At 53.0% G+C, this 140,729-nt stretch overlaps 13 non-coding genes across 13 annotated transcripts; all 13 read right to left on the bottom strand.

Moving 5' to 3' along the window:
* Positions 1-68,164: 68,164 nt before the first annotated feature.
* Positions 68,165-68,236, bottom strand: TRNAG-UCC (transfer RNA glycine (anticodon UCC)). Its single transcript has one exon. It is a non-coding gene; the product is annotated as a tRNA-Gly (tRNA).
* Positions 68,237-71,550: 3,314 nt separating this feature from the next.
* Positions 71,551-71,622, bottom strand: TRNAM-CAU (transfer RNA methionine (anticodon CAU)). The gene has a single exon. It is a non-coding gene; the product is annotated as a tRNA-Met (tRNA).
* A 3,778-nt stretch (positions 71,623-75,400) lies between these two features.
* On the bottom strand, positions 75,401-75,482 carry TRNAS-AGA (transfer RNA serine (anticodon AGA)). The gene has a single exon. It is a non-coding gene; the product is annotated as a tRNA-Ser (tRNA).
* A 12,514-nt stretch (positions 75,483-87,996) lies between these two features.
* Positions 87,997-88,068, bottom strand: TRNAG-UCC (transfer RNA glycine (anticodon UCC)). Its single transcript has one exon. It is a non-coding gene; the product is annotated as a tRNA-Gly (tRNA).
* A 2,290-nt stretch (positions 88,069-90,358) lies between these two features.
* Positions 90,359-90,430, bottom strand: TRNAM-CAU (transfer RNA methionine (anticodon CAU)). The gene has a single exon. It is a non-coding gene; the product is annotated as a tRNA-Met (tRNA).
* A 3,778-nt stretch (positions 90,431-94,208) lies between these two features.
* TRNAS-AGA (transfer RNA serine (anticodon AGA)) lies at positions 94,209-94,290 on the bottom strand. Its single transcript has one exon. It is a non-coding gene; the product is annotated as a tRNA-Ser (tRNA).
* A 12,514-nt stretch (positions 94,291-106,804) lies between these two features.
* TRNAG-UCC (transfer RNA glycine (anticodon UCC)) lies at positions 106,805-106,876 on the bottom strand. The gene has a single exon. It is a non-coding gene; the product is annotated as a tRNA-Gly (tRNA).
* A 2,290-nt stretch (positions 106,877-109,166) lies between these two features.
* TRNAM-CAU (transfer RNA methionine (anticodon CAU)) lies at positions 109,167-109,238 on the bottom strand. Its single transcript has one exon. It is a non-coding gene; the product is annotated as a tRNA-Met (tRNA).
* Positions 109,239-110,978: 1,740 nt separating this feature from the next.
* TRNAS-AGA (transfer RNA serine (anticodon AGA)) lies at positions 110,979-111,060 on the bottom strand. Its single transcript has one exon. It is a non-coding gene; the product is annotated as a tRNA-Ser (tRNA).
* Positions 111,061-123,262: 12,202 nt separating this feature from the next.
* TRNAQ-CUG (transfer RNA glutamine (anticodon CUG)) lies at positions 123,263-123,334 on the bottom strand. Its single transcript has one exon. It is a non-coding gene; the product is annotated as a tRNA-Gln (tRNA).
* A 4,985-nt stretch (positions 123,335-128,319) lies between these two features.
* On the bottom strand, positions 128,320-128,402 carry TRNAL-CAG (transfer RNA leucine (anticodon CAG)). The gene has a single exon. It is a non-coding gene; the product is annotated as a tRNA-Leu (tRNA).
* Positions 128,403-129,525: 1,123 nt separating this feature from the next.
* TRNAG-UCC (transfer RNA glycine (anticodon UCC)) lies at positions 129,526-129,597 on the bottom strand. The gene has a single exon. It is a non-coding gene; the product is annotated as a tRNA-Gly (tRNA).
* A 4,376-nt stretch (positions 129,598-133,973) lies between these two features.
* Positions 133,974-134,055, bottom strand: TRNAS-AGA (transfer RNA serine (anticodon AGA)). Its single transcript has one exon. It is a non-coding gene; the product is annotated as a tRNA-Ser (tRNA).
* Positions 134,056-140,729: the final 6,674 nt, after the last annotated feature.

Genomic DNA, 140,729 nt, shown 5'->3' with positions numbered 1-140,729 from the left:
TCTTTGGGGCGCTAGTGCGTGGCATCCCTTGGGAAACTGCCCAAGGATTCTGGGAAAGAGGCAGTGCTTCTTGACCAAAGAACTTTGATCCTGAAACCGAACAGCTCTGCTACGGCATTAAGTGCCATCCCCCACGTCAGCACAAGAGTCACCAGGAGTCCTGTCACCTTTTGATGTGATTTTAGCCCACATTAAAATCACCCAGTTCCATTGTTGACGTCTCCTGGCTGGGGGATTCCAAGTGAGACATTTTCCTTTACTGGGATGAATTTGGAGGATCCTGAGCTGATCACAGTCCTCTCCCCAGCCTCGTACAGGATCACAACCTTGCCTGTGGTGGAGGTAGCTCTGTAGCCCAGGGGCTGATACTGCGTCCAATGCTGTTTAACATCTTCAGCAGTGACCTGGACCAGGGGCAGAGCACACCCTCAGCAAGTTTGCAGATGATACTAAACTGGGAAGAGGGGCTGATAGACCGGATGGTTCTGTTGAAACTGGCATTCAGCTGGACCGCGACAGACTGCAGAACCCTTGGCTCTGTGGCTGCAGGGTACCCCCGAGGAGACAGGTGGATGGGCCTGTACTGAAGCACAAAGTGCTGGCTCTTTTGGGAACCCGATGAGAAAGGCATGAACACTTTCGAGGGAGATCGTTATTTTATTACTAACATAGCAACAGTGCGAGCAAATGACAGAATCCTTCATCCCGTCTGATGCTGGAGCCCCAAGATGGTGCAGCCATTGGTCAGGGCACGGCATGCTGCGCGGATGCCGTCCGTGGTGATGTTCAACAGCTCTGCATTCACTCGCACTCTTGCAGAGCCTTGATTACAATACAACTTCAGTGTGTTATCATGCAGTCGCCGATAGCAATCAGGCCTGGAACGTGGACTTAGCTTTAAAGGCTCTCTTGGGTGACGGATCCTAATATTCTCAACATATTAATAAACCTCAAGTTCCTGGGAACAGCGCACACGGTGCTAGAAGCCATTGTATGGGGAGTCTTGCGGTAGACATTGTGTTCGGGACCTCGAACAGGCCACGTCTGCTCGATCGAGCCTTGTACTTAAGGCCCACTGTGTTGGCGTAAGTAGCTGCTGTAAGGGAACCAGCTGGAGGGCCCCGTGCCGGCCTGTGCTGTGCGCTGGTGGATGCTATGACAGCGCTAACACTCCAACCTGTCAGGAGAAGACACATGGTTCTGTTTGTTACACAAAATAAAAGGCACCATGGCGTGGTACGCAGGAGGAACCTCTCCCCGGATGGGATCCACGCAGCACGCCGTGCAAAAATCCTCCTGGGCTCCGTCCGGTGCTGCATGGCAGCAGGGTGCCCTGCTGCATAGGAACCCGCATCCCCCAAGAAGGACGGTTCCCTCCAGGAACAGAGGAGGGACTACAGCCTGCAGACCTCTTTGCCTAGAAAGGTGCTGTGCGGCTTTGCCAGGGACAGAAGCTTGGCCCTACTCCTCTAGGCTCCACTCCTGTAGGTGACGCTGTGCCAACGTTGTTTGCCCTCCTTAGCCTGCCCACTGTACTGTGAACCCTGCTTTCCTCTGCGTGTGGTTGGAAACGCAGTCGATGAGGCAGAGAACAGCTGCAGGAAGCAGGTTCTCTGTTCTTGGCTGTGAAGACAGACAGACGAGGGGAGATGGAGCTACTCCTCTCCCGTGCAACCATTCTCTCCCTCGAGTAGGTGCAGACGTGTCAATGCCCTGCAACACTTCAGTTCCTGAGATATGGCTCAGATCTTCACAGTATCTCAGGACACGTCAGCTCTCATGGTCCGGGCCACAAGAGCAAATGCACACTTCCTGCACCACGAGGCCTCTAGTAGCTGCTTGTGAGATGGGAAACGTGCTGGTGGCTGGAAAAAATCTCATCCCTATGAGACTTCTCTTCTGAGTAATGCGGGATGGCAATAGAAGCTGCAGCGCAACGTGCGGGAGGTGGTTGTTTAGTATAGTATTTCGGCTATGATGGCCTGTGCTGCAAGTGATGAGGAAAATGAGAAGAATGGTGACTGTGTGTCTGTCGTGAGTGCTTCTGCCTGTGCGAACTGTAATGCGTGCGGCAGAGAGAGCAGCATAGTGTCACGACGGCAGTGAAAGAGGAGAAGTGGATCACTCCTCCAGAGTCGGTGGGGAGACACGAGAGTGTTCTACTCACCTGCCCGGTGCGTTGAAAGGCCTGGCTGAGACCCACTGTGGCACAGTCAGGCGTCCACCTCGCTCTGGGCATGACCTCCGAAGGAGAGTTCCGCTCTCCCGCACTCCTGCCTGTGCTCCTTCATTGGACTGAGCTGTTGGCACAAGAGGCTCTGAAGCTGGCGAGAGACAGCCTTGTTCTGGATTGCAGGCCTTGCTGACCTCCCACCAAGAGGAAACGAGGCGAGAGGAGACGGAACGGGGTTCAGCAGAAGCGAGTGCTGGCAGGAGGACCCAAAGCAGCTTGCCAGGGGTTGCATGAGCTGCCATTCAGCTCACCTCGTGCCTGTAGCCCGCATGATACTCTTAGGACGGCTCGCTGACGGTGATACCTGTGAGTGAGCATCACCTTCCTCAAACGGTCACAGCAGCACCACTTGGATGGGCTATTTCCCGGGCCCGGCTGTCCCTTCACTGGCTTGGCCAAAACTGCCTGCACCGGTTCTGTGCCCGGTGAACACAGAGCTGGGCACAGGCCAGGCGGCAGGAGAAAGAGGCCCCCTCCATCCCCATCATCATCATGGCTCCAAATGCCCCTCTCTGCCTTTCCCCAGAGGGCCTCGCCGCTTCCATCCTCTTCCGCTCACCACGGACGCTTGGCGGGACACCAAGCGAAAGTCCATTTCAAAGCGACCGGCCTGCACATGGCCAGGGATGAGGCAAGGGCAGCGTGGAACGGCTGAGGAGGAGTCTGTGCATCGACCTGTAGAGAAAAATCAGCAGCCCCACAGCACGCGTTGCCCAGGAGAAAGGAACACGAGGAGACTCGGCCTGGGATGCGGCATCTCTTTAATGAGAACAGAAAGCGTGCGTTTGGAGGGGAGGGCGAAGAGCGCTGAGCGTGAGAGGTCGAGGGCTCCACAGGGCACGAAGACATCACCTTTTGCAGCGGGAAGCAAAGCGCCTGCAAGGCACTCCTTTCTCCCCATTGCAGCCGCAGCCGGTGAGAATCCTCTCCCATCTACAGCAAGGGCAGGTGAAGCATGTTGCCTTGGTCAAAGGCAAATGCTCTGAAGCCCAGGAGGGAGGATGAGGGGGCTACCTGGGGGTAGCAAGGAAAGCACAGGAAGAATAAGAGCAAGAAGGGCACGTTGTCAAGGCATGACACACGGCTCCCTTCCTTTCAAGGGCGGAGGCAGGTGTCTCTGGGAACACAGGGAAACCACAGGCATCTCCCTGGTCCCGGATCCAGGTCTCGTTTCTGCGTTCCTCGTCGTTCTTTCCAACGTGAGCGATCCGCCGGCCCTAACAATACAGATTGCACGAACGCAGGGGCCCGCACAGACCGCTCCCGAGGCCCGTGAATCTCCCAAATCCAAGGGCACCTCCAGAAGAGACGGGGACCCCCCCAGCGCTCAGGGAGCTCCCAACAGCAGCTGACAGAGAGGACCCCACGGCTGTGCTCTGAGGGAAGGAGGTGAGGATGGGGCCCGGCAGGGTCACCACGACCGGGGAGGGTTCGATCACGGTGGTGGAGTCAGCGCACCGCAGAACACAAGGCTCGTTGCAGCTGTTTGCAAGGGGGGCTGGTCCACAGGGGAAAGGGAGGCAGGGTCTGTAGCAAGACATCTTTCAGCGAGGGAGGCAGAGCTGAAACACAGAGCAAGGTATGAGCACGAGATGGAAGCCGAGGGAAGAGGACGGGTCAGAACCACAAGCGCGCCTGCAGAAAGAACCCGGGTGGCTTCAGACTTACCTAGCTGACTGAGGAGACAGCAGCAAGGGCAGTGGATGGCAGGCCTGGAGATGCATGGACTTTTATACCCTGTCTCCAAGCCTCGGGCAACCTGAAGCGTTCTTTATGCATGAAGCACTTTGCTAACTAGCAGTATTTGCTTGCAGAGCTCTCCTGGATGATTACATCTTTTCCCCTTTCATCCGAGAGGTTTTGCTCCCATCTAACACAAGCGGGCAAGACCGAACGTGCCCTTTGAGGTGCAGCGGTCATTATGTTGCTCCCTAAGGCCACAGGACGTTGTTGTCCGTCTCGTCTCAGCTGTTTGCAGAGACGCTAAGTGGCATGCTGGCCACGCACATTCCTGGCACACGGCCACCACCACCGCCCCTCCACAACACACACTGCGCCTCAGGCCTTGCGGAATTCAGCACCTGAAGTCACCTCGCCATTGTTTCCAGCTCAGGGCCTTGGCCTCAACAGCAGAGACTCCTGAAGAGCAGAGACTCCTACGCTTAGCAGGTATATTTAGGTATCTGGGCAAAGGCCAGCCAGCCCCAGCCTCTTTTTGGCTCATCCTCTGCCCAGCTCTTGCAGTCTTCAACTTTCTTGGACCAGTAAGGACCCAGTATTTCACTCTGACCCTGACTCCACAAAAGCACCTGGGAGCTCTGGTTCCCTGCCTTTACCACATCCCTCAGAGACTGTTGGCCGCCAGGATGAGCATGAGGAGAAAAACATATCCATTTTGGCTTGGATCACCCTCAGGCAAGGAGTCATAAGGCTCTTTGAACACCTGCCCATTCCTTTGATAGACTTGTTTTTCAGTAAACAAGAAGCCCTCTGAGCTCAACTCATAGGTCCGGTGGGAAGAAGAAAAGCAAAGGTGACGTCCTCGAGGAACAACACCATTCACATCCAGCAGTGGAACAGCTGGACCTTCCTGATGAGAGTAACCAACTCAGCTCTTTGGCCTCCCCTTTGATGTAGTGCTGACATCTGTATGAGCCACAAGGACTGCTGAACAGTGTGATCGTCACAGGCCTCACCTGTCAACAGGTGCACGCCCATGCACACCTGCTGCACACACGGGGGGACACACACACAAACACACTCCCCCCACTCACGCACACACAAAGCCCATGGTCCTTGGGAAATCAAGCCAAACCCAACCAAACCCAACTCAGCTGCATCCAACCCAGCAACCTTCCCAAACACACCAAACACAAACTCAAACTATACCATTCCAAACTAAACCAAATCAAATCAAATCAAGCCGCTTAAGACAAATTGCATGTCCTCTTTGGAACTCTTCTCTGGAAGGAGGTATTCTGCTTTTTAATGTACAGAGGCCAGGGTTTGAGTCCTGGGTGAGCCTCTGCCTTCCCCTGGGCTGCAGCTATCAAGGCCTGGTGGAATTCTCAATCTTGAGGGGTACAGGATGGGTAAAGAGTAGAGTCAGGACCCTAAACCTCAGAAAGGCAAAGCTTCAGCTCTTTGGGGCGCTAGTGCGTGGCATCCCTTGGGAACCTGCCCTCAGAGATAAAGGAGCAAACGAGAGCTGGGAGATATTGACAGACATTTTTCTCAGGGAGCTAGAGCTCTCAATCCCAACGTGCAAGAAGTCGGGCAGGGAGGCCAGCTTGGCTAAGCCAAGACCTCTTAGCCAAACTAAAACACAAAACCAAAATGCATAGGCAGCGGAGGCAGGGATATACATCCTGGGGAGATTATAGGGATATGGCCCGGGAGTGCAAGGAGGGCATCAGGAAAGCCAAGGCACAGCTGGAGCTGAACTTGGCTAGGGGCCTGAAAAATAACAAGAAGGGTTTCTTCAGGTACAAAGGACAACAAAGGAAGATGAAAGAAACTGTACCCCCCGATCAGCAAAACGGGAGACTTGGCTACCACCCACACGGAGAAGGCTGAGGTACTCAACAGCTTTTTGCCTTCACCGGCAAGTGCTCTAGCCACGCCGCCCAATTCACGGCACAGGGGACGGGGAGAAGGAAGTACCGCCCACTGTAGGAGAAGGTCAGCTTCGAGACCATCTAAAGAACCTGAATGTGCACAAGTCCATGGGACCTGTGAGATGCATCTGAGGGTCCTGAAGGAACTGGCAGATGAAGTTGCTAAGCCACTACCCATCAAAATCAAAAAGTCGTGGCAGACTGACGAAGTTCCCAGTGACTGGAAAAGGGGAAACATAACACCCACTTTTAAAAAGTGAAAAAAGGAAGACCTGGGGAACTGCAGGCCGGTCAGTCTCCCCTCAGCGCCCAGCAAGATCATGGAGCAGATCCTCCTGGAAACTATGCTAAGGCACATGGAAAACAGAGAGGTGATTGGTGACAGTCAACATGGCTTCCCTAAGGGCAAATCGTGCCGGACAAACTTGACAGGCTGGTGAGGTGGGCCCGTGCGAACCTCAAGAAGTTCAACATGGCCAAGTGCAAAGTCCCGCACCTGGGTCGCGGCAATCCAAAACACGGAGACAGGCTGGACGATGAGTGGATTGAGAGCAGGGGCGAGAGCTTTAAACTAAGAGAGGGTAGTTTTGGATAAGATATTAGGAAGAAATTCTTTACTGTGATGGTGGTGAGACACTGGAACAGGTCGTCCAGAGAAGTTGCGGATGCCCTCTCCCTGGAAGTGTTCAAGGCCACGTTGGATGGGGCTTTGAGCAACCAGATCTACCGGAAGGTATCCCTGCCCATGGCAGGCGGGTTGGAACAAGATGCTCTTTAAGGTCGCTTCCAACCCAAACTATTCTATGATTCTTTGTGGCCTCTTGTAGCTGCTTATGGGGTGATAAATGTGCTGGGGTGATAAATGTGCTGGTGGGTAGAAAAATCTTACTCCTATGAGACTTCTCTTCCGAATCAGGCGGGATGGCAAGAGAAGCTGGAAAGCAACGTGCAGGAGGAGGTTGTTTAATACAGTATTTTGGCTGCGATGGCCTGTGCCACAGGCAATGAAAAAAATGGGAAGAATGGTGACTGCGTATCTGCCATGAGTGCTTCTGTCTGTGTGAACAGTAATGCGTCCAGCAGAAAGAAGAGCGTAGCCATCACAGAATCATAGAATCGTAGAGTATCTGGAGCTTGGAAGGGACCCATAAGGATCATCGAGTCCAACTCCCTGCTCCTTGCAGGACTACCTAAAACCAAACCTTATGACTAAGGGCGTTGTCCAGATGCTCCTTGAACTCTGGCAGTCTTGGTGCCGTGACCGCTTCCCTGGGCAGCCTGTTGCAGTGACCGACCACCCTCTCAGCGAAAAACCTTTTCCTAATGTCCAATCTGAACTTCCCCTGATGCCGCTTCATACCATTTCCACATGTCCTGTCACTGGTCACCAGAGAGAGAGGAGATAAGCACCTCCCCCTCCGCCCCCCCTTGAGGAAGTTCTAGCCTGCGATGAGGTCACCCCTCAGCCTTCTCTTCTCCAAGCTGAACAAATCGAGTGACCTCAGCCGCCCCTCGTAAGTCTTGCCCTCGAGACCTTTCAACATCTTGGTCGCCCTCCTCTGGGCGACACTCTAATAGTTTGATGTCCTTCTTACACTGAGGTGCCCAAAACTGCACACAGTACCCGAGGTGGGGCCACACCAGTGCAGTGTAGAGTGTGGTACAGTCACCTCCCTCGACCGGCTAGCTGTGCTGTGCCTGAGGCACCCAGGCCACGGTTGGCCCTTTTGGCTGCCAGGCCACACTCTTGACTCATACTCAACCTGCCATCAACCCAAACCCCAGATCATTCTCCGCGGGGCTGCTCTCCAGCCTTCCCCCAGTTTGTACGTATAACCAGCGTTACCCCGTCCCAGGTTCAGAATCCAGTGCTTGCTCTTGCTAAATTTCATAGATGTCGGTGATTGCCCAGCTCTCTAGTCCCCGGTGAGGAAAGGATGGCTTGTGCCAAAAGGAAGTATTCTGGGAAAGAGGCAGTGCTTCTTGACCAAAGAACTTTGATGCTGAAACCGAACAGCTCTGCTACGGCATTAAGTGCCATCCCCCACGTCAGCACAAGAGTCACCAGGAGTCCTGTCACCTTTTGATGTGATTTTAGCCCACATTAAAATCACCCAGTTCCATTGTTGACGTCTCCTGGCTGGGGGATTCCAAGTGAGACATTTTCCTTTACTGGGATGAATTTGGAGGATCCTGAGCTGATCACAGTCCTCTCCCCAGCCTCATACAGGATCACAACCTTGCCTGTGGTGGAGGTAGCTCTGTAGCCCAGGGGCTGATACTGCGTCCAATGCTGTTTAACAACTTCAGCAGTGACCTGGACCAGGGGCAGAGCACACCCTCAGCAAGTTTGCAGATGATACTAAACTGGGAAGAGGGGCTGATAGACCGGATGGTTCTGTTGAAACTGGCATTCAGCTGGACCGCGACAGACTGCAGAACCCTTGGCTCTGTGGCTGCAGGGTACCCCCGAGGAGACAGGTGGATGGGCCTGTACTGAAGCACAAAGTGCTGGCTCTTTTGGGAACCCGATGAGAAAGGCATGAACACTTTCGAGGGAGATCGTTATTTTATTACTAACATAGCAACAGTGCGAGCAAATGACAGAATCCTTCATCCCGTCTGATGCTGGAGCCCCAAGATGGTGCAGCCATTGGTCGATGCTCACTGCAAAGCCCCATGCTGGCAGTGCTGCTTGCCAGAGCACGCAGGCTGTGGTGCCTGAAAGCCACAGGAAGACAGTCCTAAGCAGATCCCTTTTGTCATTCACCATCTCCAGGGGCACTGGGCACCCTCACGTGAAGGTTCAGTCCAGGCCTCCTTTCCTAACACATCCCCCCCCGCCATCCTCGCCTGAGCCCATGGAGAACCCAAGCACAGCAGAGTGGCCTCGTGGGGGACAATTTCTTCAGCCTTTGTTTCACTTCAGCTTTGGAAGAAGAGCCCAAACTCCAGACACCAGCACTAAGGAAATCCCCTTTTATTACAGAGTTGTGACACGGGAGGCCAGCTGTACCATCGTGCCGGACACGTGTACAAGGGCATCTGTGTCAGGTCAACTCGGTTCATGCCTCTGGAGAAGTGAATGCAGACATTCGTGGAAAACCAGGATTATTACAGATAAAATGTGAAAAGCACAGGAGGTTCCCAAGATAAGTTGGAAATCACTTCAGAAGAGACATGGGCAGCTTACTGCTGCTGAAAGACAACTGATTGAATCAGCTTCTTCAGTGTAGAGTCAGGAGAGACCAGCTCTCCACCAGTCGTGTTCCCAGCTGCCCCATTCTGCCTCTGTCAGCTGGAGGATGATCACAGAAGTTACTCTGAAAAAAAGAACTGGAGAGAGCAAGGGATTCCAGATCCAAAGGGCGGCTCTCCAAGCTCCTCTCTATCATTCTCAGACTAGATGTGCAGGGAGTGACACAGAAGTTGTGGCTCCTCACTCAGATGAGCAGACCAAGCTCTCTGGGGTGTTGTGTCCACACCTGACTGAGGTCTCAACACTCCCTTCCTAGCCAAGGCCATGCAGGTCTCATATCATCTGACCAAGTACCCATGCTGGAAAATGCTCAGCAGCATTTCCACAGCCTCAGTACTTTCACTGCTTCACTTGTCGGGCTCTTAGCACAAAGATGCTATTGGAGCACTGCACCCTTGTGGAGAACAGCTTGACATGACATTGCAGGGAGGCATCAAGTGTTCTGAGGTGGTGTGGCTTTCAGAGAGAGTCTGCTTATTTCCTAAACCCCATTGACTGCACTGCCCCAATGACGACCGGTTAAAAGACGGGGAGGCAGTAAAAAATGGGATCTTCTGAAAGGACAGTTGGTGCATTCTCCACCCCCACACACTGCATTGCCTGGGGTCCCAGAAGTCAGAAGGGGGCTGGGACACCTCATTCCCATGCAGACACATCTGTGGCAGGATGGTCAGGGTCTGTGTCTGAACTGCAGCTGAAACCTCCATCCCCAGAGTGCCTGAAAACAATAACAGCAGCAGCACGGGGAGGTGGAGAAACATGGAGAAATACCATGATGTTCGTGCCAAGGAAGGCAAACATTCTGGAGAATCATTACCTTACCCAGCTGTGCACACTTCCCCAGCCATTGGCACTGCTGGGCAGTCACTCTAAGCCCTCTGTCATGCAGGAGGAAATAGGCATGTGTAAGGAGCCACTCCTCCATGGCTGTGTAAGCAGCCATGCAGAGGAGGCAGCTCACGCCCTGGCCACCACGGTCTTCATGGTAGAAGCTGTTGTGGGTGAGAGAGGGAACCAGGGGACTTGCTCAGGGGAAGGCATCTGTACTGGAGAATTGACAGGGAGTTGCTCAAATCCACCACCACAGCACTCTTCTCCTCCCCTAACATATCTCCTGTGCCTGGAGCTGTTTGTACTTGTAGCTGTTTCTCTATCTTTTCCCATCCCCCTCACTCTGTGCTCAGCTCTGCCCTGTAGAAACCTCACAGGAGCAGGACATGGCCCAGCGGCACCTCTGTGTCTGTAGGAGCTAAGAAGCAGGTTGCAAAAATCCTGATGTGTCTGTAAAAGGGAGATTGTGGCTGGGGGCAGCTGGGTTACGGTGCTTTGAGGTGCTTCTCCCAAATTTACTCATCTCTCAGTTTAAGAGACTGGGAGTCTTAAAGTCTATTCTAGAGTGGAGAAGAATTTCAACCTCCAGCTCAAAACTCAGACAACCAGGCAAGGAGTCAAGAAAGCTTCTTCTCTTTCCAATAGCCCCTACCTTGATGTACTTCTTGAGAAGTCCCCTCAGAAATGTCCTGAGAGCCGTGAGCAGCCCTGATTCCATGCAGCACCCTCCTGAAAGCAGTGCTGCCAAGTTGCCATGAGCTCCCTTCATCCCAGGAGCCCGTCCCAGCTCAGGAGCACAGCACCAGCCCAAGGCGTCACCTCCTCTGCCCCCTCTGGGCTCCCTTCAGGTGTCCCTGGGGCTCCCGGGGAACCTGCTGTGAAAGAGACTGATGTTCCCTCCCTCAGGTGGGGAGAGACACTTATTTCCAGCAGTGTCATTTCTCCTGTCAGAGACAGAGTTAGGTCCAAGAACCACCTTTTCTTGTCTTATTATTAGACAGGACACCCAGACACCCAAGACAAGGAGGATCTCCTTTACTTATGCTGAGGGAAGGGATTCAGTTGAGTTAATCAAGGCATCTCATCCTGGGTTTGTAGTCTTGGGGCTGGAAGGGCACTCAGCTCCCTCCAAAACCTGCCACAAACCTACAGGAGGTGAGATTCCTCTTGCCTCAATTCAGGTGTGCACAAAATGGACACCTGCATGTCAACTGCTTGTCTCAGCTCCCATGCTAATTAATGGAGGTGGAGGTCAGGAGTGAGTTGTTGAGATGCAAACACTTGGTAACATTTGAGGGGCAGGAAGCGGTACAAAATATATGCAGGTAACTGCAAGTTCTAATGGAACAATTCTGAGGGATAGGGAAGCATGTGAGCATCTTGGAGGCTGGTGAGAAATCCCTTTGGCCCAGTGAAGTGACAACAATGCCCGCATTTAGTACAAGTGAACCTGTCCCTAATCCTTATTATGAACATAGTCCTTATGTTCAGGGCAGCTGATAGAGATATTCATGTGACCGAATTGAGTCACGTGCCAGAGAGAGAGAGCATTCAGTCTCTCTCTTTCTCTTCTCCATTAACTGTATTTAGTAGATGTGCAGTGGCTATAATGGCAGTAGTCTCATGGACACCCCTACATTGCTTCACCTAATCCAGTTCAGCTGCTGAATTTATTAGCCAAATATGGGGCTGTAGTGCTAATTCAGATACCAAAACCATCCATCGCAACTGGAGCACACAGCTGACAAGGGCAGCGCAGGACCTATGGACAGCTATCCCCATTCAGAGTTGGTACACAACAGATACCCCAGGTCATCTCAGACAGATTTGGTGCTTATGAGCAAGGGACTGATTCCCATCATTGCCATGAGGCAAGGCCTGTCCCATCCCTATCCAGTAGGTGCAGGCAGTGCTTTTCCTGCATGCTTTAATCATCCCCTGGATGATACAATCAAGGAACAGGCCAATGATTTTCACAGTGTTCCTGGGTCAAAGGTTGCCCATATCCAAGGATGTTTTCAGTAGCACCTTGTCCTTGCTGGAGATCACCTTCACCTCCATCACTGGCCCTCTGGGGGGGGTGCAGAGACACCACAGAGTGCAAACCGTATTTCTCTCTGGCCTGGTGGACAGCAGGGTTTGCTCTCTTTGTGCACACCGTATTTCAGCTGTACATTGCCATCTGCCATCTATGTTAGCATGTCTACTCTGAAGCAAATTCTTTGCTTATGCATGGTCTTGGGCACTTGGTAGCAGGCTTCCCCGTTGCAAGTGAGAGCTTGGCCCTGGTGCCACAGCTGAGGTATACCAGTGCCTTCAGCCAGAGGCACAGACAGGAGAAGCTGGAACCCCCTGTTCCACCACAGAGCTTTGACATTGATGAAATAACTGCCAAGGCATTGTGGGAGATTTTGCACAACCGATGGTCTGCAATGGGTAGGTACAGGAGAGAAAGGCTGGGAAGATCAGGCAGGATGTGTATGGAGATTCTCTATGGGATGGGCAACAGTTTGGGTGAGCCCTTGTGGTAAGGGTCAGAAGAGAGGTCAGTTAGGGTGACGTTGTGGTTGGAGATAAGGGTCTCTGGGGAGACCTTATAGAGGCCTTCCAGTTCTTAAAGGGAGCCTAAAGGAAAGATAGGGAGAGACTCCTTATCAGGCAGTATAGTGATAGGACGAGAGGTAATGGTTTTAAACTGAAAGAGGGTAGATTTAGATCAGATATTAGGAAGAAATTCTTCACTGTGATGGTGGTGAGACACTGGAACAGGTTGTCCAGAGAAGTTGTGGATGCCCTCTCCCTGGAAGTGTTCAAGGCCACGTTGGATGGGGCTTTGAGCAACCAGATCTACCGGAAGGTATCCCTGCCCATGGCAGGCGGGTTGGAACAAGATGCTCCTTAAGGTCGCTTCCAACCCAAACTATTCTATGATTCTTTGTGGCCTCTTGTAGCTGCTTATGGGATGGTAAACGTGCTGGTGGGTGGAAAAATCTTACTCCTATGAGACTTCTCTTCCGAATCAGGCGGGATGGCAAGAGAAGCTGGAAAGCAACGTGCAGGAGGAGGTTGTTTAATACAGTATTTTGGCTGCGATGGCCTGCGTCACAGGCAATGAAAAAGTGAGAAGAATGGTGACTGCGTGTCTGCCATGAGTGCTTCTGTCTGTGTGAACAGTAATGCGTCCAGCAGAAAGAAGAGCATAGTCATCACAGAATCATAGAATCGTAGAGTATCTGGAGCTTGGAAGGGACCCATAAGGATCATCGAGTCCAACTCCCTGCTCCTTGCAGGACTACCAAACCTTATGACTAAGGGCGTTGTCCAGATGCTCCTTGAACTCTGGCAGTCTTGGTGCCATGACCGCTTCTCTGGGCAGCCTGTTGCAGTGATACCATTTCCACATGTCCTGTCACTGGTCACCAGAGAGAGAGGAGATAAGCACCTCCCCCTCCGCCCCCCCTTGAGGAAGTTCTAGCCTGCGATGAGGTCACCCCTCAGCCTTCTCTTCTCCAAGCTGAACAAACCGAGTGACCTCAGCCGCCCCTCGTAAGTCTTGCCCTCGAGACCTTTCAACATCTTGGTCGCCCTCCTCTGGACACACTCTAATAGTCCAGATCTCTCTGTAAGGCCTCTCTACCCTTGAGGGAGTCCACAGCTCCTCCTAATTTAGTATCCTCAGTAAAACTTACTTAATGTACATTCGACTCATGATGGCAGTGAAAGAGGAGAAGCAGATGACTCCTCCAGAGTCAGTGGGGAGACATGAGAGTGTTTTACTCACCTGCTCGGTGGGTTGAAAGGCCTGGCTGAGACCCACTGTGGCACAGTCAGGCGTCCACCTCGCTCTGGGCATGACCTCCGAAGGAGAGTTCCGCTCTCCCGCACTCCTGCCTGTGCTCCTTCATTGGACTGAGCTGTTGGCACAAGAGGCTCTGAAGCTGGCGAGAGACAGCCTTGTTCTGGATTGCAGGCCTTGCTGACCTCCCACCAAGAGGAAACCAGGAGAGAGGAGAGGGAATGGGGTTCAGCAGAAGCGAGTGCTGGCAGGAGGACCCAAAACAACTTGCTTGGGATTGCATGAGCTGGACTTTCTTCTGCCGGTGGGACAGGCTTGGCTGAGTTCGACTTCCCTTCGGTTCCTCCATGACATCCCAGCAACTTGTGACCCAAGCTTGTCTCTCCCTCAGCAAGAATGAGGTTTTCTTTCCTGAAGCTGCTCCAAGAAGCATGTGGATGTTGTTGCTTATGCCAAGTGAGCTCTCTGTCATGCCCAGCAATCACAGCCTCCAAAACAAATGACACAGGAAAAGCTGTGGCACATGAGACACAGTTCCTGAGGGACAACACACCTGAGGGATTTCCTAGTCCTTTCCTGGGATCATCAGGACAGGACTGAGCTGCGGGACAGAATGTGCACCTCTCGGCAGCACACCCTTGCCAGCAGTAGGCAGGGAGGAGTCTCAGCACAACCTCATGGTGCCTCTGAACAGCGTCCGATGCCCAGCAACTGGCTGGGTATCGGTCCGCTCCTGGGGAGTAGTTGGCATGGGTTTTTTTCCCCCCTCTCTTTCCTTCACCTATTAAACCATCTTTATCTTGATCCATTAATTTTCTCACTTTCACTCTTCCTTTTCTCTCCCCTCTCCTGCTGGGGTGGGCAGGGGGTGAGCCTACTGGCTCTGCAGGTGTTTAGCTGCTGGCCGTGATCAACCCACCTCATCCCAAACAGCTGATACTGGATCAGCACTTCTCACCAGCGCCCTCATTTGGTGGGGTGCGGGAGAGAAACCAAAGAGCACCGTGAATGAAAAGCCGGGCATCACCATGGGGAGACCCTGCTGAGAGAGAAAGCAGAGGCAGTCTCTCCCACCTGCCTGGAGGGAGGAATGAGGCAAAGCAGAAAGGGGTGTCTGCCTACGCTCCTCATGGCTATGGGGCAGCACCTTGCCACCCTGCTCTTCTGTTGTCCCCAGTGAGGAAAGGATGGCTTGTGCCAAAAGGAAGTATTCTGGGAAAGAGGCAGTGCTTCTTGACCAAAGAACTTTGATCCTGAAACCGAACAGCTCTGCTACGGCATTAAGTGCCATCACCCACATCAGCACAAGAGTCACCAGGAGTCCTGTCACCTTTTGATGTGATTTAGCCCACATTAAAATCACCCAGTTCCACTGTTGATGTCTCCTGGCTGGGGGATTCCAAGGGAGATATTTCGCTTTACTGGGATGAATTTGGAGGATCCTGAGCAGAACACAATCCTCTCCCCAGTCTCGTACAGGATCACAACCTTGCCTGTGGTGGAGGTAGCTCTGTAGCCCAGGGGCTGATACTGCGTCCAATGCTGTTTAACATCTTCAGCAGTGACCTGGACCAGGGGCAGAGCACACCCTCAGCAAGTTTGCAGATGATACTAAACTGGGAAGAGGGGCTGATAGACCGGATGGTTCTTGCACTGCCATTCAACTGGACCTCGACAGACTGCAGAACCCTTGGCTCTGTGGCTGCAGGGTATCCCAGAGGAGACAGGTGGATGGGCCTGTGTGGTGGTGCATTCATAGCCCCCCCGCCCTTTCTTCTCTGGACTGCTTGTTGATCTCAGAAATTTCCACGAAACCTCGGCCTTGGTGTGTTGAAGTCTGGCAGTTGAGTGCTCCTTGACTGTATCAGAAACTCTGCATAGCTGAGGCTGGGAACATACTCCTACTGTCTGGCCCAGGTGTCCAGTAGAACAACACCGCAACCTTGAGAATTTTTTAGTAATTACCACCTGGGACTGTGGCCAGGATGGAAATTTACGGATGACTAAAGCCAACTATCTTGCGAACCTATAAACGGTGGTCCTAAGTGAGGCCCTTTGAGCTCTCCTGGACCGCAGTGGGCTGCACCCAGCATCTCCCTCTGAGTGGGAGCCTCTCAGAGCTTGCGATCTTTCAGGCCTGTGATATTCGGAGGACCGCTGGGTCCTGGGTGAGTCCCTTTTGAAGCTCAACCCTTCGCCCGTTGAGAGGGAATGCCTAGACATTCGACGTGAATATTTCTTCACTGAATTCGAGGGGAATTTTTAACAGGTACCTTCTGTATATTTTTGTATATATATATGTTTCCCTGTGTGTGTGAACTAATAGTAAGCATAATCTGTAATTAAGTTGTGATTGTAGTAGACTTACTAACTGACTTTGCAAATATTGAATTAGTTAATGATTAAGCGTTACTAAAGTTTGTAAATGATTAGTTGATAATTAGGTGTTGCTAAATTGTGAATGAAACCTGGACTGCATATAGTCTCTGAAATATAAACCCTTAGATGATTTTCCTTTATATGTTTCATCCATGTAAAAAGTAATAGAGTGAACCTTGCCATCGAATTCTTTTAGGTCGCACCTTTATAAATCTCTATTAAAATCACTTTCTGCTAATTTCTTTGATGATGATTCTTTAAGCGGACTCTAAACCACTCCTTCGTGACAGCCTGTACTGAAGCACAAAGTGCTGGCTCTTTTGGGAACGCGATGAGAAAGGCATGAACACTTTCAAGGCAGATCATTACTTTATTACTAACATAGCAACGGTGCGAGCAAGTCACAGAATCCTTCATCCCATCTGATGCTGGAGCCCCAAGATGGTGCAGCCATTGGTCAGGGCACGGCATGCTGCGTGGATGCCGTCCGTGGTGATGTTCAACAGCTCTGCATTCACTTGCACTCTTGCAGAGCCTTGATTACAATACAACTTCAGTATGTTATCATGCAGTCGCCGATAGCAATCAGGCCTGGAACGTGGACTTAGCTTTGAAGGCTCTCTTGGGTGACGGATCCTAATATTCTCAACATATTAATAAACCTCAAGTTCCTGGGAACAGCGCACACGGTGCTAGAAGCCATTGTATGGGGAGTCTTGCGGTAGACATTGTGTTCGGGACCTCAAACAGGCCACGTCTGCTCGATCGAGCCTTGTACTTAAGGCCCACTGTGTTGGCGTAAGTAGCTGCTGTAAGGGAACCAGCTGGAGGGCCCCGTGCCGGCCTGTGCTGTGCGCTGGTGGATGCTATGACAGCGCTAACACTCCAACCTGTCAGGAGAAGACACATGGTTCTGTTTGTTACACAAAATAAAAGGCCCCATGGCGTGGTACGCAGGAGGAACCTCTCCCCGGATGGGATCCACGCAGCACACCGTGCAAAAATCTTCCTGGGCTCCGTCCGGTGCTGCATGGCAGCAGGGTGCCCTGCTGCATAGGAACCCGCATCCCCCAAGAAGGACGGTTCCCTCCAGGAACAGAGGAGGGACTACAGCCTGCAGACCTCTTTGCCTAGAAAGGTGCTGTGCGGCTTTGCCAGGGACAGAAGCTTGGCCCTACTCCTCTAGGCTCCACTCCTGTAGGTGACGCTGTGCCAACGTTGTTTGCCCTCCTTAGCCTGCCCACTGTACTGTGAATCCTGCTTTCCTCTGCGTGTGGTTGGAAACGCAGTCGATGAGGCAGAGAACAGCTGCAGGAAGCAGGTTCTCTGTTCTTGGCTGTGAAGACAGACAGACGAGGGGAGATGGAGCTACTCCTCTCCCGTGCAACCATTCTCTCCCTCGAGTAGGTGCAGACGTGTCAATGCCCTGCAACACTTCAGTTCCTGAGATATGGCTCAGATCTTCACAGTATCTCAGGACACGTCAGCTCTCATGGTCCGGGCCACAAGAACAAATGCACACTTCCTGCACCACGAGGCCTCTAGTAGCTGCTTGTGAGATGGGAAACGTGCTGGTGGCTGGAAAAAATCTCATCCCTATGAGACTTCTCTTCTGAGTAATGCGGGATGGCAATAGAAGCTGCAGCGCAACGTGCGGGAGGTGGTTGTTTAGTATAGTATTTCGGCTATGATGGCCTGTGCTGCAAGTGATGAAGAAAATGAGAAGAATGGTGACTGTGTGTCTGTTGTGAGTGCTTCTGCTCTCCTTGCCCTCCTGGGCCATATCCGTATAATCTCCCCAGGATGTGTATCCCTGCCTCTGCTGCCTATGCATTTTGGTTTTTGTGTTTTAGTTTGGCTAAGAGGTCTTGGCTTAGCCAAGCTGGCCTCCCTGCCCGACTTCTTGCACGTTGGGATTGAGAGCTCTAGCTCCCTGAGAAAAATGTCTGTCAATATCTCCCAGCTCTCGTTTGCTCCTTTATCTCTGAGGGCAGGTTCCCAAGGGATGCCACGCACTAGCGCCCCAAAGAGCTGAAGCTTTGCCTTTCTGAGGTTTAGGGTCCTTACTCTACCCATCTGTACGCCTCAAGATTGAGAATTCCAGCTGCAGCCCAGGGGAAGGCAGAGGCTCACCCAGGACTCAAACCCTGGCCTCTGTACATTAAAAAGCAGAATACCTCCTTCCAGAGAAGAGTTCCAAAGAGGACATGCAATTTGTCTTAAGCGGCTTGATTTGATTTGATTTGGTTTAGTTCGGAATGGTATAGTTTGAGTTTGTGTTTGGTGTGTTTGGGAAGGTTGCTGGGTTGGATGCAGCTGAGTTGGGTTTGGTTGGGTTTGGCTTGGTTTCCCAAGGACCATGGGCTTTGTGTGTGCGTGAGTGGGGGGAGTGTGTTTGTGTGTGTGTCCCCCCGTGTGTGCAGCAGGTGTGCATGGGCGTGCACCTGTTGACAGGTGAGGCCTGTGACGATCACACTGTTCAGCAGTCCTTGTGGCTCATACAGACATCAGCACTACATCAAAGGGGAGGCCAAAGAGCTGAGTTGGTTACTCTCATCAGGAAGGTCCAGCTGTTCCACTGCTGGATGTGAATGGTGTTGTTCCTCGAGGACGTCACCTTTGCTTTTCTTCTTCCCACCGGACCTATGAGTTGAGCTCAGAGGGCTTCTTGTTTACTGAAAAACAAGTCTATCAAAGGAATGGGCAGGTGTTCAAAGAGCCTTATGACTCCTTGCCTGAGGGTGATCCAAACCAAAATGGATATGTTTTTCTCCTCATGCTCATCCTGGCGGCCAACAGCCTCTGAGGGATGTGGTAAAGGCAGGGAACCAGAGCTCCCAGGTGCTTTTGTGGAGTCAGGGTCAGAGTGAAATACTGGGTCCTTACTGGTCCAGGAAAGTTGAAGACTGCAAGAGCTGGGCAGAGGATGAGCCAAAAAGAGGCTGGGGCTGGCTGGCCTTTGCCCAGATGCCTAAATATACCTGCTAAGCGTAGGAGTCTCTGCTCTTCAGGAGTCTCTGCTGTTGAGGCCAAGGCCCTGAGCTGGAAACAATGGCGAGGTGACTTCAGGTGCTGAATTCCGCAAGGCCTGAGGCGCAGTGTGTGTTGTGGAGGGGCGGTGGTGGTGGCCGTGTGCCAGGAATGTGCGTGGCCAGCATGCCACTTAGCGTCTCTGCAAACAGCTGAGACGAGACGGACAACAACGTCCTGTGGCCTTAGGGAGCAACATAATGACCGCTGCACCTCAAAGGGCACGTTCGGTCTTGCCCGCTTGTGTTAGATGGGAGCAAAACCTCTCGGATGAAAGGGGAAAAGATGTAATCATCCAGGAGAGCTCTGCAAGCAAATACTGCTAGTTAGCAAAGTGCTTCATGCATAAAGAACGCTTCAGGTTGCCCGAGGCTTGGAGACAGGGTATAAAAGTCCATGCGTCTCCAGGCCTGCCATCCACTGCCCTTGCTGCTGTCTCCTCAGTCAGCTAGGTAAGTCTGAAGCCACCCGGGTTCTTTCTGCAGGCGCGCTTGTGGTTCTGACCCGTCCTCTTCCCTCGGCTTCCATCTCGTGCTCATGCCTTGCTCTGTGTTTCAGCTCTGCCTCCCTCGCCGAGAGATGTCTTGCTACAGACCCTGCCTCCCTTTCCCCTGTGGACCAGCCCCCCTTGCAAACAGCTGCAACGAGCCTTGTGTTCTGCGGTGCGCTGACTCCACCACCGTGATCGAACCCTCCCCGGTCGTGGTGACCTTGCCGGGCCCCATCCTCACCTCCTTCCCTCAGAGCACAGCCGTGGGGTCCTCTCTGTCAGCTGCTGTTGGGAGCTCCCTGAGCGCTGGGGGGGTCCCCGTCTCTTCCGGAGGATTTGGGAGATTCACAGGCCTCGGGAGCGGTCTGTGCGGGCCCCTGCGTTCGTGCAATCTGTATTGTTAGGGCCGGCGGATCGCTCATGTTGGAAAGAACGACAAGGAACGCAGAAACGAGACCTCGATCCAGGACCGGGGAGATGCCTGTGGTTTCCCTGTGTTCCCAGAGACACCTGCCTCCGCCCTTGAAAGGAAGGGAGCCGTGTGTCATGCCTTGACAACGTGCCCTTCTTGCTCTTATTCTTCCTGTGCTTTCCTTGCTACCCCCAGGTAGCCCCCTCATCCTCCCTCCTGGGCTTCAGAGCATTTGCCTTTGACCAAGGCAACATGCTTCACCCGCCCTTGCTGTAGATGGGAGAGGATTCTCACCGGCTGCGGCTGCAATGGGGAGAAAGGAGTGCCTTGCAGGCGCTTTGCTTCCCACTGCAAAGGGTGATGTCTTCGTGCCCTGTGGAGCCCTCGACCTCTCACGCTCAGCGCTCTTCGCCCTCCCCTCCAAACGCACGCTTTCTGTTCTCATTAAAGAGATGCCGCATCCCAGGCCGAGTCTCCTCGTGTTCCTTTCTCCTGGGCAACGCGTGCTGTGGGGCTGCTGATTTTTCTCTACAGGTCGATGCACAGACTCCTCCTCAGCCGTTCCACGCTGCCCTTGCCTAATCCCTGGCCATGTGCAGGCCGGTCGCTTTGAAATGGACTTTCGCTTGGTGTCCCGCCAAGCGTCCGTGGTGAGCGGAAGAGGATGGAAGCGGCGAGGCCCTCTGGGGAAAGGCAGAGAGGGGCATTTGGAGCCATGATGATGATGGGGATGGAGGGGGCCTCTTTCTCCTGCCGCCTGGCCTGTGCCCAGCTCTGTGTTCACCGGGCACAGAACCGGTGCAGGCAGTTTTGGCCAAGCCAGTGAAGGGACAGCCGGGCCCGGGAAATAGCCCATCCAAGTGGTGCTGCTGTGACCGTTTGAGGAAGGTGATGCTCACTCACAGGTATCACCGTCAGCGAGCCGTCCTAAGAGTATCATGCGGGCTACAGGCACGAGGTGAGCTGAATGGCAGCTCATGCAACCCCTGGCAAGCTGCTTTGGGTCCTCCTGCCAGCACTCGCTTCTGCTGAACCCCGTTCCGTCTCCTCTCGCCTCGTTTCCTCTTGGTGGGAGGTCAGCAAGGCCTGCAATCCAGAACAAGGCTGTCTCTCGCCAGCTTCAGAGCCTCTTGTGCCAACAGCTCAGTCCAATGAAGGAGCACAGGCAGGAGTGCGGGAGAGCGGAACTCTCCTTCGGAGGTCATGCCCAGAGCGAGGTGGACGCCTGACTGTGCCACAGTGGGTCTCAGCCAGGCCTTTCAACCCACCAGGCAGGTGAGTAAAACACTCTCGTGTCTCCCCACCGACTCTGGAGGAGTGATCCGCTTCTCCTCTTTCACTGCCGTCGTGACACTATGCTGCTCTCTCTGCTGCACGCATTACAGTTCGCACAGGCAGAAGCACTCATGACAGACACACAGTCACCATTCTTCTCATTTTCTTCATCACTTGCAGCACAGGCATTCGCAGCCGAAATACTATACTAAACAACCACCTCCCGCACGTTGCTCTGCAGCTTCTATTGCCATCCCGCATTACTCAGAAGAGAAGTCTCATAGGGATGAGATTTTTTCCAGCCACCAGCACGTTTCCCATCTCACAAGCAGCTACTAGAGGCCTCGTGGTGCAGGAAGTGTGCATTTGCTCTTGTGGCCCGGACCATGAGAGCTGACGTGTCCTGAGATACTGTGAAGATCTGAGCCATATCTCAGGAACTGAAGTGTTGCAGGGCATTGACACGTCTGCACCTACTCGAGGGAGAGAATGGTTGCACGGGAGAGGAGTAGCTCCATCTCCCCTCGTCTGTCTGTCTTCACAGCCAAGAACAGAGAACCTGCTTCCTGCAGCTGTTCTCTGCCTCATCGACTGCGTTTCCAACCACACGCAGAGGAAAGCAGGGTTCACAGTACAGTGGGCAGGCTAAGGAGGGCAAACAACGTTGGCACAGCGTCACCTACAGGAGTGGAGCCTAGAGGAGTAGGGCCAAGCTTCTGTCCCTGGCAAAGCCGCACAGCACCTTTCTAGGCAAAGAGGTCTGCAGGCTGTAGTCCCTCCTCTGTTCCTGGAGGGAACCGTCCTTCTTGGGGGATGCGGGTTCCTATGCAGCAGGGCACCCTGCTGCCATGCAGCACCGGACGGAGCCCAGGAGGATTTTTGCACGGCGTGCTGTGTGGATCCCATCCGGGGAGAGGTTCCTCCTGCGTACCACGCCATGGGGCCTTTTATTTTGTGTAACAAACAGAATCATGTGTCTTCTCCTGACAGGTTGGAGTGTTAGCGCTGTCATAGCATCCACCAGCACACAGCACAGGCCGGCACGGGGCCCTCCAGCTGGTTCCCTTACAGCAGCTACTTACGCCAACACAGTGGGCCTTAAGTACAAGGCTCGATCGAGCAGACGTGGCCTGTTCGAGGTCCCGAACACAATGTCTACCGCAAGACTCCCCATACAATGGCTTCTAGCACCGTGTGCGCTGTTCCCAGGAACTTGAGGTTTATTAATATGTTGAGAATATTAGGATCCGTCACCCAAGAGAGCCTTCAAAGCTAAGTCCACGTTCCAGGCCTGATTGCTATCGGCGACTGCATGATAACACACTGAAGTTGTATTGTAATCAAGGCTCTGCAAGAGTGCAAGTGAATGCAGAGCTGTTGAACATCACCACGGACGGCATCCACGCAGCATGCCGTGCCCTGACCAATGGCTGCACCATCTTGGGGCTCCAGCATCAGATGGGATGAAGGATTCTGTGATTTGCTCGCACCGTTGCTATGTTAGTAATAAAGTAATGATCTGCCTTGAAAGTGTTCATGCCTTTCTCATCGCGTTCCCAAAAGAGCCAGCACTTTGTGCTTCAGTACAGGCTGTCACGAAGGAGTGGTTTAGAGTCCGCTTAAAGAATCATCATCAAAGAAATTAGCAGAAAGTGATTTTAATAGAGATTTATAAAGGTGCGACCTAAAAGAATTCGATGGCAAGGTTCACTCTATTACTTTTTACATGGATGAAACATATAAAGGAAAATCATCTAAGGGTTTATATTTCAGAGACTATATGCAGTCCAGGTTTCATTCACAATTTAGCAACACCTAATTATCAACTAATCATTTACAAACTTTAGTAACGCTTAATCATTAACTAATTCAATATTTGCAAAGTCAGTTAGTAAGTCTACTACAATCACAACTTAATTACAGATTATGCTTACTATTAGTTCACACACACAGGGAAACATATATATATACAAAAATATACAGAAGGTACCTGTTAAAAATTCCCCTCGAATTCAGTGAAGAAATATTCACGTCGAATGTCTAGGCATTCCCTCTCAACGGGCGAAGGGTTGAGCTTCAAAAGGGACTCACCCAGGACCCAGCGGTCCTCCGAATATCACAGGCCTGAAAGATCGCAAGCTCTGAGAGGCTCCCACTCAGAGGGAGATGCTGGGTGCAGCCCACTGCGGTCCAGGAGAGCTCAAAGGGCCTCACTTAGGACCACCGTTTATAGGTTCGCAAGATAGTTGGCTTTAGTCATCCGTAAATTTCCATCCTGGCCACAGTCCCAGGTGGTAATTACTAAAAAATTCTCAAGGTTGCGGTGTTGTTCTACTGGACACCTGGGCCAGACAGTAGGAGTATGTTCCCAGCCTCAGCTATGCAGAGTTTCTGATACAGTCAAGGAGCACTCAACTGCCAGACTTCAACACACCAAGGCCGAGGTTTCGTGGAAATTTCTGAGATCAACAAGCAGTCCAGAGAAGAAAGGGCGGGGGGGCTATGAATGCACCACCACACAGGCCCATCCACCTGTCTCCTCTGGGATACCCTGCAGCCACAGAGCCAAGGGTTCTGCAGTCTGTCGAGGTCCAGTTGAATGGCAGTGCAAGAACCATCCGGTCTATCAGCCCCTCTTCCCAGTTTAGTATCATCTGCAAACTTGCTGAGGGTGTGCTCTGCCCCTGGTCCAGGTCACTGCTGAAGATGTTAAACAGCATTGGACGCAGTATCAGCCCCTGGGCTACAGAGCTACCTCCACCACAGGCAAGGTTGTGATCCTGTACGAGACTGGGGAGAGGATTGTGTTCTGCTCAGGATCCTCCAAATTCATCCCAGTAAAGCGAAATATCTCCCTTGGAATCCCCCAGCCAGGAGACATCAACAGTGGAACTGGGTGATTTTAATGTGGGCTAAATCACATCAAAAGGTGACAGGACTCCTGGTGACTCTTGTGCTGATGTGGGTGATGGCACTTAATGCCGTAGCAGAGCTGTTCGGTTTCAGCATCAAAGTTCTTTGGTCAAGAAGCACTGCCTCTTTCCCAGAATACTTCCTTTTGGCACAAGCCATCCTTTCCTCACTGGGGACAACAGAAGAGCAGGGTGGCAAGGTGCTGCCCCATAGCCATGAGGAGCGTAGGCAGACACCCCTTTCTGCTTTGCCTCATTCCTCCCTCCAGGCAGGTGGGAGAGACTGCCTCTGCTTTCTCTCTCAGCAGGGTCTCCCCATGGTGATGCCCGGCTTTTCATTCACGGTGCTCTTTGGTTTCTCTCCCGCACCCCACCAAATGAGGGCGCTGGTGAGAAGTGCTGATCCAGTATCAGCTGTTTGGGATGAGGTGGGTTGATCACGGCCAGCAGCTAAACACCTGCAGAGCCAGTAGGCTCACCCCCTGCCCACCCCAGCAGGAGAGGGGAGAGAAAAGGAAGAGTGAAAGTGAGAAAATTAATGGATCAAGATAAAGATGGTTTAATAGGTGAAGGAAAGAGAGGGGGGAAAAAAACCCATGCCAACTACTCCCCAGGAGTGGACCGATACCCAGCCAGTTGCTGGGCATCGGACGCTGTTCAGAGGCACCATGAGGTTGTGCTGAGACTCCTCCCTGCCTACTGCTGGCAAGGGTGTGCTGCCGAGAGGTGCACATTCTGTCCCGCAGCTCAGTCCTGTCCTGATGATCCCAGGAAAGGACTAGGAAATCCCTCAGGTGTGTTGTCCCTCAGGAACTGTGTCTCATGTGCCACAGCTTTTCCTGTGTCATTTGTTGTGGAGGCTGTGATTGTTGGGCATGACAGAGAGCTCACTTGGCATAAGCAACAACATCCACATGCTTCTTGGAGCAGCTTCAGGAAAGAAAACCTCATTCTTGCTGAGGGAGAGACAAGCTTGGGTCACAAGTTGCTGGGATGTCATGGAGGAACCGAAGGGAAGTCGAACTCAGCCAAGCCTGTCCCACCAGCAGAAGAAAGTCCAGCTCATGCAATCCCAAGCAAGTTGTTTTGGGTCCTCCTGCCAGCACTCGCTTCTGCTGAACCCCATTCCCTCTCCTCTCTCCTGGTTTCCTCTTGGTGGGAGGTCAGCAAGGCCTGCAATCCAGAACAAGGCTGTCTCTCGCCAGCTTCAGAGCCTCTTGTGCCAACAGCTCAGTCCAATGAAGGAGCACAGGCAGGAGTGTGGGAGAGCGGAACTCTCCTTCGGAGGTCATGCCCAGAGCAAGGTGGACGCCTGACTGTGCCACAGTGGGTCTCAGCCAGGCCTTTCAACCCACCGAGCAGGTGAGTAAAACACTCTCATGTCTCCCCACTGACTCTGGAGGAGTCATCTGCTTCTCCTCTTTCACTGCCATCATGAGTCGAATGTACATTAAGTAAGTTTTACTGAGGATACTAAATTAGGAGGAGCTGTGGACTCCCTCAAGGGTAGAGAGGCCTTACAGAGAGATCCGGACTATTAGAGTGTGTCCAGAGGAGGGCGACCAAGATGTTGAAAGGTCTCGAGGGCAAGACTTACGAGGGGCGGCTGAGGTCACTCGGTTTGTTCAGCTTGGAGAAGAGAAGGCTGAGGGGTGACCTCATCGCAGGCTAGAACTTCCTCAAGGGGGGGCGGAGGGGGAGGTGCTTATCTCCTCTCTCTCTGGTGACCAGTGACAGGACATGTGGAAATGGTATGAAGCGGCATCAGGGAAGTTCAGATTGGACATTAGGAAAAGGTTCTTCACCGAGAGGGTGGTCGGTCACTGCAACAGGCTGCCCAGAGAAGCGGTCACGGCACCAAGACTGCCAGAGTTCAAGGAGCATCTGGACAACGCCCTTAGTCATAAGGTTTGGTTTTAGGTAGTCCTGCAAGGAGCAGGGAGTTGGACTCGATGATCCTTATGGGTCCCTTCCAAGCTCCAGATACTCTACGATTCTATGATTCTGTGATGACTATGCTCTTCTTTCTGCTGGACGCATTACTGTTCACACAGACAGAAGCACTCATGGCAGACACGCAGTCACCATTCTTCTCACTTTTTCATTGCCTGTGACGCAGGCCATCGCAGCCAAAATACTGTATTAAACAACCTCCTCCTGCACGTTGCTTTCCAGCTTCTCTTGCCATCCCGCCTGATTCGGAAGAGAAGTCTCATAGGAGTAAGATTTTTCCACCCACCAGCACGTTTACCATCCCATAAGCAGCTACAAGAGGCCACAAAGAATCATAGAATAGTTTGGGTTGGAAGCGACCTTAAGGAGCATCTTGTTCCAACCCGCCTGCCATGGGCAGGGATACCTTCCGGTAGATCTGGTTGCTCAAAGCCCCATCCAACGTGGCCTTGAACACTTCCAGGGAGAGGGCATCCACAACTTCTCTGGACAACCTGTTCCAGTGTCTCACCACCATCACAGTGAAGAATTTCTTCCTAATATCTGATCTAAATCTACCCTCTTTCAGTTTAAAACCATTACCTCTCGTCCTATCACTATACTGCCTGATAAGGAGTCTCTCCCTATCTTTCCTTTAGGCCCCCTTTAAGAACTGGAAGGCCTCTATAAGGTCTCCCCAGAGACCCTTATCTCCAACCACAACGTCACCCTAACTGACCTCTCTTCTGACCCTTACCACAAGGGCTCACCCAAACTGTTGCCCATCCCATAGAGAATCTCCATACACATCCTGCCTGATCTTCCCAGCCTTTCTCTCCTGTACCTACCCATTGCAGACCATCGGTTGTGCAAAATCTCCCACAATGCCTTGGCAGTTATTTCATCAATGTCAAAGCTCTGTGGTGAAACAGGGGGTTCCAGCTTCTCCTGTCTGTGCCTCTGGCTGAAGGCACTGGTATACCTCAGCTGTGGCACCAGGGCCAAGCTCTCACTTGCAACGGGGAAGCCTGCTACCAAGTGCCCAAGACCATGCATAAGCAAAGAATTTGCTTCAGAGTAGACATGCTAACATAGATGGCAGATGGCAATGTACAGCTGAAATACGGTGTGCACAAAGAGAGCAAACCCTGCTGTCCACCAGGCCAGAGAGAAATACGGTTTGCACTCTGTGGTGTCTCTGCACCCCCCCCCAGAGGGCCAGTGATGGAGGTGAAGGTAATCTCCAGGAAGGACAAGGTGCTACTGAAAACATCCTTGGATATGGGCAACCTTTGACCCAGGAACACTGTGAAAATCATTGGCCTGTTCCTTGATTGTATCATCCAGGGGATGATTAAAGCATGCAGGAAAAGCACTGCCTGCACCTACTGGATAGGGATGGGACAGGCCTTGCCTCATGGCAATGATGGGAATCAGTCCCTTGCTCATAAGCACCAAATCTGTCTGAGATGACCTGGGGTATCTGTTGTGTACCAACTCTGAATGGGGATAGCTGTCCATAGGTCCTGCGCTGCCCTTGTCAGCTGTGTGCTCCAGTTGCGATGGATGGTTTTGGTATCTGAATTAGCACTACAGCCCCATATTTGGCTAATAAATTCAGCAGCTGAACTGGATTAGGTGAAGCAATGTAGGGGTGTCCATGAGACTACTGCCATTATAGCCACTGCACATCTACTAAATACAGTTAATGGAGAAGAGAAAGAGAGAGACTGAATGCTCTCTCTCTCTGGCACGTGACTCAATTCGGTCACATGAATATCTCTATCAGCTGCCCTGAACATAAGGACTATGTTCATAATAAGGATTAGGGACAGGTTCACTTGTACTAAATGTGGGCATTGTTGTCACTTCACTGGGCCAAAGGGATTTCTCACCAGCCTCCAAGATGCTCACATGCTTCCCTATCCCTCAGAATTGTTCCATTAGAACTTGCAGTTACCTGCATATATTTTGTACCGCTTCCTGCCCCTCAAATGTTACCAAGTGTTTGCATCTCAACAACTCACTCCTGACCTCCACCTCCATTAATTAGCATGGGAGCTGAGACAAGCAGTTGACATGCAGGTGTCCATTTTGTGCACACCTGAATTGAGGCAAGAGGAATCTCACCTCCTGTAGGTTTGTGGCAGGTTTTGGAGGGAGCTGAGTGCCCTTCCAGCCCCAAGACTACAAACCCAGGATGAGATGCCTTGATTAACTCAACTGAATCCCTTCCCTCAGCATAAGTAAAGGAGATCCTCCTTGTCTTGGGTGTCTGGGTGTCCTGTCTAATAATAAGACAAGAAAAGGTGGTTCTTGGACCTAACTCTGTCTCTGACAGGAGAAATGACACTGCTGGAAATAAGTGTCTCTCCCCACCTGAGGGAGGGAACATCAGTCTCTTTCACAGCAGGTTCCCCGGGAGCCCCAGGGACACCTGAAGGGAGCCCAGAGGGGGCAGAGGAGGTGACGCCTTGGGCTGGTGCTGTGCTCCTGAGCTGGGACGGGCTCCTGGGATGAAGGGAGCTCATGGCAACTTGGCAGCACTGCTTTCAGGAGGGTGCTGCATGGAATCAGGGCTGCTCACGGCTCTCAGGACATTTCTGAGGGGACTTCTCAAGAAGTACATCAAGGTAGGGGCTATTGGAAAGAGAAGAAGCTTTCTTGACTCCTTGCCTGGTTGTCTGAGTTTTGAGCTGGAGGTTGAAATTCTTCTCCACTCTAGAATAGACTTTAAGACTCCCAGTCTCTTAAACTGAGAGATGAGTAAATTTGGGAGAAGCACCTCAAAGCACCGTAACCCAGCTGCCCCCAGCCACAATCTCCCTTTTACAGACACATCAGGATTTTTGCAACCTGCTTCTTAGCTCCTACAGACACAGAGGTGCCGCTGGGCCATGTCCTGCTCCTGTGAGGTTTCTACAGGGCAGAGCTGAGCACAGAGTGAGGGGGATGGGAAAAGATAGAGAAACAGCTACAAGTACAAACAGCTCCAGGCACAGGAGATATGTTAGGGGAGGAGAAGAGTGCTGTGGTGGTGGATTTGAGCAACTCCCTGTCAATTCTCCAGTACAGATGCCTTCCCCTGAGCAAGTCCCCTGGTTCCCTCTCTCACCCACAACAGCTTCTACCATGAAGACCGTGGTGGCCAGGGCGTGAGCTGCCTCCTCTGCATGGCTGCTTACACAGCCATGGAGGAGTGGCTCCTTACACATGCCTATTTCCTCCTGCATGACAGAGGGCTTAGAGTGACTGCCCAGCAGTGCCAATGGCTGGGGAAGTGTGCACAGCTGGGTAAGGTAATGATTCTCCAGAATGTTTGCCTTCCTTGGCACGAACATCATGGTATTTCTCCATGTTTCTCCACCTCCCCGTGCTGCTGCTGTTATTGTTTTCAGGCACTCTGGGGATGGAGGTTTCAGCTGCAGTTCAGACACAGACCCTGACCATCCTGCCACAGATGTGTCTGCATGGGAATGAGGTGTCCCAGCCCCCTTCTGACTTCTGGGACCCCAGGCAATGCAGTGTGTGGGGGTGGAGAATGCACCAACTGTCCTTTCAGAAGATCCCATTTTTTACTGCCTCCCCGTCTTTTAACCGGTCGTCATTGGGGCAGTGCAGTCAATGGGGTTTAGGAAATAAGCAGACTCTCTCTGAAAGCCACACCACCTCAGAACACTTGATGCCTCCCTGCAATGTCATGTCAAGCTGTTCTCCACAAGGGTGCAGTGCTCCAATAGCATCTTTGTGCTAAGAGCCCGACAAGTGAAGCAGTGAAAGTACTGAGGCTGTGGAAATGCTGCTGAGCATTTTCCAGCATGGGTACTTGGTCAGATGATATGAGACCTGCATGGCCTTGGCTAGGAAGGGAGTGTTGAGACCTCAGTCAGGTGTGGACACAACACCCCAGAGAGCTTGGTCTGCTCATCTGAGTGAGGAGCCACAACTTCTGTGTCACTCCCTGCACATCTAGTCTGAGAATGATAGAGAGGAGCTTGGAGAGCCGCCCTTTGGATCTGGAATCCCTTGCTCTCTCCAGTTCTTTTTTTCAGAGTAACTTCTGTGATCATCCTCCAGCTGACAGAGGCAGAATGGGGCAGCTGGGAACACGACTGGTGGAGAGCTGGTCTCTCCTGACTCTACACTGAAGAAGCTGATTCAATCAGTTGTCTTTCAGCAGCAGTAAGCTGCCCATGTCTCTTCTGAAGTGATTTCCAACTTATCTTGGGAACCTCCTGTGCTTTTCACATTTTATCTGTAATAATCCTGGTTTTCCACGAATGTCTGCATTCACTTCTCCAGAGGCATGAACCGAGTTGACCTGACACAGATGCCCTTGTACACGTGTCCGGCACGATGGTACAGCTGGCCTCCCGTGTCACAACTCTGTAATAAAAGGGGATTTCCTTAGTGCTGGTGTCTGGAGTTTGGGCTCTTCTTCCAAAGCTGAAGTGAAACAAAGGCTGAAGAAATTGTCCCCCACGAGGCCACTCTGCTGTGCTTGGGTTCTCCATGGGCTCAGGCGAGGATGGCGGGGGGGGATGTGTTAGGAAAGGAGGCCTGGACTGAACCTTCACGTGAGGGTGCCCAGTGCCCCTGGAGATGGTGAATGACAAAAGGGATCTGCTTAGGACTGTCTTCCTGTGGCTTTCAGGCACCACAGCCTGCGTGCTCTGGCAAGCAGCACTGCCAGCATGGGGCTTTGCAGTGAGCATCGACCAATGGCTGCACCATCTTGGGGCTCCAGCATCAGACGGGATGAAGGATTCTGTCATTTGCTCGCACTGTTGCTATGTTAGTAATAAAATAACGATCTCCCTCGAAAGTGTTCATGCCTTTCTCATCGGGTTCCCAAAAGAGCCAGCACTTTGTGCTTCAGTACAGGCCCATCCACCTGTCTCCTCGGGGGTACCCTGCAGCCACAGAGCCAAGGGTTCTGCAGTCTGTCGCGGTCCAGCTGAATGCCAGTTTCAACAGAACCATCCGGTCTATCAGCCCCTCTTCCCAGTTTAGTATCATCTGCAAACTTGCTGAGGGTGTGCTCTGCCCCTGGTCCAGGTCACTGCTGAAGTTGTTAAACAGCATTGGACGCAGTATCAGCCCCTGGGCTACAGAGCTACCTCCACCACAGGCAAGGTTGTGATCCTGTACGAGGCTGGGGAGAGGACTGTGATCAGCTCAGGATCCTCCAAATTCATCCCAGTAAAGGAAAATGTCTCACTTGGAATCCCCCAGCCAGGAGACGTCAACAATGGAACTGGGTGATTTTAATGTGGGCTAAAATCACATCAAAAGGTGACAGGACTCCTGGTGACTCTTGTGCTGACGTGGGGGATGGCACTTAATGCCGTAGCAGAGCTGTTCGGTTTCAGCATCAAAGTTCTTTGGTCAAGAAGCACTGCCTCTTTCCCAGAATACTTCCTTTTGGCACAAGCCATCCTTTCCTCACCGGGGACTAGAGAGCTGGGCAATCACCGACATCTATGAAATTTAGCAAGAGCAAGCACTGGATTCTGAACCTGGGACGGGGTAACGCTGGTTATACGTACAAACTGGGGGAAGGCTGGAGAGCAGCCCCGCGGAGAATGATCTGGGGTTTGGGTTGATGGCAGGTTGAGTATGAGTCAAGAGTGTGGCCTGGCAGCCAAAAGGGCCAACCGTGGCCTGGGTGCCTCAGGCACAGCACAGCTAGCCGGTCGAGGGAGGTGACTGTACCACACTCTACACTGCACTGGTGTGGCCCCACCTCGGGTACTGTGTGCAGTTTTGGGCACCTCAGTGTAAGAAGGACATCAAACTATTAGAGTGTCGCCCAGAGGAGGGCGACCAAGATGTTGAAAGGTCTCGAGGGCAAGACTTACGAGGGGCGGCTGAGGTCACTCGGTTTGTTCAGCTTGGAGAAGAGAAGGCTGAGGGGTGACCTCATCGCAGGCTAGAACTTCCTCAAGGGGGGGCGGAGGGGGAGGTGCTTATCTCCTCTCTCTCTGGTGACCAGTGACAGGACATGTGGAAATGGTATGAAGCGGCATCATGGGAAGTTCAGATTGGACATTAGGAAAAGGTTTTTCGCTGAGAGGGTGGTCGGTCACTGCAACAGGCTGCCCAGGGAAGCGGTCACGGCACCAAGACTGCCAGAGTTCAAGGAGCATCTGGACAACGCCCTTAGTCATAAGGTTTGGTTTTAGGTAGTCCTGCAAGGAGCAGGGAGTTGGACTCGATGATCCTTATGGGTCCCTTCCAAGCTCCAGATACTCTACGATTCTATGATTCTGTGATGGCTACGCTCTTCTTTCTGCTGGACGCATTACTGTTCACACAGACAGAAGCACTCATGGCAGATACGCAGTCACCATTCTTCCCATTTTTTTCATTGCCTGTGGCACAGGCCATCGCAGCCAAAATACTGTATTAAACAACCTCCTCCTGCACGTTGCTTTCCAGCTTCTCTTGCCATCCCGCCTGATTCGGAAGAGAAGTCTCATAGGAGTAAGATTTTTCTACCCACCAGCACATTTATCACCCCAGCACATTTATCACCCCATAAGAAGCTACAAGAGGCCACAAAGAATCATAGAATAGTTTGGGTTGGAAGCGACCTTAAAGAGCATCTTGTTCCAACCCGCCTGCCATGGGCAGGGATACCTTCCGGTAGATCTGGTTGCTCAAAGCCCCATCCAACGTGGCCTTGAACACTTCCAGGGAGAGGGCATCCGCAACTTCTCTGGACGACCTGTTCCAGTGTCTCACCACCATCACAGTAAAGAATTTCTTCCTAATATCTTATCCAAAACTACCCTCTCTTAGTTTAAAGCTCTCGCCCCTGCTCTCAATCCACTCATCGTCCAGCCTGTCTCCGTGTTTTGGATTGCCGCGACCCAGGTGCGGGACTTTGCACTTGGCCATGTTGAACTTCTTGAGGTTCGCACGGGCCCACCTCACCAGCCTGTCAAGTTTGTCCGGCACGATTTGCCCTTAGGGAAGCCATGTTGACTGTCACCAATCACCTCTCTGTTTTCCATGTGCCTTAGCATAGTTTCCAGGAGGATCTGCTCCATGATCTTGCTGGGCGCTGAGGGGAGACTGACCGGCCTGCAGTTCCCCAGGTCTTCCTTTTTTCACTTTTTAAAAGTGGGTGTTATGTTTCCCCTTTTCCAGTCACTGGGAACTTCGTCAGTCTGCCACGACTTTTTGATTTTGATGGGTAGTGGCTTAGCAACTTCATCTGCCAGTTCCTTCAGGACCCTCAGATGCATCTCACAGGTCCCATGGACTTGTGCACATTCAGGTTCTTTAGATGGTCTCGAAGCTGACCTTCTCCTACAGTGGGCGGTACTTCCTTCTCCCCGTCCCCTGTGCCGTGAATTGGGCGGCGTGGCTAGAGCACTTGCCGGTGAAGGCAAAAAGCTGTTGAGTACCTCAGCCTTCTCCGTGTGGGTGGTAGCCAAGTCTCCCGTTTTGCTGATCGGGGGGTACAGTTTCTTTCATCTTCCTTTGTTGTCCTTTGTACCTGAAGAAACCCTTCTTGTTATTTTTCAGGCCCCTAGCCAAGTTCAGCTCCAGCTGTGCCTTGGCTTTCCTGATGCCCTCCTTGCACTCCCGGGCCATATCCCTATAATCTCCCCAGGATGTATATCCCTGCCTCCGCTGCCTATGCATTTTGGTTTTGTGTTTTAGTTTGGCTAAGAGGTCTTGGCTTAGCCAAGCTGGCCTCCCTGCCCGACTTCTTGCACGTTGGGATTGAGAGCTCTAGCTCCCTGAGAAAAATGTCTGTCAATATCTCCCAGCTCTCGTTTGCTCCTTTATCTCTGAGGGCAGGTTCCCAAGGGATGCCACGCACTAGCGCCCCAAAGAGCTGAAGCTTTGCCTTTCTGAGGTTTAGGGTCCTGACTCTACTCTTTACCCATCCTGTACCCCTCAAGATTGAGAATTCCACCAGGCCTTGATAGCTGCAGCCCAGGGGAAGGCAGAGGCTCACCCAGGACTCAAACCCTGGCCTCTGTACATTAAAAAGCAGAATACCTCCTTCCAGAGAAGAGTTCCAAAGAGGACATGCAATTTGTCTTAAGCGGCTTGATTTGATTTGATTTGGTTTAGTTTGGAATGGTATAGTTTGAGTTTGTGTTTGGTGTGTTTGGGAAGGTTGCTGGGTTGGATGCAGCTGAGTTGGGTTTGGTTGGGTTTGGCTTGATTTCCCAAGGACCATGGGCTTTGTGTGTGCGTGAGTGGGGGGAGTGTGTTTGTGTGTGTGTCCCCCCGTGTGTGCAGCAGGTGTGCATGGGCGTGCACCTGTTGACAGGTGAGGCCTGTGACGATCACACTGTTCAGCAGTCCTTGTGGCTCATACAGATGTCAGCACTACATCAAAGGGGAGGCCAAAGAGCTGAGTTGGTTACTCTCATCAGGAAGGTCCAGCTGTTCCACTGCTGGATGTGAATGGTGTTGTTCCTCGAGGACGTCACCTTTGCTTTTCTTCTTCCCACCGGACCTATGAGTTGAGCTCAGAGGGTTTCTTGTTTACTGAAAAACAAGTCTATCAAAGGAATGGGCAGGTGTTCAAAGAGCCTTATGACTCCTTGCCTGAGGGTGATCCAAGCCAAAATGGATATGTTTTTCTCCTCATGCTCATCCTGGCGGCCAACAGTCTCTGAGGGATGTGGTAAAGGCAGGGAACCAGAGCTCCCAGGTGCTTTTGTGGAGTCAGGGTCAGAGTGAAATACTGGGTCCTTACTGGTCCAGGAAAGTTGAAGACTGCAAGAGCTGGGCAGAGGATGAGCCAAAAAGAGGCTGGGGCTGGCTGGCCTTTGCCCAGATACCTAAATATACCTGCTAAGCGTAGGAGTCTCTGCTCTTCAGGAGTCTCTGCTGTTGAGGCCAAGGCCCTGAGCTGGAAACAATGGCGAGGTGACTTCAGGTGCTGAATTCCGCAAGGCCTGAGGCGCAGTGTGTGTTGTGGAGGGGCGGTGGTGGTGGCCGTGTGCCAGGAATGTGCGTGGCCAGCATGCCACTTAGCGTCTCTGCAAACAGCTGAGACGAGACGGACAACAACGTCCTGTGGCCTTAGGGAGCAACATAATGACCGCTGCACCTCAAAGGGCACGTTCGGTCTTGCCCGCTTGTGTTAGATGGGAGCAAAACCTCTCGGATGAAAGGGGAAAAGATGTAATCATCCAGGAGAGCTCTGCAAGCAAATACTGCTAGTTAGCAAAGTGCTTCATGCATAAAGAACGCTTCAGGTTGCCCGAGGCTTGGAGACAGGGTATAAAAGTCCATGCGTCTCCAGGCCTGCCATCCACTGCCCTTGCTGCTGTCTCCTCAGTCAGCTAGGTAAGTCTGAAGCCACCCGGGTTCTTTCTGCAGGCGCGCTTGTGGTTCTGACCCGTCCTCTTCCCTCGGCTTCCATCTCGTGCTCATACCTTGCTCTGTGTTTCAGCTCTGCCTCCCTCGCTGAAAGATGTCTTGCTACAGACCCTGCCTCCCTTTCCCCTGTGGACCAGCCCCCCTTGCAAACAGCTGCAACGAGCCTTGTGTTCTGCGGTGCGCTGACTCCACCACCGTGATCGAACCCTCCCCGGTCGTGGTGACCCTGCCGGGCCCCATCCTCACCTCCTTCCCTCAGAGCACAGCCGTGGGGTCCTCTCTGTCAGCTGCTGTTGGGAGCTCCCTGAGCGCTGGGGGGGTCCCCGTCTCTTCCGGAGGTGCCCTTGGATTTGGGAGATTCACGGGCCTCGGGAGCGGTCTGTGCGGGCCCCTGCGTTCGTGCAATCTGTATTGTTAGGGCCGGCGGATCGCTCACGTTGGAAAGAACGACGAGGAACGCAGAAACGAGACCTGGATCCGGGACCGGGGAGATGCCTGTGGTTTCCCTGTGTTCCCAGAGACACCTGCCTCCGCCCTTGAAAGGAAGGGAGCCGTGTGTCATGCCTTGACAACGTGCCCTTCTTGCTCTTATTCTTCCTGTGCTTTCCTTGCTACCCCCAGGTAGCCCCCTCATCCTCCCTCCTGGGCTTCAGAGCATTTGCCTTTGACCAAGGCAACATGCTTCACCCGCCCTTGCTGTAGATGGGAGAGGATTCTCACCGGCTGCGGCTGCAATGGGGAGAAAGGAGTGCCTTGCAGGCGCTTTGCTTCCCGCTGCAAAGGGTGATGTCTTCGTGCCCTGTGGAGCCCTCGACCTCTCACGCTCAGCGCTCTTCGCCCTCCCCTCCAAACGCACGCTTTCTGTTCTCATTAAAGAGATGCCGCATCCCAGGCCGAGTCTCCTCGTGTTCCTTTCTCCTGGGCAACGCGTGCTGTGGGGCTGCTGATTTTTCTCTACAGGTCGATGCACAGACTCCTCCTCAGCCGTTCCACGCTGCCCTTGCCTCATCCCTGGCCATGTGCAGGCCGGTCGCTTTGAAATGGACTTTCGCTTGGTGTCCCGCCAAGCGTCCGTGGTGAGCGGAAGAGGATGGAAGCGGCGAGGCCCTCTGGGGAAAGGCAGAGAGGGGCATTTGGAGCCATGATGATGATGGGGATGGAGGGGGCCTCTTTCTCCTGCCGCCTGGCCTGTGCCCAGCTCTGTGTTCACCGGGCACAGAACCGGTGCAGGCAGTTTTGGCCAAGCCAGTGAAGGGACATCCGGGCCCGGGAAATAGCCCATCCAAGTGGTGCTGCTGTGACCGTTTGAGGAAGGTGATGCTCACTCACAGGTATCACCGTCAGCGAGCCGTCCTAAGAGTATCATGCGGGCTACAGGCACGAGGTGAGCTGAATGGCAGCTCATGCAACCCCTGGCAAGCTGCTTTGGGTCCTCCTGCCAGCACTCGCTTCTGCTGAACCCCGTTCCGTCTCCTCTCGCCTCGTTTCCTCTTGGTGGGAGGTCAGCAAGGCCTGCAATCCAGAACAAGGCTGTCTCTCGCCAGCTTCAGAGCCTCTTGTGCCAACAGCTCAGTCCAATGAAGGAGCACAGGCAGGAGTGCGGGAGAGCGGAACTCTCCTTCGGAGGTCATGCCCAGAGCGAGGTGGACGCCTGACTGTGCCACAGTGGGTCTCAGCCAGGCCTTTCAACGCACCGGGCAGGTGAGTAGAACACTCTCGTGTCTCCCCACCGACTCTGGAGGAGTGATCCGCTTCTCCTCTTTCACTGCCGTCGTGACACTATGCTGCTCTCTCTGCCGCACGCATTACAGTTCGCACAGGCAGAAGCACTCACGACAGACACACAGTCACCATTCTTCTCATTTTCCTCATCACTTGCAGCACAGGCCATCATAGCCGAAATACTATACTAAACAACCACCTCCCGCACGTTGCGCTGCAGCTTCTATTGCCATCCCGCATTACTCAGAAGAGAAGTCTCATAGGGATGAGATTTTTTCCAGCCACCAGCACGTTTCCCATCTCACAAGCAGCTACTAGAGGCCTCGTGGTGCAGGAAGTGTGCATTTGCTCTTGTGGCCCGGACCATGAGAGCTGACGTGTCCTGAGATACTGTGAAGATCTGAGCCATATCTCAGGAACTGAAGTGTTGCAGGGCATTGACACGTCTGCACCTACTCGAGGGAGAGAATGGTTGCACGGGAGAGGAGTAGCTCCATCTCCCCTCGTCTGTCTGTCTTCACAGCCAAGAACAGAGAACCTGCTTCCTGCAGCTGTTCTCTGCCTCATCGACTGCGTTTCCAACCACACGCAGAGGAAAGCAGGGTTCACAGTACAGTGGGCAGGCTAAGGAGGGCAAACAACGTTGGCACAGCGTCACCTACAGGAGTGGAGCCTAGAGGAGTAGGGCCAAGCTTCTGTCCCTGGCAAAGCCGCACAGCACCTTTCTAGGCAAAGAGGTCTGCAGGCTGTAGTCCCTCCTCTGTTCCTGGAGGGAACCGTCCTTCTTGGGGGATGCGGGTTCCTATGCAGCAGGGCACCCTGCTGCCATGCAGCACCGGACGGAGCCCAGGAGGATTTTTGCACGGCGTGCTGTGTGGATCCCATCCGGGGAGAGGTTCCTCCTGCGTACCACGCCATGGTGCCTTTTATTTTGTGTAACAAACAGAACCATGTGTCTTCTCCTGACAGGTTGGAGTGTTAGCGCTGTCATAGCATCCACCAGCGCACAGCACAGGCCGGCACGGGGCCCTCCAGCTGGTTCCCTTACAGCAGCTACTTACGCCAACACAGTGGGCCTTAAGTACAAGGCTCGATCGAGCAGACGTGGCCTGTTCGAGGTCCCGAACACAATGTCTACCGCAAGACTCCCCATACAATGGCTTCTAGCACCGTGTGCGCTGTTCCCAGGAACTTGAGGTTTATTAATATGTTGAGAATATTAGGATCCGTCACCCAAGAGAGCCTTTAAAGCTAAGTCCACGTTCCAGGCCTGATTGCTATCGGCGACTGCATGATAACACACTGAAGTTGTATTGTAATCAAGGCTCTGCAAGAGTGCGAGTGAATGCAGAGCTGTTGAACATCACCACGGACGGCATCCGCGCAGCATGCCGTGCCCTGACCAATGGCTGCACCATCTTGGGGCTCCAGCATCAGACGGGATGAAGGATTCTGTCATTTGCTCGCACTGTTGCTATGTTAGTAATAAAATAACGATCTCCCTCGAAAGTGTTCATGCCTTTCTCATCGGGTTCCCAAAAGAGCCAGCACTTTGTGCTTCAGTACAGGCCCATCCACCTGTCTCCTCGGGGGTACCCTGCAGCCACAGAGCCAAGGGTTCTGCAGTCTGTCGCGGTCCAGCTGAATGCCAGTTTCAACAGAACCATCCGGTCTATCAGCCCCTCTTCCCAGTTTAGTATCATCTGCAAACTTGCTGAGGGTGTGCTCTGCCCCTGGTCCAGGTCACTGCTGAAGATGTTAAACAGCATTGGACGCAGTATCAGCCCCTGGGCTACAGAGCTACCTCCACCACAGGCAAGGTTGTGATCCTGTACGAGGCTGGGGAGAGGACTGTGATCAGCTCAGGATCCTCCAAATTCATCCCAGTAAAGGAAAATGTCTCACTTGGAATCCCCCAGCCAGGAGACGTCAACAATGGAACTGGGTGATTTTAATGTGGGCTAAAATCACATCAAAAGGTGACAGGACTCCTGGTGACTCTTGTGCTGACGTGGGGGATGGCACTTAATGCCGTAGCAGAGCTGTTCGGTTTCAGCATCAAAGTTCTTTGGTCAAGAAGCACTGCCTCTTTCCCAGAATACTTCCTTTTGGCACAAGCCATCCTTTCCTCACCGGGGACAACAGAAGAACAGGGTGGGTCTCTGCCAGACTTTTCAACCCACCAGGCAGATGAGTAAAACGCTCTCGTGTCTCCCCACCGACTCTGGAGGAGTGATCCGCTTCTCCTCTTTCACTGCCATCGTGAGTCGAACGTACGTTAAGTAAGTTTTACTGACGATACTAAATTAGGAGGAGCTGTGGACTCCCTCAAGGGTAGAGAGGCCTTACAGAGAGAGATCCGGATAGACTAGAGAGCTGGGCAATCACCGACATCTATGAAATTTAGCAAGAGCAAGCACTGGATTCTGAACCTGGGACGGGGTAATGCTGGTTATACGTACAAACTGGGGGACGAGAGGCTGGAGAGCAGCCCTGCGGAGAATGATCTGGGGTTTGGGTTGATGGCAGGTTGAGTATGAGTCAAGAGTGTGGCCTGGCAGCCAAAAGGGCCAACCGTGGCCTGGGGTGCCTCAGGCACAGCACAGCTAGCCGGTCGAGGGAGGTGACTGTACCACACTCTACACTGCACTGGTGTGGCCCCACCTCGGGTACTGTGTGCAGTTTTGGGCACCTCAGTGTAAGAAGGACATCAAACTATTAGAGTGTCGCCCAGAGGAGGGCGACCAAGATGTTGAAAGGTCTCGAGGGCAAGACTTACGAGGGGCGGCTGAGGTCACTCGGTTTGTTCAGCTTGGAGAAGAAAAGGCTGAGGGGTGACCTCATCGCAGGCTAGAACTTCCTCAAGGGGGGGCGGAGGGGGAGGTGCTTATCTCCTCTCTCTCTGGTGACCAGTGACAGGACATGTGGAAATGGTATGAAGCGGCATCAGGGGAAGTTCAGATTGGACATTAGGAAAAGGTTTTTCGCTGAGAGGGTGGTCGGTCACTGCAACAGGCTGCCCAGGGAAGCGGTCACGGCACCAAGACTGCCAGAGTTCAAGGAGCATCTGGACAACGCCCTTAGTCATAAAGTTTGGTTTTAGGTAGTCCTGCAAGGAGCAGGGAGTTGGACTCGATGATCCTTATGGGTCCCTTCCAAGCTCCAGATACTCTACGATTCTATGATTCTGTGATGGCTACGCTCTTCTTTCTGCTGGACGCATTACTGTTCACGCAGACAGAAGCACTCATGGCAGACACGCAGTCACCATTCTTCTCATTTTTTTCATTGCCTGTGGCACAGGCCATCGCAGCCAAAATACTGTATTAAACAACCTCCTCCTGCACGTTGCTTTCCAGCTTCTCTTGCCATCCCGCCTGATTCGGAAGAGAAGTCTCATAGGAGTAAGATTTTTCTACCCACCAGCACATTTATCACCCCAGCACATTTATCACCCCATAAGCAGCTACAAGAGGCCACAAAGAATCATAGAATAGTTTGGGTTGGAAGCGACCTTAAAGAGCATCTTGTTCCAACCCGCCTGCCATGGGCAGGGATACCTTCCGGTAGATCTGGTTGCTCAAAGCCCCATCCAACGTGGCCTTGAACACTTCCAGGGAGAGGGCATCCGCAACTTCTCTGGACGACCTGTTCCAGTGTCTCACCACCATCACAGTAAAGAATTTCTTCCTAATATCTTATCCAAAACTACCCTCTCTTAGTTTAAAGCTCTCGCCCCTGCTCTCAATCCACTCATCGTCCAGCCTGTCTCCATGTTTTGGATTGCCGCGACCCAGGTGCGGGACTTTGCACTTGGCCATGTTGAACTTCTTGAGGTTCGCACGGGCCCACCTCACTAGCCTGTCAAGTTTGTCCGGCACGATTTGCCCTTAGGGAAGCCATGTTGACTGTCACCAATCACCTCTCTGTTTTCCATGTGCCTTAGCATAGTTTCCAGGAGGATCTGCTCCATGATCTTGCTGGGCGCTGAGGGGAGACTGACCGGCCTGCAGTTCCCCAGGTCTTCCTTTTTTCACTTTTTAAAAGTGGGTGTTATGTTTCCCCTTTTCCAGTCACTGGGAACTTCGTCAGTCTGCCACGACTTTTTGATTTTGATGGGTAGTGGCTTAGCAACTTCATCTGCCAGTTCCTTCAGGACCCTCAGATGCATCTCACAGGTCCCATGGACTTGTGCACATTCAGGTTCTTTAGATGGTCTCGAAGCTGACCTTCTCCTACAGTGGGCGGTACTTCCTTCTCCCCGTCCCCTGTGCCGTGAATTGGGCGGCGTGGCTAGAGCACTTGCCGGTGAAGGCAAAAAGCTGTTGAGTACCTCAGCCTTCTCCGTGTGGGTGGTAGCCAAGTCTCCCGTTTTGCTGATCGGGGGGTACAGTTTCTTTCATCTTCCTTTGTTGTCCTTTGTACCTGAAGAAACCCTTCTTGTTATTTTTCAGGCCCCTAGCCAAGTTCAGCTCCAGCTGTGCCTTGGCTTTCCTGATGCCCTCCTTGCACTCCCGGGCCATATCCCTATAATCTCCCCAGGATGTATATCCCTGCCTCCGCTGCCTATGCATTTTGGTTTTGTGTTTTAGTTTGGCTAAGAGGTCTTGGCTTAGCCAAGCTGGCCTCCCTGCCCGACTTCTTGCACGTTGGGATTGAGAGCTCTAGCTCCCTGAGAAAAATGTCTGTCAATATCTCCCAGCTCTCGTTTGCTCCTTTATCTCTGAGGGCAGGTTCCCAAGGGATGCCACGCACTAGCGCCCCAAAGAGCTGAAGCTTTGCCTTTCTGAGGTTTAGGATCCTGACTCTACTCTTTACCCATCCTGTACCCCTCAAGATTGAGAATTCCACCAGGCCTTGATAGCTGCAGCCCAGGGGAAGGCAGAGGCTCACCCAGGACTCAAACCCTGGCCTCTGTACATTAAAAAGCAGAATACCTCCTTCCAGAGAAGAGTTCCAAAGAGGACATGCAATTTGTCTTAAGCGGCTTGATTTGATTTGATTTGGTTTAGTTTGGAATGGTATAGTTTGAGTTTGTGTTTGGTGTGTTTGGGAAGGTTGCTGGGTTGGATGCAGCTGAGTTGGGTTTGGTTGGGTTTGGCTTGGTTTCCCAAGGACCATGGGCTTTGTGTGTGCGTGAGTGGGGGGAGTGTGTTTGTGTGTGTGTCCCCCCGTGTGTGCAGCAGGTGTGCATGGGCGTGCACCTGTTGACAGGTGAGGCCTGTGACGATCACACTGTTCAGCAGTCCTTGTGGCTCATACAGACATCAGCACTACATCAAAGGGGAGGCCAAAGAGCTGAGTTGGTTACTCTCATCAGGAAGGTCCAGCTGTTCCACTGCTGGATGTGAATGGTGTTGTTCCTCGAGGACGTCACCTTTGCTTTTCTTCTTCCCACCGGACCTATGAGTTGAGCTCAGAGGGCTTCTTGTTTACTGAAAAACAAGTCTATCAAAGGAATGGGCAGGTGTTCAAAGAGCCTTATGACTCCTTGCCTGAGGGTGATCCAAACCAAAATGGATATGTTTTTCTCCTCATGCTCATCCTGGCGGCCAACAGTCTCTGAGGGATGTGGTAAAGGCAGGGAACCAGAGCTCCCAGGTGCTTTTGTGGAGTCAGGGTCAGAGTGAAATACTGGGTCCTTACTGGTCCAGGAAAGTTGAAGACTGCAAGAGCTGGGCAGAGGATGAGCCAAAAAGAGGCTGGGGCTGGCTGGCCTTTGCCCAGATACCTAAATATACCTGCTAAGCGTAGGAGTCTCTGCTCTTCAGGAGTCTCTGCTGTTGAGGCCAAGGCCCTGAGCTGGAAACAATGGCGAGGTGACTTCAGGTGCTGAATTCCGCAAGGCCTGAGGCGCAGTGTGTGTTGTGGAGGGGCGGTGGTGGTGGCCGTGTGCCAGGAATGTGCGTGGCCAGCATGCCACTTAGCGTCTCTGCAAACAGCTGAGACGAGACGGACAACAACGTCCTGTGGCCTTAGGGAGCAACATAATGACCGCTGCACCTCAAAGGGCACGTTCGGTCTTGCCCGCTTGTGTTAGATGGGAGCAAAACCTCTCGGATGAAAGGGGAAAAGATGTAATCATCCAGGAGAGCTCTGCAAGCAAATACTGCTAGTTAGCAAAGTGCTTCATGCATAAAGAACGCTTCAGGTTGCCCGAGGCTTGGAGACAGGGTATAAAAGTCCATGCGTCTCCAGGCCTGCCATCCACTGCCCTTGCTGCTGTCTCCTCAGTCAGCTAGGTAAGTCTGAAGCCACCCGGGTTCTTTCTGCAGGCGCGCTTGTGGTTCTGACCCGTCCTCTTCCCTCGGCTTCCATCTCGTGCTCATACCTTGCTCTGTGTTTCAGCTCTGCCTCCCTCGCTGAAAGATGTCTTGCTACAGACCCTGCCTCCCTTTCCCCTGTGGACCAGCCCCCCTTGCAAACAGCTGCAACGAGCCTTGTGTTCTGCGGTGCGCTGACTCCACCACCGTGATCGAACCCTCCCCCGTTGTGGTGACCCTGCCGGGCCCCATCCTCACCTCCTTCCCTCAGAGCACAGCCGTGGGGTCCTCTCTGTCAGCTGCTGTTGGGAGCTCCCTGAGCGCTGGGGGGGTCCCCGTCTCTTCTGGAGGTGCCCTTGGATTTGGGAGATTCACAGGCCTCGGGAGCGGTCTGTGCGGGCCCCTGCGTTCGTGCAATCTGTATTGTTAGGGCCGGCGGATCGCTCACGTTGGAAAGAACGACGAGGAACGCAGAAACGAGACCTGGATCCGGGACCGGGGAGATGCCTGTGGTTTCCCTGTGTTCCCAGAGACACCTGCCTCCGCCCTTGAAAGGAAGGGAGCCGTGTGTCATGCCTTGACAACGTGCCCTTCTTGCTCTTATTCTTCCTGTGCTTTCCTTGCTACCCCCAGGTAGCCCCCTCATCCTCCCTCCTGGGCTTCAGAGCATTTGCCTTTGACCAAGGCAACATGCTTCACCCGCCCTTGCTGTAGATGGGAGAGGATTCTCACCGGCTGCGGCTGCAATGGGGAGAAAGGAGTGCCTTGCAGGCGCTTTGCTTCCCGCTGCAAAGGGTGATGTCTTCGTGCCCTGTGGAGCCCTCGACCTCTCACGCTCAGCGCTCTTCGCCCTCCCCTCCAAACGCACGCTTTCTGTTCTCATTAAAGAGATGCCGCATCCCAGGCCGAGTCTCCTCGTGTTCCTTTCTCCTGGGCAACGCGTGCTGTGGGGCTGCTGATTTTTCTCTACGGGTCGATGCACAGACTCCTCCTCAGCCGTTCCACGCTGCCCTTGCCTCATCCCTGGCCATGTGCAGGCCGGTCGCTTTGAAATGGACTTTCGCTTGGTGTCCCGCCAAGCGTCCGTGGTGAGCGGAAGAGGATGGAAGCGGCGAGGCCCTCTGGGGAAAGGCAGAGAGGGGCATTTGGAGCCATGATGATGATGGGGATGGAGGGGGCCTCTTTCTCCTGCCGCCTGGCCTGTGCCCAGCTCTGTGTTCACCGGGCACAGAACCGGTGCAGGCAGTTTTGGCCAAGCCAGTGAAGGGACATCCGGGCCCGGGAAATAGCCCGTCCAAGTGGTGCTGCTGTGACCGTTTGAGGAAGGTGATGCTCACTCACAGGTATCACCGTCAGCGAGCCGTCCTAAGAGTATCATGCGGGCTACAGGCACGAGGTGAGCTGAATGGCAGCTCATGCAACCCCTGGCAAGCTGCTTTGGGTCCTCCTGCCAGCACTCGCTTCTGCTGTACCCCATTCCCTCTCCTCTCGCCTCGTTTCCTCTTGGTGGGAGGTCAGCAAGGCCTGCAATCCAGAACAAGGCTGTCTCTCGCCAGCTTCAGAGCCTCTTGTGCCAACAGCTCAGTCCAATGAAGGAGCACAGGCAGGAGTGCGGGAGAGCGGAACTCTCCTTCGGAGGTCATGCCCAGAGCGAGGTGGACGCCTGACTGTGCCACAGTGGGTCTCAGCCAGGCCTTTCAACGCACCGGGCAGGTGAGTAGAACACTCTCGTGTCTCCCCACCGACTCTGGAGGAGTGATCCGCTTCTCCTCTTTCACTGCCGTCGTGACACTATGCTGCTCTCTCTGCCGCACGCATTACAGTTCGCACAGGCAGAAGCACTCACGACAGACACACAGTCACCATTCTTCTCATTTTCCTCATCACTTGCAGCACAGGCCATCATAGCCGAATTACTATACTAAACAACCACCTCCCGCACGTTGCGCTGCAGCTTCTATTGCCATCCCGCATTACTCAGAAGAGAAGTCTCATAGGGATGAGATTTTTTCCAGCCACCAGCACGTTTCCCATCTCACAAGCAGCTACTAGAGGCCTCGTGGTGCAGGAAGTGTGCATTTGCTCTTGTGGCCCGGACCATGAGAGCTGACGTGTCCTGAGATACTGTGAAGATCTGAGCCATATCTCAGGAACTGAAGTGTTGCAGGGCATTGACACGTCTGCACCTACTCGAGGGAGAGAATGGTTGCACGGGAGAGGAGTAGCTCCATCTCCCCTCGTCTGTCTGTCTTCACAGCCAAGAACAGAGAACCTGCTTCCTGCAGCTGTTCTCTGCCTCATCGACTGCGTTTCCAACCACACGCAGAGGAAAGCAGGGTTCACAGTACAGTGGGCAGGCTAAGGAGGGCAAACAACGTTGGCACAGCGTCACCTACAGGAGTGGAGCCTAGAGGAGTAGGGCCAAGCTTCTGTCCCTGGCAAAGCCGCACAGCACCTTTCTAGGCAAAGAGGTCTGCAGGCTGTAGTCCCTCCTCTGTTCCTGGAGGGAACCGTCCTTCTTGGGGGATGCGGGTTCCTATGCAGCAGGGCACCCTGCTGCCATGCAGCACCGGACGGAGCCCAGGAGGATTTTTGCACGGCGTGCTGTGTGGATCCCATCCGGGGAGAGGTTCCTCCTGCGTACCACGCCATGGTGCCTTTTATTTTGTGTAACAAACAGAACCATGTGTCTTCTCCTGACAGGTTGGAGTGTTAGCGCTGTCATAGCATCCACCAGCGCACAGCACAGGCCGGCACGGGGCCCTCCAGCTGGTTCCCTTACAGCAGCTACTTACGCCAACACAGTGGGCCTTAAGTACAAGGCTCGATCGAGCAGACGTGGCCTGTTCGAGGTCCCGAACACAATGTCTACCGCAAGACTCCCCATACAATGGCTTCTAGCACCGTGTGCGCTGTTCCCAGGAACTTGAGGTTTATTAATATGTTGAGAATATTAGGATCCGTCACCCAAGAGAGCCTTTAAAGCTAAGTCCACGTTCCAGGCCTGATTGCTATCGGCGACTGCATGATAACATACTGAAGTTGTATTGTAATCAAGGCTCTGCAAGAGTGCAAGTGAATGCAGAGCTGTTGAACATCACCACGGACGGCATCCGCGCAGCATGCCGTGCCCTGACCAATGGCTGCACCATCTTGGGGCTCCAGCATCAGACGGGATGAAGGATTCTGTCATTTGCTCGCACTGTTGCTATGTTAGTAATAAAATAACGATCTCCCTCGAAAGTGTTCATGCCTTTCTCATCGGGTTCCCAAAAGAGCCAGCACTTTGTGCTTCAGTACAGGCCCATCCACCTGTCTCCTCTGGGGTACCCTGCAGCCACAGAGCCAAGGGTTCTGCAGTCTGTCGCGGTCCAGCTGAATGCCAGTTTCAACAGAACCATCCGGTCTATCAGCCCCTCTTCCCAGTTTAGTATCATCTGCAAACTTGCTGAGGGTGTGCTCTGCCCCTGGTCCAGGTCACTGCTGAAGATGTTAAACAGCATTGGACGCAGTATCAGCCCCTGGGCTACAGAGCTACCTCCACCACAGGCAAGGTTGTGATCCTGTACGAGGCTGGGGAGAGGACTGTGATCAGCTCAGGATCCTCCAAATTCATCCCAGTAAAGGAAAATGTCTCACTTGGAATCCCCCAGCCAGGAGACGTCAACAATGGAACTGGGTGATTTTAATGTGGGCTAAAATCACATCAAAAGGTGACAGGACTCCTGGTGACTCTTGTGCTGACGTGGGGGATGGCACTTAATGCCGTAGCAGAGCTGTTCGGTTTCAGGATGAAAGTTCTTTGGTCAAGAAGCACTGCCTCTTTCCCAGAATACTTCCTTTTGGCACAAGCCATCCTTTCCTCACCGGGGACAACAGAAGAACAGGGTGGGTCTCTGCCAGACTTTTCAACCCACCAGGCAGATGAGTAAAACGCTCTCGTGTCTCCCCACCGACTCTGGAGGAGTGATCCGCTTCTCCTCTTTCACTGCCATCGTGAGTCGAACGTACGTTAAGTAAGTTTTACTGACGATACTAAATTAGGAGGAGCTGTGGACTCCCTCAAGGGTAGAGAGGCCTTACAGAGAGAGATCCGGATAGACTAGAGAGCTGGGCAATCACCGACATCTGTGAAATTTAGCAAGAGCAAGCACTGGATTCTGAACCTGGGACGGGGTAATGCTGGTTATACGTACAAACTGGGGGACGAGAGGCTGGAGAGCAGCCCCGCGGAGAATGATCTGGGGTTTGGGTTGATGGCAGGTTGAGTATGAGTCAAGAGTGTGGCCTGGCAGCCAAAAGGGCCAACCGTGGCCTGGGGTGCCTCAGGCACAGCACAGCTAGCCGGTCGAGGGAGGTGACTGTACCACACTCTACACTGCACTGGTGTGGCCCCACCTCGGGTACTGTGTGCAGTTTTGGGCACCTCAGTGTAAGAAGGACATCAAACTATTAGAGTGTCGCCCAGAGGAGGGCGACCAAGATGTTGAAAGGTCTCGAGGGCAAGACTTACGAGGGGCGGCTGAGGTCACTCGGTTTGTTCAGCTTGGAGAAGAAAAGGCTGAGGGGTGACCTCATCGCAGGCTAGAACTTCCTCAAGGGGGGGCGGAGGGGGAGGTGCTTATCTCCTCTCTCTCTGGTGACCAGTGACAGGACATGTGGAAATGGTATGAAGCGGCATCAGGGGAAGTTCAGATTGGACATTAGGAAAAGGTTTTTCGCTGAGAGGGTGGTCGGTCACTGCAACAGGCTGCCCAGGGAAGCGGTCACGGCACCAAGACTGCCAGAGTTCAAGGAGCATCTGGACAACGCCCTTAGTCATAAAGTTTGGTTTTAGGTAGTCCTGCAAGGAGCAGGGAGTTGGACTCGATGATCCTTATGGGTCCCTTCCAAGCTCCAGATACTCTACGATTCTATGATTCTGTGATGGCTACGCTCTTCTTTCTGCTGGACGCATTACTGTTCACGCAGACAGAAGCACTCATGGCAGACACGCAGTCACCATTCTTCTCATTTTTTTCATTGCCTGTGGCACAGGCCATCGCAGCCAAAATACTGTATTAAACAACCTCCTCCTGCACGTTGCTTTCCAGCTTCTCTTGCCATCCCGCCTGATTCGGAAGAGAAGTCTCATAGGAGTAAGATTTTTCTACCCACCAGCACATTTATCACCCCAGCACATTTATCACCCCATAAGCAGCTACAAGAGGCCACAAAGAATCATAGAATAGTTTGGGTTGGAAGCGACCTTAAAGAGCATCTTGTTCCAACCCGCCTGCCATGGGCAGGGATACCTTCCGGTAGATCTGGTTGCTCAAAGCCCCATCCAACGTGGCCTTGAACACTTCCAGGGAGAGGGCATCCGCAACTTCTCTGGACGACCTGTTCCAGTGTCTCACCACCATCACAGTAAAGAATTTCTTCCTAATATCTTATCCAAAACTACCCTCTCTTAGTTTAAAGCTCTCGCCCCTGCTCTCAATCCACTCATCGTCCAGCCTGTCTCCATGTTTTGGATTGCCGCGACCCAGGTGCGGGACTTTGCACTTGGCCATGTTGAACTTCTTGAGGTTCGCACGGGCCCACCTCACTAGCCTGTCAAGTTTGTCCGGCACGATTTGCCCTTAGGGAAGCCATGTTGACTGTCACCAATCACCTCTCTGTTTTCCATGTGCCTTAGCATAGTTTCCAGGAGGATCTGCTCCATGATCTTGCTGGGCGCTGAGGGGAGACTGACCGGCCTGCAGTTCCCCAGGTCTTCCTTTTTTCACTTTTTAAAAGTGGGTGTTATGTTTCCCCTTTTCCAGTCACTGGGAACATCGTCAGTCTGCCACGACTTTTTGATTTTGATGGGTAGTGGCTTAGCAACTTCATCTGCCAGTTCCTTCAGGACCCTCAGATGCATCTCACAGGTCCCATGGACTTGTGCACATTCAGGTTCTTTAGATGGTCTCGAAGCTGACCTTCTCCTACAGTGGGCGGTACTTCCTTCTCCCCGTCCCCTGTGCCGTGAATTGGGCGGCGTGGCTAGAGCACTTGCCGGTGAAGGCAAAAAGCTGTTGAGTACCTCAGCCTTCTCCGTGTGGGTGGTAGCCAAGTCTCCCGTTTTGCTGATCGGGGGGTACAGTTTCTTTCATCTTCCTTTGTTGTCCTTTGTACCTGAAGAAACCCTTCTTGTTATTTTTCAGGCCCCTAGCCAAGTTCAGCTCCAGCTGTGCCTTGGCTTTCCTGATGCCCTCCTTGCACTCCCGGGCCATATCCCTATAATCTCCCCAGGATGTATATCCCTGCCTCCGCTGCCTATGCATTTTGGTTTTGTGTTTTAGTTTGGCTAAGAGGTCTTGGCTTAGCCAAGCTGGCCTCCCTGCCCGACTTCTTGCACGTTGGGATTGAGAGCTCTAGCTCCCTGAGAAAAATGTCTGTCAATATCTCCCAGCTCTCGTTTGCTCCTTTATCTCTGAGGGCAGGTTCCCAAGGGATGCCACGCACTAGCGCCCCAAAGAGCTGAAGCTTTGCCTTTCTGAGGTTTAGGGTCCTGACTCTACTCTTTACCCATCCTGTACCCCTCAAGATTGAGAATTCCACCAGGCCTTGATAGCTGCAGCCCAGGGGAAGGCAGAGGCTCACCCAGGACTCAAACCCTGGCCTCTGTACATTAAAAAGCAGAATACCTCCTTCCAGAGAAGAGTTCCAAAGAGGACATGCAATTTGTCTTAAGCGGCTTGATTTGATTTGATTTGGTTTAGTTTGGAATGGTATAGTTTGAGTTTGTGTTTGGTGTGTTTGGGAAGGTTGCTGGGTTGGATGCAGCTGAGTTGGGTTTGGTTGGGTTTGGCTTGATTTCCCAAGGACCATGGGCTTTGTGTGTGCGTGAGTGGGGGGAGTGTGTTTGTGTGTGTGTCCCCCCGTGTGTGCAGCAGGTGTGCATGGGCGTGCACCTGTTGACAGGTGAGGCCTGTGACGATCACACTGTTCAGCAGTCCTTGTGGCTCATACAGATGTCAGCACTACATCAAAGGGGAGGCCAAAGAGCTGAGTTGGTTACTCTCATCAGGAAGGTCCAGCTGTTCCACTGCTGGATGTGAATGGTGTTGTTCCTCGAGGACGTCACCTTTGCTTTTCTTCTTCCCACCGGACCTATGAGTTGAGCTCAGAGGGCTTCTTGTTTACTGAAAAACAAGTCTATCAAAGGAATGGGCAGGTGTTCAAAGAGCCTTATGACTCCTTGCCTGAGGGTGATCCAAGCCAAAATGGATATGTTTTTCTCCTCATGCTCATCCTGGCGGCCAACAGTCTCTGAGGGATGTGGTAAAGGCAGGGAACCAGAGCTCCCAGGTGCTTTTGTGGAGTCAGGGTCAGAGTGAAATACTGGGTCCTTACTGGTCCAGGAAAGTTGAAGACTGCAAGAGCTGGGCAGAGGATGAGCCAAAAAGAGGCTGGGGCTGGCTGGCCTTTGCCCAGATACCTAAATATACCTGCTAAGCGTAGGAGTCTCTGCTCTTCAGGAGTCTCTGCTGTTGAGGCCAAGGCCCTGAGCTGGAAACAATGGCGAGGTGACTTCAGGTGCTGAATTCCGCAAGGCCTGAGGCGCAGTGTGTGTTGTGGAGGGGCGGTGGTGGTGGCCGTGTGCCAGGAATGTGCGTGGCCAGCATGCCACTTAGCGTCTCTGCAAACAGCTGAGACGAGACGGACAACAACGTCCTGTGGCCTTAGGGAGCAACATAATGACCGCTACACCTCAAAGGGCACGTTCGGTCTTGCCCGCTTGTGTTAGATGGGAGCAAAACCTCTCGGATGAAAGGGGAAAAGATGTAATCATCCAGGAGAGCTCTGCAAGCAAATACTGCTAGTTAGCAAAGTGCTTCATGCATAAAGAACGCTTCAGGTTGCCCGAGGCTTGGAGACAGGGTATAAAAGTCCATGCGTCTCCAGGCCTGCCATCCACTGCCCTTGCTGCTGTCTCCTCAGTCAGCTAGGTAAGTCTGAAGCCACCCGGGTTCTTTCTGCAGGCGCGCTTGTGGTTCTGACCCGTCCTCTTCCCTCGGCTTCCATCTCGTGCTCATACCTTGCTCTGTGTTTCAGCTCTGCCTCCCTCGCTGAAAGATGTCTTGCTACAGACCCTGCCTCCCTTTCCCCTGTGGACCAGCCCCCCTTGCAAACAGCTGCAACGAGCCTTGTGTTCTGCGGTGCGCTGACTCCACCACCGTGATCGAACCCTCCCCGGTCGTGGTGACCCTGCCGGGCCCCATCCTCACCTCCTTCCCTCAGAGCACAGCCGTGGGGTCCTCTCTGTCAGCTGCTGTTGGGAGCTCCCTGAGCGCTGGGGGGGTCCCCGTCTCTTCTGGAGGTGCCCTTGGATTTGGGAGATTCACAGGCCTCGGGAGCGGTCTGTGCGGGCCCCTGCGTTCGTGCAATCTGTATTGTTAGGGCCGGCGGATCGCTCACGTTGGAAAGAACGACGAGGAACGCAGAAACGAGACCTGGATCCGGGACCGGGGAGATGCCTGTGGTTTCCCTGTGTTCCCAGAGACACCTGCCTCCGCCCTTGAAAGGAAGGGAGCCGTGTGTCATGCCTTGACAACGTGCCCTTCTTGCTCTTATTCTTCCTGTGCTTTCCTTGCTACCCCCAGGTAGCCCCCTCATCCTCCCTCCTGGGCTTCAGAGCATTTGCCTTTGACCAAGGCAACATGCTTCACCCGCCCTTGCTGTAGATGGGAGAGGATTCTCACCGGCTGCGGCTGCAATGGGGAGAAAGGAGTGCCTTGCAGGCGCTTTGCTTCCCGCTGCAAAGGGTGATGTCTTCGTGCCCTGTGGAGCCCTCGACCTCTCACGCTCAGCGCTCTTCGCCCTCCCCTCCAAACGCACGCTTTCTGTTCTCATTAAAGAGATGCCGCATCCCAGGCCGAGTCTCCTCGTGTTCCTTTCTCCTGGGCAACGCGTGCTGTGGGGCTGCTGATTTTTCTCTACAGGTCGATGCACAGACTCCTCCTCAGCCGTTCCACGCTGCCCTTGCCTCATCCCTGGCCATGTGCAGGCCGGTCGCTTTGAAATGGACTTTCGCTTGGTGTCCCGCCAAGCGTCCGTGGTGAGCGGAAGAGGATGGAAGCGGCGAGGCCCTCTGGGGAAAGGCAGAGAGGGGCATTTGGAGCCATGATGATGATGGGGATGGAGGGGGCCTCTTTCTCCTGCCGCCTGGCCTGTGCCCAGCTCTGTGTTCACCGGGCACAGAACCGGTGCAGGCAGTTTTGGCCAAGCCAGCGAAGGGACATCCGGGCCCGGGAAATAGCCCATCCAAGTGGTGCTGCTGTGACCGTTTGAGGAAGGTGATGCTCACTCACAGGTATCACCGTCAGCGAGCCGTCCTAAGAGTATCATGCGGGCTACAGGCACGAGGTGAGCTGAATGGCAGCTCATGCAACCCCTGGCAAGCTGCTTTGGGTCCTCCTGCCAGCACTCGCTTCTGCTGAACCCCATTCCGTCTCCTCTCGCCTCGTTTCCTCTTGGTGGGAGGTCAGCAAGGCCTGCAATCCAGAACAAGGCTGTCTCTCGCCAGCTTCAGAGCCTCTTGTGCCAACAGCTCAGTCCAATGAAGGAGCACAGGCAGGAGTGCGGGAGAGCGGAACTCTCCTTCGGAGGTCATGCCCAGAGCGAGGTGGACGCCTGACTGTGCCACAGTGGGTCTCAGCCAGGCCTTTCAACGCACCGGGCAGGTGAGTAGAACACTCTCGTGTCTCCCCACCGACTCTGGAGGAGTGATCCACTTCTCCTCTTTCACTGCCGTCGTGACACTATGCTGCTCTCTCTGCCGCACGCATTACAGTTCGCACAGGCAGAAGCACTCACGACAGACACACAGTCACCATTCTTCTCATTTTCCTCATCACTTGCAGCACAGGCCATCATAGCCGAAATACTATACTAAACAACCACCTCCCGCACGTTGCGCTGCAGCTTCTATTGCCATCCCGCATTACTCAGAAGAGAAGTCTCATAGGGATGAGATTTTTTCCAGCCACCAGCACGTTTCCCATCTCACAAGCAGCTACTAGAGGCCTCGTGGTGCAGGAAGTGTGCATTTGCTCTTGTGGCCCGGACCATGAGAGCTGACGTGTCCTGAGATACTGTGAAGATCTGAGCCATATCTCAGGAACTGAAGTGTTGCAGGGCATTGACACGTCTGCACCTACTCGAGGGAGAGAATGGTTGCACGGGAGAGGAGTAGCTCCATCTCCCCTCGTCTGTCTGTCTTCACAGCCAAGAACAGAGAACCTGCTTCCTGCAGCTGTTCTCTGCCTCATCGACTGCGTTTCCAACCACACGCAGAGGAAAGCAGGGTTCACAGTACAGTGGGCAGGCTAAGGAGGGCAAACAACGTTGGCACAGCGTCACCTACAGGAGTGGAGCCTAGAGGAGTAGGGCCAAGCTTCTGTCCCTGGCAAAGCCGCACAGCACCTTTCTAGGCAAAGAGGTCTGCAGGCTGTAGTCCCTCCTCTGTTCCTGGAGGGAACCGTCCTTCTTGGGGGATGCGGGTTCCTATGCAGCAGGGCACCCTGCTGCCATGCAGCACCGGACGGAGCCCAGGAGGATTTTTGCACGGCGTGCTGTGTGGATCCCATCCGGGGAGAGGTTCCTCCTGCGTACCACGCCATGGTGCCTTTTATTTTGTGTAACAAGCAGAACCATGTGTCTTCTCCTGACAGGTTGGAGTGTTAGCGCTGTCATAGCATCCACCAGCGCACAGCACAGGCCGGCACGGGGCCCTCCAGCTGGTTCCCTTACAGCAGCTACTTACGCCAACACAGTGGGCCTTAAGTACAAGGCTCGATCGAGCAGACGTGGCCTGTTCGAGGTCCCGAACACAATGTCTACCGCAAGACTCCCCATACAATGGCTTCTAGCACCGTGTGCGCTGTTCCCAGGAACTTGAGGTTTATTAATATGTTGAGAATATTAGGATCCGTCACCCAAGAGAGCCTTTAAAGCTAAGTCCACGTTCCAGGCCTGATTGCTATCGGCGACTGCATGATAACATACTGAAGTTGTATTGTAATCAAGGCTCTGCAAGAGTGCAAGTGAATGCAGAGCTGTTGAACATCACCACGGACGGCATCCGCGCAGCATGCCGTGCCCTGACCAATGGCTGCACCATCTTGGGGCTCCAGCATCAGACGGGATGAAGGATTCTGTCATTTGCTCGCACTGTTGCTATGTTAGTAATAAAATAACGATCTCCCTCGAAAGTGTTCATGCCTTTCTCATCGGGTTCCCAAAAGAGCCAGCACTTTGTGCTTCAGTACAGGCCCATCCACCTGTCTCCTCTGGGGTACCCTGCAGCCACAGAGCCAAGGGTTCTGCAGTCTGTCGCGGTCCAGCTGAATGCCAGTTTCAACAGAACCATCCGGTCTATCAGCCCCTCTTCCCAGTTTAGTATCATCTGCAAACTTGCTGAGGGTGTGCTCTGCCCCTGGTCCAGGTCACTGCTGAAGATGTTAAACAGCATTGGACGCAGTATCAGCCCCTGGGCTACAGAGCTACCTCCACCACAGGCAAGGTTGTGATCCTGTACGAGGCTGGGGAGAGGACTGTGATCAGCTCAGGATCCTCCAAATTCATCCCAGTAAAGGAAAATGTCTCACTTGGAATCCCCCAGCCAGGAGACGTCAACAATGGAACTGGGTGATTTTAATGTGGGCTAAAATCACATCAAAAGGTGACAGGACTCCTGGTGACTCTTGTGCTGACGTGGGGGATGGCACTTAATGCCGTAGCAGAGCTGTTCGGTTTCAGCATCAAAGTTCTTTGGTCAAGAAGCACTGCCTCTTTCCCAGAATACTTCCTTTTGGCACAAGCCATCCTTTCCTCACCGGGGACAACAGAAGAACAGGGTGGGTCTCTGCCAGACTTTTCAACCCACCAGGCAGATGAGTAAAACGCTCTCGTGTCTCCCCACCGACTCTGGAGGAGTGATCCGCTTCTCCTCTTTCACTGCCATCGTGAGTCGAACGTACGTTAAGTAAGTTTTACTGACGATACTAAATTAGGAGGAGCTGTGGACTCCCTCAAGGGTAGAGAGGCCTTACAGAGAGAGATCCGGATAGACTAGAGAGCTGGGCAATCACCGACATCTGTGAAATTTAGCAAGAGCAAGCACTGGATTCTGAACCTGGGACGGGGTAATGCTGGTTATACGTACAAACTGGGGGACGAGAGGCTGGAGAGCAGCCCCGCGGAGAATGATCTGGGGTTTGGGTTGATGGCAGGTTGAGTATGAGTCAAGAGTGTGGCCTGGCAGCCAAAAGGGCCAACCGTGGCCTGGGGTGCCTCAGGCACAGCACAGCTAGCCGGTCGAGGGAGGTGACTGTACCACACTCTACACTGCACTGGTGTGGCCCCACCTCGGGTACTGTGTGCAGTTTTGGGCACCTCAGTGTAAGAAGGACATCAAACTATTAGAGTGTCGCCCAGAGGAGGGCGACCAAGATGTTGAAAGGTCTCGAGGGCAAGACTTACGAGGGGCGGCTGAGGTCACTCGGTTTGTTCAGCTTGGAGAAGAAAAGGCTGAGGGGTGACCTCATCGCAGGCTAGAACTTCCTCAAGGGGGGGCGGAGGGGGAGGTGCTTATCTCCTCTCTCTCTGGTGACCAGTGACAGGACATGTGGAAATGGTATGAAGCGGCATCAGGGGAAGTTCAGATTGGACATTAGGAAAAGGTTTTTCGCTGAGAGGGTGGTCGGTCACTGCAACAGGCTGCCCAGGGAAGCGGTCACGGCACCAAGACTGCCAGAGTTCAAGGAGCATCTGGACAACGCCCTTAGTCATAAAGTTTGGTTTTAGGTAGTCCTGCAAGGAGCAGGGAGTTGGACTCGATGATCCTTATGGGTCCCTTCCAAGCTCCAGATACTCTACGATTCTATGATTCTGTGATGGCTACGCTCTTCTTTCTGCTGGACGCATTACTGTTCACGCAGACAGAAGCACTCATGGCAGACACGCAGTCACCATTCTTCTCATTTTTTTCATTGCCTGTGGCACAGGCCATCGCAGCCAAAATACTGTATTAAACAACCTCCTCCTGCACGTTGCTTTCCAGCTTCTCTTGCCATCCCGCCTGATTCGGAAGAGAAGTCTCATAGGAGTAAGATTTTTCTACCCACCAGCACATTTATCACCCCAGCACATTTATCACCCCATAAGCAGCTACAAGAGGCCACAAAGAATCATAGAATAGTTTGGGTTGGAAGCGACCTTAAAGAGCATCTTGTTCCAACCCGCCTGCCATGGGCAGGGATACCTTCCGGTAGATCTGGTTGCTCAAAGCCCCATCCAACGTGGCCTTGAACACTTCCAGGGAGAGGGCATCCACAACTTCTCTGGACGACCTGTTCCAGTGTCTCACCACCATCACAGTAAAGACTTTCTTCCTAATATCTTATCCAAAACTACCCTCTCTTAGTTTAAAGCTCTCGCCCCTGCTCTCAATCCACTCATCGTCCAGCCTGTCTCCGTGTTTTGGATTGCCGCAACCCAGGTGCGGGACTTTGCACTTGGCCATGTTGAACTTCTTGAGGTTCGCACGGGCCCACCTCACTAGCCTGTCAAGTTTGTCCGGCACGATTTGCCCTTAGGGAAGCCATGTTGACTGTCACCAATCACCTCTCTGTTTTCCATGTGCCTTAGCATAGTTTCCAGGAGGATCTGCTCCATGATCTTGCTGGGCGCTGAGGGGAGACTGACCGGCCTGCAGTTCCCCAGGTCTTCCTTTTTTCACTTTTTAAAAGTGGGTGTTATGTTTCCCCTTTTCCAGTCACTGGGAACTTCGTCAGTCTGCCACGACTTTTTGATTTTGATGGGTAGTGGCTTAGCAACTTCATCTGCCAGTTCCTTCAGGACCCTCAGATGCATCTCACAGGTCCCATGGACTTGTGCACATTCAGGTTCTTTAGATGGTCTCGAAGCCGACCTTCTCCTACAGTGGGCGGTACTTCCTTCTCCCCGTCCCCTGTGCCGTGAATTGGGCGGCGTGGCTAGAGCACTTGCCGGTGAAGGCAAAAAGCTGTTGAGTACCTCAGCCTTCTCCGTGTGGGTGGTAGCCAAGTCTCCCGTTTTGCTGATCGGGGGGTACAGTTTCTTTCATCTTCCTTTGTTGTCCTTTGTACCTGAAGAAATCCTTCTTGTTATTTTTCAGGCCCCTAGCCAAGTTCAGCTCCAGCTGTGCCTTGGCTTTCCTGATGCCCTCCTTGCACTCCCGGGCCATATCCCTATAATCTCCCCAGGATGTATATCCCTGCCTCCGCTGCCTATGCATTTTGGTTTTGTGTTTTAGTTTGGCTAAGAGGTCTTGGCTTAGCCAAGCTGGCCTCCCTGCCCGACTTCTTGCACGTTGGGATTGAGAGCTCTAGCTCCCTGAGAAAAATGTCTGTCAATATCTCCCAGCTCTCGTTTGCTCCTTTATCTCTGAGGGCAGGTTCCCAAGGGATGCCACGCACTAGCGCCCCAAAGAGCTGAAGCTTTGCCTTTCTGAGGTTTAGGGTCCTGACTCTACTCTTTACCCATCCTGTACCCCTCAAGATTGAGAATTCCACCAGGCCTTGATAGCTGCAGCCCAGGGGAAGGCAGAGGCTCACCCAGGACTCAAACCCTGGCCTCTGTACATTAAAAAGCAGAATACCTCCTTCCAGAGAAGAGTTCCAAAGAGGACATGCAATTTGTCTTAAGCGGCTTGATTTGATTTGATTTGGTTTAGTTTGGAATGGTATAGTTTGAGTTTGTGTTTGGTGTGTTTGGGAACGTTTTGTTGGATTGCATAGTGCTTGGTTGGATACGGCTGAGCTGGGTTTGTGGGTTAGGTTTGGCTTTGTTGGTTTGCATTTTTTTTCTGGAGGAGGGAATTACCCTGATTGCCTTTCACGACATGGAGCTGGGTGGCATTGTTCTGAGATTTCAAGTCCCTATAGGGAATCCACCCTGTCTGCCCCTCAGGAGTCCTGAACATGCTTTCTTGCTGGCTTCCCATACCTTCCCCTTTGCTTACCTCCTCCCTCCCTTTTATTTCTCCTTCCCCTCACCTTGCCCTTTCCCCTTGCCCTTTCCTATTGCCCTTTCCTTTTTCTTTTAGTCCAGACTACAATGAAGGGGAGGGGAAATCAGACACAACCCTGCCCCTGCCCCCTGGGACCAATGGAGTTCCCAGAAGAGATGGGAAACCCCCTTGCTGAGCGAAACACCCCTGCTGTCCCAACAGCAGCTGACAGAGAGCATTGCACAGCTTTGCTCTGAGGGAAGGAGGTGAGGATGGGCCCTGGCAGGGTCACCACCACTGGGGAGTCCTGGATGGCCACCAACAAGTCAGCGCAGCGGGTGACACAGGGCTCACTGCAGCTGCTTGCAAGTGGGGTTGGTTCAGAGGATGCAGAAGGGTCATGTTACAGGAACACCATGTTACAGTACCACTGACATAGGAAGGGTCCTCTATAGATCATCCAGTTCAGCCCCTCCCTGCTTCTTAAAACTGGTTGCACTACAGTACATTGTTCAGTACTATGTCCAGTCACTTTCTAATTATCTCCAAAGATGGAGACTCCACAGCTTGTGAGGACAACTTATTTCAGTGTTTGAATACCTTCTCAGTAAAATAAAATAATTCTTATGTTTATGTAGAATTGTCCACAATATTCCAATTTATGTCCATTTCCTCTTGTCCTTTCACTCTGTACTACTGACAGGAGTTTGTCACTGTCTTCTTTACTCCCTCTCGGCAGTTATTTATACACATTGATAACATTCCCATGAGCCTTCTCTTCTCTTTAAACAAATGCTCCAATCCGCTCATCATCTCCATGGACTTTCACTGCACTGACTCCTGTATGTTCATGTCTCTCTTGTACTGGCATGCTTAGAAATGGACAAGTACTCCACATGTGGTCTCACCATTACTGAATAGCGCAGTATAATCACCTCGTTTGACCTGTTGACAATACTCTTCCTAATGCAACACTGGACACTGTTGTCCACCTTTGCTGCAAGGTTCCATTGTTGGCTCATCTTTAACTTGGACTCCCAGGTCCCTTTCTGTCAAGCTGTTTTCCAGTTGGTCAGCCCTCACTGTTTACTGGTGTGTGAGGATCTTCTTCCTCAATACAGGACTTTGTTTTTCTCTTTATTGAAATGCGTGAGATTCTTGTCAACCTATTTCTCCTGTCTGTCAAGGCCTCCTGAACGGCAGCGCTACTGTCTGCTGTACTGTAGAATCATAGCATCATAGAATGGTTTGGGTTGGAAGCGACCGTCAAAGATCATCTAGTTCACCCCCACCCGCCATGGACAGGGACATCTTTCACTAGATCGGGTTACTCAAAGCCCTGTCCAACCTGCCCCCCAGTGATGGGGCATCCACAACTTCTCTGGACAACCTGTTCCATTGCCTCACAACCCTCATCGTAAAACATTTTTTCCTTATGTCCAATATAAACGTACACTCTTCCACTTTAAAACCATTGCCTCTTGTCCTGTCACTGCAGGCCTTGGTAAAAAGTCTATCTCTGTCTTTCTTATAAGCCTCCTTTAAGTATTGAAAGGCCACAGGAAGGTCTCCCTGGAGCCTTCTCTTCTCCAGGCTGAACAATATAACTTCCAGGAGGAAGTTATGATCTTACTGGGCACAGAGGTGAGGCTGACTCATTGGTAGCTCCCAGGGTCCTCCTTATTACCCTTTTTAAAATGCGTGCGATATTCCTTTTTCTCCAGTCACTGGGAGCTTTGCTTGACTGCCATGGCTTTTCAAACATGATGGAGAGTGGCTTAGCAACTGCATCTGCCAGTTCCCTCAGGATCCTGGGATGCATTTCACCGGGTCCCACGGACTTGTGTCTGTTCAGGTTACTGAGGTGGTCTCGAACCTAATCTTCTCTTATGATGGGAGGGACTCCATACCCCAAGTCCCCGCCTTGAGGTTCAGGGACTTGAGAAATGTGGGAAGAGTGATTGCCAGTGAAAACTGTGGCAAAAAAAAATTGTTGAGCCTTCTCCACGTCAGTTGTCACTAGTTCACCTGCCTTATTCCTTGGGGGGGTACATTTTCTTTAATCTTCCATCTCTGACCTATGTACCTGTAGAAGCTCTTCTTATTATTCTTCACATCCCTTACCAAATTCAGCTCCAACTGTGCCTTAGCTTTTCTGATCCCATCTCTACACATCCGGGCAGCATTCCTATATTCTTCCCAGGATAGACGTCCCTTGTTCCACTGCCTGTGCATTTTCTTCTTGCACTTTAATTCTATCAGGAGGTCCTTACTCATCCATGCTGGTCTCCTGCTTTCCTTGCCTGATTTCCTACGCATGGAAATAGAGCTCACGCACTCATTTTTTTTCAGTGCGATACAGTCTCCCTATAGTTCTTAGAAAAAGAGTGCGCTTATAAAATGGTAATTCTTTTGAACGATGTTGTCTTTCTAACTCCATAGAGATCTCAAGCTTCCTGGTAGGCTTGCACAGGCACCAGTTAGTTGGGGTGACTATGAGGGCTGCAGTCTAAGCCTGGGGGTGAGCAGAGCAGACAGCAGCCCAATAACTGGCACTCTTCCACATAAACTGCCGACACTGCTCCCAACAGATGCCACTTCCTGTTTGCAGGCCCTGGTTGCTGGTGCTCCATAGGCATCAGTTATATACATGTTTCTGTGGCTTGAACTGGCCAGGGGACAGCCAGCACTGCCCAGCTCTCACCCGCTCCTCTCCTTTCAGGAGACCTTCTGCCTACCAGCCTGTCCCACACACAGCCCAAGGGTGGCAGGGGCCCAGAAACCCCCTCAGACACCCCCTGGCTAGCTCATAAGCCTCATGTTCCTCTCAGCATGATGCAACTGGTGCTGCTAGCATTGTCTATCTGCAGTTTGAACTGTACCACCCACTCCTTTAAGATTTGTATCACCTGTAATCCTGCTGAGATTTCACTCTGCCCCATTGTCCAGGCCATTAATGGAAAATGTTAAACAGTATAGAATCCAGTGTCAATCACCATTAGTGTACAGCTTGAGTGCCTGGCCTCCAATTAGAATTTGTGCCACTGATCAGAACCCTCTGGACCTGGCACTTCAGCCAGTTTTCAATCATCTCTCTGTCCACTTATCTGGTTCACACTTCATGAATTCTTCTGTGAGGCTATCATGGGAGTGATCTGTGAAAGTCGTGTTCAAGTCAAGCAAATCAATATCATTTGCTCTCCTCTTGTCCCCAAGGTAGTCTTCTCTTCATTGAAGGTTTAGATATACACATCAGAGGTGATTTCCCCATAATAAATCCATGCTGACTACTCCAATTTGCTTTTCTATGCTTCACGGGATTGGAAATGGTTTGCAGTATTATATGTTCCATCACCTTCCCAGCAACTGAGGTGAGGCTACCTCAAGTTCCCTGAGTCCTCCTTCTAGCCCTTCTTGAAGACAGTAGTGTTTGCTTTCCTCCAGTGCTCAGGAACCTCTCCTGATTACTATCACTGTTCAAAGACTGTTGAGAGTGGCCTGGCATTGACATTGTTGAGCTCCCTAAGCATTCATGGATGCATCCCACCAGGGCCAACGGACTTGTGTATACCCAGTATTTTTAAATGTTCCCTAATCTGATTCTCCTCTACCAAGGGTAAGTCTTCATTGCTCCACACTTTCCCACTGTGCTTAGGAGCCTGTGTTTCCCTAAAGCAAAACTTACCAGTGAATACTGTAGTGAAGAAGGCATTGAGTTCTTTGGTTTTTCCTACGTCCTCTGTTACCAGCACCCCGCCTCCTGCCCTCACAGTCATCAGTGGGCCCACGCCTTCTTTAGTCTTCCTTTTGCAGTGGATGTACTTGAGGAAACCTTTCTTATTGCTCCTCATGACCCTTGCCAGATTCAACTCAAGGTGGGAGGTCAGGTCGAGAAATTCGCCCTGAAGTTGAAGGCCACTGGTGACATGCATATGGAGCATGAAATTTGGGGTGGGCAATGACAGAAATGAGGTAGTTTCTGATTGCCACATGAACAGCTCTTTCATGTGTCTTTCAGCATGATGAGAGTTCAGGGGTTTCAGGGTCCCTGGATCTATCAGCCCCCAGAGACTCAACGCATTCCTGCTTGCTCCAATCTGTCCCAGAACCACTATGTCCACTCAGAGAAGTGGATCACCTCATGTCCCATCTGTCCCAAGTGCTTCAGCCTACCTCCCATGGTGAAATGAATGCCAGGTCCACAAGCCCCTTCACATACTACCTCCCCAGGCCACAATCCACTACACAGGGTTGCAGAGCCCAAATGCTCAGCCAGGGCTCATTCTGGGACACCAATGTCTTGATCACAGATGTCCATCAGCACTGAGGACAGAGCGAGCAGCAGCCAAAATTTCACCTGTCCCCAGGGAAGGTAAAACTTACCCTGTGCATGCACTAGTCACCAGAAAGCAGACAGGACGTGTCAGAGGTGCAGGAACTTTGAATAAGGAGAGCCAGGATGTGAGAAAACCCTCTGCCAGAAGAAAGAAGACAGCCACACCTGTGGAAGGAGGAGATGAGCACAGGCCCCAGGCACCATCTGGCTCAGGGAGCAACAGGAGATTCCCGGGGTGGGAGACAGGGGCAGCTTAGGCTCTTGAAGCTTTATTCTGCCTGTCAGGACTCTGAGACTATTTCTATGGGCACAGGTGACAAACAGGTTGAGGCCCACTCCCTGAAGATGTTTGTTTGCATTGACGTTTCTTGGCATGGCACAAAGCCCCTCCAGACTCCGTCAGGAGCACAGACAGCACTGGACCTGCACGCTCCCACATCACTGAGTGTGGGAGCTTCAGAATGGCTAGTGGCCAAAGACACAACTATGTCATTAATCTGGCATGCTTTGGAAATGCACTTGAGCCAATCCTCCTTCCCTTATTCATTCTCCTCCTCCTTCCCTCTTCCCCCTCTGTTTTCCCCCTTCCCTTCCTTTCCCTTCCCTTCCCTGCAATCCACTGCAGTGCCTTTCTTTACTGAACAATTAAATGGTACTTTATAAGAGACAGAGACACTCCCTGAAACCTTCCAGGATGTGGTGCAGCAAGGAGCCAGCAGAATTACTTTGGCTTGGGGCCTTCTTGTTCAGTTGTTGCAGACTGAAATGGGAGTACCCAAAATGCCCATCGGATGGCAACAAGAGAACATCCATGGAGTTTTCAGTTTATTCTAGCTCATCTGTTCACTTTTCAGATGCTCTTTCACCAGCTGCTCAGCCTGACAAATGGAACCTTCCTCTCCAAAACAGAAAGCAACCTTAATCCATGCCTTCCAAGGCTTGCTAAACCTGCACAGAAAAAGGGGGGAATAGCAAGTGTGGGTGGTCGGGTGGGAAAAAACAGTTTGTATGGGTAAAACTGGGTTGTACAGGGCATTTTCTCATTGCTGGCAAAAGAGCTCTAATTCCTGAGTGGGTAGAAAAAAAGAAAACCACCCTGCAAACACATGATTTACAGCACTGGCTGAAAGTCCCCTCAATTCCCTTTAAGTATGAAGTAATTAAAAGTAAGACACCTTCATTTGTTTTGTAATTTATAGCCTGTGGGCCAAGGAAAGTACAAGGAACCTCTCTCAGTCAGACTTGCTACCCCAAGGGGACTAAGCTTCTCAAGTCTCTGATTCCAGAGTTGCATAAAGAAAAAAACAATGTTCTTCACTGTGTTGACCGTCAAAACACCAATCTGGGCAGTGGGGTCATATGCGGGTTTGGATTAGTGCAGAATTTGCTGACTCCCACTCTGTCATTGGCAATGCTACAAGCAGGTGGAGTTACCAAGAGGGGGATCGTGATTGGGCATGCTCTGTTCCCTACTGAAATGCCCACCCTAACCCCATCTTGCAGTCACACTGCCTATGTCCAGACCTGAAAACCTGAAAACTAGTGCTTTCCTCATTTCCACTCCATATTCATCCTCTGGAGTATATTAACATTTACATCCGAACAGCTGATATCAATCCACAATTCCTGTAGCCTGGTCCACCGCTGATACAGCCTAAAAGGCACATGGCTCCACGTTTAACCAGAGAACACCTTCTTTTGAATGGTGTCATGCAACACTATGGGGACAGGCAGTTTTTTTAGAGATCCTCAGTAGAATGTTGTTAGAATCAAACGTGTGTCATCCTGACTCTCCTGGATGCCCAGGACCCCTTCAAAGGAGAAGGGGGTACATGACCCGTGGCTAAAGGCTGCCTGCCCAACAAGATGGCATACCAGGGTTTAGGAGTAGGAGGCACCAGTCACAATGGCATCTCGGAACTGAAATTATTTTATGCTCTGGTATAAGAAACTTGTATAACTTTTTTGTATCTCCCAATATGCTCTTTTCCAGTGAAGACAGGACAAGAAAGTGAAGACTGGAGACTGAGACAGCTTGTCCTGAGTCTTCATTGCAGGCTTTACCAGAGCCCTGGTTTTAAAACAAGCCCCTGCCTGGGGATGCTGGTGGCTTTGCCCTGGAGAGGAGGTTGATGTCAGGCCTGTACTTGGATCCTGGGTGCAGCTTCTGGCCTGGTCACTACGTGGTGGGAAGGGAGGGCTCGGTGCTGCTGAGTTCCTCCAGAGCCCTGCAATGCCCAGGGCTCCTGAGGCGCTGCACGAGGCCCTGATAGTGCTACGCCTTCCTGCAAATGTCACTGGGCATGAGAGCAGGGTGATTTTTGCCCATCTACCCTGTGCCTCTCCCCTGTGGGTATCCAAGTGAAGCCCTGGAAGTTCTCCCAGGCTTTGGCTCACAGCAGACACCTTTGTCTGATCCACATCTCAGCCCACCTGGGCTCCTGACAGCTTGCAAGGCCAGAGGCACGTGGCCAAGCCATTCTCTGGCTTGCCAAGGCCTGCCATCAGCCAGAAAGACCTCAGTAAGGTCTTTCCAACTTCTGGGGAGAACAGCAGCCCTGCTGGTCCCATCTGCAAAACCAGAACCTGCAGAAAGGCCAAGGAGGAATCAGGAAAATGTCTGGACATGGAGGACTCAGTGCAGCAGGGCTTGCAGCATCTTTGAGATTTATTGCTGCCTGTAACACACATGTGCACAGCCATCCAGGGGAGCAGCCCTGCTGGAAACCCTCTGGCAGGGGCTGGACCCCTGACAAGGAAACGTGGGGGCATGGGGCAGATCTGATCCTCAGGGCCACCTCCGGCCTGCTCTTTTTGCATGTCCCTTCTTCCTGATAAATGTGTGCACAGGAAGACTTCTGCTGTGGCTCACACCTCCTGACCACGATCCTTCAGAAAATTGCCACCAGTTCTCGTGCAGCCTGCAGTGGGATGGCGTGGGGATGTCTCTGTCCTGGCAGGAGTGTTGGAGAGAGATGCCCCAAAGCCTGGGCTGTTTTCCTGGATTCTCCCAGGAAAAGGACTGACACCAGCCTGCTGACACCATGGCAGTGACATCCTTACTCCCACCGGCCCTTCTTCCCACTGGTGCTAGTTGTGTTTGCTGGAGAGGAACTGCCAGTTCAGGGAAGCTTTCTGGGTTGAAACCCTGCTGGTCAACGCTACATCCTGGATTGGCAGCTAGAGAATGGGCCACTGGGCCCGAAAGAGGGAAGGACACGTCTCAGGGGCTCTCCAGCTTTGGGAAGAGAGGGCAGGGGAGCTCCCTGATGACTAATGAGAGGGAAGTGTTGCCCCAGTCTCCAAAAATGGCAAAGAAGGACTATCTGGGGAAGCAAGGAAAAGTGATGATAAACTGGAGCAAGTTCTGTGGAGGATCCCTAGGATAGACAGGGATCTGGCCAGGGGCTCTGGCCTTGTGAGGAGAGGCTGAGGACACATGGCATGCTTAGCTGGGAGCAAAAAATGCTTTGCAGGGATCCTCAAAGGAGCCTCCCTGTGCCTACAAAGAGGGTACTGCAATGGCCAGACGATGAGAGCCATGGTCAGAAATTTAACAGGCACTTTGTGACCGATTACACGAACAAAAATGATCATCCTGAGGGTGCCTAGGCATGGGAACAGGGGTCCATGTGAAATATTTGTCCTCAAGGTATTTTATCACGCAAAAGGGCAAAGCAATGATTAGCTGGTGTGAGCCTGTTTGAAGCAGGAGGATGCACTCTCAGACACCCTGAAATGCCTTCTGCCCAGAAGGGTTGTCAGAAGGTAAAGTGGAAACAGGGGAGAGGATTTTGTGGGTGAATGTTTGACGAATGCCCAAAGAGACGCATTTCAGGTGAGAGGCATGCAGAATGTGAGTTTTATAGGGGAGAGTGGAAAAGTGGAATTCCCTAGGGCCTCTCCCTCTATTTTCTCTTCTAGGCCTAACTACCTGCCACTGGTGGCCACATAGGTATACCCATTTCTCCTTTTACAGGAGCTGGGACTGCAGCAAGACCCGGTCAGCAGGCTGAGCAGATCCCCCAGAGGAGCAAGGAGCCTCCACTGAAGAGAGAGAAGGAGGCCAAGAGAGAGAAGCCATGGAGGAGGCCGCCAAGAGAGAAGTGCCTGGCAGGAGTGGGACTCAAACCCACGCCTCCCAGGGAGAGTGCAGCCTGAGTGCAGCGCCTTTGCTTTGCCATCCTGACCCACTGCTGGTGTCACTGCTGCTGCCATTCCTCCTCTGCAGCTGCCAGAGCCAGCCCAGCTCAGCCAGCCTCCTCCTGGCACTGCTGCAGGGGGAGCTGCTCCTGGGAGCACCCTTGCCCTGCTCCCACCGAGGGCTGCTGGCAGGTGACCACAGCACCTCCAGGCACTTCAGACCACGTGGAACAGGAGTACCCAGCACAGGGGCAGCACACTTCCGATGTGTCTCACAAAGCCCGAGGCAATCCTTCACGGGAGCAACCAAAGGAACCGTCAGCAAGTTACAGCTCTGCACCTGCCAACATCCGGTCAAGGGGCTCCAGGCACACGTGTACCTTTCCCATGACTTCCTCCATTCCCTACAGAGCCCCAGGATATGCAAGCCAAGCACTTGGCCGGCAGTGCTGCCTCATGGATGGTTCCTTGGGGCAACAAGGGTGCTTCCTTCTTCCCTGCCTGGGGCCGGGAAGGCTGGGCAAGGAGGTCTCTGCCACACCAACCCCTGGGCGAGCACTGTGCCGGTCTCAAGGAGCCAGTGTGTGGGAAAGGGGCTGGAGAGTCAAGGCGAAAGGACAGGAGATGCGCCAAGTGCTGAGCAACGATTGAGCTCCAGTTGCTGTGGGGAAGAGGCTCACTTACTGCCCATGGTGCAGAGGAAGGAGGGCACAGCTCTCTCTGGGACTTGTTGCTTCATGGATGGCATCTCAGGAGGTCACTAGTCCAAATGCCTGCTCAAAGCAGGGCTAGCCCCAAAGCTAGAGCAGGCTGCTCAGTGCCTGAGCCCCATTGAAACTTGAGTGCAATACACAGGCATGGAGAATCCCAAAGTTCTCTGGGCACCTGCTCCAGTGCTTCAACACTCCCTGAGAATCTCTGTATGGCCCAAAGCAGCGCCCGCAGTCTGCTTTTGCCAAGGCTGGCCTGGCTGAAAACCAGGCCTGTGTCTGCTGGGCTAGGAGGTGCCCCAAGGCCTGGCCATGAGGCAAGGCTGCAGGGGGAGCCAAGGGGAGTGACTCGGCTGCCCTATGGGAGCTGAACTTGCTGAGGGAAGCTGGGCTGTTTTGGAGCAGGAGAGGCAAGGCACTGTGGAGCCCGGCTGAAGAAAAGCTTGTCTGCGTTGGCCAGGAATCGAACCTGGGTCAACTGCTTGGAAGGCAGCTATGCTCACCACTATACCACCAACGCTCCTGGATGCACTGCAGCCTCCTGCTCCTCCAGCCCAGAGCCTGGCCTTGCTCCTGCTCCTGCACTTCCCAACCTCACCTACCTTCCGCTCTTCCAGCTCACAAACTGGCCTGCCTCCTGCTCCTCTACTTCACAGACTGGCCAGCCTCCTCTTTCCAGCCTCTGCACACACATGACATCAAGCTGCTGGGATGTGTGTGTGCTTCTCTGTGTGTGAGATGTTGGCTAGGGAATCTCAAGCTGCTGGGTGTTGGTGATCAGTGTTCCTATGTGTGCCAGCTGTGCATGTACTGTGCAAGTGTATGTGCGTTTGTGTGTATGTACCTGTGATGGTTTAGGCAGAGTCAAACACCAACCCAGTACCTCACTGCTTTCCCCACCCTCAGGGGAATGCAGAGCACTGAAAACAGGATGAAAAAGCTCATAGGGCAAGATAAACATAAAGACGCAGAATCATCGAAAATAGTTTGGACTGGAAAAGACCTTTAAATGTCTTCTAGTCCAACCGCCCTGCCATAGGCAGGGACATCTTCAACTAGATCAGGTTGCTCAGAGCCCCGTCCAACCTGACCTTGAACGTTTCCAGGGATGGGGCATCTACCACTTCTCTGGGCAACCTGTTCCAATGTTTCACCATCCTCATTGTAAAAAATTTCTTCCTTACATCTAGTCTAAATCTACCCTCTTTTAGTTTAAGACCATTACCCCTTGTCCTGTTGCAACAGGCCCTGCTAAAAAGTTTGTCCCCATCTTCTTATAAGCCCCCTTTAAGTACTGAAAGGCTGCAATAAGGTCTTCCTGAGGCCTTCTCTTCTCCAGGCTGAACAACCCCAACCCTCTCAGCCTTTCCTCATAGGAGAGGCGTTCCATCCCCCTGATCATTTTCGTGGCCCTCCTCTGGACCTGCTCCAACAGGTCTATGCCTTTCTTGTGCTGAGGGCTCCAGAGCTGGACGCAGTACTCCAGGGGGGGGTCTCACCAGAGCAGAGTAGAGGGGCAGAATCACCTTCCTCCACCTGCTGCCCACACTTCTTTTGATGCAGCCCAGGATACGGTTGGCCTTCTGGGCTGCGAGTGCACATTGCTGGCTCATGTCCAGCTTTTCATCCACCAGAACGCCCAAGTCCTTCTCAGCAGGGCTGCTCTCAATCCCTTCATCACCGAGCCTGTATTCAGACCAGGGGTTGCCCCAACCCAGGTGCAGGACCTTGCACTTGGCCTTGTTGAACCTCATGAGTTTCACACAGGTCCACTTCTGGAGCTTGTCCAGGTCCCTCTGGATGGCATACTGTCCTTCAGACATGTTGACCGCACCACTCAGCTTGGTGTAATCTGTAAACTGGCTGAGGGTGCACTCGATCCCACTCTCTATGTCATTGATGAAGATATTAAACAGTACTGGTCCCAGTATGGACCCCTGAGGGACACCACTCATCACCAATCTCCATCTGAACATTGAGCCGCATGACGTGCCTTAGCAAAAAGCCATGTTGTGGGGAAATCAGGCTTGATTGGGGAAAATTAATTTTTTTCCGATTAAAACAGATTCACGTACTGAGAAACAAAAAGACAAACATAAACCACCACCTTTCCTCTCCCCTGTCCCAGGCTCAACTTTACTCCTTCACTCCTAGACCCTTTTACCTGCCCAAGCAGGGTGCATCTTCCCTCTGCTCTTTCCCACTCTTTTTGTTCCTTCCACCTCTCTCTGCCCAGCGATTTCTGCCCTTTCTGGAATATATTTTCACAGAGGGGCCACAAACTTTGACGATGTGTCGTGCGGTGGGTCCACTGTGGAGCTGGAACTGGCTGTGTCTGACACAGGGCAGACCCTTACCTCCTCTCACAGAGGCCACTTTGCAGCACCCCCTAACCCCTCCACTACCAACACCTTGCCATGTGTAGCCAATACAGTGCCCATTGGCAATACCATTGGGCATAACACTGAGCTAACACAGGTCTCCACCTGCCCCAGACGGAGGCACGTTCACGCTGTCCCGAGCTAACGTGTGGTTGTATGGTGTGTGCTTTGGTGGACTTAAAAAGGCACAACAACTAGCCTGGATTTCTTCTGAGGCACTGGATATGTCCATATCTCGTACACTTGTCTAGTATTAGCTCAGCAATCAGTGAGTGAAAAGCAGGCAATGCTAGGATAATGATTATTATTCCTATTGTATAATGTGCAAATAGGCCAGAAGCATGTCAGGCAGGGAAGCCCCTCACTCACTAAATGTGGGAAGAGGCAACTTTTGACAGCGTCATTCCCCATGGGTTCTCATATTGCTTTGTGATTGCCTGACGGCCATTTTTGACACTGTCAAGACTGCATGTTCTCAGTTCTCCCTCTGATGGGCTGTCCTTTTCCTTTGGACCAAGAAGTGTTTGCATACAAAAAGATATACTATGCAGTGGTATCCACTATGGAATGAAGACAAGCACCTAGCGCGAGCGATATTCCTGTGGATGGCCCATTGCCTGCTGAGCCAAGGTGACCTCACAGTCAGCATCCAAGTGATTTTCTGGCTTCTTGCCCATCACATACTCAGGTAGCAGGGAGCTCCCTTGCAGATACCCAAGCCATCTTCCTGCTGCCAGCTCATGGAAGCACTCAGACAAGAAGGACTTCTGGAAGAGGCCACTCTCAATTGTTTTTGAAGGGTCATTGCAATTGAAACATCATGGCCAGGCAAGAGAAGGAGCAACTCATCCTGGAGCTCCATCACAGGTGCTCTCCATGCCACAAACTTCACAGATGGCTCAGTGTTGTGGAGGCAGTTGGAACCAGCTGTGTCTGGCACAGGACAGTCCCTTAGCTCTTCTCACAGAGGCCATCCTGCAGCACCCCTCTCCCCTCCACTACCAACACCTAGCCACATGTAGCCAATACAGCGCCCATTGGGAATTCCTGCTTGGCCCTGGCTGGACCTGTGAGCGGGCAAGGCAGCAAACAGCCTAGGATGGAGAAAACTCCCAGATGGTCAAGTTGATCACATTGGTGTTTCCCAAAGTAGCACCAGCCTTGTCCTCCTCCCCACCTGCAGAGCCCTGGAGGTCCCCACTTGCAGCTGGGAAGTTGGGACTGAGCTGCCTGATGGGAAGGGAGAAACACCTGTGTCCCCAGGACACCCACTGCCTTGTGGGGGGAGCCCTGTGCTGCGCTCTGCCTGCTGCTCCACACCCACCCGTCTGCCTGGCTGAGGGGCACTTTGGGAGTGCTGGCTCCTGAGAAGGCAAAGGAGAAAGAAGGTGGCAGTGCAGGTTAAAACCTGCTGAGAGAGGCAGCAGCTGTCAGGAGCATGGAAAAAATCAACTAGCAGAGGATGGTTTCGATCCATCGACCTCTGGGTTATGGGCCCAGCACGCTTCCGCTGCGCCACTCTGCTCCCCCAAGCATCTCAGCCAGGACCTCCCGCAGCCCTGCCTGATGCTCCCTGGCACTGCCAGCATTCATGCCTCCTTCTATTCCTCTACCCAGGAAAATTGTCTCCCTGGAAAGTTCACTGGCAGTGGGCCTGGGGCGGGTAGCACAAGGGCCTTGCTTTGCCCTTCTCCCCTCATCTCCTGCCCGTAACCCTGGATGGGGACTTTCTCTTTGACCACCCGAGCTGGCTGAAGGAAACCCCAGAGAGAGGGGGCAGCCTTGCTGCTTTGCAGCGCAGAGAGGAGCTGCTCTCCAGCGAGCTCATGGGGGCTGCAACCCTGCTTGGAAATCCAGCTCCCAGGGGCTGCGAGACTGTGCCCGGTGTAAAAGTCAGTTCTTTGCCAGACAAGGAGGGAGACAAGGACCCTTAGCATAGAATTACCAGGGGAAATAATTCTCCTCTTTTAGCTGTGCACATAGCGGTGCCCCAGCCTAATGCATGGAGGACCTCAATAGAGAGGAAAGCAGGGTTTATCTATGTTTACAATGGAGTTGTGTCAACCAATCAAATTACTCATGTTAAGGGGTGGGCTAATCAGTTACTATTGCTCGCAAAATCAGTATGTGCTTCTCCGAGGAGGCGGGTGTTATGGATGTATGGTCACTGGGATGTTAATCTTCAATGTTCCAAACCAATGTCCCATGCAGGAGGAGGGGATTTACACTAGATCTTAGACTAGATTGTTGTTCTTGCTGTGGTTATATACCTGGGTTCTTTTTTGAAAGACAAATCTCCTATTGTTTTATTGTCTGTATGGGATGTTCTCAGCCAGTGAGAGCTGGTTTAGGTTGGGTCTTCAGGTCGCCTGAAGGACCCTGAGGTAAAAGCTCTTAGGCCTAGGCAGTGTTCATTCCACTAAGCAAGTTGCATAGCAGATAGCACCTTGCCTTTCACACCAGCTGCAAGGGCCTTGCCCTGCCCGTGCTGTGCTGCGCTCCCCGCCAGCTCCCGGCTTGTCCTCCTTCCTGGCATAGCCCTGCCCTTGCTGCTCCCTGACAGCCCAGGGCTGCCCCTGCCACCACACAGGGTGCCAGGGAGCCAGAGAAACCCTTCCTCTCTGTGACTGGTGCCATTCCTGTCCTGCCCAGCACTGCTGGGGGTGGAGGTGTTTCCCAGTCACCCCAGGGCAGGGCCGGCCCAGCTGGACTGGGTGGTGGCTAGTTTTATAGGCTGCAAGGCGTCCCAGGATGGCTCTGAGCAGGCTGAGCTGGTAGAGCCTGTTGGTGAGGGTGAGGGACAGGGTGGCAGTGCTGAGGCCTGCATTTTTGGGCTTGTGTTTCCTGTCCCATCCCAGGCCAGAGCACGCAGCAACCAGGCAGAGGAGACAAAAGCAAAAGCGGAATAGAGAGGGCTGGGATGTGGGATGCAGGGGTGAGCATGGGCAGTGTGCCCCCAGCTGCAGGGGCTATTGCTCAGGGGAAAGTATTTCACTGCAGATCAAGAGGTCCCTGGCTCCAGGTGCCCTCTCCATTGGTCCCTTTCCTTCTTCATTCATACTAACAATCTCTCTGAGCTTCTTTTTCCCTTGCAATGCTCCCGCCACCCTCAGCGGCCTGGCTCCGGGGAACAGACCACGCACCAGCAATGGGCTTGTCTCTCCTTCTCTTTCTCTGGGCCCTCTCTGTGTGCGCCCTTCAGGGTTTCCCTTTTCCTTAAGATGCTGAACCACCCAGGCAGGCTACCAGCAACTCCTCCTGTGCTGCTGCTCTATTGGTAGAAGCTGGGAAAGGGACTGAAAGAAGCCCTCTGGGAAGCCTCTGGCTCTTTTCTATCCCACCCATCAGGTTCTCTGATGTCAGGGCATGGTCCTCTTTTACACTTCCACATCTTTCCCAGAAGAGGAGGAGACAGGAGAGACCCACCCCTCATCATCACATCCTTAAGTTAAATTTGGGAAAGCCCCCTGGGAAAGTTGGTCCGCGTGTGCACGGGCTGAGGAGGGATCAGGCAGAATAATCCCAGGACCACATACGAGATCTCAGATCGATGCTGTGTCTGCACTTGATTGTTAGCAATGTATGCAAAGCAGGACCTCTTCTGTAGCTCATAGTCGGTGCTGGTCTCTTCTCTTCCCCCCACTTGCCTGCTGCTCCACACCAGTCTGCCTTCATGAGCCCTAAAGTGAGGGACACTTTGTGAATGCTGGCAAGATCTCAGATCCATGAGGTGTCTTCCCTTCTTTGTCAGCAAGGAGGGCCATGTTGTGCAGGCTCTCTTTGGAAATGAGCTGCTGTAGTTTCAGGTGTAGGGAAGACAGCTGGTGGGGCTGTTCTGCTTAGGATATGTGGTGAGATCAGTCTATTAAGTTCTGCTCAACAAGCAAAAACAGTAGACCTCTTTTCATGGCTCATACTCAGCACTGGTCCTCTTCCCCCAACTTGCCTATCTTGTCAATGGGAGCAGGATTTCCCATCCATCCAGGAATTTGGGGGGGGGTGGGGGGGGGGCAGCCAAGGACAATTGCTGTAGGCAAAGGGGTTTTTGCTGTCTCCCTGGGCACCAGGTACACCATAAAGCCGAGTCCCATGGCTGCAGCATGGCCAAAAGGGCTGTGCCCCGTAGAGCAAGGGTGGGAGGTGTTTGCAGTCGAGAGGGTGAGCATGAGGAGCGGCTTGAGGAAGTGTGTGTGCAGGGGGCTCGAAGGAGGAGGCCGGTCAGTGGGTGAAGTGGAGCAGCAGGAGGCAGCCAGGCTCTGATCTGGAGGAGCAGGAGGCAGCACTGCCCACAGGTGCATTGGTGGAATAGTGATGAGCATAGCAGTCTTCCAAGCAGTTGACCAGGCTTCGATTCCTGGCCAATGCTGACAAATGTCTCATCAACCTGGCTCCTACACGTTCTGCAGCCAGGCTCTTCTGTTCAAACAATGCCCAGGTTTCCCCTGGGCTTTCGGGCCAGTCCCCTTGCCTCCCCGCAGCCTTGAGACCAACTGAGACCAGTGCTTTCTGCTTGCTGGGAGGCCACCAGGCTTGACTGTTCACTGCGGTGCTGGTACAGGAGCCAGGAGAGAGGCATTTTTGTCCAGGAACTAGCTAGCTGCACCTGGCGGGAAAAGCATGTGCTGTGGCAGGGTCCAAAAGAAGATCAGCAGTGCCTAGGTGGTCGTCAAGGGACACACTGAGGCCAGGTATGCAATTTGGGGGTGCGGTGGGAGGAGGCCTGTTCTTTATGTAATGGCTCAAAGGCCTGTCTATCTGAGCTGAAGTCACCCTGGAGACGCTGACCTACCCTGTGGAGGCTCCAGCATTGCAGAGCCATCCGGAAGTTTACTGGAACTGGATGGAACGCTGTTGCTGGTAACTAAGACCTGAGACGCCCTCATTCCTCTTGAAGCTTATGGCCTGATGGCCAAAGGAAACACAAGGAGCCTCTCATAACTAGACTCTCTACCTCAAGGGGGTGAAGCTTCTCGAGTCTCTGATTGGAGGGTTGCTTAAAGAAAAAAGCAACATTCTTTGCTGGTGGGGCTGTTCTGCTTGGGATATGTGGCGAGATCAGTCTATTAAGTTCTGCTCAACAAGCAAAAACAGTGGACCTCTTTTCATGGCTCATACTCAGCACTGGTCCTCTTCCCCCAACTTGCCTAGCAGGATTTCCCATCCATCCAGGAATCTGGGGGTGGGGGTGGGGGGCGGGCAAGGACAATTGCTGTAGGCAAGGGGGTTTTTGTTGTCTCCCTGGGCTCCAGGTACAGCATGAAGCCGAGTGCCATGGCTGCAGCGTGGCCAAAAGGGCTGTGCCCCGTAGTTGGCAGGATTCGAACCTGCGCGGGGAAACCCCAATGGATTTCTAGTCCATCGCCTTCACCACTCGGCCACAACTACCTGCTCCAGCCCTCTCTGCCCTGCTCATCACATGCCCTGTGCAATGACACCCGGCTCCCTGGGAGTCTCAGGGCCAGGCTTTGCTCCTGCGGCTGGAAACTCCACTGAGCATGACAAGCACCTGGTGTCAGGCTGACAGAGGCCTTGAGAGGCATAACCCCAGGAGCTACAACTGCAGCTCCCAGTGCCTTGTCCTCAGCCAGGCATCTGGGTTATCCTGCCACGCAGGCAGCGTTTCACTCCCCAGCTGGCATCTCGGCTGCTTCCAGGGAAGAAAGGAAGGCAGCTGTGTGGAGACAACCAGAGTGAGGTGGGATACAAGACCCACTGTTCTTCTCAAATTTATCTGCGGGGGACTCCAAGCCTGCTGTGAGCACTAGGGTGGGGACATTCCTGCAGGGAAGATGGTGACCTCCAGGCAGCACCTCCAGCCTCTTGGGGACGTAGGGTGATGTCAACCCTTGAACAAAGACCGCGACTGCCATGCAGGTTGTTGGTGCGTAGGGGGAATGGTTTGCAAGGGTGGGAGAGATCTATGGAAAGGGCGAGGTAGAGCCTGCCTGAGGAGAAGCGAGGAGGGTAAAAGGGAGAATAAATGGGAGGTGTGGATGTACTGGAGGGAGACAGGAGAGAGATGTTTTTGTGGAATAGATATGTTCTGAACTTTTTTCCAGCACTGGCAAGCATTGTCCAATTCCTGAGCATAAAACAAAATATTAAACGATCCACAACAGCTATCATTTCCATTATTAGATGAAAGTAGTTCTGATTCCCTTTTGGCTTTGGAGCAGGAGTATTTGGAAAGTGGTCTTAAGGAGAAGGTGTGCAGGTGGTGCATCTGGCAGTGTCTGTCTGCATGCAGAGCAAGGGTGGGAGGTGTTTGCAGTCGAGAGGGTGAGCATGAGGAGCAGCTTGAGGAAGTGTGCGTGCAGGGGGCTCGAAGGAGGAGGCCGGTCAGTGGGTGAAGTGGAGCAGCAGGAGGCAGCCAGGCTCTGATCTGGAGGAGCAGGAGGCAGCACTGCCCACAGGTGCGTTGGTGGAATAGTGATGAGCATAGCAGTCTTCCAAGCAGTTGACCCGGCTTTGATTCCTGGCCAATGCTGACAAATGTCTCATCAACCTGGCTCCAGGGTGGGTGTCTTACATGTTCTGCAGCCAGGCTCTTCTGTTCAAACAATGCCCAGGTTTCCCCTGGGCTTTCGGGCCAGTCCCCTTGCCTCCCCGCAGCCTTGAGACCAACTGAGACCAGTGCTTTCTGCTTGCTGGGAGGCCACCAGGCTTGACTGTTCACTGCGGTGCTGGTACAGGAGCCAGGAGAGAGGCATTTTTGTCCAGGAACTGCTGGTGCTGCTAGCTGCACCTGGCGGGAAAAGCATGTGCTGTGGCAGGGTCCAAAAGAAGATCAGCAGTGCCTAGGTGGTCGTCAAGGGACACACTGAGGCCAGGTATGCAATTTGGGGGTGCGGTGGGAGGAGGCCTGTTCTTTATGTAATGGCTCAAAGGCCTGTCTGTCTGAGCTGAAGTCACCCTGGAGACGCTGACCTACCCTGTGGAGGCTCCAGCATTGCAGAGCCATCCGGAAGTTTACTGGAACTGGATGGAACGCTGTTGCTGGTAACTAAGACCTGAGATGCCCTCATTCCTCTTGAAGTTTATGGCCTGTGGGCCAAAGGAAACACAAGGAGCCTCTCATAACTAGACTCTCTACCTCAAGGGGGTGAAGCTTCTCGAGTCTCTGATTGGAGGGTTGCTTAAAGAAAAAAGCAACGTTCTTTGCTGTGCTGACAGTCAAAACTGATTCTGGGCTGGGGGGTTGTACGAAAAGTTTGTGTTAGCACAGTATTTACAGACTCCCACTGTGTCAATAGCAGTGCTACAAGTTGTTGGAGTTACCAAGAGGGGGATAGTGATTGGGCATGCTCTGCTCCTACTGCAATGCCCACCCTAACCCCATCTTGCCGTCACACTGGCTACGTCCAGAGCTGAAAACCAGCGCTTTCCTCCTTTCCACTCCATACCCATCCCCTGGACTTTATTCCCACAACACCAATGAAAGAGAGAAGTGCCAGGACTGTTTTTCACATGAAGTTTCTGAAGAACATTTGAGAAGACTGAGAAGTAGATTCAAAAGGTCTGAATTAACATTCACATCTGAACAATTGGCTGAACAACCTCCCTCAGAAATTGGTTCCCATCTTTGACCACCCTCACAGTAAAACAGGGTTAGTGTGTGTGACGTTTCTGGTATTTCCACCTCTGTCCACTGCTTCTTGACCTCCCACTGGGCACCACTGGCAAGAGGATGGCTCTCTCTCCTTTAATCCACCTGCCTATTCTCCAGCACTCTCAGCCTTCCCTTCCCCAGGCTAACCAACCCCAGCTCTCCCAGCCTGTCCTCACATGACAGATGAGCCAAGTCCTTAATCACCTCAGTGTCCCTTTGGCAGGGCTGACAGATCCCCTAGCAGTGCAGAACTGGGAATCAGCTGCACAATGACACTGGTGGAGTCCCTATAAGGCCACTTGGCATGCAGACATGGAGGTGTCCCGCAGAGGAAGTGCACTTTGCAGAAGGCTTTCCACTTGGTGCCGGGAACAGATTGCACCAAGAGAGAAAACAGAAGCAAGAGCAGTCAGTCAGGGGAAGACGTGCACCTGCCCCAACGTTCACGGACCTGGAGCAGCACTGACTGCTGAGAGGTTTTGGTGGTGCAGCATTGAGGAGAATAATGCATCATGCGGAAGACTAAACAACGACACTGGATCTAGCTTTGTGCTTGCCTGCATGCTTGCATGGCAGATGCCTCGGCTTACTGCTGAGCAGCTTAGGTGCTTTTTTCCTCCCAAACAACTGGGAGTAGCAAGGTGCATCACCAAAAGGAAAGGAGGCATAAACCTGAGATTCAGGCTCAGAAAGGCAACTGAATGGTTCTGAAGGCACCCTCCACAACTCAGCTGAGCCCACGTGTTGTCATCTCAGCCCACTTCATAAGCCTGCTTCTGTCCTCTGCCAGGGGGTACTCAAGACAGGCAGTGAAAAGTCACTGCTTCCTGAGCATACATCCAAGACGCGCTGGGTACACTGCCAGTAGAAATGAGATCAGCTCTTGAATGCTCTCAGTGGCAGGACTCAAGGCTGACCCTGAGAGATATCACAGGGTTGTGATCAGAAGGCTATAGACTCACACTCCATTTCCACGAGGCTTTTTGGTCTTTCTCTTCCCTGTTTGCTTATTTTTGGTGCTGTGGTATCAGTTCAGGGACCTCCATCCACAACTGGTGGTAAGCTCAGGAGAAAAGGCAGTTGCTCTTCCTTGCAAAGCACGTGGCTAACTGAGGAAGGACGAGAACAAACCACCACGAGTCTCCAGCTATGCTGCACAAAGTCTTTAATGAGAAGGAGGAAATGCAGTGGCACAGAACAGAGACCAAGAAACATGTCTGCAGGCTTCAGGGAGGCACAGACAATGGCCCATTTCCCAACAACAAGCTCCACGCAAAGCGCTTGCCTTTTCCCATTCTGCTCTACCTGCTGGCATTCCCAGCCCACCAAGAGCAATCCCGAACTCCAGCACCCTCCCCCTATCAGCAGGAGGTTCAGCAAAGCAGAAGAGGACAAACCCTTTCTCGAGGACTTGAGAGCAAGGCAGAGCCAGAGGAGACACAGCAAGGCCTGCAGTGCAGCAAAGAGCAGTGGGCACAGGTCCCTGCTGCCAGCTGGGATGAGGACACCCAGCCCGTCTGCAAGCCGTGGCCATGCTCCTGCTGCTGCAGGATCTTCGTCTTCCTTCCCACTCCAATAGGGGATGATCCACCAGCTTCAGCAGTTCAGACTGCAGTGGGGAGGAGGCAGACACAGCCCTGAGCCCCCCAGACCAAGGGAGCCCCCAGAAGAGACGGGAACCCCCCCGGTGCTGAGGGAGCTCCCAACAGCAGCTGACAGAGAGGATCCCACGGCTGTGCTCTGAGGGAAAGAGGTGAGGATGGGGCCCGGCAGGGTCACCACCACGGGCGAGGCCTCAATGGCCACTGTTGAGTCGGCGCAGCGGGCGACACAGGGCTCACTGCAGCTGCTTGCGAGTGGGGTTGGGCCGGAGGCGCCGCAGGGGCGGGGGAGACAGGGCCTGAAGCAAGACATCTCTCGGTGAGGGAGGCAAAGCTGAAACACAGAGCAGGCAGGGAGCACAAACCTCAATATCTGTCGGTCTTTCTTTTCCTAAGTTCTCTCTGTTGTCACCCTTTGTTTTGAAAACACACAGTGTGCCTACAGCTGCCACGACGCTCATTGTGCCCTGCCAGTTGCACGCTAAAGGAAGGCTGACCCACTCTTGGGGTAGGACCCAGCACAGTGGGTTTAAAGCACCTGTGGAAAGACTGATCATACCCCATCTCCAGAACAACCATTGCTGCATTGAAGAAGGCACTGGATGTGCTTGGCCATTTGGTTAGAGACCATCTGCCTAAGGCAGAAATTCTGGTGGTCAGACCTCCGTGCATTGAGAGCTGAGCCCCATTGATCCCCTCTGCTTGAAAGAACGCCCCTCTTCCCAACTCTCCCCAGCCACCTCCACCAAAAGGGAAAGGGGTCACAGCCCTTAAACAGTTCTATTGCGGGGCCAAGCGGAGGCAGCCCAAGTATCAACCTGAGTAGCCACCATGAGAGCAGTTCAGCCCACAGGGAGAGATGGAGCGGACTCAGGCTTACCTCGTTCCTCGATGAAAGGAAGGCAAGAGAGGAGGATGCAGGGCCTGGAGCAGCGCAGGCTTTTATGCCATGTCCCTGAGCCCCGTGGGGCCACAAACATTCCTTGCTCATGAAGCAACTAGACACCTAGCGGGTGCCACTTGCCGAGGTCTTGCTGGTGATTAAGCCCTTGCCTCTTTCGTCTGAAATTTTGTGCTCCCACTTCATACCACCTAGAATCACAGAATGAATCATAGAATGGTTTTGGGTTGGAAGGGACCTTACGGGTCATCTACTTCCAACCCCCCTGCCATGGACATGGATACCTTCCACTATTTCAGATTGCTCAAAGCCCCATCCAACCTTGCTTTGAACACTTCCAGGGAAGGGACATCCACAACTTCTCTCGACGACCTGTTCCAGTGTCTTACCACCCTCATAGGAAAGAATTTCTTCCTCATATCTAATCTAAATCAACCCTCTTTCAGTCTAAAGCCATTACCCCTCATCCTTACACTCCCTGATAAAGAGTCCCTCCCCATCTTTCCTGAAGGTGTCTCGGGAGCCTTCTTTTCTCTAGACTAAACAACCCCAACTTTCTCAGTGTGTCCTCCTAGGGGAGGTGCTCCATCTGATCATCTTTGTGTCCCTCCTCTGCACCCGCTTGAGCAGGTCCATGTCTTTCTTATGCTGGGGGCCCTAGAGCTAAACAAAGTACTCCAGTTGGGGTCTCATGAGAGTGGAGCAGAGGGGGAGAATCACCTCCCTCGGTCTGCTAGTCACACTGCTTTTGATGCAGCACAGGTTACGATTGGCTTTCTGGGATGCGAAAGAAAACATTGCCGGCTCATACTCAGTTCTTCATCCACCAATACCCCCAAGTCCTTCTCCGCAGGGCTGCTCTCAATCCACTCACAGCCTAGCCTGTATCCATGTTTCGGATTGCCCTGACCCAGGTGCAGGATCTTGCACTTGGCCCTGTTGAACCTCATGAGGTTCGCACAGGCCCACCTCTCTAGCCTGTCAAGGCTAGAGGTCCCTCTGGATGGTATCCCTTCCCTCTAGAGTATCAACCACACCACTCAGCTTGGTGTCATCTGCAAACTTGCTGAGGGTGCACTCAATCCCATTGTCCATGTCCCCGACAAAGATGTTAAACAATACTGGTCCCAATAAGGACCCTGAGGGACACCACTCCTCACTGCTCTCCATGCTCTCCACCCGGACATTGAGCCGTTGACCGCAGCTCTTTGAGTGCGACCATCCAGCCAATTCCTTATCCACTGAGTGGTCCTCCTGTCAAATCCATGTCTCTCTCCGTTTTAGAGACAAGGATGTTGTGTGGGACAGTATCAAATGCTTCGCCCAAGTAGAATGATGTCAGTCACTCTTCCCTTATCCACCAATGCTGTAACCCCATCGTAGAAGGCCATCAAGTTTGTCAGGCACGATTTGCCCTTAGGGAACCCGTGTTGACTGTCACCAATCACCTCTTCTTTTCCATGTGCTTTAGCATAGGTTTCAGGACGATCTGCTCCATGATCTTGCTGGGCGCTGAGGTGAGACTGACAGGCCTGCAGCTCCCCAGGTTGTCCTTTTTTAACTTTTAAAAATGTCTTCAACACACTCCAGTAGTTTCCTGGACTGCAGTTCGCTGTGCCACTTTGCCAACAGATGTCCGGGTGATTGAAGTCCCCTATCAGGATCAGGGCCTGGTGAGCATGATGCTTCCTATCATCGAAACGATTCATCTGTGTCCCAGTTTCATAAGGGAATTAACTCGGAGGTCTCAGGCTAGTGTGGAAGACGATTTTAAGTGGGTTTGTGTCATACAGATTGCCTTTGTCACATTGCTCTCTTCATGGTGAGCGTGGTCACCAGTCATGGTGAAATTCAGCCATGAGGGAAACCTCGAGTCAGCTCCCAAGTGCTTTCAGTGCAGGCACTCAAGCTAACTCTAAGAGACTTTTCTTCAATGAGTCATCGTAGACACACGGGGACAGCAGGTAAGTTCAGGCAGAACGTCCAGACTGCACAATCCCATACAGGAGAAGAGATGCACCTCTCCAGGGATGTGGTAAAGCTCAATGGCAAAGGTTCGTTGCAGGCTGGAGGGAAGGCCCTTGTGGGCAGGAGCACCATGAGGCTGGGACAGAGTTAACGTTCTTCCTAGTAGCTGGGGGGTGTGCTGTGTTTTGGGTTTGGTGTGAAAGGAGCGTTGATGGCCCATTGATGCTTTGGTTGTTGCTGGGTGGTGCTTGCACAGGGTGGGGTGGGGGGAGCACAGCCGGGGTGGTGGACCTAGCTGGCCAGTGAGGTATTCTATACCATGTGACATCATGCTCAGTATAAAAACCAGGGGTGTGGCAGAGCTCGCCCCCCGGTTCGTGACACGCGGTCAGTGGTCGGTGAGCAGTTGCATTGTGCATTGCCTGCTTTGTATATTCTGTTGTTGTTGTTGTTCTCATTGTTATTCTTACTGTTCTACTTCGTTTTATTTCAATTATGAAACTGTTTTTATCTTAACCCGGGAGTTTTCCTACTTGTGCCCTCCCGATTCTCTCCCCCATCCCACGGGGGGTGGGGTGGGGGGGTGTGGGGGGGTGAGCGAGTAGCTTTATTTGCTGGCTGGGGTTAAACCACGACAGTCCTTTTTGGTGCCCAACATGGGGCAACAGATTAACTAGAGCATATTAAGGAATTTATATCTGTTAACATATTAATTTGTTCTGCACCATGCTCTTGTTTTTACTGTACCTGTTAAAGATTGGAGTTGAGTTTTGTAGTCTGCTGTGCTCTGCAGTGATTAATGATGTTTTGCCTGGGAGATTTGTTACTAAAATGCTGGCATTGGGGGTTATTTGGTATTTGGGATTTGTAACGAAGCCGTTACTGTATTTCGGGTACCACCTCATGGAGACCATTAGCAATTATTCCTTTTCCTCTGAGAGATTTTTTATGGAGGAAATAGAGAATGGCACCCTCATTACCTTCCTCTATGATGTTCATCTCCTTCGTTAAAATAACTTGTCAGTACCTTGAACATCCCTGGGTAGTTAAGATACATCTGTTGGTACTCCTTGGGAATATTGTTTTGGTTTTATCCAAGGTTAGTAAGCAATTTAAGAATGTCATCCAGAGATCTGCCCCAAGGCTGGATAGTTATGAGTGGCAGGGCGAGTGGGATAGCATGGGCAAATGCCTAGGACAGTGGGTGGGCACCCCCAGTGTTTTGGAGCTTCACCCCTGAGCAAGTGCAGAATCCTAAAAAATTAGTAGAATATTTGGAAGAAGTATGCTGTCACCCTGGCCATTCTAGGGAGACACAAATCACTGCAACGTGCTGGGGCCTGGCCCATGCCTACCGAGCCCTGTTTAACACCACTCAGAACCTCCAAGGGGGAGAAAAGGTCTCTGCATCTGATGACAAAACAACAGGCTCTGCGGCTACCCCACCCCCCACGGCAGGCACGGCAGCTATTCTGCCCCCTGCAACAGGGAACCAACCCATGCCGGTGTCAGTCACCCCTATACAAAAAAGAAAATGCACAAGAAAACCAGCTCGTTTAGTAAGGGATCAAAATGAAGCAGGGCCATCATGAGAACAGGAGGAGGAAGAGGCAGAACCCATAAATGAGATGGTAACCACCCGATCCCTATCTGTGAGTGAGCTGCGAGATATGCGAAAAGACTTCAGCCGTCGTCCAGGCGAGCACATTGTCACCTGGCTGCTCCGATGCTGGGATAACGGGGCCAGTAGCCTGGAATTAGAGGGTAGGGAAGCCAAGCAGCTGGGATCCCTTTCTAGGGAAGGGGGCATTGACAAAGCAACTGGACAAGGGGCACAAGTCCTCAGCCTCTGGAGGCGGCTCCTGTCAGGCGTGAAGGAAAGGTATCCCTTCAAGGAAGACGTCGTATGTCACCCAAGCATGTGGAGCACCATGGAGAAGGGATTAGCCATGTCGGAAGTGATTTATGATGACCTGAACAACGAGCAGTTATCCAAAGATCCAGATGAAGTGAAATGCACCTGACCCATGTGGCGGAAGTTTGTACGGAGTGCACCAGCGTCACATGCAAACTTATTGGCAGTAATGACCTGGAAAGATGGAGAGGAACAAACGGTGGATGAATTGGCTGGCCAACTCCGTCAATATGAAGAAAGTCTCTCTTCCTCCCTACGGGCCTGTGTCTCGGCTGTGGAGAAACTGTCTCGGGAGGTCCAGCAACTCAAAGAGGATATGTCCTGCTCCCCACCTGCATGGGCCAGTGTCTCAGCCATTAGGAGCAAGCGTCCCTCTGCTCAAGAGAGGCAATATCGTGGGTACACACCCCGGGGCACCCTGTGGTTTTACCTGCGTGACCACGGAGAGGACATGAGGAAGTGGGATGGAAAATCTACCTCAGCCCTCGAGGCACGGGTATGTGAGTTGCAAGGAAAAACAACCACAAAAGGGGGTTCTTCCAGGAAAACTGCTGCCCCAGTCTCCAGTGAGCAGTTCCCCAGACAGAGTAGAAGGGCTGATTCCACTTCTGACCTTAATAAAGGGACTTCTGATGCGTACTTACAAGAAGTGGATAGCGAATATGATGACCAGGACTAGAGGGGCCCTGCCTCCAGCCAGGTGGAGGACAGGGACAACTGGGTTTACTGGACTCTCTGGACTCGATGGCCTGGCACATCAGAGCCACAGGAGTATAAGGCTCTCGTAGACACCGGTGCACAGTGTACCCTGATGCCATCAAGCTATAAAGGGGCAGAACCCATCTGTATTTCTGGAGTGACAGGGGGATCCCAAGAGTTAACTGTACTGGAGGCTGAAGTGAGCCTAACTGGGAATGAGTGGCAGAAGCACCCCATTGTGACTGGCCCAGAGGCTCCGTGCATCCTTGGCATAGACTACCTCAGAGGAGAGTATTTTAAGGACCCAAAAGGGTACCGGTGGGCTTTTGGTATAGCTGCCCTGGAGACGGAGGAAATTAAACAGCTGTCCACCTTGCCCGGTCTCTCGGAGGATCCTTCTGTTGTGGGGTTGCTGAAGGTCCAAGAACAAGAGATACCAATCGTCACCACAACAGTGCACCGGCGGCAATATCTCCCCAGCCAAGACTCCCTGCTTCCCATCCATAAGCTGACTTGTCTACTGGAGAGCCAAGGAGTGATCAGCAAGACTCGCTCACCCTTTAACAGTCCCATATGGCCAATGCGAAAGTCCAATGGAGAGTGGAGACTAACAGTAGACTACCGTGGCCTGAACGGTCACGCTGCCCCTGAGTGCTGCCATGCCGGACATGCTAGAACTTCAGTATGAACTGGAGTCAAAGGCAGCCAAGTGGTACGCCACAACTGATATCGCCAATGCGTTCTTCTCAATCCCTTTGGTGGTAGAGTGTAGGCCACAGTTTGCTTTCACTTGGAGGGGCGTCCAGTACACCTGGAACCGACTGCCCCAGGGGTGGATACACAGCCCTACCATTTGCCGTGGACTGATCCACACTGCACTGGAACAGGGTGAGGCTCCAGAACACCGGCAATACATTGACGACATCATTGTATGGGGCAGCACAGCAGAAATTTTTGAGAAAGGGGAGAGAATAGTTCAAATCCTTCTGAAGGCCGGCTTTGCCGTAAAACAAAGTAAGGTCAAGGGACCTGCACAGGAGATCCCAGTTTTTAGGAATCAAATGGCAAGATGGACATCGTCAGATCCCAACGGATGTGATCAACAAAATAACAGCCATGTCCTCACCAACTAGCAAAAAGGAAACACAAGCTTTCTTAGGCGTTGTGGGCTTTTGGAGAATGCTTATTCCAAATTACAGTTAGATCATAAGCCCTCTCTATCACGTGACCAGGAAGAAGAACGACTTCAAATGGGGCCCTGAGCAATGACAAGCCTTTGAACAAATTAAACAGGAGCTAGTTCATGCAGTAGCCCTTGGGCCAGTCCAGGCAGGACAAGATGTAAAGAATGTGCTCTACACCGCAGCCGGGGAGAAGGGCCCTACCTGGAGCCTCTGACAGAAAGCACCAGGGGAGACTCGAGGTCGACCCTTAGGGTTCTGGAGTCGGGGATACAGAGGATCCGAGGCCCGCTACACTCCAACTGAGAAGGAGATATTGGCAGCATATGAAGGGGTTCAAGCTGCTTTGGAAGTGGTTGGTACTGAAGCACAGCTCCTCCTGGCACCCCGACTGCCGGTGCTGGGCTGGATGTTCAAAGGGAGCATCCCCTCTACACATCATGCAACCGATGCTACGTGGAGTAAGTGGGTCTCACTGATCACACAATGGGCCCAAATAGGAAACCCCAGTCGCCCAGGAATCTTGGAAGTGATCACGAACTGGCCAGAAGGCAAAGATTTTGGAATATTCCCAGGGGAGGAGGTGACGCGTGCTGAAGAGGCCCCACTGTATAATAAACTACCAGAAAATGAGAAGCAATATCCCTGTTCACTGATGGGTCCTGTCGTCTTGTGGGAAAACATCGGAGATGGAAGGCTGCTGTATGGAGTCCCATACGCCAAGTTGCAGAAACTGCTGAAGGAGAAGGTGAATCGAGTCAGTTTGCAGAGGTGAAAGCCATCCAGCTGGCCTTGGACATTGCTGAACGAGAAAAATGGCCAGTACTTTACCTCTGTACTGACTCATGGATGGTGGCAAATGCCCTGTGGGGGTGGTTGCAGCAGTGGAAGCAGAACAACTGGCAGCGCAGAGGTAAACCCATCTGGGCTGCCGCATTGTGGCAAGATATTGCTGCTCGGGTAGAGAACCTGGTTGTAAAAGTGCGTCACGTAGATGCTCACGTACCCAAGAGTCGGGCCACTGAAGAACACCGAAACAACCAGCAGGTGGACCAGGCTGCTAAGATTGAAGTAGCTCAAGTAGATCTGGACTGGCAACATACGGGTGAATTATTTATAGCTCGGTGGGCCCATGACACTTCAGGCCATCAAGGGAGAGACGCAACATACAAATGGGCTCGTGATCGAGGGGCGGACTTGACCATGGACACTATTGCACTTGGCCATCAATGCAGGCACGTGTCTACTTTTCCCATGACTTCCTCCATTCCCTACAGAGCCCCAGGATATGCAAGCCAAGCACTTGGCCGGCAGTGCTGCCTCATGGATGGTTCCTTGGGGCAACAAGGGTGCTTCCTTCTTCCCTGCCTGGGGCCGGGAAGGCTGGGCAAGGAGGTCTCTGCCACACCAACCCCTGGGCGAGCACTGTGCCGGTCTCAAGGAGCCAGTGTGTGGGAAAGGGGCTGGAGAGTCAAGGCGAAAGGACAGGAGATGCGCCAAGTGCTGAGCAACGATTGAGCTCCAGTTGCTGTGGGGAAGAGGCTCACTTACTGCCCATGGTGCAGAGGAAGGAGGGCACAGCTCTCTCTGGGACTTGTTGCTTCATGGATGGCATCTCAGGAGGTCACTAGTCCAAATGCCTGCTCAAAGCAGGGCTAGCCCCAAAGCTAGAGCAGGCTGCTCAGTGCCTGAGCCCCATTGAAACTTGAGTGCGATACGCAGGCATGGAGAATCCCAAAGTTCTCTGGGCACCTGCTCCAGTGCTTCAACACTCCCTGAGAATCTCTGTATGGCCCAAAGCAGCACCCGCAGTGTGCTTTTGCCAAGGCTGGCCTGGCTGAAAACCAGGCCTGTGTCTGCTGGGTTTGGAGGTGCCCCAAGGCCTGGCCATGAGGCAAGGCTGCAGGGGGAGCCAAGGGGAGTGGCTCGACTGCCCTATGGGAGCTGAACTTGCTGAGGGAAGCTGGGCTGTTTTGGAGCAGGAGAGGCAAGGCACTGTGGAGCCCGGCTGAAGAAAAGCTTGTCTGCGTTGGCCAGGAATCGAACCTGGGTCAGCTGCTTGGAAGGCAGCTATGCTCACCACTATACCACCAACGCTCCTGGCACTGCAGCCTCCTGCTCCTCCAGCCCAGAGCCTGGCCTCACTCCTGCTCCTGCACTTCCCAACCTCACCTACCTTCCGCTCTTCCAGCTCACAAACTGGCCTGCCTCCTGCTCCTCTACTTCACAGACTGGCCAGCCTCCTCTTTCCAGCCTCTGCACACACATGACATCAAGCTGCTGGGATGTGTGTGTGCTTCTCTGTGTGTGAGATGTTGGCTAGGGAATCTCAAGCTGCTGGGTGCTGGTAATGGTGCCGCTCCCCATCTGCGTTCATACGTGTGCCAGCTGTGCATGTAGTATGCAAGTGTAGGTGCATTTGTGTGGTGGTATAAGCACAGCCAAACACCCACCCGGCTGCTCACTACTCTCCGCACCTTCAGTGGGGGACAGTGCATTGAAAACAGAACGAGAAAGCTCCAGGGTCAAGATAAACGCAAGGACATGGCTTAGGAAAAACTGTTGTGAGCAAAGCAAGCTTGACTTGGGAACAAATAATTTTTTGCCAATTAAAACAGATTCACGTAATGAGAAACAAAAAGGCAAACATAAACCACCACCTTTCCTCTCCCCTGTCCCAGGCTCAACTTTACTTCTTTACTCCTAGACCCCTTTACCTGCCCAAGCAGGGTGCATCTTCCCTCTGCTCTTTCCCACTCTTTTTGTTCCTTCCACCTCTCTCTGCCCGGCAATTTCTGCCCTTTCTGGAATATGTTTTCACAGAGGGACCACAAACTTTGACGATGTGTCGTGCGGTGGGTCCACTGTGGAGCTGGAACTGGCTGTGTCTGACACAGGGCAGACCCTTACCTCCTCTCACAGAGGCCACTTTGCAGCACCCCCTAACCCCTCCACTACCAACACCTTGCCATGTGTAGCCAATACAGTGCCCATTGGCAATACCATTGGGCATAACACTGAGCTAACACAGGTCTCCACCTGCCCCAGACGGAGGCACGTTCACGCTGTCCCGAGCTAACGTGTGGTTGTATGGTGTGTGCTTTGGTGGACTTAAAAAGGCACAACAACTAGCCTGGATTTCTTCTGAGGCACTGGATATGTCCATATCTCGTACACTTGTCTAGTATTAGCTCAGCAATCAGTGAGTGAAAAGCAGGCAACGCTAGGATAATGATTATTATTCCTATTGTATAATGTGCAAATAGGCCAGAAGCATGTCAGGCAGGGAAGCCCCTCACTCACTAAATGTGGGAAGAGGCAACTTTTGACAGCATCATTCCCCATGGGTTCTCATATTGCTTTGTGATTGCCTGACGGCCATTTTTGACACTGTCAAGACTGCATGTTCTCAGTTCTCCCTCTGATGGGCTGTCCTTTTCCTTTGGACCAAGAAGTGTTCGGATATAAAAAGATATACCATGCAGTGCTATCCACTATGGAATGAAGAGAAGCACCTAGCGCAAGCGATATTCCTGTGGATGGCCCATCGCCTGCTGAGCCAAGGTGACCTCACAGTCAGCATCCAAGTGATTTTCTGGCTTCTTGCCCATCACATACTCAGGTAGCAGGGAGCTCCCTTGCAGATACCCAAGCCATCTTCCTGCTGCCAGCTCATGGAAGCACTCAGACAAGAAGGACTTCTGGAAGAGGCCACTCTCAATTGTTTTTGAAGGGTCATTGCAATTGAAACATCATGGCCAGGCAAGAGAAGGAGCAACTCATCCTGGAGCTCCATCACAGGTGCTCTCCATGCCACAAACTTCACAGATGGCTCAGTGTTGTGGAGGCAGTTGGAACCAGCTGTGTCTGGCACAGGACAGTCCCTTAGCTCTTCTCACAGAGGCCATCCTGCAGCACCCCTCTCCCCTCCACTACCAACACCTAGCCACATGTAGCCAATACAGCGCCCATTGGGAATTCCTGCTTGGCCCTGGCTGGACCTGTGAGCGGGCAAGGCAGCAAACAGCCTAGGATGGAGAAAACTCCCAGATGGTCAAGTTGATCACATTGGTGTTTCCCAAAGTAGCACCAGCCTTGTCCTCCTCCCCACCTGCAGAGCCCTGGAGGTCCCCACTTGCAGCTGGGAAGTTGGGACTGAGCTGCCTGATGGGAAGGGAGAAACACCTGTGTCCCCAGGACACCCACTGCCTTGTGGGGGGAGCCCTGTGCTGCGCTCTGCCTGCTGCTCCACACCCACCCGTCTGCCTGGCTGAGGGGCACTTTGGGAGTGCTGGCTCCTGAGAAGGCAAAGGAGAAAGAAGGTGGCAGTGCAGGTTAAAACCTGCTGAGAGAGGCAGCAGCTGTCAGGAGCATGGAAAAAATCAACTAGCAGAGGATGGTTTCGATCCATCGACCTCTGGGTTATGGGCCCAGCACGCTTCCGCTGCGCCACTCTGCTCCCCCAAGCATCTCAGCCAGGACCTCCCGCAGCCCTGCCTGATGCTCCCTGGCACTGCCAGCATTCATGCCTCCTTCTATTCCTCTACCCAGGAAAATTGTCTCCCTGGAAAGTTCACTGGCAGTGGGCCTGGGGCGGGTAGCACAAGGGCCTTGCTTTGCCCTTCTCCCCTCATCTCCTGCCCGTAACCCTGGATGGGGACTTTCTCTTTGACCACCCGAGCTGGCTGAAGGAAACCCCAGAGAGAGGGGGCAGCCTTGCTGCTTTGCAGCGCAGAGAGGAGCTGCTCTCCAGCGAGCTCATGGGGGCTGCAACCCTGCTTGGAAATCCAGCTCCCAGGGGCTGCGAGACTGTGCCCGGTGTAAAAGTCAGTTCTTTGCCAGACAAGGAGGGAGACAAGGACCCTTAGCATAGAATTACCAGGGGAAATAATTCTCCTCTTTTAGCTGTGCACATAGCGGTGCCCCAGCCTAATGCATGGAGGACCTCAATAGAGAGGAAAGCAGGGTTTATCTATGTTTACAATGGAGTTGTGTCAACCAATCAAATTACTCATGTTAAGGGGTGGGCTAATCAGTTACTATTGCTCGCAAAATCAGTATGTGCTTCTCCGAGGAGGCGGGTGTTATGGATGTGTGGTCACTGGGATGTTAATCTTCAATGTTCCAAACCAATGTCCCATGCAGGAGGAGGGGATTTACACTAGATCTTAGACTAGATTGCTGTTCTTGCTGTGGTTATATACCTGGGTTCTTTTTTGAAAGACAAATCTCCTATTGTTTTATTGTCTGTATGGGATGTTCTCAGCCAGTGAGAGCTGGTTTAGGTTGGGTCTTCAGGTCGCCTGAAGGACCCTGAGGTAAAAGCTCTTAGGCCTAGGCAGTGTTCATTCCACTAAGCAAGTTGCATAGCAGATAGCACCTTGCCTTTCACACCAGCTGCAAGGGCCTTGCCCTGCCCATGCTGTGCTGCGCTCCCCGCCAGCTCCCGGCTTGTCCTCCTTCCTGGCATAGCCCTGCCCTTGCTGCTCCCTGACAGCCCAGGGCTGCCCCTGCCACCACACAGGGTGCCAGGGAGCCAGAGAAACCCTTCCTCTCTGTGACTGGTGCCATTCCTGTCCTGCCCAGCACTGCTGGGGGTGGAGGTGTTTCCCAGTCACCCCAGGGCAGGGCCGGCCCAGCTGGACTGGGTGGTGGCTAGTTTTATAGGCTGCAAGGCGTCCCAGGATGGCTCTGAGCAGGCTGAGCTGGTAGAGCCTGTTGGTGAGGGTGAGGGACAGGGTGGCAGTGCTGAGGCCTGCATTTTTGGGCTTGTGTTTCCTGTCCCATCCCAGGCCAGAGCACGCAGCAACCAGGCAGAGGAGACAAAAGCAAAAGCGGAATAGAGAGGGCTGGGATGTGGGATGCAGGGGTGAGCATGGGCAGTGTGCCCCCAGCTGCAGGGGCTATTGCTCAGGGGAAAGTATTTCACTGCAGATCAAGAGGTCCCTGGCTCCAGGTGCCCTCTCCATTGGTCCCTTTCCTTCTTCATTCATACTAACAATCTCTCTGAGCTTCTTTTTCCCTTGCAATGCTCCCGCCACCCTCAGCGGCCTGGCTCCGGGGAACAGACCACGCGCCAGCAATGGGCTTGTCTCTCCTTCTCTTTCTCTGGGCCCTCTCTGTGTGCGCCCTTCAGGGTTTCCCTTTTCCTTAAGATGCTGAACCACCCAGGCAGGCTACCAGCAACTCCTCCTGTGCTGCTGCTCTATTGGTAGAAGCTGGGAAAGGGACTGAAAGAAGCCCTCTGGGAAGCCTCTGGCTCTTTTCTATCCCACCCATCAGGGTCTCTGATGTCAGGGCATGGTCCTCTTTTACACTTCCACATCTTTCCCAGAAGAGGAGGAGACAGGAGAGACCCACCCCTCATCATCACATCCTTAAGTTAAATTTGGGAAAGCCCCCTGGGAAAGTTGGTCCGCGTGTGCACGGGCTGAGGAGGGATCAGGCAGAATAATCCCAGGACCACATACGAGATCTCAGATCGATGCTGTGTCTGCACTTGATTGTTAGCAATGTATGCAAAGCAGGACCTCTTCTGTAGCTCATAGTCGGTGCTGGTCTCTTCTCTTCCCCCCACTTGCCTGCTGCTCCACACCAGTCTGCCTTCATGAGCCCTAAAGTGAGGGACACTTTGTGAATGCTGGCAAGATCTCAGATCCATGAGGTGTCTTCCCTTCTTTGTCAGCAAGGAGGGCCATGTTGTGCAGGCTCTCTTTGGAAATGAGCTGCTGTAGTTTCAGGTATAGGGAAGACAGCTGGTGGGGCTGTTCTGCTTAGGATATGTGGTGAGATCAGTCTATTAAGTTCTGCTCAACAAGCAAAAACAGTAGACCTCTTTTCATGGCTCATACTCAGCACTGGTCCTCTTCCCCCAACTTGCCTATCTTGTCAATGGGAGCAGGATTTCCCATCCATCCAGGAATTTGGGGGGGGGTGGGGGGGGGGCAGCCAAGGACAATTGCTGTAGGCAAAGGGGTTTTTGCTGTCTCCCTGGGCACCAGGTACACCATAAAGCCGAGTCCCATGGCTGCAGCATGGCCAAAAGGGCTGTGCCCCGTAGAGCAAGGGTGGGAGGTGTTTGCAGTCGAGAGGGTGAGCATGAGGAGCGGCTTGAGGAAGTGTGTGTGCAGGGGGCTCGAAGGAGGAGGCCGGTCAGTGGGTGAAGTGGAGCAGCAGGAGGCAGCCAGGCTCTGATCTGGAGGAGCAGGAGGCAGCACTGCCCACAGGTGCATTGGTGGAATAGTGATGAGCATAGCAGTCTTCCAAGCAGTTGACCAGGCTTCGATTCCTGGCCAATGCTGACAAATGTCTCATCAACCTGGCTCCTACACGTTCTGCAGCCAGGCTCTTCTGTTCAAACAATGCCCAGGTTTCCCCTGGGCTTTCGGGCCAGTCCCCTTGCCTCCCCGCAGCCTTGAGACCAACTGAGACCAGTGCTTTCTGCTTGCTGGGAGGCCACCAGGCTTGACTGTTCACTGCGGTGCTGGTACAGGAGCCAGGAGAGAGGCATTTTTGTCCAGGAACTAGCTAGCTGCACCTGGCGGGAAAAGCATGTGCTGTGGCAGGGTCCAAAAGAAGATCAGCAGTGCCTAGGTGGTCGTCAAGGGACACACTGAGGCCAGGTATGCAATTTGGGGGTGCGGTGGGAGGAGGCCTGTTCTTTATGTAATGGCTCAAAGGCCTGTCTATCTGAGCTGAAGTCACCCTGGAGACGCTGACCTACCCTGTGGAGGCTCCAGCATTGCAGAGCCATCCGGAAGTTTACTGGAACTGGATGGAACGCTGTTGCTGGTAACTAAGACCTGAGACGCCCTCATTCCTCTTGAAGCTTATGGCCTGATGGCCAAAGGAAACACAAGGAGCCTCTCATAACTAGACTCTCTACCTCAAGGGGGTGAAGCTTCTCGAGTCTCTGATTGGAGGGTTGCTTAAAGAAAAAAGCAACATTCTTTGCTGGTGGGGCTGTTCTGCTTGGGATATGTGGCGAGATCAGTCTATTAAGTTCTGCTCAACAAGCAAAAACAGTGGACCTCTTTTCATGGCTCATACTCAGCACTGGTCCTCTTCCCCCAACTTGCCTAGCAGGATTTCCCATCCATCCAGGAATCTGGGGGTGGGGGTGGGGGGCGGGCAAGGACAATTGCTGTAGGCAAGGGGGTTTTTGTTGTCTCCCTGGGCTCCAGGTACAGCATGAAGCCGAGTGCCATGGCTGCAGCGTGGCCAAAAGGGCTGTGCCCCGTAGTTGGCAGGATTCGAACCTGCGCGGGGAAACCCCAATGGATTTCTAGTCCATCGCCTTCACCACTCGGCCACAACTACCTGCTCCAGCCCTCTCTGCCCTGCTCATCACATGCCCTGTGCAATGACACCCGGCTCCCTGGGAGTCTCAGGGCCAGGCTTTGCTCCTGCGGCTGGAAACTCCACTGAGCATGACAAGCACCTGGTGTCAGGCTGACAGAGGCCTTGAGAGGCATAACCCCAGGAGCTACAACTGCAGCTCCCAGTGCCTTGTCCTCAGCCAGGCATCTGGGTTATCCTGCCACGCAGGCAGCGTTTCACTCCCCAGCTGGCATCTCGGCTGCTTCCAGGGAAGAAAGGAAGGCAGCTGTGTGGAGACAACCAGAGTGAGGTGGGATACAAGACCCACTGTTCTTCTCAAATTTATCTGCGGGGGACTCCAAGCCTGCTGTGAGCACTAGGGTGGGGACATTCCTGCAGGGAAGATGGTGACCTCCAGGCAGCACCTCCAGCCTCTTGGGGACGTAGGGTGATGTCAACCCTTGAACAAAGACCGCGACTGCCATGCAGGTTGTTGGTGCGTAGGGGGAATGGTTTGCAAGGGTGGGAGAGATCTATGGAAAGGGCGAGGTAGAGCCTGCCTGAGGAGAAGCGAGGAGGGTAAAAGGGAGAATAAATGGGAGGTGTGGATGTACTGGAGGGAGACAGGAGAGAGATGTTTTTGTGGAATAGATATGTTCTGAACTTTTTTCCAGCACTGGCAAGCATTGTCCAATTCCTGAGCATAAAACAAAATATTAAACGATCCACAACAGCTATCATTTCCATTATTAGATGAAAGTAGTTCTGATTCCCTTTTGGCTTTGGAGCAGGAGTATTTGGAAAGTGGTCTTAAGGAGAAGGTGTGCAGGTGGTGCATCTGGCAGTGTCTGTCTGCATGCAGAGCAAGGGTGGGAGGTGTTTGCAGTCGAGAGGGTGAGCATGAGGAGCAGCTTGAGGAAGTGTGCGTGCAGGGGGCTCGAAGGAGGAGGCCGGTCAGTGGGTGAAGTGGAGCAGCAGGAGGCAGCCAGGCTCTGATCTGGAGGAGCAGGAGGCAGCACTGCCCACAGGTGCGTTGGTGGAATAGTGATGAGCATAGCAGTCTTCCAAGCAGTTGACCCGGCTTTGATTCCTGGCCAATGCTGACAAATGTCTCATCAACCTGGCTCCAGGGTGGGTGTCTTACATGTTCTGCAGCCAGGCTCTTCTGTTCAAACAATGCCCAGGTTTCCCCTGGGCTTTCGGGCCAGTCCCCTTGCCTCCCCGCAGCCTTGAGACCAACTGAGACCAGTGCTTTCTGCTTGCTGGGAGGCCACCAGGCTTGACTGTTCACTGCGGTGCTGGTACAGGAGCCAGGAGAGAGGCATTTTTGTCCAGGAACTGCTGGTGCTGCTAGCTGCACCTGGCGGGAAAAGCATGTGCTGTGGCAGGGTCCAAAAGAAGATCAGCAGTGCCTAGGTGGTCGTCAAGGGACACACTGAGGCCAGGTATGCAATTTGGGGGTGCGGTGGGAGGAGGCCTGTTCTTTATGTAATGGCTCAAAGGCCTGTCTGTCTGAGCTGAAGTCACCCTGGAGACGCTGACCTACCCTGTGGAGGCTCCAGCATTGCAGAGCCATCCGGAAGTTTACTGGAACTGGATGGAACGCTGTTGCTGGTAACTAAGACCTGAGATGCCCTCATTCCTCTTGAAGTTTATGGCCTGTGGGCCAAAGGAAACACAAGGAGCCTCTCATAACTAGACTCTCTACCTCAAGGGGGTGAAGCTTCTCGAGTCTCTGATTGGAGGGTTGCTTAAAGAAAAAAGCAACGTTCTTTGCTGTGCTGACAGTCAAAACTGATTCTGGGCTGGGGGGTTGTACGAAAAGTTTGTGTTAGCACAGTATTTACAGACTCCCACTGTGTCAATAGCAGTGCTACAAGTTGTTGGAGTTACCAAGAGGGGGATAGTGATTGGGCATGCTCTGCTCCTACTGCAATGCCCACCCTAACCCCATCTTGCCGTCACACTGGCTACGTCCAGAGCTGAAAACCAGCGCTTTCCTCCTTTCCACTCCATACCCATCCCCTGGACTTTATTCCCACAACACCAATGAAAGAGAGAAGTGCCAGGACTGTTTTTCACATGAAGTTTCTGAAGAACATTTGAGAAGACTGAGAAGTAGATTCAAAAGGTCTGAATTAACATTCACATCTGAACAATTGGCTGAACAACCTCCCTCAGAAATTGGTTCCCATCTTTGACCACCCTCACAGTAAAACAGGGTTAGTGTGTGTGACGTTTCTGGTATTTCCACCTCTGTCCACTGCTTCTTGACCTCCCACTGGGCACCACTGGCAAGAGGATGGCTCTCTCTCCTTTAATCCACCTGCCTATTCTCCAGCACTCTCAGCCTTCCCTTCCCCAGGCTAACCAACCCCAGCTCTCCCAGCCTGTCCTCACATGACAGATGAGCCAAGTCCTTAATCACCTCAGTGTCCCTTTGGCAGGGCTGACAGATCCCCTAGCAGTGCAGAACTGGGAATCAGCTGCACAATGACACTGGTGGAGTCCCTATAAGGCCACTTGGCATGCAGACATGGAGGTGTCCCGCAGAGGAAGTGCACTTTGCAGAAGGCTTTCCACTTGGTGCCGGGAACAGATTGCACCAAGAGAGAAAACAGAAGCAAGAGCAGTCAGTCAGGGGAAGACGTGCACCTGCCCCAACGTTCACGGACCTGGAGCAGCACTGACTGCTGAGAGGTTTTGGTGGTGCAGCATTGAGGAGAATAATGCATCATGCGGAAGACTAAACAACGACACTGGATCTAGCTTTGTGCTTGCCTGCATGCTTGCATGGCAGATGCCTCGGCTTACTGCTGAGCAGCTTAGGTGCTTTTTTCCTCCCAAACAACTGGGAGTAGCAAGGTGCATCACCAAAAGGAAAGGAGGCATAAACCTGAGATTCAGGCTCAGAAAGGCAACTGAATGGTTCTGAAGGCACCCTCCACAACTCAGCTGAGCCCACGTGTTGTCATCTCAGCCCACTTCATAAGCCTGCTTCTGTCCTCTGCCAGGGGGTACTCAAGACAGGCAGTGAAAAGTCACTGCTTCCTGAGCATACATCCAAGACGCGCTGGGTACACTGCCAGTAGAAATGAGATCAGCTCTTGAATGCTCTCAGTGGCAGGACTCAAGGCTGACCCTGAGAGATATCACAGGGTTGTGATCAGAAGGCTATAGACTCACACTCCATTTCCACGAGGCTTTTTGGTCTTTCTCTTCCCTGTTTGCTTATTTTTGGTGCTGTGGTATCAGTTCAGGGACCTCCATCCACAACTGGTGGTAAGCTCAGGAGAAAAGGCAGTTGCTCTTCCTTGCAAAGCACGTGGCTAACTGAGGAAGGACGAGAACAAACCACCACGAGTCTCCAGCTATGCTGCACAAAGTCTTTAATGAGAAGGAGGAAATGCAGTGGCACAGAACAGAGACCAAGAAACATGTCTGCAGGCTTCAGGGAGGCACAGACAATGGCCCATTTCCCAACAACAAGCTCCACGCAAAGCGCTTGCCTTTTCCCATTCTGCTCTACCTGCTGGCATTCCCAGCCCACCAAGAGCAATCCCGAACTCCAGCACCCTCCCCCTATCAGCAGGAGGTTCAGCAAAGCAGAAGAGGACAAACCCTTTCTCGAGGACTTGAGAGCAAGGCAGAGCCAGAGGAGACACAGCAAGGCCTGCAGTGCAGCAAAGAGCAGTGGGCACAGGTCCCTGCTGCCAGCTGGGATGAGGACACCCAGCCCGTCTGCAAGCCGTGGCCATGCTCCTGCTGCTGCAGGATCTTCGTCTTCCTTCCCACTCCAATAGGGGATGATCCACCAGCTTCAGCAGTTCAGACTGCAGTGGGGAGGAGGCAGACACAGCCCTGAGCCCCCCAGACCAAGGGAGCCCCCAGAAGAGACGGGAACCCCCCCGGTGCTGAGGGAGCTCCCAACAGCAGCTGACAGAGAGGATCCCACGGCTGTGCTCTGAGGGAAAGAGGTGAGGATGGGGCCCGGCAGGGTCACCACCACGGGCGAGGCCTCAATGGCCACTGTTGAGTCGGCGCAGCGGGCGACACAGGGCTCACTGCAGCTGCTTGCGAGTGGGGTTGGGCCGGAGGCGCCGCAGGGGCGGGGGAGACAGGGCCTGAAGCAAGACATCTCTCGGTGAGGGAGGCAAAGCTGAAACACAGAGCAGGCAGGGAGCACAAACCTCAATATCTGTCGGTCTTTCTTTTCCTAAGTTCTCTCTGTTGTCACCCTTTGTTTTGAAAACACACAGTGTGCCTACAGCTGCCACGACGCTCATTGTGCCCTGCCAGTTGCACGCTAAAGGAAGGCTGACCCACTCTTGGGGTAGGACCCAGCACAGTGGGTTTAAAGCACCTGTGGAAACACTGATCATACCCCATCTCCAGAACAACCATTGCTGCATTGAAGAAGGCACTGGATGTGCTTGGCCATTTGGTTAGAGACCATCTGCCTAAGGCAGAAATTCTGGTGGTCAGACCTCCGTGCATTGAGAGCTGAGCCCCATTGATCCCCTCTGCTTGAAAGAACGCCCCTCTTCCCAACTCTCCCCAGCCACCTCCACCAAAAGGGAAAGGGGTCACAGCCCTTAAACAGTTCTATTGCGGGGCCAAGCGGAGGCAGCCCAAGTATCAACCTGAGTAGCCACCATGAGAGCAGTTCAGCCCACAGGGAGAGATGGAGCGGACTCAGGCTTACCTCGTTCCTCGATGAAAGGAAGGCAAGAGAGGAGGATGCAGGGCCTGGAGCAGCGCAGGCTTTTATGCCATGTCCCTGAGCCCCGTGGGGCCACAAACATTCCTTGCTCATGAAGCAACTAGACACCTAGCGGGTGCCACTTGCCGAGGTCTTGCTGGTGATTAAGCCCTTGCCTCTTTCGTCTGAAATTTTGTGCTCCCACTTCATACCACCTAGAATCACAGAATGAATCATAGAATGGTTTTGGGTTGGAAGGGACCTTACGGGTCATCTACTTCCAACCCCCCTGCCATGGACATGGATACCTTCCACTATTTCAGATTGCTCAAAGCCCCATCCAACCTTGCTTTGAACACTTCCAGGGAAGGGACATCCACAACTTCTCTCGACGACCTGTTCCAGTGTCTTACCACCCTCATAGGAAAGAATTTCTTCCTCATATCTAATCTAAATCAACCCTCTTTCAGTCTAAAGCCATTACCCCTCATCCTTACACTCCCTGATAAAGAGTCCCTCCCCATCTTTCCTGAAGGTGTCTCGGGAGCCTTCTTTTCTCTAGACCAAACAACCCCAACTTTCTCAGTGTGTCCTCCTAGGGGAGGTGCTCCATCTGATCATCTTTGTGTCCCTCCTCTGCACCCGCTTGAGCAGGTCCATGTCTTTCTTATGCTGGGGGCCCTAGAGCTAAACAAAGTACTCCAGTTGGGGTCTCATGAGAGTGGAGCAGAGGGGGAGAATCACCTCCCTCGGTCTGCTAGTCACACTGCTTTTGATGCAGCACAGGTTACGATTGGCTTTCTGGGATGCGAAAGAAAACATTGCCGGCTCATACTCAGTTCTTCATCCACCAATACCCCCAAGTCCTTCTCCGCAGGGCTGCTCTCAATCCACTCACAGCCTAGCCTGTATCCATGTTTCGGATTGCCCTGACCCAGGTGCAGGATCTTGCACTTGGCCCTGTTGAACCTCATGAGGTTCGCACAGGCCCACCTCTCTAGCCTGTCAAGGCTAGAGGTCCCTCTGGATGGTATCCCTTCCCTCTAGAGTATCAACCACACCACTCAGCTTGGTGTCATCTGCAAACTTGCTGAGGGTGCACTCAATCCCATTGTCCATGTCCCCGACAAAGATGTTAAACAATACTGGTCCCAATAAGGACCCTGAGGGACACCACTCCTCACTGCTCTCCATGCTCTCCACCCGGACATTGAGCCGTTGACCGCAGCTCTTTGAGTGCGACCATCCAGCCAATTCCTTATCCACTGAGTGGTCCTCCTGTCAAATCCATGTCTCTCTCCGTTTTAGAGACAAGGATGTTGTGTGGGACAGTATCAAATGCTTCGCCCAAGTAGAATGATGTCAGTCACTCTTCCCTTATCCACCAATGCTGTAACCCCATCGTAGAAGGCCATCAAGTTTGTCAGGCACGATTTGCCCTTAGGGAACCCGTGTTGACTGTCACCAATCACCTCTTCTTTTCCATGTGCTTTAGCATAGGTTTCAGGACGATCTGCTCCATGATCTTGCTGGGCGCTGAGGTGAGACTGACAGGCCTGCAGCTCCCCAGGTTGTCCTTTTTTAACTTTTAAAAATGTCTTCAACACACTCCAGTAGTTTCCTGGACTGCAGTTCGCTGTGCCACTTTGCCAACAGATGTCCGGGTGATTGAAGTCCCCTATCAGGATCAGGGCCTGGTGAGCATGATGCTTCCTATCATCGAAACGATTCATCTGTGTCCCAGTTTCATAAGGGAATTAACTCGGAGGTCTCAGGCTAGTGTGGAAGACGATTTTAAGTGGGTTTGTGTCATACAGATTGCCTTTGTCACATTGCTCTCTTCATGGTGAGCGTGGTCACCAGTCATGGTGAAATTCAGCCATGAGGGAAACCTCGAGTCAGCTCCCAAGTGCTTTCAGTGCAGGCACTCAAGCTAACTCTAAGAGACTTTTCTTCAATGAGTCATCGTAGACACACGGGGACAGCAGGTAAGTTCAGGCAGAACGTCCAGACTGCACAATCCCATACAGGAGAAGAGATGCACCTCTCCAGGGATGTGGTAAAGCTCAATGGCAAAGGTTCGTTGCAGGCTGGAGGGAAGGCCCTTGTGGGCAGGAGCACCATGAGGCTGGGACAGAGTTAACGTTCTTCCTAGTAGCTGGGGGGTGTGCTGTGTTTTGGGTTTGGTGTGAAAGGAGCGTTGATGGCCCATTGATGCTTTGGTTGTTGCTGGGTGGTGCTTGCACAGGGTGGGGTGGGGGGAGCACAGCCGGGGTGGTGGACCTAGCTGGCCAGTGAGGTATTCTATACCATGTGACATCATGCTCAGTATAAAAACCAGGGGTGTGGCAGAGCTCGCCCCCCGGTTCGTGACACGCGGTCAGTGGTCGGTGAGCAGTTGCATTGTGCATTGCCTGCTTTGTATATTCTGTTGTTGTTGTTGTTCTCATTGTTATTCTTACTGTTCTACTTCGTTTTATTTCAATTATGAAACTGTTTTTATCTTAACCCGGGAGTTTTCCTACTTGTGCCCTCCCGATTCTCTCCCCCATCCCACGGGGGGTGGGGTGGGGGGGTGTGGGGGGGTGAGCGAGTAGCTTTATTTGCTGGCTGGGGTTAAACCACGACAGTCCTTTTTGGTGCCCAACATGGGGCAACAGATTAACTAGAGCATATTAAGGAATTTATATCTGTTAACATATTAATTTGTTCTGCACCATGCTCTTGTTTTTACTGTACCTGTTAAAGATTGGAGTTGAGTTTTGTAGTCTGCTGTGCTCTGCAGTGATTAATGATGTTTTGCCTGGGAGATTTGTTACTAAAATGCTGGCATTGGGGGTTATTTGGTATTTGGGATTTGTAACGAAGCCGTTACTGTATTTCGGGTACCACCTCATGGAGACCATTAGCAATTATTCCTTTTCCTCTGAGAGATTTTTTATGGAGGAAATAGAGAATGGCACCCTCATTACCTTCCTCTATGATGTTCATCTCCTTCGTTAAAATAACTTGTCAGTACCTTGAACATCCCTGGGTAGTTAAGATACATCTGTTGGTACTCCTTGGGAATATTGTTTTGGTTTTATCCAAGGTTAGTAAGCAATTTAAGAATGTCATCCAGAGATCTGCCCCAAGGCTGGATAGTTATGAGTGGCAGGGCGAGTGGGATAGCATGGGCAAATGCCTAGGACAGTGGGTGGGCACCCCCAGTGTTTTGGAGCTTCACCCCTGAGCAAGTGCAGAATCCTAAAAAATTAGTAGAATATTTGGAAGAAGTATGCTGTCACCCTGGCCATTCTAGGGAGACACAAATCACTGCAACGTGCTGGGGCCTGGCCCATGCCTACCGAGCCCTGTTTAACACCACTCAGAACCTCCAAGGGGGAGAAAAGGTCTCTGCATCTGATGACAAAACAACAGGCTCTGCGGCTACCCCACCCCCCACGGCAGGCACGGCAGCTATTCTGCCCCCTGCAACAGGGAACCAACCCATGCCGGTGTCAGTCACCCCTATACAAAAAAGAAAATGCACAAGAAAACCAGCTCGTTTAGTAAGGGATCAAAATGAAGCAGGGCCATCATGAGAACAGGAGGAGGAAGAGGCAGAACCCATAAATGAGATGGTAACCACCCGATCCCTATCTGTGAGTGAGCTGCGAGATATGCGAAAAGACTTCAGCCGTCGTCCAGGCGAGCACATTGTCACCTGGCTGCTCCGATGCTGGGATAACGGGGCCAGTAGCCTGGAATTAGAGGGTAGGGAAGCCAAGCAGCTGGGATCCCTTTCTAGGGAAGGGGGCATTGACAAAGCAACTGGACAAGGGGCACAAGTCCTCAGCCTCTGGAGGCGGCTCCTGTCAGGCGTGAAGGAAAGGTATCCCTTCAAGGAAGACGTCGTATGTCACCCAAGCATGTGGAGCACCATGGAGAAGGGATTAGCCATGTCGGAAGTGATTTATGATGACCTGAACAACGAGCAGTTATCCAAAGATCCAGATGAAGTGAAATGCACCTGACCCATGTGGCGGAAGTTTGTACGGAGTGCACCAGCGTCACATGCAAACTTATTGGCAGTAATGACCTGGAAAGATGGAGAGGAACAAACGGTGGATGAATTGGCTGGCCAACTCCGTCAATATGAAGAAAGTCTCTCTTCCTCCCTACGGGCCTGTGTCTCGGCTGTGGAGAAACTGTCTCGGGAGGTCCAGCAACTCAAAGAGGATATGTCCTGCTCCCCACCTGCATGGGCCAGTGTCTCAGCCATTAGGAGCAAGCGTCCCTCTGCTCAAGAGAGGCAATATCGTGGGTACACACCCCGGGGCACCCTGTGGTTTTACCTGCGTGACCACGGAGAGGACATGAGGAAGTGGGATGGAAAATCTACCTCAGCCCTCGAGGCACGGGTATGTGAGTTGCAAGGAAAAACAACCACAAAAGGGGGTTCTTCCAGGAAAACTGCTGCCCCAGTCTCCAGTGAGCAGTTCCCCAGACAGAGTAGAAGGGCTGATTCCACTTCTGACCTTAATAAAGGGACTTCTGATGCGTACTTACAAGAAGTGGATAGCGAATATGATGACCAGGACTAGAGGGGCCCTGCCTCCAGCCAGGTGGAGGACAGGGACAACTGGGTTTACTGGACTCTCTGGACTCGATGGCCTGGCACATCAGAGCCACAGGAGTATAAGGCTCTCGTAGACACCGGTGCACAGTGTACCCTGATGCCATCAAGCTATAAAGGGGCAGAACCCATCTGTATTTCTGGAGTGACAGGGGGATCCCAAGAGTTAACTGTACTGGAGGCTGAAGTGAGCCTAACTGGGAATGAGTGGCAGAAGCACCCCATTGTGACTGGCCCAGAGGCTCCGTGCATCCTTGGCATAGACTACCTCAGAGGAGAGTATTTTAAGGACCCAAAAGGGTACCGGTGGGCTTTTGGTATAGCTGCCCTGGAGACGGAGGAAATTAAACAGCTGTCCACCTTGCCCGGTCTCTCGGAGGATCCTTCTGTTGTGGGGTTGCTGAAGGTCCAAGAACAAGAGATACCAATCGTCACCACAACAGTGCACCGGCGGCAATATCTCCCCAGCCAAGACTCCCTGCTTCCCATCCATAAGCTGACTTGTCTACTGGAGAGCCAAGGAGTGATCAGCAAGACTCGCTCACCCTTTAACAGTCCCATATGGCCAATGCGAAAGTCCAATGGAGAGTGGAGACTAACAGTAGACTACCGTGGCCTGAACGGTCACGCTGCCCCTGAGTGCTGCCATGCCGGACATGCTAGAACTTCAGTATGAACTGGAGTCAAAGGCAGCCAAGTGGTACGCCACAACTGATATCGCCAATGCGTTCTTCTCAATCCCTTTGGTGGTAGAGTGTAGGCCACAGTTTGCTTTCACTTGGAGGGGCGTCCAGTACACCTGGAACCGACTGCCCCAGGGGTGGATACACAGCCCTACCATTTGCCGTGGACTGATCCACACTGCACTGGAACAGGGTGAGGCTCCAGAACACCGGCAATACATTGACGACATCATTGTATGGGGCAGCACAGCAGAAATTTTTGAGAAAGGGGAGAGAATAGTTCAAATCCTTCTGAAGGCCGGCTTTGCCGTAAAACAAAGTAAGGTCAAGGGACCTGCACAGGAGATCCCAGTTTTTAGGAATCAAATGGCAAGATGGACATCGTCAGATCCCAACGGATGTGATCAACAAAATAACAGCCATGTCCTCACCAACTAGCAAAAAGGAAACACAAGCTTTCTTAGGCGTTGTGGGCTTTTGGAGAATGCTTATTCCAAATTACAGTTAGATCATAAGCCCTCTCTATCACGTGACCAGGAAGAAGAACGACTTCAAATGGGGCCCTGAGCAATGACAAGCCTTTGAACAAATTAAACAGGAGCTAGTTCATGCAGTAGCCCTTGGGCCAGTCCAGGCAGGACAAGATGTAAAGAATGTGCTCTACACCGCAGCCGGGGAGAAGGGCCCTACCTGGAGCCTCTGACAGAAAGCACCAGGGGAGACTCGAGGTCGACCCTTAGGGTTCTGGAGTCGGGGATACAGAGGATCCGAGGCCCGCTACACTCCAACTGAGAAGGAGATATTGGCAGCATATGAAGGGGTTCAAGCTGCTTTGGAAGTGGTTGGTACTGAAGCACAGCTCCTCCTGGCACCCCGACTGCCGGTGCTGGGCTGGATGTTCAAAGGGAGCATCCCCTCTACACATCATGCAACCGATGCTACGTGGAGTAAGTGGGTCTCACTGATCACACAATGGGCCCAAATAGGAAACCCCAGTCGCCCAGGAATCTTGGAAGTGATCACGAACTGGCCAGAAGGCAAAGATTTTGGAATATTCCCAGGGGAGGAGGTGACGCGTGCTGAAGAGGCCCCACTGTATAATAAACTACCAGAAAATGAGAAGCAATATCCCTGTTCACTGATGGGTCCTGTCGTCTTGTGGGAAAACATCGGAGATGGAAGGCTGCTGTATGGAGTCCCATACGCCAAGTTGCAGAAACTGCTGAAGGAGAAGGTGAATCGAGTCAGTTTGCAGAGGTGAAAGCCATCCAGCTGGCCTTGGACATTGCTGAACGAGAAAAATGGCCAGTACTTTACCTCTGTACTGACTCATGGATGGTGGCAAATGCCCTGTGGGGGTGGTTGCAGCAGTGGAAGCAGAACAACTGGCAGCGCAGAGGTAAACCCATCTGGGCTGCCGCATTGTGGCAAGATATTGCTGCTCGGGTAGAGAACCTGGTTGTAAAAGTGCGTCACGTAGATGCTCACGTACCCAAGAGTCGGGCCACTGAAGAACACCGAAACAACCAGCAGGTGGACCAGGCTGCTAAGATTGAAGTAGCTCAAGTAGATCTGGACTGGCAACATACGGGTGAATTATTTATAGCTCGGTGGGCCCATGACACTTCAGGCCATCAAGGGAGAGACGCAACATACAAATGGGCTCGTGATCGAGGGGCGGACTTGACCATGGACACTATTGCACTTGGCCATCAATGCAGGCACGTGTCTACTTTTCCCATGACTTCCTCCATTCCCTACAGAGCCCCAGGATATGCAAGCCAAGCACTTGGCCGGCAGTGCTGCCTCATGGATGGTTCCTTGGGGCAACAAGGGTGCTTCCTTCTTCCCTGCCTGGGGCCGGGAAGGCTGGGCAAGGAGGTCTCTGCCACACCAACCCCTGGGCGAGCACTGTGCCGGTCTCAAGGAGCCAGTGTGTGGGAAAGGGGCTGGAGAGTCAAGGCGAAAGGACAGGAGATGCGCCAAGTGCTGAGCAACGATTGAGCTCCAGTTGCTGTGGGGAAGAGGCTCACTTACTGCCCATGGTGCAGAGGAAGGAGGGCACAGCTCTCTCTGGGACTTGTTGCTTCATGGATGGCATCTCAGGAGGTCACTAGTCCAAATGCCTGCTCAAAGCAGGGCTAGCCCCAAAGCTAGAGCAGGCTGCTCAGTGCCTGAGCCCCATTGAAACTTGAGTGCGATACGCAGGCATGGAGAATCCCAAAGTTCTCTGGGCACCTGCTCCAGTGCTTCAACACTCCCTGAGAATCTCTGTATGGCCCAAAGCAGCACCCGCAGTGTGCTTTTGCCAAGGCTGGCCTGGCTGAAAACCAGGCCTGTGTCTGCTGGGTTTGGAGGTGCCCCAAGGCCTGGCCATGAGGCAAGGCTGCAGGGGGAGCCAAGGGGAGTGGCTCGACTGCCCTATGGGAGCTGAACTTGCTGAGGGAAGCTGGGCTGTTTTGGAGCAGGAGAGGCAAGGCACTGTGGAGCCCGGCTGAAGAAAAGCTTGTCTGCGTTGGCCAGGAATCGAACCTGGGTCAACTGCTTGGAAGGCAGCTATGCTCACCACTATACCACCAACGCTCCTGGCACTGCAGCCTCCTGCTCCTCCAGCCCAGAGCCTGGCCTCACTCCTGCTCCTGCACTTCCCAACCTCACCTACCTTCCGCTCTTCCAGCTCACAAACTGGCCTGCCTCCTGCTCCTCTACTTCACAGACTGGCCAGCCTCCTCTTTCCAGCCTCTGCACACACATGACATCAAGCTGCTGGGATGTGTGTGTGCTTCTCTGTGTGTGAGATGTTGGCTAGGGAATCTCAAGCTGCTGGGTGCTGGTAATGGTGCCGCTCCCCATCTGCGTTCATACGTGTGCCAGCTGTGCATGTAGTATGCAAGTGTAGGTGCATTTGTGTGGTGGTATAAGCACAGCCAAACACCCACCCGGCTGCTCACTACTCTCCGCACCTTCAGTGGGGGACAGTGCATTGAAAACAGAACGAGAAAGCTCCAGGGTCAAGATAAACGCAAGGACATGGCTTAGGAAAAACTGTTGTGAGCAAAGCAAGCTTGACTTGGGAACAAATAATTTTTTGCCAATTAAAACAGATTCACGTAATGAGAAACAAAAAGGCAAACATAAACCACCACCTTTCCTCTCCCCTGTCCCAGGCTCAACTTTACTTCTTTACTCCTAGACCCCTTTACCTGCCCAAGCAGGGTGCATCTTCCCTCTGCTCTTTCCCACTCTTTTTGTTCCTTCCACCTCTCTCTGCCCGGCGATTTCTGCCCTTTCTGGAATATGTTTTCACAGAGGGGCCACAAACTTTGACGATGTGTCGTGCGGTGGGTCCACTGTGGAGCTGGAACTGGCTGTGTCTGACACAGGGCAGACCCTTACCTCCTCTCACAGAGGCCACTTTGCAGCACCCCCTAACCCCTCCACTACCAACACCTTGCCATGTGTAGCCAATACAGTGCCCATTGGCAATACCATTGGGCATAACACTGAGCTAACACAGGTCTCCACCTGCCCCAGACGGAGGCACGTTCACGCTGTCCCGAGCTAACGTGTGGTTGTATGGTGTGTGCTTTGGTGGACTTAAAAAGGCACAACAACTAGCCTGGATTTCTTCTGAGGCACTGGATATGTCCATATCTCGTACACTTGTCTAGTATTAGCTCAGCAATCAGTGAGTGAAAAGCAGGCAACGCTAGGATAATGATTATTATTCCTATTGTATAATGTGCAAATAGGCCAGAAGCATGTCAGGCAGGGAAGCCCCTCACTCACTAAATGTGGGAAGAGGCAACTTTTGACAGCATCATTCCCCATGGGTTCTCATATTGCTTTGTGATTGCCTGACGGCCATTTTTGACACTGTCAAGACTGCATGTTCTCAGTTCTCCCTCTGATGGGCTGTCCTTTTCCTTTGGACCAAGAAGTGTTCGGATATAAAAAGATATACCATGCAGTGCTATCCACTATGGAATGAAGAGAAGCACCTAGCGCAAGCGATATTCCTGTGGATGGCCCATCGCCTGCTGAGCCAAGGTGACCTCACAGTCAGCATCCAAGTGATTTTCTGGCTTCTTGCCCATCACATACTCAGGTAGCAGGGAGCTCCCTTGCAGATACCCAAGCCATCTTCCTGCTGCCAGCTCATGGAAGCACTCAGACAAGAAGGACTTCTGGAAGAGGCCACTCTCAATTGTTTTTGAAGGGTCATTGCAATTGAAACATCATGGCCAGGCAAGAGAAGGAGCAACTCATCCTGGAGCTCCATCACAGGTGCTCTCCATGCCACAAACTTCACAGATGGCTCAGTGTTGTGGAGGCAGTTGGAACCAGCTGTGTCTGGCACAGGACAGTCCCTTAGCTCTTCTCACAGAGGCCATCCTGCAGCACCCCTCTCCCCTCCACTACCAACACCTAGCCACATGTAGCCAATACAGCGCCCATTGGGAATTCCTGCTTGGCCCTGGCTGGACCTGTGAGCGGGCAAGGCAGCAAACAGCCTAGGATGGAGAAAACTCCCAGATGGTCAAGTTGATCACATTGGTGTTTCCCAAAGTAGCACCAGCCTTGTCCTCCTCCCCACCTGCAGAGCCCTGGAGGTCCCCACTTGCAGCTGGGAAGTTGGGACTGAGCTGCCTGATGGGAAGGGAGAAACACCTGTGTCCCCAGGACACCCACTGCCTTGTGGGGGGAGCCCTGTGCTGCGCTCTGCCTGCTGCTCCACACCCACCCGTCTGCCTGGCTGAGGGGCACTTTGGGAGTGCTGGCTCCTGAGAAGGCAAAGGAGAAAGAAGGTGGCAGTGCAGGTTAAAACCTGCTGAGAGAGGCAGCAGCTGTCAGGAGCATGGAAAAAATCAACTAGCAGAGGATGGTTTCGATCCATCGACCTCTGGGTTATGGGCCCAGCACGCTTCCGCTGCGCCACTCTGCTCCCCCAAGCATCTCAGCCAGGACCTCCCGCAGCCCTGCCTGATGCTCCCTGGCACTGCCAGCACTCATGCCTCCTTCTATTCCTCTACCCAGGAACATTGTCTCCCTGGAAAGTTCACTGGCAGTGGGCCTGGGGCGGGTAGCACAAGGGCCTTGCTTTGCCCTTCTCCCCTCATCTCCTGCCCGTAACCCTGGATGGGGACTTTCTCTTTGACCACCCGAGCTGGCTCTGCAGGTGCTGAAGGAAACTCCAGAGCGAGGGGGCAGCCTTGCTGCTTTGCAGCGCAGAGGGGAGCTGCTCTCCAGCGAGCTCATGGGGGCTGCAACCCTGCTTGGAAATCCAGCTCCCAGGGGCTGCGAGACTGTGCCTGGTGTAAAAGTCAGTTCTTTGCCGGACAAGGAGGGAGACAAGGACCCTTAGCATAGAATTACCAGGGGAAATAATTCTCCTCTTTTAGCTGTGCACATAGCAGTGCCCCAGCCTAATGCATGGAGGACCTCAATAGAGAGGAAAGCAGGGTTTATCTATGTTTACAATGGAGTTGTGTCGACCAATCAAATTACTCATGTTAAGGGGTGGGCTAATCCATTACTATTGCTCGCAAAATCAGTATGTGCTTCTCACAGGAAGGTGTTATGGATGTATGGTCACTGGGATGTTAATCTTCATTGTTCTAAATCAATGTCCCATGCAGGTGGAGAGAGTTTATACTAGATTCAGATCGATTGCTGTTCTTGCTGTGGTTATGTACCTGGGGATTTTTTGAAAGACAAATCTCCTATTGTTTTATTGTCTGTATGGGATGTTCTCAGCCAGTGAGAGCTGGTTTAGGTTGGGTCTTCAGGTCGCCTGAAGGACCCTGAGGTAAAAGCTCTTAGGCCTAGGCAGTGTTCGTTCCACTAAGCAAGTTGCATAGCAGATAGCACCTTGCCTTTCACACCAGCTGCAAGGGCCTTGCCCTGCCCGTGCTGTGCTGCGCTCCCCCCAGCTCCCGGCTTGTCCTCCTTCCTGGCACAGCCCTGCCCTTGCTGCTCCCTGACAGCCCAGGGCTGCCCCTGCCACCACACAGGGTGCCAGGGAGCCAGAGAAACCCCAACCGCTCCTCTCCATGCCTGGTACAGTTCCTGTCCTGCCCAGCACTGCTGGGGGTGGAGGTTGCTCCCAGTCACCCCAGGGTAGGGCCAGCCCAGCTGGACTGGGTGGTGCCCTGTCTTAAATGCTGCAAGGCATCCCAGGAAGGCTCTGAAGCAGGCTGAGCTGGTAGAGCCTCTTGGTGAGGCTCTTCCCCCCACTTGCCTGCTGCTCCACACCAGTCTGCCTTCATGACAGTGAGGGGCACTTTGTGAGTGCTGGCAAGATCTCAGATCCATGAGGTGTCTTCCCTTCTTTGTCAGCAAGGAGGGCCATGTTGTGCAGGCTCTCTTTGGACATGCGCTGCTGTAGTTTCAGGTGTAGGGAAGACAGCTGGTGGGGCTGTTCTGCTTGGGATATGTGGCAAGATCAGTCTATTAAGTTCTGCTCAACAAGCAAAACCAGTGGACCTCTTTTCATGGCTCATACTCAGCACTTCCCCCAACTTGCCTAGCAGGATTTCCCATCCATCCAGGAATCTGGGGGTGGGGGTGGGGGGCGGGCAAGGACAATTGCTGTAGGCAAGGGGGTTTTTGTTGTCTCCCTGGGCTCCAGGTACAGCATGAAGCCGAGTGCCATGGCTGCAGCGTGGCCAAAAGGGCTGTGCCCCGTAGTTGGCAGGATTCGAACCTGCGCGGGGAAACCCCAATGGATTTCTAGTCCATCGCCTTCACCACTCGGCCACAACTACCTGCTCCAGCCCTCTCTGCCCTGCTCATCACATGCCCTGTGCAATGACACCCGGCTCCCTGGGAGTCTCAGGGCCAGGCTTTGCTCCTGCGGCTGGAAACTCCACTGAGCATGACAAGCACCTGGTGTCAGGCTGACAGAGGCCTTGAGAGGCATAACCCCAGGAGCTACAACTGCAGCTCCCAGTGCCTTGTCCTCAGCCAGGCATCTGGGTTATCCTGCCACGCAGGCAGCGTTTCACTCCCCAGCTGGCATCTCGGCTGCTTCCAGGGAAGAAAGGAAGGCAGCTGTGTGGAGACAACCAGAGTGAGGTGGGATACAAGACCCACTGTTCTTCTCAAATTTATCTGCGGGGGACTCCAAGCCTGCTGTGAGCACTAGGGTGGGGACATTCCTGCAGGGAAGATGGTGACCTCCAGGCAGCACCTCCAGCCTCTTGGGGACGTAGGGTGATGTCAACCCTTGAACAAAGACCGCGACTGCCATGCAGGTTGTTGGTGCGTAGGGGGAATGGTTTGCAAGGGTGGGAGAGATCTATGGAAAGGGCGAGGTAGAGCCTGCCTGAGGAGAAGCGAGGAGGGTAAAAGGGAGAATAAATGGGAGGTGTGGATGTACTGGAGGGAGACAGGAGAGAGATGTTTTTGTGGAATAGATATGTTCTGAACTTTTTTCCAGCACTGGCAAGCATTGTCCAATTCCTGAGCATAAAACAAAATATTAAACGATCCACAACAGCTATCATTTCCATTATTAGATGAAAGTAGTTCTGATTCCCTTTTGGCTTTGGAGCAGGAGTATTTGGAAAGTGGTCTTAAGGAGAAGGTGTGCAGGTGGTGCATCTGGCAGTGTCTGTCTGCATGCAGAGCAAGGGTGGGAGGTGTTTGCAGTCGAGAGGGTGAGCATGAGGAGCAGCTTGAGGAAGTGTGCGTGCAGGGGGCTCGAAGGAGGAGGCCGGTCAGTCTGTGAAGTGGAGCAGCAGGAGGCAGCCAGGCTCTGATCTGGAGGAGCAGGAGGCAGCACTGCCCACAGGTGCGTTGGTGGAATAGTGATGAGCATAGCAGTCTTCCAAGCAGTTGACCCGGCTTTGATTCCTGGCCAATGCTGACAAATGTCTCATCAACCTGGCTCCAGGGTGGGTGTCTTACATGTTCTGCAGCCAGGCTCTTCTGTTCAAACAATGCCCAGGTTTCCCCTGGGCTTTCGGGCCAGTCCCCTTGCCTCCCCGCAGCCTTGAGACCAACTGAGACCAGTGCTTTCTGCCTGCTGGGAGGCCACCAGGCTTGACTGTTCACTGCGGTGCTGGTACAGGAGCCAGGAGAGAGGCATTTTTGTCCAGGAACTGCTGGTGCTGCTAGCTGCACCTGGCGGGAAAAGCATGTGCTGTGGCAGGGTCCAAAAGAAGATCAGCAGTGCCTAGGTGGTCGTCAAGGGACACACTGAGGCCAGGTATGCAATTTGGGGGTGCGGTGGGAGGAGGCCTGTTCTTTATGTAATGGCTCAAAGGCCTGTCTGTCTGAGCTGAAGTCACCCTGGAGACGCTGACCTACCCTGTGGAGGCTCCAGCATTGCAGAGCCATCCGGAAGTTTACTGGAACTGGATGGAACGCTGTTGCTGGTAACTAAGACCTGAGACGCCCTCATTCCTCTTGAAGTTTATGGCCTGTGGGCCAAAGGAAACACAAGGAGCCTCTCATAACTAGACTTTCTACCTCAAGGGGGTGAAGCTTCTCGAGTCTCTGATTGGAGGGTTGCTTAAAGAAAAAAGCAACGTTCTTTGCTGTGCTGACAGTCAAAACTGATTCTGGGCTGGGGGGTTGTACGAAAAGTTTGTGTTAGCACAGTATTTACAGACTCCCACTCTGTCAATAGCAGTGCTACAAGTTGTTGGGGTTACCAAGAGGGGGATAGTGATTGGGCATGCTCTGCTCCCTACTGCAATACCCACCCTAACCCCATCTTGCCGTCACACTGGCTACGTCCAGAGCTGAAAACCAGCGCTTTCCTCCTTTCCACTCCATACCCATCCCCTGGACTTTATTCCCACAACACCAATGAAAGAGAGAAGTGCCAGGACTGTTTTTCACATGAAGTTTCTGAAGAACATTTGAGAAGACTGAGAAGTAGATTCAAAAGGTCTGAATTAACATTCACATCTGAAACACCTTCTCCCCTGGAAACTGGTTCCCATCTTTGACCACCCTCACAGTAAAACAGGGTTAGTGTGTGTGACGTTTCTTGTATTTCCACCTCTGTCCATTGCTTCTTGACCTCCCACTGGGCACCACTGGCAAGAGGATGGCTCTCTCTCCTTTAATCCACCTGCCTATTCTCCAGCACTCCCAGCCTTCCTTTCCCCAGGCTAACCAACCCCAGCTCTCCCAGCCTGTCCTCATACAACAGATGAGCCAAGTCCTTAATCTCCTCAGTGCCTCGGCTTACTGCTGAGCAGCTTAGGTGTTTTTTTCCTCCAAAAAAACTGGGAGTAGCAAGGTGCATCACCAAAAGGAAAGGAGGCATAAACCTGAGATTCAGGCTCAGAAAGGCAACTGAATGGTTCTGAAGGCGCCCTCCACAACTCAGCTGAGCCCACGTGTTGTCATCTCAGCCCACTTCATAAGCCTGCTTCTGTCCTCTGCCAGGGGGTACTCAAGACAGGCAGTGAAAAGTCACTGCTTCCTGAGCATACATCCAAGCCGCCCTGGGTACACTGCCAGAAGAAATGAGATAACCTCTTGAATGCTCTCAGCGACAGGTCTCAAGGCTGACCCTGAGATACATCATAGGGTTGTGATCACAAGGCTACAGACTCCATTTCCACGAGGCTTTTTGGTCTTTCTCTTCCCTGTTGGCTTATTTTTGGTGCTGTGGTATCAGTTCAGGGACCTTCATCCACAACTGGTGGTAAGCTCAGGAGAAAAGGCAGTTGCTCTTCCTTGCAGAGCAGGTGGCTAACTGAGAGAGGAGGAGAACAAACCACCACGAGTCTCCAGCTGTGCTGCACAAAGTCTTTAATGAGAAGGAGGAAATGCAGTGGCACAGGACAGAGACCAAGAAACATGTCTGCAGGGTTCAGGGAGGCACAGAGAATGGCCCATTTCCCAACAACAAACTCCATGCAAAGCGCTTGCCTTTTCCCATTCTGCTCTACCTGCTGGCATTCCCAGCCCACCAAGAGCAGTCCCGAACTCCAGCACCCTCCCCCCAACAGCAGGACGTTCAGCAAAGCAGAAGAGAATGAGCCCTTTCTCGAGGAGCTCAGAGCAAGGCAGAGCCAGAGGAGACACAGCAAGGCCTGCCATGCAGTGAGGAGCAGTGGGCACAGGTCCCTGCTGCCAGCTGGGATGAGGACACCCAGCCCGTCTTCAAGCCGCGGCCATGCTCCTGCTGCTGCAGGGTCCCCGTCTTCCTTCCTGCTCCAAAGGGGCTGATCCGCCGGCTTCAGCAGTTCAGACTGCAGTGGGGAGGAGGCAGACACAGCCCTGAGCCCCCCAGACCAAGGGAGCCCCCAGAAGAGATGGGAACCCCCCCGGCGCTGAGGGAGCTCCCAACAGCAGCTGACAGAGAGGATCCCACGGCTGTGCTCTGAGGGAAAGAGGTGAGGATGGGGCCCGGCAGGGTCACCACCACGGGCGAGGCCTCAATGGCCACTGTTGAGTCGGCGCAGCGGGCGACACAGGGCTCACTGCAGCTGCTTGCGAGTGGGGTTGGGCCGGAGGCGCCGCAGGGGCGTGGGAGACAGGGCCTGAAGCAAGACATCTCTCGGTGAGGGAGGCAAAGCTGAAACACAGAGCAGGCAGGGAGCACAAACCTCAATAACTGTCGGTCTTTCTTTTCCTAAGTTCTCTCTGTTGTCACCCTTTGTTTTGAAAACACACAGTGTGCCTACAGCTGCTCATTGTGCACTCATTGTGCCCTGCCAGTTGCATGGTACAGGAAGGCTGACCCACTCTTGGGGTAGGACCCAGCACAGTGGGTTTAAAGCACCTGTGGAAAGACTGATCATACCCCATCTCCAGAACAACCATTGCTGCATTGAAGAAGGCACTGGATGTGCTTGGCCATTTGGTTAGAGACCATCTGCCTAAGGCAGAAATTCTGGTGGTCAGACCTCCCTGCAGCTGAGCCCCATTGATCCCCTTCTGCTTGAAAGAACGCCCCTCTTCCCAGCTCTCCCCAGCCACCTCCACCAAAAGGGAAAGGGGTCACAGCCCTTAAACAGTTCTATTGCGGGGCCAAGCTGAGGCAGCCCAAGTATCAACCTGAGAAGCCACCATGACAGCAGTTTAGCCCTGATGGAGCGGACTCAGGCTTACCTCGTTCCTGGAGGAAAGGGAGGCAAGAGAAGAAGATGCAGAGCCTGGAGCAGCGCAGGCTTTTATGCCGTGTCCCTGAGCCCCGTGGGGCCACAAACATTCCTTGCTCATGAAGCATCTAAACACCTCCTAGTTGCCGCTTGCTGAGGCCTTCCTGGTGATTAAGCCCTTGCCTCTTTCATCCAAAATATTGTACTCACTTTTCACAGCATCAAACATCGAAACAATTCATCTGTGTCCCAGCTTCATAAGGCCAATTAACTCGGAGGTCTCAGGCTAGCTGTGCAGAGATTTTAAGTGGGTTTGCATCATACGGATTGCCTTTGTCACTTTGCCCTCTTCATGGTGAGCTTGTGGGCAGGAGTGATGGCCACGAGGATCTTGCTTAACCTTATCAGGCTCTACCACGGCCTGCTTTTGTGATCAAAGAGATGCCCGAGTCCTTCCCTGAAAGAGACCCACACCCAAATTGACCTGTTTTGCGTGGCAAGGTCACCCCAGAGGCCAGAGGCCTGGATGGCCTGCTTTTGAGGAGAGGCTCAGGACACAGAGTCACAAGCTCACGGCTCTTTTTCCTGGGTCAGGGATGGGGTGGCCCATTCCATGCATTTCAAATTACAAAGGGACATTGGATCAGTGTCCCAGAGCACCTGGGAGTCATCGTGATGTGGAAGAGTTGGGAAAAACCCTGAGCTCCAGGCGCACACGAGTCACCCTGCCATGGACTTCAGCGGACACAGTGCCCTGGTCTCAGGCGTGCCAGGGATACCAGAGCTCATAGCCCCAAAGTGCCGCTTTCCTCAGGGGCATTTCCTCAGGTCTTAGCAGCATTCCTGAAACAACTGGTACTTCTGTGCAATCTTGTGCCGCTGCTGCCTTCCAAGGCATTGCCTTTCAGTGACTGCTCAGGAGCCCATGAGACCCAGTGCACCCCAGAGTAATTGGGATGGATGGTACTTCTGGAGTTTCTCTGGGACAACCTCATGCTCCAATCAGACCAAGCTTCCCAGTTACCTCAGAAGGCTCCCTTCAATTCCTGAACACTGCCGCTGTCGGAGACGTCACTGTCTCTTGAGCAGCTCTCCCAGGAATACACTGCGCCCCCTTTCACTTCTTTTCCCACAGACAGAGCTGGTATTTCCCTTGTGGCAACTTGTGATTGTGGCCTCCTGCCTTTTGCAGTGCCCCTCTCAGGAGAGTCTGGCTCCATCTGTCTGTGTCCCAGCACAGCTTTCCCTGCAATTCCCGGAGGGAGCCTTCACTCCTAATCCTGGTATTTACTTCACGTCCACCTCCAGACCCTACCCCATACCCCTGGCATTTTCTCACCAGTGCTGGCACCCTCACTACCATCTCCTGGTGGCCCACTTGTGCGCCTGGGAGGCTCAGCTGTGAGAGCCTCTGGCTGGTGGGGTGGGCACCAGGTCTCAAGCCCCTGCTCAGCTGAAAGCGTATCTGGTTGGTGCATACATGGTTGGAGTGGGTCATTTCAAAAGCTCCTTTCCAACACAAGCTCATCGATGAAAGCTGAGGGGAAGGATCGTTGCCCTTCCCTTGGCACTGCAGAGGCCGCATCTGGACTAGTGTGCCCATTTTGGTTTGATGCAAGCTGAAGTTCCCTGGCCAATACCTCACACACACACACACAAACACACACACCCCCAAAAAGAGGAGAGCACAGTCACACAGAAATGGGCTAGGAATAGCGTAATAAGAAAAACAATCACCTTCATATTCTTCATTTGTCTGGACGGGGTTTCCAGGATGAGTTGCTCCTTCCCCTTCTCAGGGATCGAGGTGAAGCTGGTCAGCCTGCAGGTCCCCAGGTCCTCTTTTGTGCCCTTCTGGAAGATAGGAGTGACACTGACTTTCTTCCAGGCCTCAGGAACCTCTCCCAATTGTTGTCACCTTTCCAAGACAATCCAGAGTTTCCTCTTCCAGAAGTCCTCCTGGTCTGAGTGCTTCACAAGCTGTCAGCGGGAAGACAGCATGGGTATCTGCAGGTGAGCTCCCTGCTGCTTGAGGGCCTGACTGGCCAGAAGCCAGAACATGGCTTGGATGTTGACTGTGAGGTCATCTCTGGCTCTGCAGCTGATGAGCCTGGGTAGGCTCATGGCAGCACTAGGTGCTTGTGAGGTCACTTGTGCCTGAATACCTGGTAGGAAAGAAGGAGGCCCATGGCTTGGATGCTGCTTGCAAGGTCACTGGTACCTGAGTAGCTGATGGGCCAGTGAGAGGAAAATTCCAGGCAAGTGAAGAACTGCAGTCTCCCAACAGCTACAGGAGGTTGTGTAAGGATGGAGCCAGACTCTCCTGAGAGGTGCACTGCAAAAGGGCAAGATCAACACTAACAAGTTGCACCAAGGGAAATGCCAGCTGTCTTTGTGGGAGAAGAAGTGACAGGGGGCACCACGGCGCAGCCCTGGAAGAGCTGCCCAAGAGACAGTGACCTCTCCGAACAGTGGCAGTGTTCAGAAGTCGATGGGGCAAGACCCAGAGCTTCCTGAGGTAACTAGGAAGTTTGGTCTGCTGGGAGCGGGAAGTCGTCCCAGAGAACCTCCAGAGGTCCCTACTAACCATCATTATTCTGGGGTGTACTGAGTCTCATGGGCCCTTGATCAGCCGCTGAAAGGCAACGTCTTGGAAGGCAGCAGCAGCATGAAATTCCACAGAAGCACCAGTTGTTTCAGGAATGGTGCTACAATGTGTGGAAATGCCCTTGAAGAAAGCAGCACTTTGGGAGCAATGAGGCTATGAGCTCTGTTATCCCTGGCACGCCTGACACCACTGAAGTCCACAGCAGGGTGACTCATGTTTGCCTGGAGCTCAGGGTTTTTCCCAACTCTTCTACATCACGATGACTCCCAGGTGCTCTGAGACACTGATCCGATGTCCCTTTGTAGTTTGAAATGCATGGAATGGGCCACCCTATCCCTGATCCAGGAAAAAGGGCCGTGAGCTTTTGGCTCCATGCCCTGAGCCTCTCCTCAAAAGCAGGCCATGCAGGCCTCTGGCCTCTGGCATTCTCTTGCTGAGCTAAACAGGTCAATTTGGGTGTAGGTCTCTTTCAGGGAGGACACGGGCCTTTCTTTGATCACCCTCCTACACCTCAATTTGCTCTTTTCCAACAGGTTCCCCACTTCCCAAGCTGAGCCCAGAGCCCTGGTTGGAAGAAGCGTGAGGGCCTGTTCAAGTCATCAAGGGACATAGCTATGGAGGTCCCATGGAGAAGTCACTTGAAAGTAGACCTGCCTTACCCTCTGGTCTGCTCTTCATTGTTATGAATCTGCCTTTGTTGCCTGGGCTTATGCACAGAAAAAACAGGCTGTGGCAGGGCCTGATGAGGGTAAGCAAGGTCCTCGTGGCCCTCACTCCTGCCCACAAGGGCCTTCCCACCAGCCCGCAACAATCCGTCTTTGCCATTGAGCTTTTCCACATCCCTGGAGAGGTGCATCTCTTCTCCTGTATGGGATTGTGCAGTCTGGACGTTCTGCCTGAACTTACCTGCTGTCCCCGTGTGTCTACGATGACCCATTGGAGAAGTGTCTCTTAGGGTTAGCTTGAGTGCCTGCACTCAAAGCACTTGAGAGCTGACTTGAGGTTTCCCTCATGGCTGAGTTTCACCGTCACTGGTCACCACACTTGCCGTGAAAAGGACAGTGTGATAAAGGCAATCCGTATGACACAAACCCACTTAAAACCTTCCTTCACACTAGCCTGAGACCTCCGATTTATGGCCTTATGAATCTGGGACCCCGATGAATCGGTTCGATGATAGGAAGCATCATGCTCACCAGGCCCTGATCCTGATAGGGGACTTGAACCACACAGACATCTACTGGCAAAGCGGCAAATGCACTGCAAGCAGCCCAGGAAACTACTGGAGTGTGTTGAGGACAACTTCCTAGTACAGGTGATGGAGAGCCCGACCAGAGGAGAGGCACTGCTGGACCTGTTGTTTACTAGTACGGAAGAACTTATCAGAGAGGTCAAGATTGGAGGTAGCCTGGGCTGCAGCGGTCATGCCCTGGTGGAATTCTCAATCTTGAGGGGTACAGGACAGGTATAAAGTAGAGGCAGGACCCTAAACCTCAGAAAGGCAAACTTTTGGCTGTTTAGGGCGCTGCGCTACTGCGTGGGATCCCTTGGGAAACTGCCCTCAGAGACGAAGGAGCAAATGAGAGCTGGGCGATATTGACAGACATTTTTCTTTAGGGCGCTAGAGCTCTCAAGCCCAACGTGCAAGAAGTCAGGCAGGGGAGGCAGGGGCCGGCTTGGCTCAGTCAACACCTCTTAGCCAAACTAAAACACAAAACCAAAATGCATAGGCAGTGGAGGCAGGGATACACATCCTAGGGAGATTATAGGGATACGGCCTGGGAATGCAAGGGAGGGATCAGGAAAGCCAAGGCAAAGCTGGAGCTGAACTTGCCTAGGGACATGAAAAATAACAAGGGTTTCTTCAGGTACCTATGACAGTATAGGAACATGAAATAAACTGCATCTCCCCGGATGAGCAGAATGGGAGACCTGGCTACAACCAACATGGAGAAGACAGAGGTACTCAACAAGTTTTTGCCTCGGTCTTCACCGGCAAGTGCTCTAGCCACGCCACCCAACTTACAGAATCCAAAGGCAGGGACTGGGAGAATGAAGTACCGCCCATTATAGGAGAAGGTCAGGTTCGAGACCATCTAAGGAACCTGAATGTGCACACGTCCATGGGACTTGACGAGATGCATCCAGGGGTCCCGAAGGAACTGGCAGCTGAAGTGACTAAGCCGCTATCCATCAAATTTGAAAAGTCGTGGCAACTGGTGAAATTCCCAGTGACTGGAAAAGAGGAAACATAACCCCCATTTTTAAAAAGTGAAAAAAGGAAGACGTGGGGAACTGCAGGCTCACCTCTGTGCCCAGCAAGATCATGGAGCGGATCCTCCTGGAAACTATGCTAAGGCACATGAAAAACAGAGAGGTGATTGATGACAGCCAACAGGGCTTCCCTAAGGGAAATTGTGCCTGACAAACTTGGTGGTCTTCTATGATGGGGTTACAACATTGGTGGATAAGGGAAAAGCAACTGACGTCATCTACCTGGACTTGTGCAAAGCATTTGATACTGTCCCGCACAACATCCTTGTCTCTAAAATGAAGAGACGTGGATTTGACGGGTGAACTACTCGGTGAATAAGGAATTGGCTGGATGGTCCCACTCAAAGAGTTGCAGTCAACAGCTCGATGTCTGGATGGAGACCAGTGACGAGTGGAGTCCCTCAGGGACATTATTATTTAACATCTTTGTCAGGGACATGGACAGTGGGAGTTGGCATTGTTTAGCCTAGAGAAGAGAAGGCTCCCGAGATACCTTCAGGAAATATGAGGAGGGAGAGTGTAGTGATAAGACAAGGAGTAATGGCTTTAAACTGAGAGAGGGTAGATTTAGATTAGATATGAGGAAGAAATTCTTTCGTATGAGGGGGGTGAGACACTGGAACAGGTCGTTGAGAGAAGTTGTGGATGCCCCCTCCCTGGTAGTATTCAAAGCCAGGTTGGTTGGGGCTTTGAGCAACCTGAGCCAGTGGAAAGTATCCCTGCCCATGGCACGGGGGTTGGAAGTAGATCATCTTTAAGGTCCCTTCCACCCCAAAACCATTCTATGATTCATTCTGTGATTCTAGATGGTACGAAGTGGGAGCACAACAGTTCTGATGAAAGAGGCAGAGGCTTAATCACCAGGAAGGCCTCAGCAAGCAGCAACTACGAGGTGTTCAGATGTTTCATGAGCAAGGAATGTTTGTGGCCCCACAGGGCTCAGGACACAGCATAAAAGCCTGCGCTGCTCCAGGCCCTGCATCCTCCTCTCTTGCCTCCCTTTCCTCCAGGAACGAGGTAAGCCTGAGTCCGCTCCATCTCTCCCTGTGGGCTGAACTGCTCTCATGGTGGCTACTCAGGTTGATACTTGGGCTGCCTCCGCTTGGCCCCGCAATAGAACTGTTTAAGGGCTGTGACCCCTTTCCCTTTTGGTGGAGGTGGCTGGGGAGAGCTGGGAAGAGGGGCGTTCTTTCAAGCAGAAGGGGATCAATGGGGCTCAGCTGCAGGGAGGTCTGACCACCAGAATTTCTGCCTTAGGCAGATGGTCTCTAACCAAAGGGCCAAGTACATCAGTGCCATCTCTCCTGGTGGAATCAGCAGCCAGTTAGGCACATCTTTGCTCCCAGTCCTTCAAATCTAGCCTTGAGGTGAGCTGTCACGCCTGTAGTGCGTGTTAGCGAGATCAGGTGCAGGCCCTTTCTGGACATGGAGCTAGAAATGGAGATGAAGGGCAGCAAAGAGTGTCCGTGGAAGCAGAGAGATCTGCGTAAACGATAGACAGGCTGACGTTGGGGTCCGTGTTTCCTCTGTGCTCTGTGTTTCAGCTTTGCCTCCCTCACCGAGAGATGTCTTGCTTCAGACCCTGTCTCCAACGCCCCTGCGGCGCCTCCGGCCCAACCCCACTCGCAAGCAGCTGCAGCGAGCCCTGTGTCGTCCGCTGCGCTGACTCGTCGGTGGCCATCCAGGCCTCCCCGGTGGTGGTGACCCTGCCGGGCCCCATCCTCACCTCTTTCCCTCAGAGCACAGCCGTGGGATCCTCTCTGTCAGCTGCTGTTGGGAGCTCCCTCAGCGCCGGGGGGGTTCCCATCTCTTCTGGGGGCTCCCTTGGTCTGGGGGGCTCAGGGCTGTGTCTGCCTCCTCCCCACTGCAGTCTGAACTGCTGAAGCCGGCGGATCAGCCCCTTTGGAGCAGGAAGGAAGACGGGGACCCTGCAGCAGCAGGAGCGTGGCCACGGCTTGCAGACGGGTTGGGTGACCTCATCCCAGCTGGCAGCAGGGACCTGTGCCCATTACTCCTCGCTGCATGGCAGGCCTTGCTGTGTCTCCTCTGGCTCTGCCTTGCTCTGAGCTCCTCGAGAAAGGGCTCATTCTCTTCTGCTTTGCTGAACGTCCCGCTGAGGGGAGGTGGGTGCTGGAGTTCGAACGATTCTTGGTGGGCTGGGATTGCTAGCAGGAAACTGGAAAGGCAAACACCTTGCGTGGAGCTTGTTGTTGGGAAATGGGCCATTCTCTGTGCCTCCCTGAATCCTGCAGACGTGTTTCTTGGTCTCTGTCCTGTGCCACTGCATTTCCTCCTTCTCATTAAAGACTTTGTGCAGCATAACTGGAGACTCGTGGTGGTTTGTTCTCGTCCTCCCTCAGTTAGCCACGTGCTCTGCAAGGAAGAGGGAGATCCTGCCCTCTCCCATGGCATCAACTATAACCCCAAGCATGGAGCACTGCTAGTTGTGGGTAGAGCTCCCTTGAAGTGATACCACAGGATCAAAAATAAACAAGCAGGCAAAAGAGGGACAGAAAAGCCTCAGAGAAATGGAGAGAGCAAGAAGCAATGGAGGGAGTGGAAATGAAAGTAATGCCCCACACAGTTGCCCCGATTTGCTGTTGTCCCACATGGGAAAGGGTTGCCCAGGGAATGTTGTAAGTCTCCATCTTCGGAGATGTCCAACATCCAACCAGACAAGGTGCTCAATAGCCTCCTCTACTTGACTCTGCTTTGAGCCAGACTTGGACTGCATGATCTCCACCTCAGCTGTTGTGTGATTTGCTGAGCCGCCGCTGGATCCCCTCATCCAGGAGCAGCCATCAAGAACAAGGGAGCAGAGAGGGGGCAGGGGCCAGTGCTCAGGATAGCTGCAGAGGTGTGGTGGGCACAGGGCAGGAGAAGGGGCGCTGATGTCAGTCCCAGGGCTGGGAGCACAGGAAAGGAAGGATGATCAGAGTGCATTAAACAATTGACTCAACAGCTAGGCTCTTAAGGTGTAAGCATGCTGAGGAAAGCCCTGAGGGAGCCAAAAGGTCAAGGTCCCACTGAGATTTGAACTCAGATCGCTGGATTCAGAGTCCAGAGTGCTCACCATTACACCATGGGACCTCCTAGACACCTGCTGTCTTTCCCCTCTGGCCACCCTCGCTGAGCCCTATGCTCCTGGCTGAGCCTGACAGTCTCTCCATCTCCCTCACCACCACCAAGTGCAGCCTTCCTCTGGGGCCACAGGGCACTCTCTGCTCACTGGGCCTTTCAGGGGACTGGCAGAGCTCTTTGCGCAAGCCTGGGCATGCCCTTTCTTACAAGACCCAGGCTGGTAACCTTGCTTTTGCATAGTTACACCTGGTTAGGAACTTTCCAGCTTAACCTCTTCAACATTGCACCTCACAGAGTGCATTCATGGCCCAGCAATCGGTGGTTCGATGCGAGCACTTTCAGTGTCGGCTGCTGCCTCCCTTCACCCTCATGTTGGACAGCCTGTCAATCTGCCTGGGTAAGTAACTGCCTCTCCTGTTTCTCACCTTGTGGCTCACACTAAGCAGCCCTTAACCAGATATCCTTACTCTTCGTTGCAGTCCTAGCCGAGCTCCTGACCTTGCTGAATGAGGCGACCAAGAGAGAGGGCAGGGCATGAGGTTCAACACTCCTGCACTCCCGAGGTCTTTCTGGCTGAGGGCAGGTCTTGGCAAGCCAGAGAGACACCTTCACATAGCGGAAGCCCCCTCACCTTCTCTTCTCCAGGCTGAACAAACACAGCTCCTTCAGCGTCTCCCTCAATCACAACGTGCTCCGGCATGCTCTGATACCACCTTGTGCACGTCCCCTCTTCCTCTTCCTGTGTGCACAGGAAGACCTCTTCTGTGGCTCATACTTCCTGACTGCGGTCCTTCTGAAAAATGGCACCAGTGCTCGTGCAACCTGGGGTGGGATTGCATGAGGATGCCTCTGTCCTGTCAGCAGTGTTGGAGAGAAATGCCCCAGAGCCTGCGATGTCCCTGTTGGCCTCTTACTGGTGGGCCTTTACTCCCACCGGCCCCTCTTCCCACTGGTGCTGTCCATGTTTGCTGGTGAAGACCTGCCAGTTCAGGGAAACTTTCTGGGTTGAACCCTGCTGGTCAGCGCTGCATCCTGGATTGGCAGCTAGAGAATGGGCCACTGGGCCCGAAAGAGGGAAGGACGCATCTCAGGAGGTCTCCAGCTTTGGGAGCAGAGGGCAGGGGAGCTCCCTGATGACTAATGAGAGGGAAAAGTTGCCCCAGTCTCCAAAAAAGGCAAAGCAGGACTATCTGGGGAAGCAAGGAAAGGTGATGATAAACTGGAGCAAGTTCTGTGGAGGATCCCTAGGATAGACAGGGGCCAGGGGCTCTGGCCTTGTGAGGAGAGGCTGAGCACCCAAGGCTTGCTTAGCCGGCAGAAGAAAAGGCCTAGCGTGGATCTAATGGGAGCCTCCCCGTGCCTACAAGGAGGTTACTGCAATGGCTGGAGGATGAGAGCCATGGTCAGAAATTTAACAGGCACTTTGTGACCGGTTACACGAACAAAAATGATCATCCTGAGGGTGCCTAGGCATGGGAACAGGGGTCCATGTGAAATGTCTGTCCTCAAGGTATTTCATCACACAAAAGGGCAAAGCAGTGATTAGCTGGTGTGAGCCTGCTTGAAGCAGGAGGATGCACCCTCTGACTCCCTGAAATGCCTTCTGCCCAGAAGGGTTGTTGGAGGCTAAAGTGGAAGCAGGGAGAGAGGATTTTGTGGGTGAACGTTTGAAGAATGTCCAAAGAGACGCATCTGAGGGTGAGAGGCATGCAGAATGTGAGTTTTGTTTTTGTCCACAGGAGCTGGGACATGCAAGAAGACCCGGTCAGCAGGCTGAGCAGATCCCCCAGAGGAGCAAGGAGCCTCCACTGAGGAGAGGGAAGGAGGCCAAGAGAAAGAAGCCATGGAGGAGGCCACCAAGAGAGAAGTGCCTGGCAGGAGTGGGACTCAAACCCACGCTTCCGAGGGAGAGTGCAACCTGAGTGCAGCGCCTTTGCTTTGCCATCCTGACCCACTGCTGGTGTCACTGCTGCTGCCATTCCTCCTCTGCAGCTGCCAGAGCCAGCCCAGCTCAGCCAGCCTCCTCCTGGCACTGCTGCGGGGGGAGCTGCGCCTGGGAGCACCCTTGCCCTGCTCCCACCGAGGGCTGCTGGCAGGTGACCACAGCACCTCCAGGCACTTCAGACCACGTGGAACAGGAGTACCCAGCACAGGGGCAGCACACTTCCAATGTGTCTCACAAAGCCCGAGGCAATCCTTCACGGGAGCAACCAAAGGAACCGTCAGCAAGTTACGGCTCTGCACATGCCAACATCTGGTCAAGGGGCTCCAGGCACACGTGTACCTTTCCCATGACTTCCTCCCATTCCCTCCAGAGCCTGAAGAAATGGGAAGACAAACACTGGCTGGGAAGCCTCCAGCTCCTCCAGTGCAGAGCCTGGCCTGCCTCCAGCTCCTCCACTTCCCAGTCTTGCCTCCTTCCCGTTCCTTCAGTTTACAAGTTGGCCTGCTTCCTCCTTCCAGCCCCCTTCACACACCCTACCTCAAGCTGCTGGGGTATGAGTGTTTTTCCATGCGTGTGAGATAAATAGGGTTTGTGGATCCTGGAGGAGCGGAGGCAAGGAGAGGAGAAGGGGACGGAACTGCTGTCTCTCAGCAGCTACAGGAGGTTATGGAAAGGATGGAGACAGACTCTCCTGAGAGCTGCACTGCAAAAAGGCAAGAGGTAACAGTCATAAGATGCAGCAAGTGATCTTGTCACTCACAAGTTGATACAAAGGAAATGTCAGCTGTTTCTTTGGTAAAAGAAGTGACAGGGTGCAAGGTGTAGCCCTGGAAGAGCTGGAGTGAGGCTATGAGCTCTGGTATCCCTGGCACGCCGGAGACCAGGGCACCATGTTCACTGAAGTCCATGGCAGGGTGACTCATGTTTGCCTGGAGCTCAGGGTTTTTCCCAACTCTTCCACATCACGATGACTCCCAGGTGCTCTGGGACACTGATCCGATGTCCCTTTGTAGTTTGAAATGCATGGAATGGGCCACCCCATCCCTGACCCAGGAAAAAGAGCCGTGAGCTTGTGGCTCCCTGCCCTGAGCCTCTCCTCAAAAGCAGGCCATCCAGGCCTCTGGCCTCTGGGGTGACCTTGCTGCGCAAAACAGGTCAATTTGGGTGTGGGTCTCTTTCAGGGAAGGATGCGGGCATTTCTCCTACTCCTCAATGTGCTCTTTTCCAACAGGTTCCCCACTTCCCAAGCTGAGCCCAGAGCCCTGGTTGGAAGAAGCGTGAGGGCCTGGTTAAGTCATCAAGGGACATGGCAATGGAGATCCCATGGAGAAGTCACTTGAAAGAGACCTGCCTGACCCTCTGATCTGCTCTTCCTTGTTACGAATCTGCCTGGGCTCATGGATGGAAAAAACAGGCTGTGGCAGAGCCTGATGAGGATAAGCAAGGCCCTCGTGGCCCTCCCTCCAGCCCACAATGGTCATCCTTGCCATTGAGCTTTGCCTCATCCCTGGAGGGGCGAGTAGCTTCTCCCATACGTGATTGTGCAGTCTGGATGTTCTGCCTAAACTTACTCCACTGTATTCTGCGTGTCAGCAATGACCAATGGGGAGGGATGTCTCTCGGCGTTAGCCTGAGTGTCTGCACTGAAAGCACTTGAGAGTTGACTTGAGGGCAGGGGAGCTCCCTGATGACTGATGAGAGGGAAATATTGCCCTAGTCTCCAAAAAAGGCAAAGAAGGACTATCTGGGGAAGCAAGGAAAGGTGATGATAAACTGGAGCAAGTTCTGCGCAGGATCCCTAGGATAGACAGGGGCCGGGGGCTCTGGCCTTGTGAGGAGAGGCTGAGCACCCAAGGCTTGCTTAGCCGGCAGAAGAAAAGGCCTAGCGTGGATCTAATGGGAGCCTCCCCGTGCCTACAAGGAGATTACTGCCATGGCCGGAGGATGAGAGTCGGTGGTCAGAAATTGAACAGGCACTTTGTGACTGACTACACAAATGTCGTGGTTTAACCCCAGCCGGCAACTAAGCACCACACGGCTGCCCTCTCACTCCCCCCTGGTGGGATGGGGGAGACAATCAGAAGAGTAAATGTGAGAAAACTCGTGGGTTGAGATAAAGACAGTTAAATAAGTAAAGCAAAAGCCACGCATGCAAGCAAAGCAAAACAAGGAATTCATTCACTACTTCCCTTCGGCAGGAAGGTGTTCAGCCATCTCATCTCCAGGAAAGCAGGGCTCCATCACGCGTAACGGCTACGTGGGAAGACAAAATGCCATAACTCCGAATGTCCCCCCTTCTTTCTTCTTCCCCCAGCTCTACATGCTGAGCATGACATCATATGATGTGGAATATCGCTTTGGTCAGTTGGGGTCAGCTGTCCCAGCTGTGTCCCGTCCCACTTTCTTGTGCACCCTCAGCCTACTCGCTGGTGGGGTGGGGTGAGAAGCAGAAACGGCCTTGACTGTGTAAGCCCTGCTCAGCAGTGACTAAAACCTCCCTGTGTTATCAACACTGTTTCCAATACAAATCCAAACCATAGCCCCATACTAGCTACCATGAAGAAAATTAACTCTACCGCAGCCAAAACCAGCAGAACGGACAAAAATGATCACCCTGAGGGTGCCTAAGCATGGGAACAGGGGTCCAGAGAGGCTGTGAAACGTCTGTCCTCAAGGTATTTTATGACCTGAAAGGACAAAGCACTGGTCAGCTGGTGTGAGCCTGCTTGGAGCAGGAGGACGCACTCTCAGACACCCTGAAATGCTTTCCGCCCACCGTTGGAGGGTAAAGTGGAAGCAGGGAGAGAGGATTTTGTGGGTGAGTGTTTGAAGAATATGCAAAGAGCCGCCTTTGAGAGCAAGAGGCATGCAGAATGTGAGTTTTATAGGGGAGAGTGGAAAAGTGGAATTGCCTAGGGAGTCTCCTGTCCACCCACGTTTCTGTTCTAAGTCCCCCTGCTAGTGGTGGCTGGGACATGCAGCAAGGCCTGATCCAGAGTGCCTAGAGGAGCAAGGCAGGGAAAGGGCAGGAAACCAAGAGAGAGGAGCCTGTCAGGAGTGGGACTCGAACCCACGCCTCCCAGGGAGACTGCAACCTGAATGCAGCGCCTTAGACCGCTCGGCCATCCTGACCCTCTGCTGCTGCTGCTAGCGCTGCCTCGGCTGCTGCCGTTCCTCCCCCTGCAGCTGCCAGAGCCAGCCCAGCTCAGCCAGCCTCCTCCTGGCACTGCTGCAGGGGGAGCTGCGCCTGGGAGCACCCTTGCCCACCCCCACCGAGGGCTGCTGGCAGGTGACCACAGCACCTCCAGGCACTTCAGGCCACGTGGAACAGGAGTACCCAGCACAGGGGCAGCACACTTCCGATGTGTCTCACAAAGCCCGAGGCAATCCTTCATGGGGGCAACCAAAGGAACCGTCAGCAAGTTACGGCTCTGCACCTGCCAACATCCGGTCAAGGGGCTCCAGGCACACGTGTACCTTTCCCATGACTTCCTCCATTCCCTACAGAGCCCCAGGATATGCAAGCCAAGCACTTGGCCGGCAGTGCTGCCTCATGGATGGTTCCTTGGGGCAACAAGGGTGCTTCCTTCTTCCCTGCCTGGGGCCGGGAAGGCTGGGCAAGGAGGTCTCTGCCACACCAACCCCTGGGCGAGCACTGTGCCGGTCTCAAGGAGCCAGTGTGTGGGAAAGGGGCTGGAAAGTCAAGGCGAAAGGACAGGAGATGCGCCAAGTGCTGAGCAACGACTGAGCTCCAGTTGCTGTGGGGAAGAGGCTCACTTACTGCCCATGGTGCAGAGGAAGGAGGGCACAGCTCTCTCTGGGACTTGTTGCTTCATGGATGGCATCTCAGGAGGTCACTAGTCCAAATGCCTGCTCAAAGCAGGGCTAGCCCCAAAGCTAGAGCAGGCTGCTCAGTGCCTGAGCCCCATTGAAACTTGAGTGCGATACGCAGGCATGGAGAATCCCAAAGTTCTCTGGGCACCTGCTCCAGTGCTTCAACACTCCCTGAGAATCTCTGTATGGCCCAAAGCAGCGCCCGCAGTGTGCTTTTGCCAAGGCTGGCCTGGCTGAAAACCAGGCCTGTGTCTGCTGGGTTTGGAGGTGCCCCAAGGCCTGGCCATGAGGCAAGGCTGCAGGGGGAGCCAAGGGGAGTGACTCGACTGCCCTATGGGAGCTGAACTTGCTGAGGGAAGCTGGGCTGTTTTGGAGCAGGAGAGGCAAGGCACTGTGGAGCCCGGCTGAAGAAAAGCTTGTCTGCGTTGGCCAGGAATCGAACCTGGGTCAACTGCTTGGAAGGCAGCTATGCTCACCACTATACCACCAACGCTCCTGGATGCACTGCAGCCTCCTGCTCCTCCAGCCCAGAGCCTGGCCTCACTCCTGCTCCTGCACTTCCCAACCTCACCTACCTTCCGCTCTTCCAGCTCACAAACTGGCCTGCCTCCTGCTCCTCTACTTCACAGACTGGCCAGCCTCCTCTTTCCAGCCTCTGCACACACATGACATCAAGCTGCTGGGATGTGTGTGTGCTTCTCTGTGCGTGAGATGTTGGCTAGGGAATCTCAAACTGCTGGGTGCTGGTAATGGTGCCGCTCCCCATCTGCGTTCATACGTGTACCAGCTGTGCATGTACTATGCAAGTGTAGGTGCGTTTGTGTGGTGGTATAAGCACAGCCAAACACCCACCCGGCTGCTCACTCCTCTCCGCACCTTCAGTGGGGGACAGTGCATTGAAAACAGAACGAGAAAGCTCCAGGGTCAAGATAAACACAAGGACATGGCTTAGGAAAAACTGTTGTGAGCAAAGCAAGCTTGACTTGGGAACAAATAATTTTTTGCCAATTAAAACAGATTCACGTAGTGAGAAACAAAAAGACAAACATAAACCACCACCTTTCCTCTCCCCTGTCCCAGGCTCAACTTTAGTCCTTCACTCCTAGACCCTTTTACCTGCCCAAGCAGGGTGCATCTTCCCTCTGCTCTTTCCCACTCTTTTTGTTCCTTCCACCTCTCTCTGCCCGGCAATTTCTGCCCTTTCTGGAATATGTTTTCACAGAGGGACCACAAACTTTGACGATGTGTCGTGCGGTGGGTCCACTGTGGAGCTGGAACTGGCTGTGTCTGACACAGGGCAGACCCTTACCTCCTCTCACAGAGGCCACTTTGCAGCACCCCCTAACCCCTCCACTACCAACACCTTGCCATGTGTAGCCAATACAGTGCCCATTGGCAATACCATTGGGCATAACACTGAGCTAACACAGGTCTCCACCTGCCCCAGACGGAGGCACGTTCACGCTGTCCCAAGCTCACGTGTGGTTGTATGGTGTGGGCTTTGGTGGACTTAAAAAGGCACAACAACTAGCCTGGATTTCGTCTAAGGCACTGGATATGTCCATATCTAATACACTTGTCTAGTATTAGCTCAGCAATTGGTGAGTGAAAAGCAGGCAACGCTAGGATAATGATTATTATTCCTATTGTATAATGTGCAAATAGGGCAGGTGGATCATTTCTAGCTCAGGTTTCTTGCTCTATATAACTTGGTTGGATAAGAGCATCTGCTGCATTCCATGTTGCAGGCCCGTAAGTAATTTGCTCTGCAGGGCTCTACCCATTACCTGTTCCTGGGCTAAAATCTGCCTTGTGCTGCTACTGGTTTTGGTGGTGGATGATTGCTTTGGTGAATCCCCATGCCAGCACTGATGAATGAAGAAGTACATCGAACCAGGACCTACCTTTGCCTACAGACACGGGGAGTACCATTTTCTTTCAGCTGCTATTTTCTTATTAAACACCGTAACTAAGATGTTTTCATACTGCTCTGTGATTGGCTGACAGCCATTTCTTGACCTCATCATACCCACCAACTCTCAGGCAGACCTGTGATTGACTGTCAGGACCAGCCACCACTACCCGTGTACCCAGAAGCACATCAGGCAAGGAAGCCCCCACTCACTAAATGTGCAAAGAGGCAACTTTTGACAGCGTCATTCCCCATGGGTTCTCATATTGCTTTGTGATTGCCTGACGGCCATTTCTGACACTGTCAAAACCGCATGGTCTCAGTTCTCCCTCTGATGGGCTGTCCTTTTCCTTTGGACCAAGAAGTGTTCGGATATAAAAAGATATACCATGCAGTGCTATCCACTATGGAATGAAGACAAGCACCTAGCGCAAGCAGTGTTCCTGTGGCTGACCCATCACCTGCTGAGCCAGAAGTGACCTCACAGTCAATATCCAAGGGATCTTCTGGTTTCTGGCCCATCAGGTACTCAGGTAGCAGGGAGCTCCCTTGCAGATACCCAAGCCATCTCCCTGCTGCCAGCTCATGGAAGCACTCAGACAAGGAGGACTTCTGGAAGAGGCCACTCCCGATTGTTTTTGAAGGGTCATTGCAATTGAAGTGTTGATCTGCTGGAGGGTAGGAAGGCTGTGCAGAGGGACCTGGACAGGCTGGATCGATGGGCTGAGGCCAATTGTATGAGGTTCACAACAACCCCATGCAACGCTACAGGCTTGGGGAAGAGGGGCTGGAAAGTGCCCAGAGGAAAAGGACCTGGGAGTGCTGGTTGACAGCCAGCTGAACATGAGCCGGCAGTGTGCCCAGGTGGCCAAGAAGGCCAACAGCATCCTGGCTTGTATCAGAAATAGTGTGGCCAGCAGGAGTAGGGCGGTGATCGTGCCCCTGTACTGGGCACTGGTGAGGCCGCACCTCGAATCCTGTGTTCAGTTTTGGGCCTCTCACTACAAGAAGGACATTGAGGTGCTGGAGCGTGTCTAGAGAAGGGCAACGAAGTTGGTGAAGGGTCTGGAGCACAAGTCTGGTGAGGAGCGGCTGAAGGAACTCGAACTGTTTAGGCTGGAGAAGAGGAGGCTGAGGGGAGACCTCATCGCACTCTACAACTACCTGAAAGGAGGTTGTAGCGAGGTGGGGGTCATTCTCTTCTCCCAAGTAACAGCGATAGGACGAGAGGAAATGGCCTCAAGTTGCGCCAAGGGACGTTTAGATTGGACATTAGTGTCGTGGTTTAACCTGGCAGGCAGCCAAATACCACGCAGCCACTCACTCACTCCCCCCCACCCCAGCGAGACGGGGAGAGAATCGGAAGGGTAAGAGTGAGAAAAACTTGTGGGTTGACGTAAAGACAGTTTAATAGAACAGAAAAGGGAAAATAATAATGATAATGAAAAAATATGCATAATGAATGATGCACAATGCAATTGCTCACCACCCGCGCTGACCGATAACCAAGTAGCGATCGGTACTTCCTGGATCACGCCTACCGTTCATATACTGAGCATGACGTCACATGGTATAGAATACCCCATTAGCCAGCTGGGCTGGCTGTCCTGATTATGTTCCCTCCCATCTTGTGTACGTAGCTCAGTCAGTAAGCATGGGAGCTGTCCTTGGACTAGGAGGGCACTTAGCAACAACCGAAAACATCAGTGTTATCAACATTCAGCTCATACTAAATCCAAAACATAGCACTAGGAAGAAATTTAACACTATCCCAGCCGAAACCAGGACAATTAGGAAAAATTTCTTTACTGAAAGAGTGGTCAGGCCTTGGAACAGGCTGCCCAGGGAAGTGGTAGAGTCACCATCCCTGGAAGTATTTAAAAGACGTGTAGATGAGGCACTTAGGGACATGGTTTAGTGGGCATAGTGGTGTTGGGTTGACGGTTGGACTCGATGATCTTAGAGGTCTTTTCCAACCTTAATGATTCTACGATTCTATGATTCTATGAAATGTCATGGCCCGGCAAGGGAAGGAGCAACTCATCCTGGAGCTCCATCATAGGTGCTCTCCATGCCACAAACTTCACAGATGGCTCAGTGTTGTGGAGGCAGCTGGAACCAGCTGTGGCTGGCACAGGACAGTCCCTTAGCTCTTCTCACAGAGGCCACCCTGCAGCACCCCTCTCCCCTCCACTACCAACACCTAGCCACATGTAGCCAATACAGCGCCCATTGGGAATTCCTGCTTGGCCCTGGCTGGACCTGTGAGCGGGCAAGGCAGCAAACAGCCTAGGATGGAGAAAACTCCCAGATGGTCAAGTTGATCACATTGGTGTTTCCCAAAGTAGCACCAGCCTTGTCCTCTTCCAAACCTGCAGAGCCCTGGAGGTCCCCACTTGCAGCTGGGAAGTTGGGATTGAGCTGCCTGATGGGAAGGGAGAAACACCTGTGTCCCCAGGACACCCGCTGCCTTGTGGGGGGAGCCCTGTGCTGTGCTCTGCCTGCTGCTCCACACCCACCCGTCTGCCTGGCTGAGGGGCACTTTGGGAGTGCTGGCAAGATCTCAGATCCATGAGGTGTCTTCCCTTCTTTGTTAGCAATGAGGGCCATGTTGCGCAGACTCTCTTTGGAGATGAGCTGCTGAAGTTTCAGGTGTAGGGAAGACAGCTGGTATGGCTGTGCCGCTCGGGATGTCAGGTGAGATCAGGCTCTTAAGTTCTGCGCAACAACCAACACAACTCATACTCAGCACTGGTCCGTTCTCTTCCCCTAACTTGCCTACCTTGTCAATGGCAGCAGGATTTCCCATTCACCCAGGAATTTTAGGGGGGAAGTGAGGACAAGTGCTGTAGGCAATGGGGGTTTTTTTGTTTCCCTGGGCACCAGGTACAGTTTGGAGCCGAGTCCCACAGCTGCAGCGTGGTTAATTGCAGGCAGCCCAAAAGAGGACTGCGCCCCGTAGTTGGCAGGATTCGAACCTGCGCGGGGAAACCCCAATGGATTTCTAGTCCATCGCCTTCACCACTCGGCCACAACTACCTGCTCCAGCCCTCTCTGCCCTGCTCATCACATGCCCTGTGCAATGACACCCGGCTCCCTGGGAGTTTCAGGGCCAGGCTTCACTCGGAGCCCTGCAGTTCAGACCTGCACTGAGCATGACAGGTACCAGGCTTCCAGAGGCCTTTAGGGGCATAACCACAGGGGCTACGGCTGCAGCTCCCAGCACCTTGTCCTCAGCCGGGCATCTGGGTTATCCTGCCACGGCCAGGTGGTTCCACTCCCCAGCTGATCTTGACTGCTTCCAGAGAAGAAGGGAAGGCAGCTATGTGGAGACAACCAGGGATGGTGGCAGTTGTGGGACCCCGCTTTGCTTCTCAAATTTATCTGCGGGGGACTCCAAACCTGCTATGAGCACTAGGGTGGGGACATTCCTGCAGGGAAGATGGTGACCTCCAGGCAGCACCTCCAGCCTCTTGGGGACGTAGGGTGGTGTCAACCCTTGAACAAAGACCACGACTGCCTGCAGGTTGTTGGTGTGTAGAGGGAATGGCTTGTAAGAGTGAGAGAGATCTATGGAAAGGGCGTAGCCTGGCTGAGGAGAAGTGTGGAGGGTGAAAGGGAGAATAAATGAGAGGTATGGAAGACTTAAAAGGAGACAGGAGAGCGCTTGTTTTGGTGGAATAGGTATGTCCTGAACTTTTTTCCAGCGCTGGCAAGCATTGTCCAATTCCTGAGTATAAAGCAGAATATTGAACGATCCACAAAAGCAAATATTTCCATTATTAGGTGAAAGTAGCCCTTATTGCCTTTTGGCTCTGGAGCAGGAATATTTGGAAAATGGCATTGAGTGGTTGCTATGGAGGTGGTGCATCTGGCAGTGCCTGTCTGCATGCAGAGCAAGGGTGGGAGGTGTTTGCAGTCGAGAGGGTGAGCATGAGGAGCGGCTTGAGGAAGTGTGTGTGCGGGGGGCTCGAAGGAGGAGGCCGGTCAGTCTGTGAAGTGGAGCAGCAGGAGGCAGCCAGGCTCTGATCTGGAGGAGCAGGAGGCAGCACTGCCCACGGGTGCGTTGGTGGAATAGTGATGAGCGTAGCAGCCTTCCAAGCAGTTGACCCGGCTTCGATTCCTGGCCAATGCTGACAAATGTCTCATCAACCTGGCTCCAGGGTGGGTGTCTTACACGTTCTGCAGCCAGGCTCTTCTGTTCAAACAATGCCCAGGTTTCCCCTGGGCTTTCGGGCCAGTCCCCTTACCTCCCCGCAGCCTTGAGACCAACTGAGACCAGTGCTTTCTGCCTGCTGGGAGGCCACCAGGCTTGACTGTTCACTGCGGTGCTGGTACAGGAGCCAGGAGAGAGGCATTTTTGTCCAGGAACTGCTGGTGCTGCTAGCTGCACCTGGCAGGAAAAGCATGTGCTGTGGCAGGGTCCAAAAGAAGATCAACAGTGCCTAGGTGGTCGTCAAGGGACACACTGAGGCCAGGCATGCAATTTGGGGGTGCGGTGGGAGGAGGCCTGTTCTTTATGTAATGGCTCAAAGGCCTGTCTGTCTGAGCTGAAGTCACCCTGGAGACGCTGACCTACCCTGTGGAGGCTCCAGCATTGCAGAGCCACCCGGAAGTTTACTGGAACTGGATGGAACGCTGTTGCTGGTAACTAAGACCTGAGACCCCCTCATTTCTCTTGAAGCTTATGGCCTGATGGCCAAAGGAAACACAAGGAGCCTCTCATAACTAGACTCTCTACCTCAAGGGGGTGAAGCTTCTCGAGTCTCTGATTCCAGGGTTGCTTAAAGAAAAAAGCAACGTTCTTTGCTGTGCTGACAGTCAAAACTGATTCTGGGCTGGGGGGTTGTACGAAAAGTTTGTGTTAGCACAGTATTTACAGACTCCCACTGTGTCAATAGCAGTGCTACAAGTTGTTGGAGTTACCAAGAGGGGGATAGTGATTGGGCATGCTCTGTTCCTACTGCAATGCCCACCCTAACCCCATCTTGCCGTCACACTGGCTACGTCCAGAGCTGAAAACCAGCGCTTTCCTCCTTTCCACTCCATACCCATCCCCTGGACTTTATTCCCACAACACCAATGAAAGAGAGAAGTGCCAGGACTGTTTTTCATATGAAGTTTCTGAAGAACATTTGAGAAGACTGAGAAGTAGATTCAAAAGGTCTGAATTAACATTCACATCTGAACAATTGGCTGAAACACCTTCTCCCCTGGAAACTGGTTCCCATCTCTGACAACCCTCACAGTAAAACAGGGTTAGTGTGTGTGACGTTTCTGGTATTTCCACCTCTGTCCACTGCTTCTTGACCTCCCACTGGGCACCACTGGCAAGAGGATGGCTCTCTCTCCTTTAATCCACCTGCCTATTCTCCAGCACTCTCAGCCTTCCCTTCCCCAGGCTAACCAACCCCAGCTCTCCCAGCCTGTCCTCACATGACAGATGAGCCAAGTCCTTAATCACCTCAGTGTCCCTTTGGCAGGGCTGACAGATCCCCTAGCAGTGCAGAACTGGGAATCAGCTGCACAATGACACTGGTGGAGTCCCTATAAGGGCACTTGGCATGCAGACATGGAGGTGTCCCGCAGAGGAAGTGCACTTTGCAGAAGGCTTTCCACTTGGTGCCGGGAACAGATTGCACCAAGAGAGAAAACAGAAGCAAGAGCAGTCAGTCAGGGGAAGACGTGCACCTGCCCCAACGTTCACGGACCTGGAGCAGCACTGACTGCTGAGAGGTTTTGGTGGTGCAGCATTGAGGAGAGTCATGCATCATCTGGAAGACCAAACAACGACACTGGACTTAGCCTTGTGCTTGCCTGCATGCTTGCATGGCAGATGTCTCGGCTTACTGCTGAGCAGCTTAGGTGCTTTTTTCCTCCAAAACAACTGGGAGTAGCAAGGTGCATCACCAAAAGGAAAGGAGGCATAAACCTGAGATTCAGGCTCAGAAAGGCAACTGAATGGTTCTGAAGGCATCCTCCACAACTCAGCTGAGCCCACGTGTTGTCATCTCAGCCCACTTCATAAGCCTGCTTCTGTCCTCTGCCAGGGGGTACTCAAGACAGGCAGTGAAAAGTCACTGCTTCCTGAGCATACATCCAAGCCGCCCTGGGTACACTGCCAGAAGAAATGAGATAACCTCTTGAATGCTCTCAGCGACAGGTCTCAAGGCTGACCCTGAGATACATCATAGGGTTGTGATCACAAGGCTACAGACTCCATTTCCACGAGGCTTTTTGGTCTTTCTCTTCCCTGTTGGCTTATTTTTGGTGCTGTGGTATCAGTTCAGGGAGCTCCATCCACAACTGGTGGTAAGCTCAGGAGAGAAGGCAGTTGCTCTTCCTTGCAGAGCAGGTGGCTAACTGAGAGAGGAGGAGAACAAACCACCACGAGTCTCCAGCTGTGCTGCACAAAGTCTTTAATGAGAAGGAGGAAATGCAGTGGCACAGGACAGAGACCAAGAAGCATGTCTGCAGGATTCAGGGAGGCACAGACAATGGCCCATTTCCCAAGAACAAGCCCCATGCAAAGCGCTTGCCTTTTCCCATTCTGCTCTACCTGCTGGCATTCCCAGCCCACCAAGAGCAGTCCCGAACTCCAGCACCCTCCCCCCAACAGCAGGACATTCAGCAAAGCAGAAGAGAATGAGCCCTTTCTCGAGGAGCTCAGAGCAAAGCAGAGCCAGAGGAGACACAGCAAGGCCTGCCATGCAGTGAGGAGCAGTGGGCACAGGTCCCTGCTGCCAGCTGGGATGAGGACACCCAGCCCGTCTGCAAGCCGTGGCCATGCTCCTGCTGCTGCAGGGTCCCCGTCTTCCTTCCTGCTCCAAAGGGGCTGATCCGCCGGCTTCAGCAGTTCAGACTGCAGTGGGGAGGAGGCAGACACAGCCCTGAGCCCCCCAGACCAAGGGAGCCCCCAGAAGAGATGGGAACCCCCCCGGCGCTGAGGGAGCTCCCAACAGCAGCTGACAGAGAGGATCCCACGGCTGTGCTCTGAGGGAAAGAGGTGAGGATGGGGCCCGGCAGGGTCACCACCACGGGCGAGGCCTCAATGGCCACTGTTGAGTCGGCGCAGCGGGCGACACAGGGCTCACTGCAGCTGCTTGCGAGTGGGGTTGGGCCGGAGGCGCCGCAGGGGCGGGGGAGACAGGGTCTGAAGCAAGACATCTCTCGGTGAGGGAGGCAAAGCTGAAACACAGAGCAGGCAGGGAGCACAAACCTCAATAACTGTCGGTCTTTCTTTTCCTAAGTTCTCTCTGTTGTCACCCTTTGTTTTGAAAACACACAGTGTGCCTACAGCTGCCACGGCACTCATTGTGCCCGGCCAGTTGCACGGTAAAGGAAGGCTGACCCACTCTTGGGGTAGGACCCAGCACAGTGGGTTTAAAGCACCTGTGGAAAGACTGATCATACCCCATCTCCAGAACAACCATTGCTGCATTGAAGAAGGCACTGGATGTGCTTGGCCATTTGGTTAGAGCCCATCTGCCTAAGGCAGAAATTCTGGTGGTCAGACCTCCCTGCAGCTGAGCCCCATTGATCCCCTCTGCTTGAAAGAACGCCCCTCTTCCCAGCTCTCCCCAGCCACCTCCACCAAAAGGGAAAGGGGTCACAGCCCTTAAACAGTTCTATTGCGGGGCCAAGCGGAGGCAGCCCAAGTATCAACCTGAGTAGCCACCATGAGAGCAGTTCAGCCCACAGGGAGAGATGGAGCGGACTCAGGCTTACCTCGTTCCTGGAGGAAAGGGAGGCAAGAGAAGAAGATGCAGAGCCTGGAGCAGCGCAGGCTTTTATGCCGTGTCCCTGAGCCCCGTGGGGCCACAAACATTCCTTGCTCATGAAGCATCTAAACACCTCCTAGTTGCCGCTTGCTGAGGCCTTCCTGGTAATTAAGCCCTTGCCTCTTTCATCCAAAATATTGTACTCACTTTTCACAGCATCAAACATCGAAACAATTCATCTGTGTCCCAGCTTCATAAGGCCAATTAACTCGGAGGTCTCAGGCTAGCTGTGCAGAGATTTTAAGTGGGTTTGTATCACACGGATTGCCTTTGTCACTTTGCCCTCTTCATGGTGAGCTTGTCCACGAATCATGGTGAAATTCAGCTATGAGGGACACCTCAAGACAGCTTTCAAGTGCTTTCAGTGCAGGCACTCAGGCTAACCCTGAGAGACATTTCTCCCTGCGAGTCCTTGTAGACACACAGGAGACAGTGGGTAAGCTCAGGCAGAAGGTGAAGACTGCACAATCCCATATGGGAGAAGAGACGCACCTCAGCAGGGATGTGGCAAAGCTCAACGGCAAGGAAAGACCATTGTGGGCTGGAGGAAAGCCCCTTGTGGGCAGGAGTGACGGCCACGAGGATCTTGCTTAACCTCATCAGGCTCTACCACGGCCCGATTTTGTGATCAAAGAGATGCTCAAGTCCTTCCCTGAAAGAGACCCACACCCAAATTGACCTGTTTTGCATGGCAAGGTCACCCCAGAGGCCAGAGGCCTGGATGGCCTGCTTTTGAGAAGAGGCTCAGGACACAGAGTCGCAAGCTCACGGCTCTTTTTCCTGGGTCAGGGATGGGGTGGCCCATTCCATGCATTTCAAATTACAAAGGGACATTGGATCAGTGTCCCAGAGCACCTGGGAGTCATCGTGATGTGGAAGAGTTGGGAAAAACCCTGAGCTCCAGGCGCACACGAGTCACCCTGCCATGGACTTCAGCGGACACAGTGCCCTGGTCTCAGGCGTGCCAGGGATACCAGAGCTCATAGCCCCAAAGTGCCACTTTCCTCAGGGGCATTTCCTCAGGTCTTAGCAGCATTCCTGAAACAACTGGTACTTCTGTGCGATCTTGTGCCGCTGCTGCCTTCCAAGGCATTGCCTTTCAGTGACTGCTCAGGAGCCCATGAGACCCGGTGCACCCCAGAATAATTTGGGATGGATGGTACTTCTGGAGTTTCTCTGGGACAACCTCACGCTCCAAGCAGACCAAGCTTCCCAGTTACCTCAGAAGGCTCCCTTCAACTCCTGAACACTGCCACTGTTCGGAGAGGTCACTGTCTCTTGAGCAGCTCTCCCAGGAATACACCGCGCCCCTTTCACTTCTTTTCCCACAGACAGAGCTGGTATTTCCCTTGTGGCAACTTGTGATTGTGGCCTCCTGCCTTTTGCAGTGCCCCTCTCAGGAGAGTCTGGCTCCATCTGTCTGTGTCCCAGCACAGCTTTCCCTGCAATTCCCGGAGGGAGCCTTCACTCCTAATCCTGGTATTTACTTCACGTCCACCTCCAGACCCTACCCCATACCCCTGGCATTTTCTCACCAGTGCTGGCACCCTCACTACCATCTCCTGGTGGCCCACTTGTGCGCCTGGGAGGCTCAGCTGTGAGAGCCTCTGGCTGGTGGGGTGGGCACCAGGCCTCAAGCCCCTGCTCAGCTGAAAGCGTACCTGGTTGGTGCATACATGGTTAGAGTGGGTCATCTCGAAAGCTCCTTTCCAACACAAGCTCATCGATGAAAGCTGAGGGGAAGGATCGTTGCCCTTCCCTTGGCACTGCAGAGGCCGCATCTGGACTAGTGTGCCCATTTTGGTTTGATGCAAGCTGAAGTTCCCTGGCCAATACCTCACACACACACACACAAACACACACCCCCCCAAAAAGAGGAGAGCACAGTCACACAGAAATGGCCTAGGAATAGCGTAATAAGAAAAACAATCA

This window comes from Calonectris borealis, chromosome 11 (genome assembly GCF_964195595.1).
Source record: "Calonectris borealis chromosome 11, bCalBor7.hap1.2, whole genome shotgun sequence".
NCBI classification, from domain to species: Eukaryota; Metazoa; Chordata; class Aves; order Procellariiformes; family Procellariidae; genus Calonectris; species Calonectris borealis.
Note: the sequence above shows the minus strand (reverse complement) of the source record. Positions and strands in the feature narration are given on the sequence as shown.